We start from the raw sequence: 144179 nt of genomic DNA, 5'->3' as shown, positions 1-144179 counted from the left end.
AATCCTATATATCTCCATTCTAATGTTTGGGGGCATAATCTTTCTCAATTATTGTCCTGCCTTTTACACAAGAAACCTGCAGTCAATAGTTTCTGATTAGGAGGATAGAAATTTGCAAGATAAAATTTTGCTTTTATTTTTAGCTACTTTGGCCCTGTTGTGTTTGTGAATAACTTTTTTCCCCACTGTTATAGAAATTCTGTGGTTTTTAAGTCTTTGCTTTGAGGTAAAAATTTAGGTGGACTTTGAATTTGCCTTCATTTAAGCTGCCCAGTAAAGTAAGTGACAAGCAGTTACTTACAGAACTTGAATCCCTCGTGTTCTTCATGTTCTTTTATGGCAATGGTCACTAAATCCCCCAAAACATTGTCTTCAGACTAGGTAATCTATTGTCTTCAGATTAGGTAATCTAATTAGCAGTTTCATCAGTGTGTGCCTTCAGGTACCAGATTCCATCTTTTTGGAGATCCATCAGCATCAACCAGAAATAAATTCTGATTGCTTAATGGAGTTCTGAAAAATGATATTGGGGAAGTTCACAGAAATACTGGGATGAAAAAAAAATATGTAAAGCATGTATCAGACCTAACCCAGTGAGGAAACCATCATTTGCTACTGGTGTACTGTGATGCCTCAGAGGAAATTAATACCACCACTGCTAAATCACCAAAGTCATTTGTACTGGGAACTTCAGTGATCAAATAAGGTGAAATTATCCCACCACTGCTATTGCAAGCAGATACCTCTGCCACCATGCATGCATGGGGTGCAGAAGGAGGAACTTCATACACCATATATCTCATGTTGCTGATATCTGATTCCAGGTTTTGTACAGGTACATTTGAGCCTAAGTCACCTACCTGAAAGCTAAGGAGAATGCATTTTGTATTCTAACCTCTATGTTGGGAAAGTGGAACTCTTGAGATGGGAGTTTTCCAAATACAGAAAGGGTACTCAGAAAATAATGTGCAGTCATGGTCATCAACAATATTCACAGAAGACATTGGATGATATATTTCTCACTTATTTTACTGTTAGCTTATACATAATGAGTACCTAGTAGATGTTCTATATAACTATATTTTATTTTGAGTCAAAGGAAAAGTCTCCTAAATATTAAAATGTCATTTTGTTAATACCAAAATATCTTAAAAGGCAATGTGTACTAATAAGTATGCATAAAATAAAGTTGATTATAGTCTAATTATTAATAAACTCCATTAGTATATTCTCAAAATATTAGTTTATCCAAGATTAACATATATTTTTGTTAAGAAAATATTTGTATTTTTATTTTTTAGGTTATTCAGGTATATATGTAAATTGTTTTGTGGTTGTAATGAATTAAACTTGTTGATATATTAAACAACGTAAATTGTTTAAAATTATTTCTTTCCCACATATTTATTTACAGCTTTAGTTTTTACAGCTGTTCTGTTTTCTTATTTCCAATTTGGATTCCTTCATATTGCAATGTCTAGATATTCCTTTTATGTTACACTTTTTTTTTTTTAAATCTGTTTTCTCTTTATCTTTTTTCTCTTCACTTCATCTCCCAATTGGCTAAAATTTTTCTCAGTGTTCTGTCTCTCCAGCTCTGCTCTTCTCTCTGTATAATCAGGCTGTTGGTAACATCATCCATTCTCACTTCTCCAACCTTGGCTTCTGTGGGACCTAAACTGAACACCTAGCTCAAATCTTACCAGCATCAAAGTACCATACTTCCAATGGCTATACTATTTTCCTTGATGCATTTCAAACTGCAAGTTCTATTATTATTTTTCATATTTTCTAATTTTATTAATCCAATTGCCATCCTCTCAGGGACCTAGTTTGGAAAACAGTATTGTGCTTCCCTCTCCCCTCATCATATCCCTCTCATAGTCAGCGAATCCTCTCGAGTCTACTTGTTTACCTTGCTCTCAAGAGATGTGAAGCTATTTGCTTTTCCTCATGCCACCTTCTTCATATGGCTTTGTCCCATTCATTCTTCAAGTCTCACGTTGGAGTTACTTCTTCCAGGAAATCTTCCCTGATGCCTGCAAATGTTATAGATGAGTCAGAGACTTGGGTGTGTGTGTGTGCGGGGGGCGGCGAGGGCAGTAGAGAGAACTCTTCTAGTACAAATAGATGAAAAGTGTCTGTAAATAGAGGGAATCCAGAGGACTGGGAAAATGGGTGGAGAGAGTATGGAGGGTTCCATGCTGGACAGCCAAACTGACAGCCTCACTCTCTGGCCACCGCTCCTTCTTTAGACTTTGTGAAATTATAAAGGAATAAATATTTAAGCAAGCCAAATGGAAGTGCTTTGATGACAATGATTTAAAAATCACTGGATTAGATAAAATCTGAAGTTTCTTCTAGGTTATTTTTTGTTATTAAAAATAATCATAAAAATAAATCAAGTTATTCATTTGAGTTGATTTGCACCTTAATATATCGTGGAAATCTTGAGATGGGAGAGTATTGCCCCAAGAGAATAGATAAAAGACTTGGTCTTAAACAGAAGGAAGGCCACCTCCCCTACACCCTGAAATCTAATATAATATTTGTTCTACTTCTGAACTTTTCCTGACTCTGTTTATATTCTGCCACCCATACTATCTTCTGTTAATTATTGTAGATTTTTTTTTTTTTAAATGACTTAGTATAAATCTTAGCTCACTTTTTGTGGAAGATTTTTATGTTCGTTGTTACCTATTTATGCTTCTATATTAAATTTAAAATCTTATTCAGCTTCAAAAAATTAGAATCCTAATTGAGATTACATTAATTTCAGAAATTTATATGGAATAGTTTCCATCTTCCCTCTCTTGTGGCCCTTGGGTAGAAAGACTTGAATTTACAATACTTCCATTCCATAGCATATTATTATCATCAATCCATGCTTTACCCTCTTTGTTCTATTTCATGTTTTTTTCTTCCTTTATTTCTTATTGTCATTCCCATTCCCTACTTTTGATAGGTACCCATCCTGACACTATGATTGATATATATCCTCCGATACATGTGTATCCTTGCACATTTCTAGTGACATTATGGGGTTGTCTGTTTTTAGTTTATATACATAATACTATGCAAGAGATATTTATTTTTCGTTTTCTTCACTCATGACAATGCCTCTGGCATCTATCCATGTTGGTGTATGTACATCTAGTTTGTTGTAGTTAACTGTAGACCATGTAGTTCTAACAGCTGGATAGTATTTTATTTTACATATCCACCACATTTTACTTCTCTATTTTCCTGTCAGTGGACACTCAGGCTCTATTTATCTGCTATATGAAGCACACTTCAGTGAGCGACCATGTTATTTGTCCCTTCGTGGAATTCTGTGAGCAAAATTTCATGTGCAGTACATAGGCAAACGTGCAATTGTTGGGTCACTGGACAAATAGTTAATATAGCAAATTACTGCCAGGTGCTTTCTGGGTGACATTTCTCTGCAGTGCACGAGGGCTCTACCTCTTTTAATAGCTTTGCCAGCACTTGGCATTTGCTGCCTATGAAACTTTTGTAAGTCAGCTGTGTGAATTAATATCTCTTTGTTGGAATTAGCATTTTTCTGGTTACTAGTGAGTTTGAGCATCTTTTCATTTATGTGTTAGCCATTCGTGCTTTCTTTTCAGGGAATTGTTCATTATAGGTTTTCCTTCCATCTATAGGTTTTCTTTTATTTTTCATCTTGATGTGTAAATATTCCCCATATAGCCTAGAATATAATCCATTATTGGCTTTAGATATTGCAATTATCTTCTCCTAGTCAGTTAATGTTGCCTTGATGTTTTTTGTTGAACTGAGTTAAATCCATCTTTTTTTAAATGTATGATTTGTGTTTTTTGAGTTTTATTTAAGAAATCTTTTCTATCATTAGGCCATGTAGATGATTCTTACCATTTTCTTCCATTATAATCTTTATGTTTTACATTTTTATTTTTGCTCTTCACATTTAGATTTCTGATCATCTCAAGTTCAGCTTCGATCATAATATAATAGAGGGACCTTTATCCTCCATAGAATTTCTCCTTTGATTACTCTTTGGTATTTGCATAAATTTATATTCCTATTAAGCGTTTATCCTTTACCCTGGCCAACATTTGGTATTATTTAAGAAATATTTTTGTCAGTTTATTAGATGATATATCATGCTTTGTTGGATTTGAACAGATTTCATATGTTTCTTGAGCATTTCTAATTGTTTTGAGTATATGTGATTTTCCAATCATTTCTTTTGCCTATCTTTGTTCAAATGTAATCTACTTGATGGGGCCTATCCTGACTATCCTATTTTAAAATTGCAACCCTCACTATGGATTTCTCATCCTCTTTAAACTACTCTGCTTTTAGTTTTTTCTTTAGTGCTTATCTTCTAATATATTATATGGCTTATTATGTTTACTGTTTATTGTTTATCTTTCATGGACAGGACATCTCTGCTAGAATGTCAGCTCTACGAAGGCAAGGACTGTTGCCTGTTTTGTATATTGATGCATTCTGAATAGTGGCAAATGGTAGGTGCTTGCCTCCCTGCCCCAGTTCACATGTTGAAGTCATAATCCCCTAACCCCAGTACCTCAGAATGTGACTGTACTTGAAGAGAGGGTCTTAAAGGGGGTAATTAGGTTAAAATTAGGGCATTAGATTGACTCCCCAATTCAATAGGACTGGTGTCCTTATGAGAAGAGGAAGGAAAAGGTGTGTGAAGATACAGGGAGAATATAGCCATCTCTAAGCCAAACAGCAAGGCCTCAAAAGAAATCAACTCTGCCAATACCTCGATCTTGGGCTTCTAGCTTTCGTAATTGTGAGAAAATAAATTTCTGATGTTTAAGTCACCCAATCTGTGGTACTTTGTTATGGCAGGCCTGGAAAACTAGTACAATGCTCAATATATATCTTTCTGAGTTGAATTATATATTTTTTTCTATCGGGATTTTGCTATTTTTCAGTAGTTCTTTATGTAGTAAGAATATTTATTTTCTCTTTCCCATATTGAAATTAGTTTTCTTAGTTTTTTTCTTTTGCTGGTTAGCTTTGTTTACATTTGATTACCTTTTAACTTTGTTTACAGTGGGGTTTTAAAGTTGTGCAGAAATTTTTAATATCAATTTAGTCAAATCAATCATTTCTTAATATCCATGACATTATTTCTGGGATTTTTATTTTGTTCATTTATAATATCTGTTTATTTTGGTACTACTTTTTAATTATTATAAATTTATAGTATGTTTTTTTTTTTTTTTTTTTTTTTTTTGAGACAGAGTCTCACTTTGTTGCCCAGGCTAGAGTGAGTGCCGTGGCGTCAGCCTAGCTCACAGCAACCTCAAACTCCTGGGCTCAAGCGATCCTCCTGCCTCAGCCTCCCGAGTAGCTGGGACTACAGGCATTCGCCACTATGCCCGGCTAATTTTTCTATATATATATTTTTAATTGTCCATATAATTTTTTTCTATTTTTAGTAGAGACGGGGGTCTCACTCTTGCTCAGGCTGGTCTCGAACTCCTGACCTTGAGCGATCCACCCGCCTCGGCCTCCCAGAGTGCTAGGATTACAGGCGTGAGCCACCGCGCCCGGCCTATAGTATGTTTTAATGTCTGTTTCTATTATTTTCTTCTTTACAGATGCAGTGTTCTCAAATTTGCATAAGAATACTAAATTAAGTTTAATAATGTCTTTTTTTGCTACAAATATGCTTTATGAAAGTGTTTTTGCTTTTATTCCTTTAGATTGGTCATTTTCTTTCAAACTACAGAATCCTCTCATATGGCTGCCTTTCCCCCCCAATTGCCTGCTGGTCATCTTGTTATTAATGATTATGTTTGGGGTAGGAGAAGTATATATTGGTCCAATATTGGAATTTATGTATAATTTCTCATAAGGGAGAAAGAAAATTAGAATTAATTTAATTTTATTTAGCTAGATCAGAGGTCTAACTGCTCTTAAAGATGAGCAAGAGCAGGCAGCAGGCTCTTGGCAATAATCTCACCCAGATGATGATGGGCATCTTTTCAGAGTGTTTGTTTTTATTTTATTTTTTGATGTAACCCAACTAGGTGGATGCTCCCAGACTAGTGTGAGGCCAGTGAGTAGCCTGGCAGGCTTGCAGGAACCTGAGAATGGGCGCCTTCTCAAATTTTGTAACCTAGGAGCTTCTCTTGCCTTACATTGGGCTCTTCTAAGGTTAGGCCAGCAGTGAGAATCCAGGCCCACCATTCTGTGTGTGGGAACAGGTGCCTTTCCTTGGAGCTGCTGATAAATTCATAGTGACAGTTATTTCATAGTCCACTCTCATCTGCAGTCTCTGTCACCGTAGGTTTTGGGAATTATTAGTGGGAATTCTGCTTGTGTTATCAGTACCATCCACTTACTTCAAAGTTAGGAATTTCTTTCATCTGTTAAGTATTTAGAATTTGTTTTTTCCTCATTCTGGTCTCTTTGTGGTATATTTTACAAAAATTCTTTGAAATTTCTGACATGTGGAAGTATTCCCTTCCCTCCTTCAGGATTGAAAAAGGGAGAAAGTTTATGTTAAGTCATTTCAATTTGAAAGACGAGTTAAATATAGTTGATCATTTTAAGATCTTGAAGACTATGGTTAATACTTTGGTATTTTCTTCCAATCTTTTTTCAATATATATTTTATACATAATTGAAATCAAAATTCTATTCACTTTAATTTTCAGCTTTTTTTCACCTAAGATTATATCAGAAAATTTCCCCAACTTTTAGTAAACACATTTTTAATAGCTGAAAAATGCTTCTTTAAAAGGATATTATATATTGAGTTTTGCTTGCCATTTGACTTCTGATTGTTTCTCTGTAAGAGATCATAGATGCTTATTAACAATTCAGTTTGCTATAAATGTGTATCTACTCCATGTAACATGGTGTATTTCTTAACCCTGGTGGTGGTGGAGGGGAGTTGTATAAGTGGGAGTTTGGATTGTGAATTATAATGTAAGGTATAAAATATGTTTTTGGAACATTAAGGAGGGAATAATTTGGCCTTGGTATTTTGGGGTATGGCTTCACTGATGAATGGCATTTGAAATGGCCTTGAAGGCTTAGTAGAATTTTCAGAGTAAGGAAGAAAGAGCATTCAAGGTAGAAAAAAACCAGGATGAATAAAGGCATGGTATAGAGAAAATGTGGAATCCAGTGCTGACATTTATCTTGTGCTTACGACAATCCACTGTATCCTAACAAATGCTTTAACCATATCCTCATATAGGCCTCTAAGAGTGTCTAGTCAATTATATTTTATGTCCACATATTTTCTCTTCTCTCCTTTCTTTGATGGCAGCTGTGAAAAATAAAATGAGGCAATGAGTTCAATATGTGTCTTTTGTTCTACTTTTGTATTCTGAGTTTAATTAGTTTTATAAGAAAATGTTTGGGGAAACGGTAATAGCCATAGAATGATAGGAACCAAACAGAAAATATCTGCAAGGTCTTGTGTGCAGATGAATGGATAGTTTTTCAAAAAATAATTGTGATATCCCGAGCTAGTGTGAAAACTAAAATATAAAATGAAAGAAAATCGCTTTTTGACTTGTCACCCTTTCTTGTATACATTTCTGTTAACATCAAGAAGATTCAAGAACTACTGAGTGTAGAATTTTGAGAATAAAGAATTTATATCGTATATAATGTAAACTACAAGTGGGAATTTTATATGTGTTTTAATGTTCCCAGAATCTATTTTAGGGGTAAAAATCACTAACTCTGGAAACAAGAAGGCCTTTTATCAAATTAGTAAAAGGGCAGTGAGATTTGTTAAGGCCAGAGATGTAATGATTAGATAATATGTTAAGTCTGTAGAGAGCACTAATTGTAGCAAGAGATTAAAGTCTCTGTTGAAATCACTTAAAGCTCTGAAGATTTGTTAAAGTAAATCAGAACAATGCTGCATGTCACAAGCACTATCAGCACCTGATGAATGAACATCCTGTGCTACTGCTTTCTGCCTATTTTCACAATTGTCCTCAGGACAGTGTGGCTGTAGTTATCACACTGAGGAAGATTAAGAGCTTTGCACCTCTAATAGCAAACCTACAATTACCCAATGGGGAAGATGTAGTAGATTAAGTGTAACAAAAGGGAGATCTGCATCAACTAATTTATTGAAGCCACCAACCTATTGAAGCTACTTAGTAAAATAATTCTGAACTTTACCCAAGATAAAACTTTATGGCAGTCATCTTTTAATTTGAAAATTAGTAAATTAGCATTTCTAGGATAACTGTGGCTGTGATTCGAATGTGAATACTTATATGTCTTTTTCCTCCTCCCTTTTCTTAAAGTTTAAGAAGAGAGATGCTTTCTTGGGTTAGATATAAGTGTGTTTGTTGGCTCTTAGATGAATTCAGCCACTTCCTGGTGGGCAGAATGACTAAGAATACTTTCTCTACACTCAGGACAATGTAAAGCTATTGAAAATTGCACTCTGAAATTAGGGTGCTGGTAATAAAAATGGGAGGTATCCTCTGATTTTGAGCTTTGTAGTTAAGAAGATACTGTGGCAGGATTCAGGATCAGAAGTCTAAAATATCAGTCAATTTGAGCGATATGGGGAGGAATGGATATTTTTAAAGAAAATTTTGGATAAAATTTAAATATATAGCAATTTTATTTTAAGAACTTATTTAGGTTTGAAGACTTTTTTGAATTTGGGAACACAACTATATTCTATTTTGGAACATGCTTATAAAATTATCACTTTTACTATGTACAGAGATGTTAAATCCTATAGAATTTTTTTTTTCTAATTTGGGGAAATATTTTATAAACTTCTCTTAAAAATATGTAAAACCCAAGTGTTTTTCATAGTTTTTACCTAATAGAGCTTTCTTAGGTCAATGATACCATTCTTAGGAAAATAGACCCCTAGAATTTAAAAAAAATGAAATAAAAATTTTCGGCATGGAGATAGGGTGGGGATTGGATTTCTTGATCCTAATTTTGTTTCTAAAAGTTTGTTTCCCCCTTGGGATTCTCTCACTTTGGTACTGCCACCATGCTGGTTAAATGGTCTGTCCCCAGGGCCACATCAAGAATTTAAAGGCCCTAAACACTTAAAATATTGTTACAGGGATGATTGTACATGGAGAGTTTTATGTCATTATTAAAAATATTAAAGAATGAGAGAAGAAATTTAACTATTTTTATTCTTTGAATTATAATGACTGTGTTACAATATATACATATATATTTATGTATGTAAAATATAAAATTAATTTAAAAATATTTTAATGTCCTTGCTTACATGTGCTTAATCCAGCACTGGCTGCCTCTTTAGAATTTAGGCATAGGATGTTTTTTATACATAAATCCTTCTGCCCAAAACTTTCTCAGGGACATTATAGTCAACATCACACTGATAGCGTTCAGGCTGAAGATTTTGTTATTTTGTTTTATAAATGTCAAATAACATATCTATATATATCTGTATAGATATATCTCAGTTCAGTTTCATTTTATGTGTTCATTAGGATCCATAGTGTTTTAAAATTATATAACTAGTATAAGAGCAATCCAATAGCAACATACATATGGAACAAGGTTGGAGGGAGAGGAAAAAAATCTTCATTTTGTTACCACTCTACTTTGGAAACATGAAGATTTTTACTTGAAGTGTCCGCCTTGTTTTCTTGCACTAAATTACTATCAGCAAGTGAAATTTGTTACCTATGTGAATAGACTACACTTGTCTCAAATATCATAATTCCAAAAAAGATCTTGTTCTCATAGCATTTCCCTCAGGGACTCAGAACTGATTCATTTTACAGATATTTTGGTATGTCTGCTGGATGCAAATCATTCCATAAATATTTATACAAGATTTGTGTTTAGAACGCAAGTGAATAATACTATTCCTGACCTCAAGGCGTTTATTTCTGATAAGGGAGATGAGAAAATTACAATTAGCTGTAATAAAAGGTGGGCTGAAGTAAGTTCTGCATTAGTGTCCATTTAATATGTAAGGAATAGAGCAGAGTAGAATTTAGTGTCATAAATGCATTTTAATTTTAGCTCAGACCAACAAAGACATTTTTTTTTTTTAATTTTTGTACTCCATGGTCACGAAGGTAAATTTATTTCCAGAAAGAATACTGTCACTTTGCCATTAAGAGGCAAAACAATTAGATGAAGAGTTCGAGTGTTTCTGTGTACTTTGCCATATAAGAAGTTATCTCGCGCTTCCCACTCAAATAACGAAAGCAAACAAACAAAGGAAAACACCTGCTTATTTCACCTCTAATTGTGTTTTCTTTCATCCTGGCCCCCAAGGGCCAGATTTAGGCAACAGCTGTGCACCATGTGTATCCAGAGTCTGCAGAAATGTGTGCCATGGATCTGCAGAGCACACTGTAATGCTGATTTTTTTTCATAGAATAGTCATGATTGAGTTTAGTTTATTTTTCCATTTTAGTGTTTACTGTAAGAGTATGCATGATGAGGAATAACATACACACACATAATTAAAATTATTCTTCAAAGCATAATGGGCATACTGTCACACCCCATCCGTGAATATTTGGCAGCTACGAGGGTATGTGAAGAGTTATGTTCCCCATGGCCTACTTTTTCAGTTGAGGGCAAGAGTAGCTGTTTTCACAGTGATTAATCTGCAGACTTGAACAAGGAATCATATGCTATGGAGTCCTTTGTGATTGTATTGCGGAATATGAAACTTCATCTTTGAGATCAGGACATCGCCGAGGAAGTTAGAGCTATGTTGGCGGGGGCGGGGGCTGGGGGTGGGGGTGGGGAATCGTGATTTGAATAGTCTTTTTTTTTTTTCTGGAGTATTTTAGATTGTGTGTGCTAGAGCTGGTATTTAGGTTTTCCTCATAAAGGATTTCAAAATGTCACCAGCTTTGCCACTATGAATTCACTTGTTTCATACAGAGATACAGAGGTAACTAGTCAATTTAATGTGCATTAAAAGAGAAACATAACCTTTCAGAAGATTGTGTGGTGACTTCATCCACATTTGCAATTCTTCCTGTTGCTGGAGACTCCCAGTAGTATTCAGTGCTTGCGTAGAGTGATGGACCACAGCACTTTTGCTAAGTTATAAATATGAGTGTGCTTTTTTTTATTTTAGATATGTTTTATTTTTTAACACAACCTATTTTTTTTAAACAATGCCTCCACACCAAATAAACCAAGGTATAAATAAATGGGAGCTCAAGATAACGTCAGCCCAGTGTGTTGAAGTGCTGGTTTTGTGTGGCTATAAAAAAGCAGCAGCCAGTTATGACAAGTGATAAATTAAAAGTAAGTTGCTAAATTGACTACCATGGTCTCCTTTTAAAATCACCTTTAAATAAATTCTTATACGGGATCCTATCTCATCGTAGTCAAGCAGACCAGCTATGCCACGTGAATTTATGTTTTCACCAAGAAAGAACTGACAACTCTTGGAATTAGTAAAAATATGCTAGATTTGTTTTGTAGTAGCATCATAAAAGGGTTTTCTTTTTCTCTTTAGTTTCTGTTATTCATTCCTGCCTTTGATTGATGTTATGTAGTCTTTGAAGTACTTTTTGTAAAATTTGTTTTTAAGCTTGTTTCTTTAAATGAATAGTTTGTGACTATCAACACTGGTGATTACTGCAGCATCTGCTTCTTTTCCTTCTGGACTTTCAGCAGAGGCAGCCCCACCAATGAGCGAGGCACCGGTGTTGGCCTTTGTCCCACTGATCACCTTCCAGTCCATGAGTCCTGGATCTTGCGATGAATGTTGGAGAAACTCTCACACATGATCATGAGGTTGGTGAAGGGAGACAATGGGGCACAGACTCTGTAGATATTTTCCTTTTCATAAATCATGGAAAAATAAAAGATACAATAGATGTGAAGCCTACTGGCTCTATTAATCAGATATTTCTAAGCATCAAAATAAAGTAGATGGATTTGAATTTTGATGAGACTATGGCCTGCTCAGTTAAATGTGATAATGAAGATTTACAACAGGAGTAGAAGTATTTTGGTAGAGGTTTCTAGGTGACTTACACATGAATCATTGGTACAACCCCTTCCATTTCTTCCCTGACCATCAAATTCCCTAAGAAATGCATTCAGGAAATTGTTTTTAAACTGCTTGTGGCGGCTGGAATATCCTCTCCATTGCTGCAGTGCGTGCCTGTGTTTGTGATTTGGGAGATTTCATATCCTTGATGAGACAGAATTAGTAACAATGTGGTTTTAGGGAATTCTGTGCCACTGGTATGTTATTACCTGTGCGTGTCTCCATTTACAAACAAAATTGGGCCCTAACAAATTATCATTGATTTAGTCTACATTTACTATTGTTATTTCCATATTATCGTGACAATGCCTTCAAATACCAGTATTTTTGTTAAGAAATAGAGATTTTCAGACCTTATCAATTCTGTCTTTTGCTTCAATTCTTTTCTATCTGCTAACATGTCTCTAGTCTCAGAAGGTTAAGGGCAGCTTGGCACAACATCTCTTTGTATTTTTTGCTGAAGGAATGTCTTTTGATAGATTTATCAAGAATTTTTGCTTTGTTAAATTTAGTGATCAGCCTGTTTAGTGGGATATTCTTTTATGGTTGTGGGGAAATGAACATGCTGAGTTCATTCCTCAGATTCTTTTGACAAACAAATAGTTATAAAAAGCAAACCATATTGAACATTTCAACATTTCTTTTTGGATTCAGGGAGTTTTATGACTAATATAAAAATTAAGGTTCAGTCTCTACCATTCAAACATTTGATTTTCCTTATTCCTGTTTATTTTGTCTTATTGAGTGGGTGGGTTGGGTTGGAGGAAAAGAAAAATGTACCCATATAAATAGAGATTCTGCATAAAGAATATTGCCAGCACCAACTCTATCCAGCTTTGAGGTTTCAGCATTCACAGCTTATTTTAGTGGTACATTTAATTAATATGTGGTAGTTCTTTCTGCAAGAGAAGAAAGCATTTTGTAAGGTCTGTGCTGTTTTGTCAGACTCTTCATAGCAAAGGTTTATGGTGTGGCTAGAGAAGAAAAAAATTCTACCAGCCTTATCCTTGCTTAATTGTGCATGTATTTTGGCAGTTTTCCTGAAAGTTGCTAGCTTATGTTAAGGAATTTTAGAATTAAAGAAAAAACTCTCACGTTTATTGTTTAAATAATTGGAAAAAAGATTTATTTATTTTTCCTATGGCTTAATTAATAACAGTAAAAAAAACTCATGTTCCTGTTATCCTACCTGAGAAACAAAGCATTATCGATGCCTTGGAGAGCCTTTGTGTGCTCCACCCTAAATACATCATTCCTTCTCCCTACTAAGGTAACGAAGTTCCTGATTTTACTGATTATCATTCTAATGCTTTTCTGTATAGTTTTAACACATTTGTGTCTGATGCTAAAAATATGGTATTTAATTTTGCATTTTTCAGTTTTTATATAAATGATGTGTATTTTTCATGGCATACTGTATTGTAGTAGTTTAGCCATTTTAATGATTGTAGCTGTACTTAATTCATTTCCTAATATTGAGCATTTGTGTCTTCTCTGTTTTTCTTTATCATTCTGCCTAAAGGGTTATCAATTTCATTGATCTTTACAAACAATCAGCTTTCAGTTTCTCTCATTTTCTCCATTGTTCTTTGGTTTTCAATTATATTGACTTCTGATCTTATCTTTATTTTCTTTCTTTTGCTTGTTTTGCTTTTCTTTTAATTTTGTTTTTCTTATTTTTTAATGTAAAGGTTCAGATAATTGACTTGAAACATCTTTTTTCATATGACCATGCAATGCTATATATTTCCTTCTAAGCCCTGCCTTTTCTGTATCCCACGCATTTTGTAACATTGTATTCTTATTATGTTTAAATATTTCTACTTTTCCTTGTGATTTCCTATTTCACTCCTGAGTCATGTAGAAATATATTTTTAATTTTTGCATATTTGGAATTTTTTCAGATATATTTCTATTATTAGTTTATAGTTTAATTCCTTTGTAATCATAGAACATACTTTGATGATTTCAATCCTTTAACTTTATTGAGATTTGTTTCATAGCCCAGAATGTGTTCTGTCTTGGTCAGGGTTCCATGTGTACTTAAAGAGAATATGTATTGTTATTGTTGGGTGGAATATTCTACAAATATCAGCTAGGTTAAGTTGGTTACAGCATTTTTCAGGTCTCCTATATCCTTACTGATGTTTTATTTCCTATCTTTGTTAATTATTAGAGAGAACTAGTGAAGTTTCCGACTATAGTTGTGGATTTCTCTATTTATCCTTTTAGTTCTGCCATTTTTTTGCTTTATATATTTTGAAGCTGTGAACTAAAATAAGATCTTAAGCCCCCAGGCAACTGAATGGATCCCAGCTTGGCCAATGGGATCCCCCACAAAAAGAGGACCTTAAAGCTGAGTTGCTGGCATGAGGAGAAGAGAGGTCAGACATGCCTGGTTATGCCCTGTCCCTTTTGAAGTTATTCTTTGTAACAACAAGACACCAAATTATTAACAAGAGTAAGGCCATGTAAGACAAAGGTTAAACCACACCTGCAGGTCATCAGTTTACTTAACAGAATCACTTGAGTCTCCCTATATGTCCAGTGTCTTGTCTCTAATTAACAGACTTCCTTATCTTAACTTAAAACATTTCAAGCCTCTTGACAGAGCTTCATTTCTTTAACCAATTACAAATCAAAGAATCTTTAAACTCACCTATAACCTGTAATACCCCGCTTTGAGATGTCCTGCCTTTTTGGGCCAAACCAATGTAGGCCTTCCAGGTATTGATTTATGACTTTATGTGTCATTCCTGTCTCCCTGGAATGTATAAAACCAAACTGTAACCCGACCATAGTGAGACCACTTGCTCAAGACTTCTTGGGTGTTGTTGTCCAGGCCTTGGCTGCACATATTCAGCTCAGAATAAACCTCTTTAAATTATTTTACAGAGTTTGGGTTCTTTTCCATTGACAAAGCTCTATTCTTAGGGTACAAAGACATTAAGGATTGTTATATGCTCTTGATGAATCATCTCTTTTAATGTAATGTAATATCTCCCTTAAACCTAGTAATGTTCCTTGGTATGAGCTCTACTTTGTCTTCTAAAAGTGACGCCTGCCTTCTTTTGATTAACATTTCCTGGGTTTTTTCCCCATCCTTTTACTTTTAAATGCTCTGTGTTTTCATAATTAAAGTTGATTTCTGGTAGACAATCTTGTTTTTTTTTTTTTTTGTCTAATCTTACAATCTCTGTCTTTTAGTTGGATTGTTTAAACTATCTATACTTAATTTTTTTGATATGGTAAGACTTAAAATTTGCCATCTTGCTAGTTTTTTTTTTATTTATGCCATCTCTTCTTTGTTTCTTTTTTCCTCTTTTCCTATTTTATTTTGGATTAATTCAGTATTCATTATAAATCTAATTTGCCTCCACTATTGGGTTATTTATTATATCTCTGTATTTACTTTTTTTAGTGATTGCTTTAGAGTTTGCAATATATATTTTTCACATTGCATTAAATAGTTTTTTCATATTCTTATTTTACTTAGTTTTTTTTATGTAAAAATGTATTTAGAAGAATTTCTTGGATTTTATCAAATATCTTTTTGGTATATAGTGATATGATTATATTGTGTGCTTCCTTTTTCTGTAGAAAATAAATTAATTTGATAGATTTTGTAAAGCTAAACTCCATAATACTGTACATATCCTTTGCTAACTTGCTTCTTACATTCAACATTTTGTTTTTGAGATTTAACCAAATTGATACTTGAAGTTTTATTTATTTCAGCTATTTCATAGTATTCATCATGTGAATAAACTACAGTTTATGTATCTGTTTCTCTACTTCTGAACGATTAGTTCTCACTTTTTTTGCTAATACAATCAGTACTACAGTGAATGTTTTTGTATATTTCTCCTTGTACTTATTATTACTTTGTTGAATAGAAGTACAAAGAGTGGGCAGCTTCATTCTATGAATATAAACTAGATCAAGTTGGTTGGTTGAGTATGTTGTTCAAGTCTTCTATAGCCTACTGATAATCTGTCTACAATCTATAATCCCAGACATTTATATCCTTAATAAGAAGAGAGCTTCATAATAAATGAAACAAACAAATAAACAAACACAAAACCTGATAACTTACAAAGGGGAAGTAAATAAATCCACAATTATAATAGGTGATTTCAGGACCTCGATATCAATAATTGATACAACACATAGACAGAAAATTAGTAAGGGTATAGAAGACTTGACGAATACAATTGAAGAATACAATTGACCAACTTGATCTGGTTGACATTTATAGAAAACTCCATACAGCAGCAGCAGAATGTATATTTGCCTCAAGTGCACATGAGATATTCAGCAAAACAGACTATATTCTGGGCCATAGAACAAACCTTCTCATCTCTACAAGAGTTAAAATCATACCAAGTTGTTTTCTTACTACAATTGAATTCAAACTAGCAATCAGTAATAGAAAGTCATCTGGAAAAATCTCCAATACTTAAAAAAATAACTTATACACTACCAAGCTATCCATGATTTAAAAAGGAAGTTGCATGGAATATTAAAAGAAATATTTTTCTTTTTAAAAAATATTTTTGCTTAAATGAAAACAAAAGTATAACATATCAAAGTTTGTGGGGTGCAGCTAAAACAGTTGTTAGAGGGAAATCTGTAGCATTAACTACTGCTATTACAAAGAATCTAGGCATCAAATCAATGCTTTAAGTTTCTACTATAGGAAAACAAAAAGAGCAAATATAACTCAAAGGAAGTAGAAGTAAGGAAATAATGTAAGAGCAGAAATAAATGAAGATGAAATCAGGATATTAGTAAAGAAAATCAATAAAAATAAAAGCTGATCTTTGAAAAGAGCAGTAAAAGTGACTGAGGCAGACATCAAGGAAGAAACAGAGAAGATACTTTTATTTATGTAATAAATAAAATAATGAATACCAGTATAGATCTTTCAGATATTGAAAGGACAATAAGGGAATATTGTGAAAAACTTTATGCTTATAAATTTGTCAACTTGGACAAAGTGACAATTTCCTTGAAAAATAAAAACTATAAATACAAGAATACCTTCAAGAAGAAATCGAACCTGAATAGATTATCCATTTATTAAATTTGAGCTCAGGATTGAAAACATTCTAATGGTGTGAAAACTCTATTCCCAGACAATTTCATTGGCAAATTCTACTACTTAAGATGGAAATAATACCAGTTCTACACAAACTCCTCCACAGAAAGTAGAATAGGAGATAACACTTCCCAAATTATTTTTCAGAGGGCAGCATTACTCAAATACTAAAACCAGACTAAAGCATTACCAGACAATTAAGCTATAGACTAATATCCCTTATGCACATGTTCTGATATTATCATCAAAATGTGTACTGTCATTTTAGCAAGTGTCTGCTGTCATTCTCAAAAACTATTTACTGTCATCCTAGTAAGGATTTGGGAATGCAAATTTAAACAAGATAATTTTTAGCATCCCACATGTTAAATTTGTTTTGCTCTATTTAAAGCCTGTCTCAGATTTTGACATTTGGACTTTCAATTAAAGTCAGACCTTTTGTTGAGTTTGAGTTGATTAACCTTTTGCAGTAGATAACTTTCCTTTAAATAGTGCCAAGAGAGCCTATGAGGAAAGAATCCAATGAATACTTATTTATAGTCATAATATTATAATTCATAAGTCTTCTGTTTTTATGTTTTAAATCAAAGTATTAACTATGAAGGAAAATCAAGCTTGCATTAAAGTTTTTATTTCTTTAACAAAACAGTAAGTGTTAAACTTACCTGGCGTTGCATGTGGAGAACTTGGAATTCTGAGATATTTATCTGAGACAATGTAGAGTGTCAACTCCTTATGTTGGGGCTTAGGTATAATTCAATGTTTGACACTACTCTCAGTTTATAATAATGTGTTATGCCAGGTCATGCAAATATATTCTGGTTCTAGACCTGACACTAAAGTCTGGAGTGTAAATGACTTTTCAGTTTTGTCCATAGTTATGATTATCTTACTCATTACTGCAACAAGTAAAGTGCCTTTGTGACCAACCATTTTGGTTTATGCAGGACTAAAGGAGCTCTCAAGATATTAGACTTTAAGTGCTAAATCTGGGAAAGACCTGGGTAAACTGCGATGATTTGGTCACACATATCATTCTCAGTTTTGTTGTTTTTATTTTAATGTCCTTTGCAATAATTAACACAGCCTCTTCTATGTGGTAGGTTAAAAACAAATCTTATTTGAATCATTGAACCTATAGCTTACCCTCAAGATTTTTCCAGTGCAGTAGAAATCACTTTCATATTGCTGGTGGCATGCCTTTCAATTGCTAAACAAATCTTCAGGAACCACTTGTACATGCTTTGTGGGCATGACTGTGGTGATTTAGTTGCCCTGATAGGAATATATTGTATGCCATAGTTTCTGGGGTAGGAAAAAACACAAAGCATATTCATTCTTGAAATACCGTTTGCCTGTATTTTTCTTTTCTGGCAGGAAAATGACAAAACAGAACTTTTAGCAATTGAAAAATAAATATAGGCATCTCTACTCATTGAAGATATCAATAATAGCTTCATTTCACCATGTGCTAGAAGACTGCATGATATATAGTGACTGTCCATTAAATTAACTATAAAAAATAGCTCTGGCCCAGAATCTTACTAAAGATGTGGAAGGTGTTTCTTTTCCTTTGCCTTCCATAGAATCGGTCCTTTTGGTAGATTTCCTAGTGTTTTTGTTTCTTTTAGTCTTTTAATCTAGTGATGGATAGAGCAATGGGAACAGAGCCAAGGAGGGAGAGAAGGAATGAGGAAGCATGAGCAAACACAGGAGACTTGAGACTAATAGGAAAATAATAAATGATTCAACCCAAGGTTTGAACTCAGACCTAATGAATGCAGGTATTGACTTCTACTCTACTTCTGTTTCTAGGCAGTCCCAAACTTCCTGAGTGTTATGGGATGGGCAAGGCAAACAATCTTTACAGCTCAAGAGCTGGTCTCCTCCTACAGGCATCACGAGAGGAGCTTCCAGCTTCCTCCTTTCCCTAGCTCATGGCTCCTTTCCTACAGTGATATCAGTAAGTTTTATAACCAGCGAGACAACATGGATATAAAACAGTATTGCTTATTAGCTTCACCAATCTGGCCAGATTCAACAAGAGAATTTAGGGGGCCATTAGTACCGGAAATCCTCTCAAGGACTCAATCCCAAATTAACACTTTTATGTACAACTCAAAATTTTCTGCTTTGTGGTCTTGTGGGGTTTTTTTATTGTACACCTCCTTCTAATCATACCCAAACATTCTACTAAATTGGAGTTAACTAGACCAAATGTAACCCTGCCCCTAATCAATGTTTATTTTATATGCATATAGTTTTTCTCATTATAATGCCATTTTAAAAGTTTTATTTTATTTTTAATTGACACATAATGATACATTTTTATCAGGCACAGTGTGATGTTTTGATACATGTATGCATTGTGTGATGATCAAATCAGGGTATTTAGCTTATCTATCACTTCACACATTTATCATTTCTGTGGGGTGAGAGCATTCAAAAATCCTCTCTTCTAGTTATTCTGAAATATGCAATACAAAATTGTTAACTGTGGTCACTCTGTAATGCCATTTTTTTCTTACCAGGAAAAGAGCTCTATTGCTAGGGTAACGGGAAGTAGAATATGCACATTTCTCCTTTGGGAGATTGTTCTTTGAGAGGTACTTACCATGGTCTTGGCTTCCTTTCCTCGTGTGGTCTGAAGAGGGCAAACCAGATCCTCTTGATTGGTGGTGTCCACTGCTTTTCAGGTACTTTATAGATAACAGTAATATGATAAAACATGATTTCTACCTTCAATAAACTTAAAAATCTCTATGCATGGCTTCAAGGGTAGCATTCACAGAAGAATTAGATCAAATTAAGAGGCAAACAGTATAATCTTATTTTTAAGTGTCATTAAAGTTAATAGAAGCTCAGTGAAAGCTTAGGGCAAATATGGGTTTGAGCTGGATTTAGACGGTGTTGAGGTGAGAAAAAGAAACGCTTAGCGTACAAATAATTCTGGAAGCAAATGTGAATATGACCTCTGTGTTGTTGGTAGGAGGGGTTTGCTGAATGATCTCCACCAATGATGGCAGATGGGAAGGAGTGGGGGATAAGAATGGTTATTGTGAATGGCAGGGCAGGGCAGGGGATACTCAAGACTTATGAGAGGCTCTGAGTGTCAAGGGCAGGATTTTGTACTCCATATGATAGAGAACAGGGAGAAATTATAGAATTTTTTAGTAAGAAAATATCAAGTGGAAAATAGTCATTTGTTCTGATTGGTGAGTATTTTGAAAATAATTTTGTAAAATTTAATGTTTGGTTTGTTTTATTATAAAAATAAAAGCTTTTAATTGTGAAATTCAAGCAGTAGAACCATGTAAGTCTTCTTTTCTGCTTCTCAACCCACATATCTGGGGTTATGTTCAGTTAATTTGAGTATCTTTCCCCAATTTTTCTATACTTGTACAGGCATATACAGATTTATAACATATATGCATACAGATTTATAACATATATGCATACAGAGTTTAAACAAAATTTAGATCGTAATATGTTTGAGAAGATTTTAAAGCAATTTTCTTCCTCCATCTTTTGCTAGAAGCTTTAGGTCCAGGGTCAGTAGTGTAAGGGAAGTTAGACTGTAGTAATTAGGAAAGATTGGTTCATGTGAATACCATCTCTTTAAGATGTTTGAATAGGTAATAAAGACACGCCACAAGGAAACATTACACGGGGCTGTACCATTAAAAAGCCATATTTATTATGGAGGATAGGAAAAGTTGTCAGGATTAGATGGTAGAAATAAAATGAATTAAGTAAATTTGAGAAAATATTCAAGTTAATGAGACCTCATGGAAAAAGACGAATTAAGGAGAATGTTAACATTTTCATTACCTTAAGAATATGTAGTAAAACAAGGATACTAGTGTGGTTTGAACAAATTGGATAGAAGAGGATGTCAACAAAACTAAACTGTGCAACAAAGGATGAGATTATGAAGGGAAGAATTTGCGTTAAATGAAAAGGGGTTAAACTGGGCTTGCCTGCTTAGAAATTCTGTGGCTTCTCTGGGAGGCCGAGGCGGGAGGATCGTTTGAGCACAGGAGTTCAAGACCAGCCTGAGCAAGAGCGAGACCCCGTCTCTACTAAAAATAGAAAGAAATTAACCGGACTACTAAAAATATATAGAAAAAATTAGCTGGGCATGGTAGCGCATGCCTGTAGTCCCAGTTATTTGGGAGGCTGAAGCAGAAGGATTGCTTGAGCCCAGGAGTTTGAGGTTGCCGTGAGCTAGACTGACACCATGGCACTCTAACCCAGGCAACAGAGTGAGACTCTGTCTCAAAGAAAAAAAAAAAGAAGAAGAAATTCTGTGGCTACAGTAGATCTTTTATATTTCCTGGCATCTGCGTTTGTAGTTGGTGTAAAAACTGTCAGAGTCTGAGATTTTACCCTACTTGCAAGCTAATAAATAAGCCTGTTACTGTTTCATGGACGCTAGTAGAAGACATGAGATTCCTGGGTCAGAGACATACAACTTTATCTCTCATGACACACCAATCGGCATGAGCATAGCATGTTTGTAATGTTTCTCCTTGTCTCCACGTCATTCAGAGGCAACGTGGAGGATCCAAGATGGATGCTACACATGCAGTGGGTTTCCATTTCAGCCAGCAATGGCCTCAATTTGTGAGATACAGTTAAAAATAAAGTGAAGTATCCTTTATTCAAAAACTAGAAAAAAAGTGCCATTAAAGGCATTTAATATTTTTTCTTTCTTCTTTTTCTCTTTCTTAACTTATTAGGTTATGTTTTTTATTTGCAGATGTAATTATAATTAGACAAAAATTAAAATTTTCAATTTTTAGCATGAATTTTGCTGTTCATCTTTATATTGTGCAATGCTAGTTTTAAATGCAAGTATAAGAGCATTTAGTGGGTATGGGGAATCACTGAAATTACATAATTGGTATTTTAGAGCTTGTATATGTGTATGTATTTTATTCATACCAGAAGAGTAGAAATACCACACAAAACTAATTCAACTGCTTTATTTCTTGATATGCATTCTATTAAATTTTCTACCTTTGTATTATTGATGAGTAAGGAAGGACTGAAATGAAAAGGAACTGTGGGTGGCCCTATCTTTCCCTTTCCTTCTCTGCCATCATTTTGAATGTTAAGTGGCAAGCTAATACAAAGAAGTAACATGAGTAAGAAAGGATGTGATCAGGTTACTTGGTTGCTTGTATTTCTTAGAATGCCATTGCCTTTTTTCTATATTCTAATCAAGTTCTGGAGCAATGGAAAGGGTGGCATCTCAGCGCTGTCAGAGCCCTCATTATTCAGTCATAGATGTGACAGGCTTACCTTGTACTTGCTTTGAGTCTCACTGAACTCCCAGAATTCTGGGCTGGTGGGCATTGCAAATGCTGTATGTAAATGGTGCAGCAAGGAATGGTGAACATGCATGTTGTATGTATCTCCTCTGCTCGTGTGTTTGCTCTCTTTCTACTTCACTCACAAAATACAAGTTCAAAGATAAAATTATTAAGAATGTTAAGATGGTGAAAGAAGAGTATTAAGCCCAGTGCAGGACCCTCCTAAATGTGGGGTCCGGTGAGAGCTCACAGAATGTATGCCCTTGAGACCAGCCCTGATGACAGTTGAGGAACACTGAGCTCATAGAATGTACTGCATTTAAAACAAACAGTAAGCAGGGCTTCTGTTTGTCCTAGAAGGAAAAATTACCTCTTCCTTAAAGACTGCTTGCTGCAAATGCAACCCTGAGAAATGGCCTAGATAGAGAGCTGTCAGGATATTGCATTCTTGGCATCACCAATAAGAATGTGCAGGGACCCCACGTCCCACTGAAGATTGCCTTTCTCAACAAAAATCATGAAGGCAAAGGTTTTTCTATGTTTCAACAGGACGAAATTGAATTTTTTTTTTTTTTTTTTTTAGAAATCCTGTGGTTACTGTAGACCTTTTGTACCTCCTGCTCATCTTGTTTGTGGTTGGTATAAATAATAACTAAATTTTGTACATTCATATTGACTTGTCTGTCCCATTTGATGCTTGGATGAAAGCTGTGGGGGGAGTATGAAAGATGATATGTCTTTCCTTTGTGTGAAAATGAAGATTCTGGCACATACAGGAGTCCCCTTACAGAGAGTGTTAATGTATGTAGGCAACTGCTTCTCAGCTTATTTTGCAGCTTGATTTACAGACTGAATTTTGGGTCTTGAAGGAGCAGATATGCATTCCTGAGTTGTTTATTGAACAATATTTTATGCTGTCCTTTTATATGCCAGGCACTAGACTAAGTTCTGGGGATATAATGGTCATCTTGATAGACAATTTCTGCTCACAAAGAGTTCACATTCCAATGGGTAAAGCAGTTAAGTAACAGAAAAATAAATAAACAAAAGAATGCTGTTAATTTATGAGGAAAATTAAAAAGGTGCTATACTACTATAGAAAATAATTGGATAGGAGGACTGACTTTGGAGAGGTGGCCAGGGTAGTTTTCTCTGAAGAGATAGTACATCTAACACATGCAAGGTAAAGGCCAAGGGAAGAGCATTCCAGGCAAAGGGAACTGCAGGTGAAATGATCTTGATTCAGAGGAGATTATCCGATTCTAAGAATTGTTAAAAAGTCAATCTGGCTGGAGCATGGTAAATGAAGGAGAGAGAAGAGAAAAAGTTGAAGAAGGTGATAGAGTCTCCACAAAAACTCTCCCTGAGAAAGGGAACCACTCATACACTGTTGGTGGGAATGTAAATTAGTACAGCCACTATGGAAAACAGTATGGAAGTTCCTCAAAAAACTAAAAACAGAGCTACCATGTGATCCAGTAATCCCACTGCAAAATCAATATATCAAAGAGGTATCTGCATCCCCTGTTTATTGTAGTACTATCCACAATAGCCAAGCTATGGAATCAACCTAAGTGTCCATCAATGGATGAATGTATAAAGAAAATATGGTGTGTATATACACACAATGAAATATTATTCAGCCATAAAAAGAATGAAATCCTGTCATTTACAGCAACACGGATAGAACTGGAGGTCATTATGTTAAGTAAAATTAGCCAGGAACAGAAAGAAAAATATTGCATGTTCCCACTCATATGCAGGAGGTAAAAAAGTGGATCTCATGGAGATAGAGAGTAGATTGGTGGTTACAAGAGGCTGGGAAGGGGAAGGGAGAAGGGAATGAAAAGAGGTTAATGAATGGGTACAAAAGTACGGGTAGATAGAAGAAATAAGATCTAGCATTTGATAGTACAGTAGCATGGCTATAGTTAACAATAATTTATTGTATATTTCAAAATAGCTAGAAGAGAAGAATTTGTATGTTCCCAACATAAAGAAAAGATAAATGTTTGAGGTGACGTGTAACCCTTCTACTCTGAATTGATCTTTAAACATTGTATGCATGTATCAAAATATCACATGTACTCCAAAAATACATACTACTATGCATCAATTAAAAATTCTACTCTGAATTATAATCCTCCTCCAACAAAAATAACTCACCTTGAATCTTACTACAGGGTTACCCTTTATAGTGGCTCTATGGTATCTCTCTCTCTCTCTCTCCCTCCCCACCTTTCTTCCCTTCCCTTTCTCCCTCTCTCCCTCTCCTAGTCTCCCAGCTTAGGGGCAGCTCTCTCGTTGACTTTCAGGACCACCAGTATATGCAGTGATCCCCCACCTTTTTGGCATCAGGGCCCAGTTTCATGGAAGACAATTTTTGCACGGATGCGCAGGAGGTGGTGGGGCTCAGGCGGTGATGCGTGCGGGTTCCTAACAGGCTGTGGACGGATACTCTGGTACTGGGCTGGTAGGGACCGCAGCAGTACTAGAGGACATGGACTCACTAAGGCTGCTACCACAGTGTATATACTGTCTCTGTAGACTAGATAGTATTACGAACTCTGAACTGGAGGGGCTGGCATTCAGGAGTCTTCCTGGAGATTCTTGTTCAGTGGTAACGTGTGTCTGAACACTGCTATAAAGCTTTGGCATGTGTCTCAGTTTGACTTAAAATTTCCTACAGATTTAAAGTGAGAAAGAGTGAGTGTATTGCAAATTGCCGAAATGGATAGAGATGTGGAAAAGCATATGCCAAGAAAATATTTGTATGTGGCATGTAGTTGGGTATTACTTTTGTATCCAATATGACAATCTCTGGATTTAATTTGGGTAATCAGAAAATTTCCATTTACTTTTAATATGGATTGATGTAGATAGGTTTAAATCTATCATCTTGTTACATATTTTCTGTTTGTTCCATCTATTTTTTGTTCCCCCTTTTCTCTTTTTCTGCTTTCTTTTTAAATTAATTGATTTTATTTTATCTCCTCTGTTGGTTTATTAGCTATAACTCTTAGTTTTGTTAATTTAGTGGTTGCTTTAAGGTTTATAGTTACATATTTAACTTAGTTTACTTTTAAGTGATATTATACCACTTCACTATAGTATATGTATTTTGCAGTTGTATATTTCTATTTATAAAATATATTGTTTTCATACATTTTACTTATACATATGTTATAAACTCATTCTTGTATGTTTATCCATGTAGTTACCATTTTTAATGTTTTTCTTTCTTTTGTTTAAACCCATATTTCCATATTTTATCATTTTTCTTCTGCTTGAAGAAAATGCTTGCTTTTTCTGTCTTCTTCCTTGAATATTTTGTGTAGTGTGGGTTTTCTGGTAAAGAATTCTTTCCACTTTTATATGTTTGAAAAATTCTTCATTTCACTTTCATATTTAAAATATGCTTTCCCTGGCTATAGAATATTGAGTTGACAAGTTTTTTTTTTTTTTCTTTTAGTACCTGAACGTGTTGCTCCACTGTCTACTCATTTGAAATGTTTCTGTTGAGAAATCTGTTATCACCATGATCTTTGTTTCTCTCTTTTTTCTTTATTTTTTTTTTTAATTTTTTTTTTTTGAAACAGAGTCTTGCTCTGTTGCCCTGGCTAGAGTGCCGTGGCATCAGCCTAGCTCACAGCAACCTCAAACACCTGGGCTTAAGGGATCCTCCTGCCTCAGCCTCCCGAGTAGCTGGGACTACAGGTATGTGCCACCATGCCCGGCTAATTTTTTCTATATATATTTTTAGTTGGCCAGCTAATTTCTTTCTATTTTTGGTAGAGACAGGGTCTTGCTCTTGCTCAGGCTGGTCTCAAACTCCTGACCTTGAGCAATACACCAGCCTCGGCTTCCCAGAGTGCTAGGATTACAGGCGTGAGCCGCTGCGCCTGGCTGATCTTTGTTTCTCTCTACGTAGCATGTCTTCCCCCTCGCCTGCCCCTCCAGCCCAGCTGTCTTTAAGATTTCCTTTTTATCACTGTTTTTGAGCAATTTGATAATGGTGTGCCATGGTGAAGTTTTCTTCATTTTTTTGTTTTGTGCTTGTGGCTAGTGGTAGTTGTTGGATCTGTGGGTTTACAGTTTCCATTAAATCTGGAAAGTTTCTGTCCATTATTTCTTCACATATTTTTTTTTCTGTTCTCATTGGCCCCCCCAATGGTTCTGAGGTTGAGGTAAACAATGATTTGGGTGGAAATCTACCATCATTATGTTTGTCCATCTAGTTATGTCCTAGGACCCCACTTGTACTTCTTGAATTAAAAACTAATTATTTTAACTGGGAGATCATTTATCAATATTACCAATTTCCAATCCACTTGCAACTTCCTTTCGCATTCTGAGATTTCTTATGCATTTTAGTGAGTAGATCAAGGATAGCTGAATTTTGTTGCTGTATAACTTACATTTTAACTCTTCAGTCTTAGAAATTTTTTTTTTAAATAATTTTTCTTGTTTTCTGATGTTGTTTCACTTAAAACTAGACCTATCCAGTGGTTATTTTGCAATCTTAATGACCCTACTCATGTGGAGCTAAATTTAGAAGGCTGGACTAGAAAAAGTTGGAGTAGATTTGATATCCACTAGATCCTAATACTATAAATATGATTTGCTTTCCTCTAATTTAAAATGCCTGATTTAAATCCCATAAATATCTATGCCTTTCATGTTATGTGATAATATTAAGCTAAGCTCCAGTAAACATCGTCCTATAAGCTGCAATATGAATAGAGTATCAATTATTTAAGAGTGGGAGTTACTAATATGTATATGGTTATTTCTCATTAACACTAACAACATCAGAGCTGTTTTCACATTAGATTAAAATAGTAATTTAGCTGCTTAGTAAATGATTGAATGTTGTGTAATCTGTTCACTAGGAATTGGCAAATGTTGTCAACTACTAATGATTCATTTCCTTAATAACGTAGGAAGTACCAGGCTATCAGTTTCCATTAAGGATGTTTGGTCAGGACTGGACTCAGCACGGGTACAGAGGCAGCACAGCTAGGTGGGAAGAGCAGAAGCAGGACTGCTGGTCTAGATTTGGGTTCTTGCTCTGTTACTTGGTACTTTGTAACCTTGAGCTAATTAACCTCTCTGAAAGCTCAGCTCTTCTTCTGTAAAATATCCTTTCTTTGTAAAATTATTATTATAAATAAATAGTAACAGACGCATAGTGTCTGCCTATGGTATTGTTAGGGGTAGCACTGGGATATATTTGGGCATGACTTTCTGATGTGTCTAACATGGCATTTTTCTCACTTTTTAGGGTGAGACTGGAAGGAAATAGTCAGTATTGTCTGTATTCCAGGATTTTTTTTCAGGGAAAGATAAGACAGCCTTATTTTGTGGTTAGTTTTTAAAATTCCTATTATTTATTTCAATGATGAAGAAACCCAAAGGTAAACATAGAAACAAAATGTTTAACCAATATCTTTGTACAAACATAACATTAATACAAAAACTGAGAACAACTTGTTTTGCTGTTAAATGTATCTTAAACTAGGGAACTCAGAGTTTTCTCAAATGGTTTCAGAATTAGAAATGGATTTGATTTTCTTTTTGGGTCCAATGGCTACATCTTTTCTTTGACATTTGAAAAGTCAGTGGACCCAGGTTAGGTAATTTGTGCTCAAGGATTAATTAAAGATCATGGAAATAATCTGAAACCCAAATATAGAAGAACAAGTTTCAAATAGTCTTTTTTTAGTAGAGCAACAACAAAACCCAACAACTACAGAAAAACAAAAACAAAACAAAACAAAACCCTAGGTGATGGTGGCTATAGCCTGCAGTAGGGAGTACAAAGAGAATGAATGAGAAAATTATAGTAGTTTGAGATCTTGTGAAGGCAGTAGATAAGAAATATTGATCTCTATTTTCAGAAGAGACCCTAATCCCATGTTCATTCCTTGGTACCTTATTGCTCCCAAAGACTGTCCATTGTTTCTTTGGTACTAAAATCATGTAGTCTATACAGTAGTAACACTATTGTGCATACTAGTTTTTTTGTGTATGATAGGCATTTGATTTGTTCATTCAATGAATACTTATCAGATACCTATTATGAGTTAGGGACTGAGAATTTAACAGTAAACAGGCAGACAAAAATTCCTGCCCTAATGGAGCTTAGATTATGCTAGGGGAAAGCAGACAATAAACAAATTAAGAAAATATTTCATATGTTGGAAGTAATACATGATGTGGGGGAAAATAAAGCAGGAAAGGGGGATGATGTGTGCATGGGCAGGCGATCACTGAGAAGGTCGTATTTGAGCAAATACCTGAAGGAGGTCTGTGAGTTACTTACAGTGAGTGTCTGGAAGAGGAGGAGTCTTCTGTGTAGAGGGACCAGCAAGCGTAAAGGCTTTTGAGTGGCCTCCTCTGTATTAATAACAGCAAGGAGGTGAGTGTTACCGAAGCAGAGTGAGTGAAGGGAGAGGCGGAGATGTCAGAGATCGCAGGGGTCAGATCATAAAGGCCTTATAAGCCATTGTTACTTGAAGTGAAATGGGAGGCCAAGGCAGGGCTTTGAGGGAGGACTGATATGATCTGGCCTATTTTTAAAGCCTTACTGTACTTGCTGTATTGAGAGTAGAATATAAAGGGGGTAGGAAGGAAACGCAAAGACCAATAATCCATTAAACAGGGCTAAGTTAGTGGGTTGCTCACTTGCTTCTTTGTATGTGTTGTGCCAGGGAGAGATTAGTGGTGAATACCTATTAAACCTCCATGAGATTGGAAGGGTTGGCTTCCTCGAGGGGAATGTGAGTTTCTTTCGGCAGATAAGGAAATATTCCTAGGTAATACAGAGGCGTCCTTTCTCTTATTAGTGGTGACTTGGTGACAGGAAAGCGAACTTGCTGGCTCCGACCCACCTGGATGTTTCAGATCTATTTCTGGAAAGCAGGTATTACGAGGTATGCAAGGAGCCTTTTCCTTTTATTTCAGCTTAAAAGTTCTCTAATTGGATTGAGTTCAAGTTCTGTGTCATGATTCTGTTTTTCTGGGAGAAGCTAATAAAGAAGGGAGCCATGGATTCTTCCGTGGAGGACAAGTGGAGTATAACAATTAGGCAGTATTGTCCCTCCACTGGACAAAAGCTTTAAGCAGCTCAGGCAAACACTAAACAAAAAGCTGTCACATGCATACAGATGTAGATGCCTGGAGAAATCTTAGAAAATGTGTTCACGTTTATTCTCCGGCAGTAATATTCTTTTCACAAAACATTCCACACTGTGATAGCTGTATCATTAGCCTGATAATCTCAAGTTAATTCTCTGCTGCTTTTTATGTGGTTTTCTCTGTATATTGGTTTAGAGCAGAAGGCTGAATAGCTTAAAGAGATCGGTCTAAGAAATTGCAGGTTAGGTGGGGAGGGAGGATAGGCTACCTCTGGAAAAGAAGTGCAGTTAAATCCACATGGAGCGATTGTCTTTGGATAAATGGTTGTTTGGATCTGTTCAGTAGATGGTGAGTAATTTCCGTGTGTCCCACACTGTGCTAGGTACCTGGGCATTCAGCACTGTGGCTGCCCCAAAGATGCGAATATCTCTTAGGAGAGAGGATTACAATGATGCATGATACCGTTAGTTAATGGTATCAGAAACAGGTTGTAAGATTCAGACTTTTGAAGATAGCAGGAGTTGAGAGAATGAGGAGAATACTGGGGTATGAGACAGAGAGGCTGCTTCCACATTGTTACCTTTTACTTGGAAAGAAAACACTGGATTTCTCTTTTTGTAAATTAGAAACTGTATAACTATGTTGATATGATTATGTGACGAATAAAGTGCAAAGAGATCATCACACGTAAAACTATGACTTCTAGTTACACACTGTTTGAGATATTTCCACTTAACTTTTAAGAAAAATGTTAATAATATTCTCTAGAGTTATTTTATAGTGAGTGCTGAGGAGCAGGACTAGTCCTAAATGGTTACAAGATATTTGTCCATAGTATGGGTAATCTTCTGTCCAACTTATGAATGGTATGGGTAGAGGGATTCTTAGTGAGAATTTTCTCTAACAATTATACATATACTCTTACAGTGACAGCCAGATATAAAGAAATAGTAAAAATAGCAATTCAAAATATCTATTCCTTCATGGCTTATAGTACCAACAGTTAATATCTGATGACCCTTTCATGGCATTTTGTTTTATAAGATTCTGCACGTATGGTTTTATTTTCCACTTCTCAAACAAGTAGCTCACCATCTAGCTGTCTTGATATGCTATAGCTTCCTTAATCATTCAGCACTATTGAGCATTGGTTGGTGTATTATTTAGCATAACATTAGCTGTTTCATTAAGCACAAAATTTCAGTAGCTTAAATAATGCAATAAAAGTCTATTTCTTGCTCATTTAAAGGTCCAGTGCAAGTGTTCATGGTTTCAAGATGGCTTTCTTCCATGTGGTGATTCAGGGACCCAGGGCTCTTTCCATCTGAGGCTCTACCATCCTCTGAGGTCTACGAGTCTTCTGCATTTAGTCAGCAGACAGAAAAGGAGAGCAGAGCACAGATAGTTCCAGGCTGGGCAGCTACTTCCTCTTTTATGATAAGAAAACATAGGCCGGGCGCGGTGGCTCACGCCTGTAATCCTAGCACTCTGGGAGGCCGAGGTGGGCGGATTGTTTGAGCTCAGGAGTTCGAGACCAGCCTGAGCAAGAGCGAGACCCCATCTCTACTAAAAATAGAAAGAAATTATATGGACAGCTAAAAATATATATAGAAAAAAAAATTAGCCGGGCATGGTGGTGCATGCCTGTAGTCCCAGCTACTCGGGAGGCTGAGACAGGAGGATCGCTTGAGCTCAGGAGTTTGAGGTTGCTGTGAGCGAGGCTGACGCCACGGCCCTCACTCTAGCCTGGGCAACAGAGTGAGACTCTGTCTCAAAAAAAAAAAAAAGAAAACACTTAATTTTTGCAAATAGGCAGATGATTTTCCTATGTACAGTTTCTAATTTTTGTCAGTTGCCAAAAGAAGTGCTTTTAAATAGCTTTGCACACATGGACTTCTTTTCTATTTGAGATTAATTTATTGGGGATGTATTTCTAGAAGTGAGTGTACTAGATGTAAATTTTAATTATAAAATAATAGTGAATTATGTTTCATTTAACAAATTCATTGAAATAATTCATATACCTGAAAAGTTATTGGATATGAACCATCTCTGATTCATTATTGTTCAGGCTTGGCTGAAGAATATTTTTTGCTGTTCTATATCCAGGATAATGAATACCGTGAGAACAACAGACACATTTATGTTGTCGTATTTTACTAAAGGAAACTCTATTGCTATTTCATTTTATTCAACACAAAACGTGAGTTAACTAATTTAACAAAACAGATATGCTTACTATTGGACCAAAATTATGTTAACAATGTATGTGATTTGGAAGGAAAATTAGAACATATGTTTAATAGTCTTTGTATTCTTTTTGTTTATTTATAGATAGAAAAAGAAAGATATGATTTCAGGCTTTGTAATTTAGAATGAGTCTGCCCCAAAGCAGGAAATGTTCTTCCTACGCACATATTAGAAGTTACTACTTTTAAAAGGTAATCATTTTTCATAACTTCAGAGGAAACCAGATGTGTGAATGAAATTGAGTAGATCACCAATACGTGGGCTTTTTTGTTTTGTTTTGATTTTTTTCAGTATTTCCAGGACAATTGAAATAAGACTGAAGGCTGATAATGGGTTCTATTTTATGTGAACTAAGGTAATGAAGTAAAAAAAAAAAATACATTGCTCATAATGAAAATCAACAATTTTACATAAGAAACAATGTAGGAAAAATTGCTACCATAATAAGTTTGAGGTAAAAAACTCTAAACATCCCAAATATTTGAAGAAATCATTCCAGTTTATAAAATCCTTTCTCCACATTCACCAGCTATATGGTTTAAGAACTACAAATGGAAAGCACAATGGGGAAAGGTTCTCATCTGTTAGTTATAAAATATTTTCATTGAATTAGCAAAACTCCATGAAGTTGATAGGACCCAGAGAATTCAGAGGCACTCGTGAATTACGGGGGGATGTTGTAGAGTAATACTGTCTGAAGATGCTCCCACCACATAGCTGAGAGCCGGGCATGCCCTTTTCTACCTGTGAATGGCTGGATCTCATTCCCATGGTATCTGTAGGGGTTTTGAGGCCTGCCACGTGGCAATCAAGAATCCCTCGGGGCTGCTTTCTTCATGACTTGACATGACACGTGGTGAGGTTGAGCCCTGACAAGCTTCTGTCACTCTGTTCAGATTGCTCCACATCTGCCAAGATCTCCCGATCTGGGACAACCATTCCACTTAGGGCTCCATCTGTGGCTTCGTTACACTTATGCATTCATTTTCCCCACTCCAGTAATACTTTTTATGAAGTGCACTATTTCTCTACTTCTTGAATGGTATAGTACTCTTGTAAATTACAGCATCTTTTTGTAGACACTCTGGTTGTGTTTCGCTTTGTGTCCTCATTCCTGATTAAAAAGAGATTCTCTTTTCTAGGCCTAGCATTTGCAAACACTCAGGTTGGATGATTTCTCCTTGTTCTCACTACCTACTTGTTATCTTTAAAACTGTTTCTTTATTAGTTCTTTTCAAAATTGAAAAATTAATACATGTGCATAGGAAGAAGCATCATAATTAAGGCAGAACAGGAAGATATACCAAAGAACATGGGATTTGAAGTGAGATATATCTGATTGATGCCCAAGTCCACTGTTTACTAGCTGCACAAATCTGAGCAAATTACTTTCTGATTCTTAGTTTATCAATCTGGAAAACGGAGACGAAAATATCCATTTCATAGTGTTATGAAGATTAATTTTAAAGTAATATAAGAAAGTGTTTTATAAATGGCAAATTGCTTTATAGATGTTAATTATTAATTGTCACTAATGGAAAAGTTTTTAGCACTTTGTCCCACCATATTTTGAGATGGAGCATGGGTAGATAGTTTTAACTACTTACCTACCATTTATTTATTTAATCTCAAGTCAGAATGTGGGAAACTTGAATGCATGGGTGAGAGGGAAAACTTTGAACCTAGAAATGAAAAAGTGAGAGGAAACTGTGACAGAGAAATAAGAGAAGATCTTCTTTTTGAGAAATTGGTCTTTTAAGTCACAGTTACTATTACTGTTCCTTGTATATTCTTCTGGAATTATTAATATTTCATTTACATGTGAACTATGAGTGAATCTCTCTTAAAAGAGGCTCACACAAATGCAAGCATCCATACACTCTTGTGCACTTTATGCACTTAACAACATGTATTTGAAATCACTTTCTATTCATATAAATGCACTCATTCCTTTTATTTATTTTTAAATAAATTTTATTGTGTATATTTAAGGTATACAACTTAATGTTGTAGGATACATATAGATAGTAAAATCATAACTTATAGTGAAGCAAATTAACATATTAATCATTTCATATAATTACCTATTTTTTTTGTGGCAAAGCAACTAAAATCTACTCATTTAGCAAAAATCCTGAATACAATGCAGTATTGTTATCTGTAGTCCTCATGTTTTATATTAGGTCTCTAGACTTGTCCATCATACGTATCTGCTACTTTGTATTCTTTGACCTATATCTCCCCATTTCCTCCAAACCTTTACCACTGTAACCTCCATTTTATTCTCTATCTCTGTATATTTAACCTTTTTTTAATAGATTCAGCATAGAGGTGAGATCGTGCAATATTTTCCTTTTAATAGTTCTATGAAATTCTTTTATATGGATATAACCACAATTTATAAAAACCAGCCTATTATCAATATATTATTTACAGATTTTTATATAATATTCTTAGCAATCTATAATTAGTACATATACCTTAGCTCATATTTACTAATATATTAATATAATAAATATGCAGAAATGCTGAATCAAAGAGCATGAAAGTTTTTACATTAAAATACATATTTCCAAATTGCCCTTATTTATTTTCTATTTTATAGAAATTAGAACTTTGTTGTTTCTATAGCATTTTTTTCATTTTGCTATTTGTCTATTAATTTTGCTTATATTTTTCCATTTAGACTTTTAAAATATTTATATATAAACCTTGATTTTTTTCTATTATGATTTCCATGTTTTTGGTTTATCACTCTGAAGTATTTTGTTCTAATTATTTTATAATACCATTTTTTTAAGGCTTTAAATCTCTACTTACTGGTTTTCATAATGCAATACAGTTATAAAAGATGTTGCTGTTGGGAAGCTGGGTGTTGAGTATATAATTTCTATAACTTCTTATGAGTCTATAAGTAGTATTTCAAAAATCAAACATTAAAAAGTAATAAGATAAATTAAAAGGTGAAAAGCATTCTAATCCAGAATTGCTGCACAGGAAAATTTGGTAACCCTTGTTTCCTCTAAGTGCTCAAAGAAGACAGCTCTTTTTGCATTAAGTGCCAGTGGGAACTGTTGAGTTTTCCAATAGTGTGCTCGGAGGTAGTGTGGTAAAAACAGAAAAGAGCAGCCACTCTGCACCTGGGTGACACTACTAATAATTTCCTTATTCACATAATGTTTTGCAACTTCCAAAGCACCTTTACATAAATATTGTCATTCATTTCTCCTAACACACAAGTATGGAAACAAACTTACAGAAGTTAAGTGACTTTCATAAGGTTACAGGACTTTAAAGTGACAGAATTGGGATCATCCCCCAGGCTGGGGCTGCTTCTGATAGACCACAGTGGCCTTTGGACTTTGGCGACTCTGTTTTTGGGCAGAAAAGGACTGTGCTCCAGTGCAATACACAGCTGGTTGGCCTCATCGCAGCCGAGTGGGCTTTGCTGAGAGGAGGATGGTACAGGAGATGGAGAGTGAGGGGGAGGAATCGTGGATGGTGCAGAGGGGAAGGGGGAACCTGGTCAAGGTGCACAGTTGCTGTGACCATTGTTGACATTACCGAGCTACAGTAAATCATTTGGGTACTTACTATGTCCAGGAATTATGCTTAGCATTTAGTATATTTTATGTATGATTTATAAACTATTTTTATATTCTTCTTATAGTTGAGGAAACTGAAGCTTGGAAATAATAAGTAATATGCCCAAGATCATGGCTAGAGGGTGGCTGAACTCAGATCAGAACTGTGGCCTACCTGATTCTAATAAGTCTTGTGAGAAAGGAAAGAGTGAAGTAGGATTAGATACATTTATATATCCTTCTGTTCCTTCCTTTCCAGTAAACTTGACTACTCTATTTTTATTAATTTGTATGTGACACATGAGATCAGAAGATACATTTCTTGGGAGTTATCACCTTCTCCCCAACAAGATACAGTATTCCAGCCTCTTTCACTTTTTCTCTCCTTTCTTTCCTTGCCTTTCTGCCCTCACCTGGGCTGGGCAGCGGGCCCTGCACACAGTAGGTGTCGCTATTGATTGCCTTTGTGCTTATGTACTTAGAGCAAGGACTTGTTTCCTTATTCTCAGCCTCCCATCCCTCTCATTTTTGTGACTGATGACTGCATTTTAATGGAATCTGAGAGAGTAGACTGCAGAGGAGCCAAGTCTGCAATTAGGTAGAGTAGTTTAGTGGCCTCTCCTGTGTGAGAATTGTAAGGCCCTGAAGGGTAGGAACCCCTGTAAAACACACTCAGATTCAACAGGCATTTGCTAATATGCATTACAATGTACTCAACACAGTGTTAAGCTCTTTATGCCTGTTATCTTTGCAACAATCCTGCAGTGGAGGTATTATTTTCATTTTGCAGATTAGGAAAGTCTGGGTTCCACTATCCTTAGGTCACATCCCTTGTTACTGACAGTGAAAGTATAGCTCCCCTTACAGAACTGGTGGGTGAATCATTAGTTGTACAAAAATACTTTTAATTGTAGGCACATTGATTTTGATATTTGATATTTTGATATTGCACCTATAATTATGTGCAATAAATTTGATATTAACATTTGTTTTTCTGAATTCTGATTGCCTACGATGCACAACCACTGATGAAGAACAGTCTTCTCAGGTTTCTTTGCAGCTACCTGGCAGGTTGTCCACTGATGTCTGAGCAATTTTCCTTCCTCTTTGAATATGTGTTTGGTATAGCTGTGGATGGGGGGTTACCAGTAAACTCATGCTCACTCCACTCCCCTTATTTCCCCCTCCATCTCTAGACAGCCCTTTTCCGCTTTATTTTTGAGCACTTTTACCTCTCAGGGTCCCTTCAATGCTGATGCTTCTCAGGGCTTTGTTGTGGACTTTCTTCTCTTCTCACTTTACATAGTCCCCACTCTCCCCTGGCGATCTTACTGATTTTAATTACCACCTATAAGCGACAGTGTTCAAAACACTACTTCTAGACCCTATATTTCTTCTGGGCTTCAAATCTTTATATTCAACCATATATTAGGAATCCTCATTGGGATGTTCCACAGGCATTTCAAATATCACATATCCTTCCCTACCTCTATGCTCTCATCATTCTTAAATCCTCCTCCTGCCTTCCTATGTCCAGCTAATCACTGTGTCCTACTTCTAAATATTTTGCAAAATCATTTTCCTTCTCTCTATCTCTGCTGCCAATCTCAGTGCTGGCTGCTACTCTCTCTTGACTAATATTTCATGCCTCCAGATGAATTGAATTCATCTCCCCGCTACAGACAGAATATTCTTTCAAAAATCTAATTATGCCCATTTTCTATTTAAATATTTTGTAATAACTTCACATCACTTTCAAGGTGAAGTCTAAACTTCTTAATATAACCTGTAAGGGCCTCAGTATCTGGCTTCCTGTCTCCCCTTGTTATCTTCATCTCTTCCCTCTTCCTCTAATGTTTTCTGACTTCTTGACCAGTCTGGGTTAGGGTCCCTTCTGTGTGTCCTGCTTTCTTTCTTAATAGCATTTACCATATGGAATTACAATTGTTTACATGACTACATTCCCCCAGCAGACTGTAAGCTGCCCAAGGTCAGAGACTCTACCTTGTTCATACCTATCCCTAACTGAGCACAGCAACTGGCACATTGTACATATTCAATAAACATTTATTGAAGTTCCTTTTTATAGTCCTGAACCTAATCCCTTGTAAAATCAGGCATATAGTCATTTGCTTCTATTTGGAACCTGTAATGGAAATATCAGATGATTCAGTCATGTAGAAAACAAGAAAAACTCTATTTAACAGTGTTTGTTTCCTGTTTCTTAAATTCCCTTAGTGAAATATAGGTGGTGCAATAAAAATAATTATTATACCACCTAAAGTGCAGCGTCTATCTCACCTTTGCTATACTTCAATCTTGAAATTTCTTGCAGATTAGTCTGCATTTTATATTAAAGAAAAATCAAAAGATCAAGAAGAAGTGACTTTAAACTGAAAAGAGACTGATTTCAAAGAAATGATATTATAAATTTAGCAAGAAGTAAAGCATCAGATTACTTGTCCATTTACCTTAACTGATTAAAATATGCCCCGGGCATGACTTCTCAACATAAGGGTCAAATATCATTGGGAGAGTTTGCAGAGTGTTCATGAGAAATATGACCAGAAATGAAAATCAAACAGAAAAACACACACTGCCTCTGTGGCACAGCGGATGAGAGCCATCATCCATGCACAAGTGGTGTGAGTATCCTTTTATGGAGAGCAGAAGGGTGTAGTGTAAAAGTTAATGATGTTCTTTGTGCCCAGGAAGAAATCTCATAATGGAATGGTGCCTTAGTTTGTCTTTCTGCATCTCAGGTTTATTGCAGGCATAAATGAAAGAACAGTTGGGAAGAAAGCCAAAGAGCATTAGTTAATGAGAAATGCAGATTAAGAAAACCCAGGAAAATATAATCCAGTTTTGCACATAGCTGGATTGAGGAGTGGCTATGAGATCTGCTTTAACATTGTTATAGTGCTTTTAAAGTAAAAATCAGTGTATTTGAGTTGTTTCCACTGGATTGTAAAGAACTTCCCTTTGAGTTAAAGTGATTGAGTACAAAGAGAGGAGAAGGAGGTAGAAATGTGAAGTGCTGTGCCACAGTTGAATCCCAGAGCTCTTAGGAGGACAAAGTCATGTGAGAAATGGAAGGTGGGGTGGGGAGATGGGCCACCAACAATGGAAGGCCCCGGCAGTTACCTGTATGATAACCAAGAGCCTGTCTAGGGCCAGAGGTAAAGGACAGGGTAGAGGAAGCTGAAGGATGGAGAATAGAGAGGAAATGAGGCAGAGTATGAGAAGGATTTTGGTCATGAAGGAAAGATCCAAATAGCCCCCAAGATCCTCTTTCTTCCCTTTCCCTTTCTCATTTTCCTTTTTTGACTGGCCAGGTATTTGTGGGGTGTACACCCTCTAACGCAGAACCTCTGCCCTCTCCCAGACACTTGCAACCACAGGCAATAATATTTCCAATCCCCTTCATGTACTTATCTAAACTTCGAAAGCCTGTGTAGTATATGTCAGTTGTCATGATGCCAATTGGACAGATGACAGGAAGGGGTCGGGGAGGCTCATGTGACTTGCCCAAGGTTACTTAGTGATTTGTGTCAGAACAGGGATTGCCTCCACAATCTCCTGCCTTTGCTGCTTTGTGAAGCCACATGCTTGTGGAACATGTGATCGTTATGTACTAGATATTTGTAAGGATTGGTACCATCCTTCATAAACCCAGGATCCCAGCCAAGGTTTTTGACAGCTTTTGTTCAGGTAGAAAACTGGGAGGAAGATCTAAACAATTTGTTTGCCTTTATCTTCTAATATTTTTGGGAGAGATTTTGTTGTGCTACCCAAGGAGGCTATTTTCCATCATAAATGATGCTGCTCACAATAAGAATAAAAGCTTCATTAAGCTAAAAAAATAAAAGAAAAGGAAACAAAATAGCTACCATCTCATTATTTCATGGAAGCAGTTGCGAAGAATACATTAAAGTTAATGAGTATTAGGCTACTTAAATTATTTACAAGACTTGAAAAATTTTAATATGTTGTCTGGAAATACAAGTTGATTTTCTGCCCACATTCTGGTAAATACCCAGATTGTAGGCTGGTTGGTCATCTTCTCTGGGACCTTCACATCGGATGTTGAAGGAAGTCTCGAAATGGTTTGAGCTTAGATAAAATGAATGGGTTCTAGTGCAATCCCAGATGATCATATGGAGGATCCAGCCTGGTTCCACTGCCACACCCTAAACTCCTTTTCTCCTAAAAGTCACCAGTTACCAACCAGTCTAACTCTGAGGATTGACGGTCTCATACCTCCTGTAATTATTTTCCTCTTCTAACAGAATTCAATGGAGAATGAAATGCTGAAGTCAAAGGAATGATTCTTTAATGGTGGGATTTCAAGCAATACCCTATCTAAATTTATAATTCAACCCAGGTGTGAAGGCCCATCTAGTTGGCTTTTCTTTTCTGTTTGATTTGTTTTAGAACAATTTGTCACACCTGTCATTCCTTCTGGGTCAGGCAGTTGCAGCCAAGATCACAGTTTAAAATCCTCCTAAAGAGCACAGTGTAGGAGAAGGGAGCTTAGCTGGGAGTGATGAGACTGTCCTTATTCCATTCATGTTAGTAGCTCACTATGCGGCTTTAAGGAAGTCTAGTCTTCTTTCTGGACACAAGTTTCCATATCTTTAAAATGAATTTTAGACCATGGTGGAAAAGGATTGTTGGATTAAATTAACTTAAAGTCCATTCTGTCTGCTCTTGTATAAAGCACAGAACTTTATTAAGATGTATTTCAAAATGTACAGAATTGTATGCTTGAGGATTAATACACATTGACCATTATTAAAATTTTGCCATCTTTGCTCCTAATTTTAAAGTAATAAAAACTTTTGCATAAAGTTGAAGGATGCTAAGTACCACAACCTGACCCATTTTACCCCTTCCTTTCTTCTTTTTCTGAAGGTAATTATTATTTTGAATTTTGTGTTTAGTTTGACTGTATATGGTTTCATACTTTTAAAAACATGTATATATTCATAAAAATACATAGGACTATTTGTCATGTTTTAAAACTTCATATAAATGACATCATATTGACATACCGTTCTGCAACATGCTTTTTTGCTCCACATTATATCACTGCCTATATTTTGATATTTATTGTAGAGATACTTCATTTATTTTAACTATTATATGATACTTCACTGTACAAATAGACCATGATTTATGTAGCTATTCTCATACTGATGCATATTTGCATTGTTTTTAATTTTTTACCATTCCAAACAATACTACAATAAACATTCTTCTGCAACTATGTCTTGTACTGAATATATGTGAGTATTTCTCTGCATATAAGCCCAGAAGTGGAAATTGAGTCATGGGTCGTGTACATCATCAGCTTTACCAGATGTTGCATAATACTCAATTGTAGTTAATCACTTAAAGTCTGACCAGTAGTATATGAGATTTCTAGCTGATTTACTTCAACTAATTTTAAAGTTCTGCTATTATCTTTTTAGTCTGTTTTAGATAGATATACCTGTATAGTGTCAAGTGAGGCTCTATTTTTTTCCCCATATGGATAAACAGTTTTCGCAACACAAATTATTGATTAGTCTATCCATAGATTCTAGTACTACCTCTGTCCCAAATGCATTTCTATTGTCAACACTTGACATTGACTGACTTTAGAAGTTTTGCCAATCTGATGTGCTTGAACTTATTTCTAATTTTTGTAATTTCCATTTCCCAGATTACTGAGAAATGAGGTTGAAACAGTGGTTGAGCATATTGTCATGTTTTTATTGGTCTTTCAGTATCCTCTACTATTGGTACCCTCTACTTTTTCCTCTACTGGATTGTTTGCATTTTTAATATTGATTTGTGTGGGCTCTTTGTACATTGTGGATATATATTTCACAGTAGCATGTGTTGCATGCTTCTGCTAGTCTCCAGCTTTTTAAAATTTCTGTGACATTTTTGTTTTTGATTTAATCAGTGTAGCAGATTGTATTTTCCAGCAGATTGTATTTTCCAAAGATAGCCAAAACGGTGTCTGCTATTCAACATGCTCTTCTAGAACTTTGCTACTCCCTCATCAAGAGATGGAATCTATGGCTCTTACACCTGAAATTGGGAGGGACCTTGTGACAGTCTTGACCAATGGAGTTTGGCAGAGTGCTGTTATGTGACTTCTAAAGCCAAGTCACAAAAAATGCTATTCGTTTCTTCCAGGCTATCTTGGCATACTTTCCCTTGGAATCCAGCCATCATGCCATGAAGAAGCCCAAGCAGGCTTGGGAGAGGCTCACAAGGCAAGGGACCAACACCCCTGGCCCACAGCTCCAGAGGAGCTACCATTCGATGGCCCACACTAACTCTCCAGCTGTGTGAGGAGACAGCATGAAAGTGAGTCTTTACCCCTAGAAAAGTGAAGTCAGATGTAGACAAGAGATAAGCTATCCCCACCAGGGCCTCCTCAAATTGCAGACTTGTGAGTACAATAAGCCATTAAGTTTTGGGTGGTTTATTAAGCGGTAATAAATAATGGATATAATCATATATATCAGTCTTGTTCTTTACTGTTTGTGTGTGTGTGCATGCATGTATGTTCTTAAAGAAATTCTTTCCTACATCAAGACCATAAAGGTATGGATCTACCTTTTTATCTAAAAATTTTAAAATTCTGCTGTTATCTTTTTAGTTTGTTTTAGATGCATATATCTGTATGGTGTCAAGTGGGGCTCTATTTTTCCCCCATATGGATAAACAGTTTTTGTGACACAAATTATTGGCCAGTCTCTCTATAGATTCTAGTATTAATACTACCTCTGTCCTAAATACATTTCTATATACTTGTGGGTCAATTGCTGAGTTCTGTATCCTTTTCCTTGGTTTGCTTGCTTATTGCTGGGCCAATATCGCAGTGCCTTATTTGCTTTGGCCTCAGAGTCAGTGTTCACATTTGCCAGAACACGTTCCCGTATTCGGTCTTTATGTTCACAATTGTCGTGATAACTTTTGGCCTTTTATCCTTCAATATGAATTTTAATATTACCTTGTCAAGTTCTACAGAATACTTTGTTGATATTATTTATAGATTCATTTGGGGAGATTTGTGAATGACTATATCACTTAGAATTTTTATATTATAAGGGACATTTTTGCAATTATATTTGAATTGTTGCTGATATAAAGGAGTACATTTATTTTTTTTAATTAGGTATGATTTACGCCACTAAAGTTGCACACCCATTTTGAGTGTGCAGTTTGTTGGCTTTTGACAGATATGTCCATGCCTGTAACACAGCCCTCAATCAGGGTATCACCTTCCTCCCAGAATGCTCCCTCATACGTCTTTCTAAATGATCCTTTCCAAGCCATAGGCTGCTACTATTCTGAGCCTTATCACTGTAAAGTAGTTTTTTTCCTTCTTAATTTTCATATAAAATAAATAATTTGATATGTATTTTAAAGTCTAGTTTCTTTTCCTCATTACAGCCTTTGTGAGATTCATCAGTGTTGTAGATAACAATAGATTTTTCCATTTAATTGCTGAATAGTTCTGTATGGCATAAATATGCCACAGCTGATCATTCTTCTGTTGTTGGACATTTGGGTTATTTCTAATTTGCGACTATTATAAATAAAGTTACTAAGACTATTCCTATACAAGTCTTTATGTGAACATATGTTTTCATTTTTTCTTAAGTAAATACCTGGAGTGAAATTGCTGGGTCATAGGATGGGTGTTTATTTAACTTTTAAGAAGGGGCCAAATTGTTTCCCAAGATGGTTTTACTATTTGAACTCCAACCAGCAATTCATGAATTTCAGTTTCTCCACATATTCACCAACATTTGTGTTGTTAATCTTTTAAAATTTTTACCATTCTAGTAAGTGTGTGGTAGCATCTAATTATAATTTAAATTGCATTTTTCTTATGCTGGTCACACTGAACATTTTTCGTGTGCTTATTCACCATCCACATATATTGTTTTGTTAAGTGTCTCTTTCAGTGTTTGCCGATTTTAAAACTTTGGCTTGTCTTCTTATTCTTGAATTGCAGGATTAAAAATATATTCTTGATATCAGTCTTTATCAGATACATTTATTGCCATATTCTGCCATTTTGCTTTCTTGATGGTGTTTTTCAAAGAGCAGATCTTAAACAGTTGGTGAAATCCAATATATCATTTTTTTCTTTTATTGCTCAAGACTTTGACATGCTATCTAAGGAATCTTTGCCTGCCCCAGCATTATGAATGTCTTTTTTCCTATATGTTCTTCAGTAAGTTTTAAATTTTAGCCTTTATATTTGGGTCTACAATCCATTTCCAGTTACTTATTGTGTATGAGGTGAGGTAAAAGTTAAGGTTCACATTTGGTTTAAATGAATATCCAGTTGTTCTAGCACCATTTGTTGAAAACGTTATCCTTTCAGATTGAATTACCTTGGCACTCTTGTTAAAAAAAACAATTGAGTATGTGTGTATAAATATATCTTTGGGCTCTTTATTCTGTTTGATAAATCTGTATGTCCATCCTTATGCCACTACTACACTATCTTGATGCCTGTAACCTTGTATTAAGACTAGATGTAAGGTAGTGTTAGTCTTCCAGTTTTTTTCTTCTTTTTAAAACTTGTTCTGGCTATCCAAAGTCCTTTGTGTTTTGATATAAATCTAAAGATCACCTTCTTAATTTTTGCTCTCACCCAAAATATGAAACCAGCTGTTTCATACATTTTGTCTAGTGTTCTACTTGTTTATAGTGAGAATACAAGTCCTGTGTCATCCCCAGAGTGAAGGGATGATGCTTAAATTTTGTATGTCAGCTTGGCTAGGCTGCAGTGCCCAGTTTTTTGGTCAAACACTGGTTTAGATTTTCCTCTGAATGTGTTTTCTAGATGTGATTAACAACTACAATCAATTGACTTTAAGTAAAGGAGATTACCCCAATAATGTGGATGGGTTTCATTCAATTAGTTGAAGGCCTTAAGAGCAAAAACTGAAGTTTCCCGGAGAAGAAGAAATTCTGCCTTAAGACTTCATACAGGAATCCTGCCTGAGCTGTGTCCATCCTCTGAGTTTCTAGCCTACCCGTTTGCCCTATAAATTTTGGACTTCAGAATCTAACTGATACAGAGGGGTAAGAAAACTCTGATTCTTTTAAATCCTTCCCATCTGACAGTAAGTTTTTCCAGTGACATTAAGTGTGGCGTAAGTCTGAGAGAAATCTGAAGGGAAGGTTAAACTTTTATAAAGGATAAAAGTAAGAAAACTTCATGGAAATTCCTCAGAAAGGATAATTCCTCAGTATAGAAAACTATGTTTAAGAATGATTGAAAATACAGCTTCTTGGCAGTGTGCATTTTACTAAGCATTTTCACGTAGCTCCCCACGTCTTCTCTTCATGCATCAATGCCAACTCTGAGAAGCCCCAGTGCTCAGAACACAGACACCCTCAAGGAACTCACGGTTTAATGAGACAGTGGTACAAATAGATAGCATGTCATCAGTGCTGTAACGGGGCTAGGTAAAGCTTAGTATAGAGATACTTAGGAGGCATGGACTGTCCTTTTATTGATCAAGGGCATGAAGAATGTTATTAGAAGTAGGAGATTTTCAAGAAATCAGGTAGCTGAGAAGATGGTTGCAAGACCAGCCTTCCGCCTGCCTGTGGCTGATAGGACTGGGCCCAGTATGTGCCACAAAGGCTCACTGGAGGATGAGCCCTGTGTCAGAGAAACCCTCTACTTCCTCACTTCCCCAGTATAGGATCTTCTTCGCTGTCATGAGTGTTACAGTGAAAAAGCCCCAAGCGATTTATTTCCCATGGGGAAATACCCCTTATTTATATGAGGACCTGCAAAAACAGCCCATGCCTGCCTGCACATATATGTAAATACTTTACATAGCAGACCTGATCTGTCACATCCAGGAAATTCTAATGAGAAAAGTCTCATGATTAGGATCTTACCATCCGTATCATCCCCTGGCAGTAATTCCCCATGAGGGAAGGACAAGACCTTGGAGGCTGTATCCCCATGTTTTGGGGGTGCAATGTATACTCTGAGAGCTGTACTTGTGCATGCATCATTATTTACTTTTTGCTTAGTTTAAAATGGCGCATTTACAAGAGAAAATGCAAACTCAAGCCTGATGTCATGTTCCTAAGATCTTTGACTTAGTTTCAAACTTGGTTATCATCCATGATATAAAAATGTTAAATATCTTCAATAAGAATTTTGCAAACAAGAAGTGGACTTTCATTGGTCCTCTAGTGGCTCTGTTTCTGAATTTGTCATTTTTATGTTAGTTAAAAGTGGCAATGAGGAGCATGGAGAATACCTATTACTTCCAGGCTGAGATTGTGAAGTGGGAAAGTACATAGCTATCATATCAGCAGACTGGGGGTGTGTGGGGGGCAGCGTCCTCCAGGGGAAGACAGATTTCAGTTAGAATGAGAAGGCATAGGGAACACTCACTGAAATGGTTAATGATATCAGGGATTTTTGTCAATGATGGACCGTGAATTCCAGAGGGCTTTGTATAAGGGAATTGAAAAAGGGTGGAAGGTAGTATCAGACTAGGGATTAGAAGGAGCCATAGAGAGAGAAGGGATGGCATGGAGATTTGGGCCATTTACCCAGTTGCTCAGCCTAAGTCTTGGAAGTATCCTGCCAGTTAGCAAATATCGTTGGTTAAAATCTTAAGACAGATCCTAAATCTCAGTTCTTACAACTTCTACTGTTACCACCTTACTCTAAGCTGCTTTTTCCCCTTGGCTGGACTTCTAACTGGCCTCCCTTCTTCCACTCCTGCCTCCCTCCTTGTTATTCTCCACGTGGTGGCCAGAGTAGATTTACAAAAAAACAAAACAAACAAAAACAAACAAACAAACAAACAAACAAACAAACACATAGTCATATCATGTCTTTCTTTTGCTCAGAAGTCTCCATGGGATTCTCATCTTGTTTGGAGCAAATTCTGACCAAGGCTTATATAGACTTACATCCTCCAACGCGTAACTGCTTCTCTGGTCTCATTTCCTTCCATTCTATTCAGCAGTTCCTGTCTCCTTCAGCCACGTCAGACCCCGAGCGTGCTCCTTGACCTGACTACCATTCAGCAGTAGGTTGTTTAGTTTCCATCACTTTGTGTAGAGATGAGTGTTTCTGTTGGGGTTGATTTCTAATTTTATTCCACTGTGGTCTGAGAAGATACATGGTATAATTTCTATTTTTTTTTAAAATTTGTTGAGACATGTTTTGTGGCCTGGGATGTGATCAGTCTTAGAGAATGTCCCATGAGCTGATGAGAAGAATGTATATTCAGTGGTTTTGGGGTAGAATGTTCTGTAAATGTCTGTTAGGACCATTTGTTCTAGAATTCTGTTTAAGTCCATCGTTTCTTTGTTTATTTTCTGTTTGGAGGATCTGTCCTGTTCTGTCAGAGGGGTGTTGAAGTCTCCAGCTTTTATGGTGCTGCTGTTTATCATTTTGTTTAGATTGAGTAGGATTTGCTTTATGAATGTGGGCACACCTGCGTTAGTTTAAATATTTAGACTTCGTATGTCTTCTTGTTGAATTGTTCCCTTTCACAGCCAAGGAAACAATCATTAGAGTGAATAGACAACCTACAGAATGGGAGAAAATTTTTGCTTGCTATACATTTGATAAAAGGATGATAACTAGAATCTATAAAGAACTCAGCAAAATCAGCAAGAAAAAAATCAAATAACCCAATTAAAAACTGGGCAAAGGACATGAACAGCAAATTTTTGAAAGAAGATAGACTAATGGCCAACAAACATATGAAAAAATGCTCAACATCTCTAATCATCAGGGAAATGCAAATCAAAACCAAAACAAGATATTACTTAACTCCAGTGAGAATGGCTTTTATCAAAAAGTCCCAAAATAACAAATGTTGGCATGGATGCAGAAAGATAAGAACACCCATACACTGCTGGTGGGATTGCAAACTAGTACAACCTCTATGGAAAGTAGCATGGAGGTACCTCAAAGAACTAAAAGTAGCATTACCATTTGATCCAGCAATTCCTTTTACTCAAAGGAAAAAAAGACATTCTATAAAAAAGATACCTGCACTTGAATGTTTATAGCAACACAGTTCACAATTGCAAAGATGTGGAAACAACCCAAGTGCCCATCAATACATGAGTGGATTAATAAAATGTGGCATCTGTATGCCATGGAGTTCTACTCAGCCTTAAAAATATGGTGAACTAATACCTCCTGTATTAACCCGGATGGAGCTGGAGCCCATTCTATTAAGTGAAGTATCACAAGAATGGAAAAACAAACACCACACGTTCTCACCATTAAATTGGTACTAATTAATCAATACTGATGTGCACATATGGAAGTAACATTCATTGGAGATCAGACAGGTGGGAGGGGGAAGAAAGGGATGGGTAAATTCACATCTAATGGGTGCAGTACACGCTGTCTGGGGATGGGCATGCTTGTAGCTTTACTTGGACGGTACAAAGACAACTTATGTGACCAAAGCATTTGTACTCCCATAATAATCTGATATAAAAAATTTTTCTTGAATAAATCAGTGAATAATTGAATCTATATTTGGTGGTGTTTCTGAACATTTATATTTTAATTCTAGTTGCACCTTCTTCTCTCATGGCAAGGAACTCTGTATGGAGTCATCATTTCTTTGCTTGAGAGATCATTTCCTCTTTCATTATTTTACTGAGATTCAAGTCCATCTGTGATTGGACACCATCCTATATACAAATTTTGTTTTCCATTACTCCCCAAGCAGAAACAACTAATCCCATATTTACCTTGTTTATTTTTACTGCTAAAACTTTGCATGTCGGTGCCCCTACTTGCAAATTCTTTCTGGGACCGTCTTGCCTCTTGGATTTTTCCTTTCATTTTAGATAAAAGATAGGCAATGGGGAGATTGTTGGATACTTTAGGAGGATCTTAAAGTGAGGAATGCCACAGACCTTTCAACTCCACTATTCAAGTCTAGTCTCTCCAGTAGAACTTTTAACTATGCAAGGCACAGATTTTTACATGGTAGTTTTCCTAGAGTGGAAATCACTTGTATTCAATTTGTGTATTAGAGATTTTGTTTCCTATTTTTTCTCAATATCTTAATAAATAATAGGGAAGGAATAAAAAGATTTCAAAGTGGGTCTAACTTTCGGCCATAGTGAACTGCAAAATCCTCAGTGTTGTCCCCCTAGATATTGGCAATGTTTCTTATAAGCCTCATTTTTCTACAAAGACTGAACAAGCTAATCAGATCTTACTCAGATTTTTGCCTGCTATAAATCTGCACAACTCTATAATCTTAACCATCATCAGTGTTATTCTGATCATCTTACCTGAAAGTATAGATCCCACCATGGTGAACAGTTGGTCTAGCGGATAAGAATTTTATCAGTTGGCAGGGGAGGGCGGGTCACAAATATTTTAATTATTAGGGGACCTGTCTTCAACCGGGTGTCGTATTTTAACAAAGCTGTCATTTAATAACCTGAAACAAATGTCAATGCAGAATTAATTTGTTTTATAATTAATGTTCAATCTTTGGTGTCAAATGGATATAATAATTTAATGGTAATAATTAGACTTTATTGTAATTAGCTTAAAAATGAAAAATACATTCAGAGCCATGCAAAGTAATGCTAGGAGTTAATTTTTGATTTATGTATCTGCTGTGGTAGAAGACTTTTATGAAGATATTGATTCTGGCCAGAATATTCTATAAATTTAATGCTAATTCAATACAAATTTCAAGTTTTAAAAATATTGACAAATTGATTCTTAATTTCTTCTTGAGGACAAATTTGCATGATAGTGGACAGGAAATTTTTGGAAAAAAAATTGGAGGGGATATGCCCTACCAGATATGAAAATATGCTATAAAGTAAGTGTAATAACAATAACGTGGTACAACATAGGTATGTGTAGATAAATGGAAGAGAAGAGAAAATTCATAAATTCATAAACAGAGTCTGGTTTATGTTAGAGTTTTATATTAATATATGGTGGCATTAGCACTTCTAATCAATGGAGAAAATGTTGATTAGTTAGTCAATGATCTTGGAAGAATTGTCCTGAATTAGCAAGAAATCCATTTTACACATTAATAAAGCTCAGCCGGATTAAAGATTAAATTTCTAAAAAATCCTATTATAAGAAGAACATTTCCTTCTAATCTTTCAGTAGAAAAGACTTTTCATTGCTTGGTGCCAAGGCCAGAAACCACAAAGGAAAAGAACACAAATTTGACTTTATAAAAATTAGAATTTCTGTGTGACAGACTATGACATTCATTTTTTCTTTAAGCCAAGCAATATTTATTGTGGAGTTACTACATGCAAAGCGTAAACTGGAACAATATGTAGTTGATATGGCATACAATGAGTTAACATTTTAAATGTATAAAGAATTGCCACAAATCAATAGTGAAAAGGTGAACAACTTGAGAGAAAATGGGCAATATACACATAAAGGTTATTTATCAAAGTACAAAAAAGCCAATAAACAAATAAAAAATGCTCTGTAATCAAAGGTGTAATTTAAAACAACAACGATATATAACTTTTCACTTATTGTATTGATAAAGATTTAAAGGCTTGATAATATCCACTGTTGATACAGGGCAAGCAAAGAGGTGTTTCAACTTCTTTTGTGAAGACACAAATTGCACAGTTTTTGGAGGGCAGTTTTATAATGTGTAACAACATTTAAAACATGCATAACATTTTACCCAGCAATTTTATTTCTAGAAACAAATCCTAAGGAAATCAGTGTACAAATGTGCAAGGATTTATGCAAAAGGCATTCAGTTGTATCAATATTTATACAAACAAAAAGTGAAAATCAGCTAAACATTTATCCATAGGGATTGAATAAGTTGTGTTGCATCCATATGATGAAATTCTTGGAAACTGTCTAAAAGTAAGGTAATTGTTTGTATACCTATGTGGAAGCATGCCCACTATATATTTTAAAAGCTTTGCAATATGTAGAGAATAACCCTATTTCAAGAGCATGCATGTGCAGGTATTCAAAAGGATGTATAAATATAGTGATACATAGAAGTAGCAGAAATGTATGCTGATTATCTCTGAAGGATGGGATTGCAGGGCACTTATATTTCCCTCTTTGTTTATGTCTGTATCTTTTGGATTTGTTAAAATAAAGAACATGCATTGCTTTTATAATAAAAAGGGATATTCTCATTTGAAAAAATAAATCATAAACCATAAAATAATCCATAAAAATAATTTTAAGGACACAACTCTCTTCTGCATACATTTTCCATGTGGATTTATAGGATCTCTGGTTCAAGCTTTTGAGATGCTTGGTGAGACTTCCCTTAGGGCCAGACACTGAGAATCACAGAGAAGACTGGGCCATGATGTGTAACCCTAGGGAGTTTGACACCTTATAACATGGTCAAGTTGATGTAGTAAGAAAGAGTTTGTAGCTGGAGAAGGCTGGTCAATTCACCTGCAATAGGACCTATGGAGTCCTTAGGAAATGTATTTAAAGGGGACCCTAAAGATTCATAATAAAAAGATTCACAAGAAAGTCTCATGAGTTCAGTCCACTGCTTGTCTGTGGCATCCTGGACTAGACAGATGCCCTTCTTTCACAGAAAGGACCAGAGTTAGGGGGTATCTCCCTGAATGCACTGATTGCCTAGAGGCTCTATTGAATCTGTATGTCCAGAGCAGCCCTTAAATCCCTGCTTCTGCTGTCACCTCATTCTTTGGCTCCCCCTGTTCTTCAGAAAGTGAAAAGTTGCCTTGAAAACAGTAGGCAGTGGCAGGCCAATTCTTTTGGCTGGTAGGAAAGTGAACACTTTATCTGAGCATCAGTTTCCTATAGGGATGAGCTAGCTTTGCTCCTGGGTAAATTGACGGAGCCCTGCTTCTCAAACCCGTGCTACCGATCCCACTTGTGATTCCCCTGGGCTCGGAAACTCTCCTGCCTCCTTCCTCTGTTGGATAATATAAAGTTCATCTGGCTTCCTATGATAAGAAGAGCCTTTCATGCTGGTTTTTCATGGTCTAAGATAGAGCTCTGATATTATTTGTTAGAACCCACAAGGGTGAGAGTGTGAGAGACGTGATTACACACGGGCTCTGTCATTTTGGTCTTCCTGTATCCTGTGGGGAGAAGGGGTGAGCCTCACACACATAATTGAATGTGCAGTGCACAGTGTGGAGAGGAGGAAGAAGGCTATGGACACTCAGTGGCAGGAGAGTTATGTCCTATTAGAGAGACATGGGAGCTGTAAGGAGCAGACAGCATATAGGATGTGAAATATTCCAGTGAGCAGGCGTGATAGAAAAATGAGAAGAAATGCCCTGGAGTTTTCTTATAGGGATCAATCAGGTGGCCTCTGGGATGGAAGGCCTACATTGTTGGAGTACTTGAGATTCATGTGGCACCAGAATGTACTTGAAAACATATGATTATTCTACAAAGCAATTTTTAGGCAGAAGAACATGAAGAGGGGAATGTATAGAGCCTGAAATGTGTGTATCACTGGGGCCTGAAGGATAGGTAGGTTTACAGAGCCTCCTTGTCCATAGTAATAGAAGAGAAGCCCATAGGGATTTCAGGGACCTTTAACAGGAAATCAGAAACAACAGGGTCCTTGCCTAAGAAATCTGAGATTTGGTTGTATCTTTCCCAAGCTTACCTCGAAATTTTTTTCCTCCCAACCATGACGTCCTCCTGGAATGTCCTTCATTGTCTCCATCTGTTTATATCCTGTTCATCCTTCAATGCCCAATCGAAGTGCACCTTCCATGATGTCTTCCTTGAGTCTCCGCAGGAGTGATGTGCTCATCCTATGAGCTCCTGTAGTTTTTCATGCTTCTTTTATATTAATATATAGCATTATTTGTGCCCTACTTTGTGATTCCTTGGTATATATTGCATGTCCCTTAATAGAATGTAAGCTTTTTGGTCCCATCACTTAGCAAGCAACATGCTGGAAACATATTCACTATGTAATTTGTTGAGTAAATGACAGATGAATGAATGACATCTGTGTGCTAGATGCCCTGAAGTATGTGATACAGTCATGCACAATCAGTCATCCTGTGGCTCACAGGATTTTCAAATAACCCGCCAGATAGGTAAATGAAAAGCCTGTTTTTAATTATTTGAGCCTAGAAGCAAACTCCATTCTACACATAAACACAAAGTTTATTTTGCACTATTTTACCATACACTGAATTTTCCAGGAATGTGAGCAGTATGTAAATTGAGGGAAAGTTTAATCTGTTTTGTTTGGAATTTTACCAAGTGTTGTTCACCATTTGGGAACATCCCTTAACTGACAGCAGGGCTGCTGATAGTATATACAGTATATCTGTATTTGCAGAAGTGTCATTCATGGCACAGCCTCTAACTGCTTTATGTGTTCTTCGGTAGGCATGACTAACCGTTCACTTACTACATCACCTATTATTTTATTATGATCCACATTCTCTTTATTTCTCTTTTATATTAATAATTAAGACACTGTATTATTTTAAAATTGTACACAGAAAAGTTATATTGAATTTGATTTTATGATCATAAAGGGGCATTAAGTCTGATGAGGTTGAAAACCGCATGTCCAGATTATCAGGTTTCTATTAATCATTGGACACGTGGATGCCTTTTTGCAATTCCAGAAATGTGATCTAAGCTATTCTCCGTGAAAATAAGCCCAATTCACAACAGCCTCAATTAAAAGCTGACATTTCAACATAGCTTGTTGGATCTCTGGGGAGTTATTTGCAATATAACTATTGGGAACTGTTGAAAGTTTCCAAAATGTTAAAAAATGACCAAATCGTCTAATCCCAAATCGGTCCACTCTTTGAGCCTTACCCACTCTCATTTTCAGGGCCTCCCTCATGATTCCTGCAGCGCTGGTAAGTTTGCCACCTATTAGGAGAGTGGTTTTCACACTTCAGCCTGTGTCAGAATTGATGGGAGGCTAATTAGAATACAGATTATCAGGCTCTGTCTCCAGAGTTTCTGATTAAGTATGTCTGAGGTGGAGCTTGAGATTTTACAATTTTAGCAAGTTCTCTGGTGACACTGATGCTGCTGGTCAGGGACCCACATGTTGAGAACCACTTAGTAGATGCTAGAAATTGATATATATTTATCTCCCCCCCCTTATCTTATGGCAATATGGATTTAAATCAGGTGATATATTTTTGCAGGAGAAGGAAAAAAGAAGCAAAACATGGAACTGGCCACAAGTCTAAAACAAAAATGCACATCCTAGAATCTCGTATATTTGCTGGGAGGGTGGTGGTCGATGGGCACAAATACAGTGCTAAAGTGTTTTGAAAGTCTCTACTTCCAGAAATGCTGCATATTTTTATAGAAATCACCCAAAGCACCTGGAAAAGAACCACTGGCCTATTCATAGCTTCTGCTTGGGACAGAGTTCGTATGGCCAGGCTGAGGAGGGAAAGTCTGGTATTTTATCATAATATCTTTTTAAAACATAAATATACACACATGTGTACACACATACCCAACAGATTGAGAGAATGGTGCTTCAATTCAGGCAATTGTGTCAGAGCCATTTAATTTTAAGTAAATGACTTTAATTAGAAGCTCCTATGCCATTTTTCCTTCCTCCATCCATGTGGTTCATTTTTCACTTGTGGTTACTTAACTGTAAAACAAACTGATGGTCAGTGGAGGAGATCGTCAGCTTAAACCTTTTCCCCAAAGGAACCAGGCAGAATTCTATTTTGTTTATTGTCCTTTATAAAAATCATGTCTGATAGTCACAATGAATCCTTCACACACGACCAAGCTATTCTTTGTTTCTGATTATCTCTTATAGTGTTTATTTTAATGTTCTTCCATGTGTATAATTTCCCAGAAAATTTGGTACTTAGTATTCTGATGGTTTCCAGTACAGGCTTTGTCTCCCCACTGAGACAGTAAGTGATTCAAGGGCAAAGTCTATGCCTCACACACTTTCTTTGTCTTCCAGTGCTGAGCCCACACTAAGTGCTAAAGAGAAGGAGCAGGAGTTCCTCACGTGGGCTGGAGGTGAGAGAACACATGAGACTCACACAGGGAGCTCCTAAAAACTACACATACTGGTTATGACCCACAGGAAGGCCTGTAATAATTCTTAAGGTACTAGATTTTCAAAAGGCAGGTTGAAATTTCCACTGGAGATATAAATAATATGACTAAAAATCAAAAGGGAAGAAAGTCAACTGTCAATATATGTATATGGTATGATATTTTATATAGAAAACTCTAAAATTATCAGATGAACTATTAGAACTAATAAGACAGCTCAGCAGTGTTCCTAGATACAAGAACAATTTATAGAAATCAATAACATTCTTCTACCTCAGCAATAATCAACTAGAAATTAATACTGGAAAATAAGATACTGCTAATAGGCATACATATATAAAATACCCCAAAATTAACCTAACAAAGAATGCAGAAGTCCTTTAGAGAATATATTTAAAACAATATTAAAAGATATAAAAAATCTGGATAAATGGAGAGTTATCATGTTCATGGATGGGAATGACTTAACATTAGATATAAGTCAAATCTCCCCAAATTAATCTATAAATCCTCAATCAATATTCAAGATGGATTCTTTGAAGATTTTGACAAGCTTCCTAAAACTTATATTAAGTCTATAAATAATTAAGTCAGCCTCAAGCAAAAAAAGGAACAAAGAGAAATAGGAACAGAGCATAGAAAACTCACAAACCAATGCATGTCAATATGGGAACTTGGTATATGATAAAGGCAGCACCACAGAATCAATAGGATGTGATGGATTATTTTGTAGCTAATAACAGGGATACTGGGGCACTTATTTGGAGGAAAGAAAAGATGGATTCTACATTAAATCATATAAATTTATGTTTTCATTTGTATATTGAATACCCTACAATATGCCAAGCACTATTCTAGATTTTGTGGAAATAGAAGTGAGCAAAATGGACAAAGACCTTGCTCTCACACAGCTTTCATCCCAGTGGGGTTCTATGGACAAGTAACACACATATGTACATATATACATGTATACATATATATGTACATACACACACACACAGACACACACACACAAACACACTATTTCAGTTTTTCCAGGTCAAAGTGCTGTAAAGAAAACAAAAACAAGATAAAGGAATATAGTGAGATGCTCTTTTAAATAGGGAAGGCCTTACCCGAGAAGATGACAATTGGGCAACTATTTTAATAAAAGGAAGAAGTGTGGCATGAAGCAACATGAGAAAAGGGCATTCTGGGTGGAGGGAACAAGTGACTGCATAGACCTTCAGGCAGAGAGGAGCTTACCTGACTCTTTGTAGAACAGCGTGGAGGAAGTGGGAGTGTATTAGGAGAGTGGTGGGTGAGGGGAGGAAGGTTGAGAGTGGAGATGGAGAGTGAACTGGAGGAAGGTAAGACATTAACAAGACCGAGGAGTGGAGACATAAGGTTTCTCCAAATGTGAGAGTATGGGAGTGGCACAACTAACCCCTTACAGAAAGGCGGTAGGACTCCACTTGATAGATGATAATTCCCATGCCTTGGACTGATACGTCTATACAATGCCATATCTATCTATCATCTATCTATCTACATTAAATATATAGACCAATATAGATTAGATATATGTCTCAACGTTCCTATTACAGATTAAACTCTGAGATTCCCTCCGAGACACTGTACCATTGGGCCCTGTATCATCTAGATGGGCATGCAAGTTAGTACATTATCAGAAAGAAAACATCATTACTGTTAGCAAATCACATACAGAGATTCCATAGAATTGGATAATATGCATTTGTTTTTCTCATCAAATTGTCTTTTGGTTTATCCAGAGCTAGAACTGAATGGATTTCCAGGAGGCCCTTCTCCTCTCGTTTTGTTAATATCCATGGCCAGTGACCCAAGCATCCTGGCTTCGGTAGGTATGGGACGAGGAAACAACATTCCTACCTACTTCCTGAAAGGGTGGGGGTAGAGCCATAGCATCTACGTACGCTTAGGTCTCTCAGTCTTTAAAATCTTCCTTATATGGGATGCCACTCCAAGCATAATTTTCATGTTTCATTATACTGAAAGATATCCTTCCCAGATAAGGTAGAATAGAGGCAGGAATAGAAGGGGTGAGTATGAAATAAAATCCGTCTTTCTGCCTTCTTTCCCAGTGGAAGTTTCAACAAGGGGAGAATGATGAGAGAGTCCTGGGCAACATTCTGGTCCATGTATGAGGCATCCTCTGCCTCATCCAGAAGGGTTTTCCACTGGTCAAGATGTGGTGGGCACCACCCAGCATGGGAGATCTTGGCATCCAAAGTAGAGAAGCAAGAGACAGGTCTTCACAGCAGGCACTGGGACATCTGTCTATATGCTAGGTGTTCAGGAAAGTTGATTAACTCCTACATTCTAGTGTCAGTGGTGGTTTGCAGTTGCCTTGGAGACTAAAAGCAAATGCAACATGTTTGAATTCCAAAGGAAGTGGTATGACAGGGAAATGAAATGTAGACTGTAATTATTTTATCTGGATATTAAAGAAAAGAAGGACTCCAGAATTGGAGAGCTTGGGTGCATTTCAGTACTACATACAAATACATTGTTTTTCATCTGGTATCTCATGCGCTAGCCATGGTCACTACTCACTGTCTGTCATGTTGGCCTGTCCTTTTCTGTCTCTTGGTTTTTCTGTACATGAAAACTTTGCCCATTGACATTTTTATTTTGCCTAGAACATAGATATAGTCATAATAAAAATGTAAAGAGGAAGAGATAGCATCCCAGATGCTTGGGATATTATCTTGTAGCTCTGGTCATGCTAAAGCTGGTGGAGAGAGGTGGTTCTGAAAAGGGGCTGAATGTCCTTGGGCACCTAGTGATGAGGCCCTGCAAGAAAGTAGGAAAAACTTTGATTGCTTCCCTGAAATGCTCTCCACATCCTGAAAGCGTGGATTTCAGGCTCAGCCTTAGGACTGGAAAAGGCCAATTTGAGATTGGTCAGACTTGAGCACCTCGCAAACAGCTATCACAGCCAAGTCACTGGTGCCCGGTAAGGAAATTAGCATTTATTGCATTTCAGTAAAAATGATGTGGCCCAGTTAAATTAGATTTCCTTTCATTTACAATAGACTTAAAATCCTATTTAGCTATAATCCAGCCATTGTAAAATTGGTTACAAGGATCCTAATTTTCTGAGATATTGAAGCCTCTCATTCTATCAGAGCATCTTGATTTTATCCATTTTCATCTATCGTTAAATTTCTTATGGCTGAGAATGCCAGAGGCGACCTACCTTTCCAATCCGCTGCTGCATTCAGCAGTAACTGGATTGAGATCAGAAACATTTATTTTATTCAATGCCTTATCTGTTCTTTTCCACTATTTTAAACACTACTGAGGGTCAAACTGAAAATCCTTCTCTGATTCTAACTGTAATCAAGCGGGAAATGGTTTTATTTTATTTTAAACTAATATCAAGCCTAAGAAGAAAGCATCATTTCAGACAGAGGGATTGAATGGCCCATTCTGCCATTGCTTAAAATTTACAGTTTGCACATCTTATCACCAAACCCATGGTTACGTGGTGTTCACAGTTAAAATTTCTCTTTTCTCTATTTAAATTCATGTGTTTCTCATTTGGGAGCCTGTTAAGGCTTTGCCACCTTTAGGAGCCTACAACAGCAGGTGATCTCCCTCCTTCATGTGAATGCCTGCTGCTCTGAATGTCTGTTACCTGTGCTGTTCCCATCCACAGCATGATGTCCTTAGCTTACTCCTGTGTGAGTCTTGCCTCCCCATCCAAATTGGGCACTTCGTGAAGGCTGAGACTATGGCTCAAGCTGCTCCATCTGTTGCACTTAGGGATACGTTCCCACAGGAGGAAGCCTTGTGTGTGCAAGGGTCTGGACTTTACTGGGTTCCTGGCATTAGGATCTTTAAAATATTATTTAATAGTTACTTAATCCTGTGAGGAGCTTCTTGCTTCCTCTGTCCCTCCAGTTACCCCCAAGGCCTTAATGCCTTCCAGGGGGATGTTAATGGCCTCAGCAGCTCCAGATGTGAGTACTGTTATCTGGGAGGTGGGGATGGTGAAGGGTAGAGTGGGAGCAGCTGTGTCTCATTGTCTTTGCTGAGCTCGCTAGTTTCCCAGGTGCTGCAGCTTCCTTCCTTATAGAGTGCGGCTTGACTATGCCATGAACACTCACTCTTCCTCCTCCCTGCCCTCCCTGCATGGTGGCCACTTATGGCTTTCCCCGGGAGCCATCTGCAAAGAGATGGGAAGGATAGGACTGGAGCATTTTCTAGGGAACTTGGGCCGCTCTGATTCAGAGCAGGAGACAGGACAGGAGGCAGTGTTGGTGATCCTGACCTTGGTGCTCAATGTTAGAGGTGAGCTGGGGAGCTGGCATAGTAGCTAGGCATGATGCTGCCTACGGCTATGCATTGCTGAGTAAAGGCTGATCGAGCATTCACCTTTCGTCAGCTCTGTTGGAGGTGCTGGGGTTTGGGGTACAGAGACTTGCCCACCATGACCCTGCATTTGAGTTGCTGAACCCTCTACCTGGGAGGACGGACCCTGAGCTCAGTGCAGGGCTGCACATCTCCTGAGTGATACCAGCGTAGGCGGATACTCAAAGGAGAGGAATCTCTGTGGCCTGGAGGCGGGTCGAAGAGAGACACAGGATCAGAGAAGGCTTCAGAAAAAGTGGACCTTTATTATTCAATGAAGCCAGTGAGCCTGCTGTCAGCCAGAAGGTACAAAACTGAAAATCTCACCCCTTCGGGGGAGGCGGCAAGAACGGTGCCACTGTGGCGTGGCACGAGCTGCATGTGCCGAGCAGGACTCTTCACCAGCTGGGCTCTGGTGCCGCAGAGACAGGCAGCGTGAGAAAGACTGACAAAGCGCCTCTCCTTTCAGCCGGTGAGGGGAATATCAGTCAGCGTGCTCAGAGGAAGCACTGCTCACTGTTCCAGAAAGTCTGGGTCAAGTGTTTGTGTCTCTTTTGTATTCCAAAGTCAAATAGCCTCTCATAATGATTTTTTGAAGAAGGAAACTTCTGGGACTGTCTCTGGCCGCAGTCACATTTTACCTGCAAAATACATGGAAAAAGGAGGTAGGAGTCTTGGTTGCCCCAGCTGGCTTCCCCAGTTCCCTGGGCACTGGGCAGCTGTGACTGAGCCTTTCACCAAGGGGACGGCTTCAAGCAGGGCCCCTGGATCCCCTCCCTCCTCTCATCCACGCCTGTCCATGTAGGTGGCGCACGGGATATGGAATGAGCCAGGAAGAGGGAAGCTCCCTCTGGAGACAGGCTTGACCTGACCTGACCTGGGCTCTGGCTCACCTTTTGTCCTCCGTGCCTGCTCAGAAGCTCTTGCGTCCTCCCCAGGAGACCTGTCACCATCTCACCTCCCATCAACAAGCCCCATTCTCCAACATTGCCTTAAAAGGTAGTGTCAGGAGGATCAGCGCCAGAAGGCAGAGAAAGTGGCCCCAGGATGGCTTCACTGCTGCGGCTACCCCTACAGGTTGTCTACCAGAGGAACACTAGGAGTCGGAGTGGGACAGATGGGGACCTCCTTCTGAGTAATCCAACTGGACTGGAAGGTAGGACCTCAGAGTGGCCTCAGGCTCTGTCTGGCCTGGCCACTCAAACCTCTCTCTCTTCTAAGCCCCGTATTCTTACAGGAGTCAGCTCCCCAGACTTTGAGGGGCAAGGGCAAGCTGGCCAGGAAACCCCAGTACAGCTGGGGAAAGTGGCAGTGTTTTCCCTCCCTCGATGGCAGTATGACGAAAGCAACTCCTACTGCATTAGTTGTATGGACCACAGGTACTGTTACCATGTCGCCATCAGTGGGTGACCATCCCTCTCCCTCTTGGACTGCCATGGAACAGCCTGTTGGCAAGGGGTCTGGGGAAGTCCTATGAACCACTAAGGAGAGAGGAGCTCACGGACAGCTCACAGGGGAGAATTTCTCTCCTTCTGTCCTAGACTTTCCTCCCTTGACTCTTTGCCAGTGAGCTTTGTTGTAGCTCAGAGATGCTGTTTTAAAGATAGGCCATCAGAGATAAAGGTAATATCTGAAGTCATGGGTCAAGGATTCCTGTGTCTGTTTCCCTGGGGGCACTGACAGCTTAGCTCTACACAAAGCTCTCCCTCAATTTTCACTGAGCTTTCTGCCAGTTTATATGGTGATAACTTACAAATGATGAAACTGAGACCCTAGAATTGGGATTAACAACTTGGATGTTGTTTAAAAGAAGAGCTGATGTTTAGCCCGTGACCTCTGTTGCATTCATCTTTATAACTCTGCCACCTGGAAGGCCATGAAAAAAATGATCTTACCTCTTTGAACCTCATCTGTAAAGTGGGGTGACTCCTCACAAGGTCTTCAGAGGAGTATATCAAAATAAAATATTGTGCATGGTGCCTGGCACAGGGTAAGCCCCTCATAAAATGTCAGATACTAATGTAAGGCTTTGATCCTGAGGACTGAGTGACTCCAACTGCTCCGTAGGGCCAGGAAAATGCAGCCTCTAAGGACAGTGGAGGAGGGCAGATAGGGACGTCTGGCCCCATGATTTTTGACCTTATTATCCACTCTCTGTGGTTGCCAGGCTTGCTACAAAGATGATTCACCTTAGTCCTGCGAGACAGCTGCCTGAAATCCTGGTTTGTATTCTGCTGGGGCCTGGAACAAAGCCAAGAAAACACAATGAAGGATGTTTTCCTTTGTGTCCATAGCTGCTTCCTGGTTACAATGGGCCATTGTTGTGCTAGGCCACAATGGAAGGGAAGTGTAACTGATTGGCCAATTGATTCTGTCTCATGTCTTGGGCCTCAGAGGCCCTGCTCTGTCAGGGGCATCTGAGGTTTTGGGAACTTGTCTCAAACAGTAAATTAGTTATTACTGACTGGTAGATGGATTATTGATCTTAACTCTTTTCTCCTTTCCTGTAGTAGAATGATATATTCATGAGCTTTGCCATGTGACTTTGGAGTGCCTCCCACTGCAGCCGGAGCATATGCCCTGTTGATGTTGGCCATGGCCTTAACCAAGGGGGTGTTAGCATATAAGACATGAGCAGAGGCTTTGAATGTGCTTGAGTGGTTTGGCTTGGCCTCTTGCGTTTCTGCTATCTTCCGTAAGAGTAATGTGCCCTGGATAACTTCTGGTCCTTGGAGAATGAGGAGACACATGGAGCGTACCTGAACTCAATCCTTAGTCTAGACCCAAGACTTGCTGAGCCCAGTTGAAATCAGCTGAATCCTAGCCTGCCTGCAGAGCCATGAGGGGGAAAGAGGAATGTTTATTTTGATAAAGCAATGAGATTTGGGAATTGTTTGCTATGCATCGTTGTTTTGAAGCAATAGCTGACTGATGTGCTGACACGCGGGGCCCTGGTAGAGAGGGGATCAGCAGGAGGATCTGATGGCTGCAGTCTGGCAGATGTCAGCCCCTTGGAGAGGGGCCCAGACTTTTCTGGACCAGAATGCTCGTTGTCTTTTCCCTCAGCGGAGGCTACAGAGAGCACTGACTGGGCATGTTTTATCGCCCTTTGTGCCCCAACACCCAACCTGGTGCCCTGCTCAGAATAGATAGTCGATAAATGTATGTTAGATCTTACTGAAATGAATGGAAACATAGCCCGGCTAAGGAGGGTTCATTTCCAAAAATAGGGCTTTACGCAGGAACATCAAGATGCAAATCAGAGAAGAGGCAGTGAGAGGGGCAGGCCTAGCCCACCCAGGGCAAGGCCAATGCCAGGAGACCTTTTAGAAATGTCCTGAGTCTAGGAGATATGTGGTAGCTTTTGTTCTCTGGAGGTTGCTAGAGAATACAGCTAGAAATATCTCATTTTATGACTCAGTCTGTCCAGGCTGCTGTAACAGAATACCATAGACTGTGTGGCTTAAACAACAGAAAATTTTTTCTCATAGTTCTAGAGGCTGGAAAGTCTGAGATCAGGGTGCCAGAATGGTCGGGTTTGGTGAGAGCCCTCTTTCTGGTTTGCAGTTGGCTGCCTTCTTGCTGTGTCCTTACATGGTGGTGGTGGGGGGGGCGGTGGTGGGGGGGGGCGGATAGAGATAGATAGATAGATGTTGAAGGAGACAGGGAAAAGAAAGAAGAAAGAAGAAGGAGAAGAGGAAGAAGGAAGAAGAAGAAGGCCCTCTCCCATCTCTTATAAGGCACTAATCCCATTCATGAATCCTCCCTCATGACCTAATCTTCTCCCAAAGGCCCCACCTCCTAATATCATCACATTGGGAATTAGGTATGAATTTGTGAGGCAGACACAAACATTCAGATCGTGGCATTTTCCCTTCTAGAAACAACTCTTGACTATGTCATTAAATGCCCTTCTCCTTTCTTTTTCTGTGCTTCCTTGCCCACTCCCCCAATATCCCCCAAAGTGGCAGGCACCACTGTGACATTTCATCCCAGCAAAGGCTGGCTGTCAGCCGATCACCTCTTACCTTATTCCATGTAGACGTGAGAAATACACTTTTTCAGAGAGAGTTGTATTTTTTAGGGGATTCTAGGGGTTGAAAAAGTCTTCTCTTGGCAAAGAAATGAATCACTGGTGGTAGAATATCAAACATTACGTTAGGCTCTCGCTATTTTCTGGTAGAAAGTTCTGTGTACTTTCCCCACCCCTCTACCCCGATCCCCCTCTGTAGGTTCCCTAAATCCTCCTGCATTAGGGTGAGACCTAGTCATCCGCTTCTATCACTCCGTTTCCTCTGTTTTGGATGAGACAGAAAGGCAGGCAATAAATTGTACAATCTGGTTCTATTTAAAATTACCGGGGGCCTCAGGGCATGCATGTTTGTAAGATTACCTGGCTGCACTGGCACTGTGCTCTTGGAAGGGAGGAAGCTACCCTGGGACTTCCCCAGGAGGTGGCACTCTGGAGGCTGACTCTGCCATTTCATTAAGCAGCCAGTCCTGATGCCTACGCTGACATCGCTCCATCCTCTTCCTCTAGCCAGCCCCTCCAAGGGTTTGGACATTTCAGGTTACTGTTTCCAGCAAAAAGCTGATTGGAATTAATGCATTGAAAATCAGCTGGGTTACTGTCTGATAGCTGCAGGGAAGCAACAGAAGCCTGGGACCGTTAGGTGGCAGGAGACTAAGATTTGGCGTCTAAAGGCTGGAAGCTCAGTGTTCTCCTTTGGGAATTGCAGGAAGTACAAACTTGTCTCACAGGGTTGTTGTGGGGCTCAAATGAGAGTGTGTTAAAGTCCTCTGAGTGACAGGATTCTGTATAGGTGTTAATAGAGTGATTATAGAGACTAATACAGTATATTAAGGCTGATGAAGTTTACTTCACCTTCCTCCTGCCAAATGCAACATCATAAGGCAAAGTGGTGGTCAAGCAGGGATGGCCTGGCATCAGGCAGCTTGGGTTCCAATGCCAGCTCTACCATCTACTAGCTGTGTGATCTTGGGCAAGTGGCTTAATCTCTCTGTGCTTGGATTTCTTCTGTAGAATGGGGAAAATAATAGTACCTACTCTCTATGGTGGTTGTCAAATTTGAATGAGTTAATACTCCCTTAAACTTGACAACTTGTAAAAAGTATTTAAACACTGCACAGCACACAATAATCTTTCAAGAGATGCCAGCTTTTTTTAAAACTTATTATTCTGAAATAATTATACATTTGCTGGAAATGGATAGGGAGGTCCCCTGCATTCTTCACTGGCCTCCTCCAATGTTGACACCTGGCATAAGTATAATTTATTGTTCATACCGGGAAATTGACATTGACACAATCCACAGTGCTTGTTCATATTTCACCAGTTTTACCTGAACTTGTTTGTGTGTGTGCGTGTGTGTGTAGGTCCATGCACAGCTTTGTGTAATCACCATCACAGTCAAGATACAGAACTAGACTGTCACCGTAAGGCTCCCTCATGCAGCCACCTGATAGCCTCACCAGACAGCTATTTTTAATGCATTTAAGTCATCAGCAAACAGAATTCTTTTCAGAAGTACATTTTTTACAGGAAGAAATGCCTGACACTGAACTTGTGAAACAGTAAGCTCCCTGTCCTTGGTAGTAGTCAAAGAGAAGCTGGGTCTTCTTTATCAGGGATGCTTTAAAGTGATAATACAGTAGAGGGAGAGGAGATAGGGGTAGATTGAACTCTGAGGCCCCAACTCTAAGCTGCTGTGGTTATATAGGAAGGTTCCCTGAAGGAGGGGAGGTTTCACATGGGCCTTGAAGGACAGGGAGCCAAAGGGACAGGACAGAATATACCAGGTGAGCAAAAAAGGCGAGCCAGTGCTTCTCTGTCCCCTGACCTTGGGGGACAAAGGTATCCCTCTGGGGTGGATTAGGGTTCCCGGAGCAAAGCTCTGGGCCACAGGGAGCCCAAGTGTTAGGCTTCTGTGTCTTCATTCCGGGTCAATGTGTTAACAGCTGGCTTGTCCAGTGGTAGACAAGGTGTCTGCCTTGAGGCCACCTCCTAAAGAGAGGTGTCCTGCGCTGCCATGTTCTGGGTCTTTTCTTCCCCTGTCTGTGTCCCCTGATCAGTCTGCCCTGAGTGTCCCCATAATCTTCTTCTTTATTACTCAGACTACTTTCTGAAAAGGAAATACGAGCAGACCCAATGGTTTTGTCTGTTTTAGCACCCTCTGTGACATTGTCCTTTCTCCAGAATGCATCAGTTCTTTTTTTTTTTTTTTTTCTCTTTCTTTCTTTCAAGGGGCCTCGGCAGGTAATTTAAAAGACTAACAAACTTTGGCATAGATCACTTTAAGAGCCGGAGAGCTGGCTGGAATATTAATGAAGCCAGCCGGTGATAGAGTTGCTTCCTGATGCAGGAACATATCAAAGAGGTTAGGTCCATGAGTGCTGCTCTGCAGAGCCCCATCTCTATTATCTAGCTCTTAATTACTCCATTAAAATTCAGCAGAGGAGCTGCCCAAATCCACTAGCGTGCCCAAGGCTTGCTGGTGATTTCCCTGCCTCTGGCCATACGTGAGTTTTAGTTCTTTAGGTCTCCAGAAGTGGGAGGCCAGATCCTGGGAGACAGACATGTTGCTGCTGGCTGCCTTAGCCTGGGCTTGTGCACGGCTTCCATATGGTGGGTTTCTGTCCCCTTTCTCTCTGGTGCCCAGACACCCTGCCTATCCCGTGTCCTTGGGGAAGGAGCTACCCTGCGAAAGTCTATGTTCCACATCACAGAAGTCTCGTTGATGAGGTGTGCATAGTTTCTGGAACTCTTTTGAAGGGATGTATTTTTCCCTCCCTGCCTCCTAAAGCAGTAGCCAGGATACTATTTTTGCTTGAGTGTCTCATCCCTGAGTCTCAGTTTTCCTATCTGTAAAATGAAGCAGCTACTCTACCCTATGCCTCCATAGCTCTAAATTCTCTTGGTCTTTAGGAGTATCCATTTTCTTGCAAGGCTATAATATAGCAACACCTCATAGCATGAAACTGTGCCAATCAGTTCCTGTCCAGAGCTATCCTGTTGGCTTCCTGTCCTCAATGCTGTTCCTTTTAGCGATACCTCTTGTCTGTGGACTTAAAATTATTGACTAGCCCTGAGATCAGGAAAAACACTCAAAGTATCTTTACTTTTAAATACAGTTTTAAGTCAACAGGGAGGGATGTGAAGGTGGTACTACCTGATTTTTAGAGGACAGTGTATAGGCTCTTTGACGGCTCATTTTAGATTCAGAGGCCCTTTTGCTGTTTCTGGGATCTGTCTGTGCTCCAAGTAGAGTGGATTTTTTTTAGAATCACACTGAGTCAACAAAAGACAATGCATCTAAATGTGTCTACCACTTAGTGGAAGCAACATATGTTAGTAAGAGTTGTGCAAGTTCCATCTGCCCTTTCCTGTCCTCTTTGTGCCTTCTTGTGTTTATTTTGCTTTTTTCCCAATCATTGTGTCTGTCAAAGGTCCTTCAGGGAAGAACAAGGGAGTCAAGAGGCTCCTGGGTTGTAGCCACTGGGCTAAAAGGAGCCGCTGGAGTGAGAAGACCCATGACAGTGTGACATGACGTCGTGGCCCCGAGCTTAGCCCCAGCACGCTCTGGCAGAGAATGTGAGGGGTGAGCCCCCAGACGGGAGATCAGTAAAGAGCACAGCCTTTGCAGGAGGAAAGTGAAGGAGAAGAGCTTGTGCTGAAGGAGTCAGGACTAGTCATTCCAGAGAGCCAGACTGAGGTTTCTGACAGATGGTAAAAAAAAAAAAATGCAAGTGTGCACCTTCTTCTGAGCATTTCCAAGGTAACTAGAGCATTCCATGAGGTCCTAGTTCTTTTTCTCTTCTGTCTCCCCCAGTAAGAAGAGAATCTTGGACCCTTCTTACCCCTAGTTGACTTCCTGGGGGGCATTTATAAATCTAGGAGGAATAGGTGATATTTGAGGACTTAGCATTTGGCAAGTAATTGGCTCCAGAGACAAACATCGCTTCTACTGTCAGGGAAATTCTGGCTAGAGAAAGAGGCCCCAGCATTAGCTAGCATGGCGTTACTCTGGGAATTTACCTATGTTTCTTTTCTTTTCTTTTTTTTTTTTTCTGTTTGGTGTTCAAAACTTTGGGATAATTTTGTATTTATTTATTTTTTTAAGAGTCTGTTTCCCAGGCAGGAGTACAGTGGTGTAATCATGGCTCACTGCAACCCTGAACTCCTAGGCTCAAGTGATCCTCCTGCCCCAGCCTTCTGAGTAGCTGGTACTACAGGTGTGCACCACCATACCAGGCTAATTTTTTGGTTTTTAAAAATATTTTGTAGAAATGAAGGATCTCATTCTGTTCACCAGGCTGGTCTCAAACTCCAGGCCTCAAGCAATTTCAAAGTGCTGGGATTACAGGCATGAGCCACTGTGCCCGGCCTGAAACTTTGGGATAGGATAATATTTTCATCGTGTTTTTTCCAATCCTGAATTTATTCATCCCTTAAAATGGCCATAACTCCCACAGTTTTATCTGAACTCTTCAGCTTTCTTTTTATTTTTTTTATATTTTTTTTATTTTGTTACGAGGGTACAAATGTTTAGGTTATGTATATTGCTTTTGCCCCATCCGAGTCAGTGCTCTACAAGCGTGTCCATCCCCAGATGGTGCACACCATGCCCATGAATATACCCATCCCCTCCTCCACCTCCCACCTGCCCGACATTTGATGAATATTATTGCTATGTGTGCACTTCAGTGTTGGTCAGTTAGTACCACTTTGATGGTGAGTACATGCGGTGCTTGTTTTTCCATTCTTGGGATACTTAGTAGAATGGGCTCCAGCTCTATCCAGGATAATACAAGAGTTGCTAGATCACCATTGTTTTTTGTGGCTGATCTTTCTTTTTAAAAAGTTATTTTCCTTTTCCCTCTGTCTGGCTCTGTGCCTGTCTATCTCTTTGGTAGTGGAGCTGCAGGTCTGTCTGTCTCACTGTTTCTTGCTCTGTATTTCCTTGTCTCACAGTCTGATTCCCTTTTGTATCTCTGTATTTGCTCAGGAAGCTCTATTTTTCATTGTCTGTCTGTCTGTTTTTGTCCCTCTGATGGTCAGACAGAAACTTAAGGCAAACAGCTGCTCCTTTTTTTAAATTTGGAGTAAAAAATGGCTTTGGTGGCTGATGACAAGCAACTTGGGCTTATGTGAGCACGGGAAGCTGCAGTGACAGGGACAGCAAGGGAGCCTTTTATCCACCTCCGAACCTCATTTTCACAGGGATAGTCTCCTGCCAAGGAAGCAGCATTTCGTGATGAATCTGGATTTTCTGTACAAAGTCTCCCAAGGCACTTAGTTCTCCTCTGAGGGGTTCGAGTGGTCTGACTGCAGGTATGCGTGTGTGCGTGCCTGTGGGGGGAGACCACTCCCAGGTCGTCGGTCTTGGGCTAGGTCCCGGAAGGCTAGAATTGTAAAGGACATCAGCCCTGCTTTTGGGAAAATGGTGAGACTTGCTCCTTAGCTTGCATTTAGCACCTTCCATGACCTGGCCTCAGCCTCTCCCCTGTGGTCCCCCCACATTTTGTTCTGTTATCCGAATTTGCAGCTGCCCCCGTGGTTCCTGGTTCCTCCTGCTTCTGTGTATTTGCACAAGCTCTGCCCGCTGACACTGCTCTCTCAACTGCAGCAGACTCCTACCCGTCCTCTGGTTTCAATCCCAATGTCACCTCCTCTGTGAACTCTCCGCAACTCCTCCAGGGAGAGTTAGTTACTGTCTTCTGAGTAATTGTTCTTGCCTCTATTGTCATCTGGTCTTACAATTGCCTACTTATGTGTCTTCCCTCTAGACTGTGATCTCTTTGAAGGCAAGCACAGTGTCTTATTTATTGTTGTAGCCTTAAGATCTGGCAACAAGTAAGAGGTCAGTGCTTGCTGAAAAAGCTAAGGAAAATAGTTAAGTGGTGTATGATCAGTACTAAACTGTACACTGAGACTCAAAGTGCTACTGGCCTTGGAGAAAAAGAAGAGAGGTCAGCCTGGGGGCAAGAAGGAGGTCAGTGCTTCCTTCTGCACGTGGAACCCATCCTTGTAACAGCCCACCAGTGGGATTTTGGTGCTTGCTAGCATCCAAAGTACCTAGTCTGGGGGATGGACGTTCTGAGGTATGTCCTGTCCTGCTATCCATCCCCTCACCCATGCTGCTGCTTGGAAGACCAGGACCAGAGACCACATTCACGCTGGGAAGCCCGGATGCTCACTGAGGGCTGAGATGAGTTTGGTGATGCTGAGAGTGAGGAAGAGGGGCTGTTGCTCACTGTGTTCCAGAGGCATCTAGGTGTTTTAAGGGATTAGGTCTCCTAATGCTAATCCTTGCCTGGCATTGGGTGGAGAGGGAGGCTATGCCTTAGGTGAAGTGTTTTTCTTTCTCCTTCAGTCCCTCCCTGCTTGCCGTTTCTTTTTGCTTTTTCTCCTCTGCCCCTTCTGACTTTCATTGACTCCTGCCTCCTCCCCTGGGGTCCCAAGGATAAGGGAGAAAGCCCTCAGGAAGCAGTCAGGAATCCCTGCTGTGCTTATAAACAATCCCAGCATTTATAACTCTCTGCATTCATTTCTCCTTTTGTAAAATGGGGGTAATTATATCTCCTGGACTTGTGTGGTAATCTAACATAATGATAATGTGGACAAGTCCAAGTGCAATGTCACAGCTATTATGATTTCTTACCCACTTCATCTAGTCTCATTAGTTTTCAGCACTAATTTTTCCAGAAGCTTGCCATGATTTTCTCTCTCCCTGGAGGTTTTTCTTGGAGAATAGAGTCTGGGTAAAGTTTGCTTGGCCTTGTTTACACTTCCATTTGATCTTCTTTTCCCTTCCCTGATTTAGTGGTTCTCTTGGATTCTGTCTCAAAGGAGAGGGTTGGCAGCCTGTGGCTGTATCTAGGGATAAAATCACTGAAACTCCATGATGTCAGCAGTAAGTAGCACAGCAGGGTTCCCAGTGTGGCTGGCACCAAACTGTCTGCTCTCACGTGCAGCATGGCTGGAGGTTCTTTGGCCCCTGAAAACTGGCCCTTTGATCATCTGAGGACATGGCTACAACCATGGTCACTGGACAGAAGGCATATGCTAGTCAGTAGAGGATGGTCTCTCTATATTATGCAATTAGTACTTAGGACATGTGGCATCAAATTGCTGCCTGGGATCCCCTACCTGTTTTAGTTGCTATGGCACCACAGAAAAGGGCTTGGACTTTGGGTGAACTTGGGCAAGTCATGTCACCTCTGTAAGCCTTGGTTTCCCTGTGTGTTAAATGTCCATTAAGTGGAAATTCTATCTACCTTGTTTGTTTTGGTGACTTGGTAGGAGTATCAGATGAATTACAGCCTGTGAAAGAATGTTGAAAATTGTAGAAGTTTGAAGGGTGAGTATGTGATGCTTGACCCTTTAAAGGGTTTCTTGAAAATGCAGTTAGCCCAAGAGGTAGTGCTGGCAAAATCTCATAACTCATTCTTCTGAGTAGAAAACTTTTTTGGGGAGAGGGTCCAGGTTTATTTCTGGTTCTAACATACTCAAGTTAACACAGTATATTTCAGCTCCTTATGGAATCCCTACCATGTGTCAAGCTGTGTTAGGCAAAAGTGGGTGGGGTGGCACAGAGATTAGTCACAGAGCAGTTCTGTCCTGCAAGGTCACGTCTGCCTCTGATGGGGCCCGTTGGCCATTTAGCTGATTTTCACTCTTGGCAAAGCCACATGCACGTCAGTCTAGGTCCTTTTGAAAGCAGTGTTTGTGGCAAGAATTGAAGCACTAACAATTGATTCAGAAGGCACAAGCTCAAGTTGTGGAGGGTGAAGGCAGGAAGGGGGCGGTGCGGCGAGGAAAGATGCAGAGTGGCGTGATGCCACCTGCTGCTCTGCTGGCCAGAGGCTTGTGTGAGCCTTGCAGAGACACACTAGACCTCAACAGGCATGGTCTCTTGGCGCACTGGACTTCTTGGGAAGGTTGGCAGGGAAAAAAACACACTTGGAAGCAGTCCACACTAGGGAGAAAAGTGAGCACTCATCTGTTCAGTCTCTTCCAGTTCTGTGTCTCACTGGTCAAGTTTCCATCCAGAGGGAGTTCACCTGGCACCAAGTGGATGCTCGGAAAGCCAGATCCCATATCCCATGATGCTGTGCGTCATACAAATGGAGAAGCGGGGGTGGGGGGAGGCAGCTTGGGACAGGTGGGGTCCAGCCAAAAGAAAGAGAGTGAGACACAGTTGGGGGTGTCCGAGAAGGCACACAAGCTCTGGGTCCTGTATACCGCGCCTCTCCTGCTCCAGACTAGGAGAACCTGGGGCTGGGTGTGGCTCACCTTCTAGGTCCCATTCTTCCCTTTGTCCAGAAGAGACTGCATCTTGCCGATGAACTCCTCCTCCCAGAGGCCTCGTCCAGGGCTTACCAGTAGCAGAATGGTTTCCACCGCCTACCCTAGCCGCCCCTGCAGACCCAGTCCAGCCTCATCCTCTCCACAATCCTCCCTTACGAGAGGCCTGCATTCTTATTAAGAAACACTATGGATTTTTAGAGTAAAAAAAATCTATAGAGAGACTCAGAAACAGTCTAGGGAGATTATAAAGAAATGTGGGCCAGTTTTCCGAGGAGATTTTGTAGAATATTCAATAGCACTCGTGTCATGAAAGGCCTGTGGAGGTTTCCCTAGCCGGGGCTGGCCCTGAATTATGATTCCCTGATGCAGAGCCCGGCAAAAGGTCACAGCATAACAGATTAGGGCTCGATTCTGCGGCGCTTGTAAAAATAGAGCCACCTCACTAAAATGCAGTGGAGATATTAATTTCCAGGGCTGGAGTTCAATTTAATAGAAAGACAGAGTAGAAAATAGAGCTGTCTCTTCAATCCCAATGGTCATAATAGACCCCCACCCTGCACCTCTCTGGAAACCGTCTCCCAGCCAGCTCCCAGGCACGCCGACACCTGCCTTGTGCTTTGCTTTCAACGATAACTGGAGTTGGGTAGCTGGAGGGACAGCAATTACTGTCCACAGATGAGGGACCTGAGGCATTTGGAGGTTAATCTACTCTCTCACGGGCGCAGAGCAAGCCGGAGGATGCGCCAGTTTGTAGTTAGTAAAATCCTACTCCCAAGTGGCAGCAGCAGACCACAGTTACATTCACCTTCCATACAAGAAAGAAGGTCAGGCACATGCATGCCTACTGTGTGCCCAGCCCTGTGTCTCATTCAGTTTTATAGTGAATCCGATAGGTCAACATTCTCTTCATTTATTAGGAAACTGAGGCTCGGTGAGGTAAGGAAATTTGTCCAAATATATCCCACAGCTCTGGAGAGGCCCAGAGCTGAGAAGAGCTGGTGCCAGTAATCTGACTGGTGTAGCTTCCCCCTCCTCATCACCCCACAATATCGGTTCTGCCTTCACTGCCTGCCTCGGATCGGGAACCGCACCCAGGCTCGACCTTCTCACCCGGCTCGGGGAGGCTGTCCAGGCTGCTGAAAGCAGGTCAGCGGCTGGGCACCCATGAGGAGTCTTCTGCAGAGGTGGGAGGATCTGATCTACCATTTCCTGAAATTGACCTGAAACTGTAACTGGAACTCTCTCTTCTTACATAAAGCTCAGAGAGATGCCAGTCTCTAGGCAGCTGGGAAGGACTGAGGGTAAATTTTTCCAGTGAAGTGGGAATGGGAGCTTGAGAACTGAGATACTTGAAGGTCAGGCAAGGGACTTCGTTGATAGGGTACAGAAGGACAGATGGAGAGGCCTGGAGGTGCTACCATTTCTACGGTGGACTCAGAGTGGACATTCAAGCAGCATCTGCTGGGCCTGTGGTGGCTTCCTCCCTGGATCCTCATTGTTGGTCAGTAGTGGCTGTTAGTCCAGGCTGGAGCCCAGCAGGAAGGCTGATCTTGTGTTCAGTGGTGGTGGAAGGTCCTCAGCTGGTGTGAGGGTCTGAGGCACGTCAGCAGGCGTTGCCCAAGAAGGTGTTCCGTGCGAGGCCAGGTGCTCCTTCTGGAGGCAGAGAACAGAGGTGGAGACTAACCCTGGTGCTGTTGGTCTTGTTTGGGCTTTAGGCTTGGCCCCACCTAAACCTGGAAAGGCAGGGCAGAAAAGGAAAGGAAAATCTCAGGACCAACCTCCAGGGGTGGAGAGATTCTGATTTATAAAAATGGCCTGACAAATAGGGCTAAAATGCCCCGAAGAATAGAAACTGTGCCATATTTATTTCTTCATTTTGCAGGCCTGGCATGTAGACGCTGTGTTAATGTTTGTTGAAGAGAGAGTGGAGGAAAGAAGAAAGCCAATAAAAGCACAGTGAAGGGCACAGATTGGACAAGGGGCAGGGTGGCTGAGGCTGCCAGGGCAGCTTTGCGTGGCGTAGTGACGTCAGGGTAGGAGATGCTGTGAGATGTTGCCCGGATTTCCCTTTCAGGACCCAGACACTTGTTTTCCCATCTGCTGGATACATTGGAGGCTGGCCATTCCCAGTCTTCTCTAAGATTTGGTTCTTTCTTTGTTCAAGGTCAGACCCCCTCCCTGGGGACAAGCCACAATCCGTGACTCAGTGGGAGTGAGAGGGATAAAGGCCTAACCCCCTTGTTTCAACACAAGACAACTGTGAGGGCTGTCCCATCCCTCGAGCTGTGCCCACGGGATCTGTGGGCTGAGACATTCTCCAGAGATAAGATCATAAAGGAAAGTGCACAGAGGAGAGGCCAGCATCCCCGGGGGGAGAAGAGTGGCTTGTGTCACGGTGCCTGGGGAGCTCAGACAGCAGATGTGAATGTGTTTGGTTGGGGCAGAGGATTACCAGGATGAGTTTAAACTAGCCCGTGCACACTTCCAGCCTTGTGGGGTAAGGGAAAGAACCCTGGACAAGGAATTGTGAGGCCTGAATTCCAACCCTGGCTCTGAAACTAACTTGCTCGGGGACCTTGGAATGGTGACTTCATTTCCCTGAGGCTCAGTGTCCTCATCCTCCCACAGCCAGCCTCCGTGCCAGGCCCTGCTGAACGACAGCTGATGATGGCTTGTCTCCATGTGCCAGTAAGTCTTCTCTGCTGGACTCTGGATTTCCAGAGGGCAGGGGCCATGCGTCCTGTGTAACTTTGATGCTTGCTCTGCTCCCCCTTCCCTCTAAGAAGGCACTCCTTCTTTTTGTTCTGCACACAGTGGGTGCTCAGTGAACCCTGGTTTCCATTAGGGAGTGAGTCCCTGGTCCCCCAGGAGCCATGGCCTTTGTGCTCCTCAGGCTCTGCCAACAGCGAGTGAGTGACATTCTCCTGACTTACCCATTCAGCCTGTGTCTGATGCAACACGTAACATCAGAGCCTGTGACAGTGCCCAGCACGTGGGGTCTCTTAGGAGATCTCGGCTGAATTGAAGGAGGTATTAATGAAGAAACGCACATGAAAGCACCCCACAAATACAGCGTGCTGTTATAATCTGCTACCGCTGCTGCCTGGGTCTTGCTGCATCCCTTCCTGGCTGCTCTCAGTGGCCATCAGCAGTATGAAGTTGTCAGGGCAGTGGTGACTCTGGTGAACTAATGAGGACATTATCTGAGTCAGTGCTAGCCACGTGACCCTCTCCTGCACTCACAAATGGGCGCTCAGGTTCAGCTGTGGTCTGTGATACTTGTTACTGCAGCCTGCATCACGCTCAAAAGGATTTCATTAGTGCCTGGAGAAATCTTCCTCCCTGGCCCTTTTCTCTCCTAAGAGTGAGCAGTTTTAATTGTATTCCATTACCTTTTGCAACGACCTCAGTGTCATCTAACCATTTTCTTATCTTCCAGCTACTCCAAGGCTGTATTTATACATGTAGCCTCCACCTACTCAGTGGATGTGAGATGGTTACGTGCACGACTCTGAGCGGGGGAGTCGGATGGTGTTCGGTGGCATTTTGCTGGAAGTGTCACGGCCTCCATATTTGTGCACAGTGGAGAATCTATTTTCAGCTCAGACCCCATCTGCAAGTTACTTTTCTAGGCAAAAGGAGCCTACTTCCCATTACCACAGTGTAACCAGAACACAGAGGTAGCTAGAGAGAATGAAAGATTTGGATCAGAGCTGTTGGCTCTCAAATTTCAGTGTGCGGAAGAAGAACCTGGGAGGTGTGTTAAAATGCAGGTGCCTGAGCCACCTCCTCGGAGGTTTCGGTTTGGTAGATCCGAAGTAGGGACTGGGCACTTACATTTGTTAGCAACTCTTCAGGTCCTTTCAGTCCATGGGCCACACTTTGAGAACTACTACTGGGTTAGAAAAATGTATCAGAGTCAGAGAGCTGTGGAACTCCACACACCAAGAGAAAGGCTTTTCCTGCATAATATTTAATTAGCAGCTGGTGAATGTAAACCCGTAAAGCTGTAAACAGGGATACAATACAGTTGATAAAGCCTTAAGGTGAGGGTGGCCATATGTCCTGTTTTGTCTGGGTTCAATGTTGGTGTAGATCAATTAATACCTGCTCATTATTTTTCATGCCTCCTTTCCCCTTCAGAAAAGTGTCTGAGTTTGGATGATAAATTACAGAGTTGTCCTACTTAGAATGAACTTTGAATAAGCTTTGAAAAGGAAAGAAACACTTTTTCCTGCAAACATACGCTCTAGATGAGTTCATCTCCCCAACCAGTGTCCTTAAAATCTGAGGGTCGGAGGAACAAGCGCAGGTTTGCTGATTTTTCCTCTCTAATGTCTCCAGCTAAGGGATCAGCTCAGGAAGGTTAAAAGGCCCCTGATCTCCTTGAGGTTTATGTGGCATAAATGATTCAAAAAGGCCACCGGCATGTTTCCAGAAGCATAACAATCTTATTAAAATCATGGCTTACTCTCAATAAATTCAAATCTGTTTACATCCAACTTACTACATATGGCCACAGAAAAGCCTCCCTTTTTCTAATCTCAACAATTTTCTCTCTTGTTCAGCATTCAGATTTTATTTCCACAAACACAGAACTACATTCTATATTTGAGGATGTCATTTAAGGCCAAGAAACTCCAATAAAAAAAGCATTTATCAGCAGTAAAGTTTGTTTGAGGATTACCCACTGCGAATAAAGCCAAGCTCCCCTTTTAAACTGAAGCATGCTATTTCGGGAATGTGACCCCTTTCATGAATAAATGACATGGTGACATTTACAGATAAAGCAAGATTTAACTGCTATGAAAGGAGGTGACAAATGTCAGGATGTCAATAATGATCCGTGAACATAATGGTTTCTTGCCTGAGCGCTGAGCAGATACATAATGTAACTGCTGCCTGCCAGAGTTCTGCAGAGAATGAGCCCTGGGCTCTGGGAAGAGTCGAGAAGGCTCCCAGCACCGTGAGTCTGGGGTGGTTGGTGTCTGAGGAGGGTCTCAGTGCGTTCAGGCTAATAAATGAGCCTGTTAATTCCTTCACATTCTCGTATATCTGGAAGGTTTGAAGGTTATCTACCATTTATGGCTAAACGTTGTCAGAGTAGGATTCAGACATTGTGAATATAGCTTTCTGGTTATGCCTTCATTTTCCAAAAGAGCCAAGAACGTAGAGAAAACATCAGAAGAAAGTCCATGCCGTCACTGTCATGGTGAGACCAAGGCCACCGGTAGTGCCTGACCAGGTGGTGCAGGCAGAGACACCCACACTGAGGTCACATTCCTTTCTGGCTTGGGGCCAGCCAACTGTCCCAGCAGTCTGTGACCAAAGTCACAGAGCACACGATGGGAGAGTGCTGATGGCTCAGCTGGACTTAACCTGCACCTATAAGACCCTTTCCTCGGGCATCTCCCCTGCCTTGCACTCGGCCATCGTTCCCTGCTGCTCCTGCTCCCACTTCTTTGGAGCTAGTTTGTGCTTTCTTTCACTGGTCTTTTGTCTTCCCCCTTAAACTTAGATGTCCTGGGCAGTGGAAAATGTCTAACAACCCACTCATGGAAAACACCCCCCCATTAGTTTGCAGTTTTCTGTGGTGTAAACACTTCCCTGCCCTGCACAGCTGATTTTCAGTGGCTTTTCAATGTGAAGTCGCTGAACACTGAGTTGGGAACAGATGTGCTGGCAACTGGCCCCGGCTTTAGCACCCCACGGTGATCTGCGAAGAAGCCCGAGTCTGTATTTCTGGCCTGACGTCTGTCTCCAAATCCAGCCCCGTATACCTAGTGCAGGGGACAACTTCCTCTACGTCCACTTGCCAGGTGCCCCGCCCGACCCTCCTTCACCTCTCGCCTCCTAAAGCGCGTCAGCCCCGACCCTTTTTCCTCGCCAGTGCTTTCTGGGTCTGGCTCGAGGGCCCCCAGGTTTGTGAAAGCACCGCTACTCCCACCCCGGGTCTGGACGATGTTGTCTTTTCTCATAGCCTGTTGAGGCGCCTGTGTATCCAGCTGTTACCGCATCAACAGTGAAATGAGGACAGGTTCCGAGGTGCCGCCTGGCTTTCCCGAGGCCCTGCCGCGTGTCAGACCCGGGTTGGGATCAGAACCCAGCTTTCCAGAATCCCAGAGCCCGGGCTTTTTCCCGGGTAGCACCCTGTCTTCCATGACTGCCCAGCCCAAGCCATTGCCCCGGAGGGACCCCGGCCCTCCTCTGAGTTCCTGTGAGGGGACACTTGAGTGGTGGGGGCAGGAGTTGTTGACAGGTGTCATCCTGGAGTCTCTAGCCCCACATAGTGGCACATTTTGCTCACCTGTTTTTCAGCCCCTTGGTGCAGACGTGATTTTCTTGACAAATACCATGGTCTTGTCCCCTGCGGCTGCCAGAAAAGCCATGAACTTTAAGAACAAGAGCAGGTCAGGAGATGGGGTTGTCACAATCAGCGCCGACAGGCCGCCAGCCTCCGCCAGCAGTGTCGAGCAAGGCGCTGGGTATTGGCCTCAGCTGGGGGCAGCTTTCTCCGTAAGGGGAGGCCTTTCTGAGCCAAACAAAGCAATGCCATTCCCACCTCTGTGTGTTCGGTGCAGGTCCGAATTACACACTCTGCCTCGTGAGTGAGGTGCCCGTGCTCGGTCTCAGGTAAGGCAAAGGGAGCGAGCACAGCCCTCGTGCCGCAGGCTGGGGCAGGTGGGGACCGAGGGGCCCTCTCTAGCCATAGGCCTTCCCAGGCTCGTCCTCTGGGCGGCTCGATCTGAGTGACAGGATTCAGGCCAGGCAAGGGAGATGTTTTCACTGGCTGGGAGAGACAAGGGGATTTTCCGGATGAGGAAGGGTGTGAGCAGAGCTTTGAAAGACAGACAGGATTCAGGGTGGCTTCAGAAAGGAGGGCTGTGGCTAAGAAGAGGTTCAGAGGAGGGAATTGTTCTCCCATCTCAAATCCACCTCCTACCTTCTTGCTGCTGCCCAGGAGAGCCCAGGCTGAGGAAATGGATCCCAAGGAGAGAGGACAGAGGAACTGGCATTGTTTTCTTACTAAAGTGTAAATGACTTCAGACCTTTTCCTGAAAGGGGGCTGGTACAGACCCTCTATGGCTTCTCCTGGGCCCTGAGGGGCCTACAGAGTAGCGGGGGCTGAGCAGCTCACTGCCCTGTGTGTGGACTGTGACCTCTGGCCACAGAGCGGTCCCTGCCTTGGCCATTCTGAGAGGTTGGAGACCACTGTAGGTATCATGAGTGTGTGTGGTGGGGGGCCCTGCACCTCCTTAGCTGGCTCTGAGGCAATTAGCAGACTGACTGACAGTTTTTTCCCTCAACACTAACTCACTTCCATCCCACTTTACTCGTACAAGCTGACAAGATTTCAGCTCAGGGTAGGAGACTCACGGTGCTGTCATAAAGTACATGTGGAGAAGAACTGCGAGGTAAATGCATTTCACTGGAAGTCAATTTTGTCTGTAAGTTTCCTTGTGGTTGGAAGTTTCTTTGAAAACTTGGTGATTATTAAGATGTCAGTGGCAGGAGGGTATTTGCGGCTGCCTCCCTGCCGCCTGGCCCTGTCTGCTCTGACAGTTCTCCTCCTCGGGCCTCTGCACAGCGAGGGCAGAGAAAGGAGAAGGACACCGAAGGGTGCTGGGTGGCAACGGGTGCTCATGGAGCCTGGGCTGTGATGCTTGGTGCGCCCCTGCCACCTGTGCTGAAGACCCCGTGTGTGGCAGATCCCAGACAAGGTGCAGCCACAAAAATTCACCAACACATGTAGCCAGCCATTCGGTAATCTTGGGGTAGCCAAAGGATTTGTCTTCAAAAGAGCATTTAGTAATCATTTTGGTCATGCAAAAGCAAGAGAGAGGAAGAGGGTGGTGAAGGAGGGCCTCAAACTGCCTGATGACTGAGGGGCTGTCTGCCTGCACCAAGGTCAGGGCAAAAGCTCTAGGAAGGTTCCTCTGAACTTAACTGTTTTGCTTGGCTCCATAGAGCTGTGGACAGCAGAATGTGGGACTCCTGACTTGGGGAGCGGGGGAGGAGAGGACCCCAGCAAACTGCCCTCTGGGAGTGCCCAGCAGCATGGTGGGGCGTGTGGGTGTGTTGGGGAGTGCAGGTGTGAGGATCTGTCCTCTACTTTGGAACCGTGTCATTCATGGTCACCAGAAGCAGTGGGTTCTGATGATCAACGCTGAGCTTTGCTTTGCAGCACTGTTTTCCTGTTCATCCTCAGAGGGCATGAGGTTCTGACATTCTGCGGTGTCAGCCTTGGTGTTGGGAATGAAAGGAGAGACGGTGCCCATGTTGGGGAGAAGCCGCACAGGGGGGATGGGAGGGGCCTCAAGAGTGGAGGCTGCCAGGGAGGGGCTCCAAGCACTGGCCTGAAGGGAGCAGTGAGGAGCCGCCCCTGGGGGTCCTGACCACGTGCCTTTCCTGGGTTCAATCAGGACTAAGAGAGGGGTGCCTGCTAAGCGGCGTGGTCTCTCCATAGCCACAGAGGAGGAGCTGGATTATTTTTATTTAGATAGAGACAGCTGTGGTGATCCTAGAAGATAGGAACATTAGGAATACTTGCATTACCTACGTATTACATATCATTATAAGCAATTTATTCACCCACAGACACCTGCTGAACACTGTTTTGGGTCATCTGTCAAGAATGTGGAGAAGAAAAAGACCTAGTGTCTGTCCTCAAGAATCTCTCTCTGGCTATTGCTCTGTGATGATGAAGATGGTGATGATGACGATGACTATTGTTGCAGTAGAGTCTCACAGGACAGGAAGTTTGCAGTCTTTCAGGGGAAGGCTGCCTCAGCCCAGAAATGGCTGTGGCTACTGAATGACACTCTGGCCTTGTGCTTCCGTCCCAGGAGTCAGCTGTGGGCTGTAGTGAAGGAAGTAGGAAAGGGCAGAAGCTCAGAAGCAGGGGGAAAACGTACTCCCTCTCACTCTGCACAGATAATACCGTTCTGAGAACTTGCCAGAGTCAAGAGCAAGGTGCCTCTAGCTTAGAATTGGCATTTCACAGACGGAGTCAAGTTTCTGCCCTGGTCACACCTTCTGTGACTTTCATGTCTCTCTCTTCTGCTGGATTGCAGGTTTCTGGAGGACAGAAACTGTTTCCAGGGAGCTGGGCATGGGGTATGAGCATCCAGCAGGTCCCAACCCAGCTTGGCTGAATTGAACAAAGGCCACAGCACCCGCTTCAGAGAGATTTCCTCTTTCTCCACCAGGTGGTTTGAGATTATCAGCCACTGGTGTCCATGGCGCTCGTATCCCCTGAGCAGGGTTTTTAGGTAGGCAGCTTCAGCCTTCCTCTCTGTGCCCTTTAATCCCTGCCTCTGGGCCTCCCTGATTCCTTCACCTGGAGACAATAAGGCCCACATTTTCCTCTCTAAACCATATTCTAGAAGCCTCTGGAACTAGAAAGTGGCCCTTCTGCTCCAGGAGGCAGGAGCTGTGTTCTCAACCCGACTGCTCCAGAGGGGAAATTGCTGTTTTTCTGGCAGTCAAGTGCCAGCCTCAGCCTGCACCTCTGTAAGATGTACTCTTTGGTCAGACTTGTCCAAATCCACAGTCTGTCGCAGTGTCCTCCTGACTCAGTGCCCAGAGGGAGCCCTGTGGCTGCTGCTGCCTAGAATGTGAGCCCGGGACAGGGGGTGTCACTGGTTTCCCTGATACGACCACAGCCCTGGGATGCTGCAGGAGGCAGGCAGAGGCTCCGCACTCTCAGAGCTTTGTCCTGCTGAACTGTTAGTGTTGTCATGGTCCAGGCAGCGTGGGAGAAGTTAGGGTCAATTAAATCTTTATTTGAACGTATCTATGGAAGTCAATGTAGTGTGTTTAGGAGAAGTGTGCACACATGTGTCGTGTGTGTGCCTGTGTCTGTGTGTAGGCCCATGCATGTATGGGTCTGTATAAAAACACCACTGATGTTGTAAACAAATCAGTATTTTGATACATAAATTTAGAAGAAAATACTGAGCTATAGCTTGTGCAAACTCTAGTTGCAAATATTTTCTTAACTACTGTACTGCAATAAGAAAATTACTTAAATAAGGGAATAAAACATAAAACCCAGTTTGCCTTTGACCACATGTCAACTTGAACGGAGGTTCCCTTCCTGTCCCATCTTGCCACCCTGGGTGCTGACGTCACGCGTGCGGAGCCACTGACACAGGCAGCAGGAGCAGGGCTGGCTGCTGTTGGGCCCAGTGACAGCAGCTGTGCCCCTGCTGCACTCAGTGTTACCCTTAGAAGAACGGCTGTCTGTGACTTTTAAATTCCCAGGGTGAAGGGCGTGATGCCAGTTTTCGGGTGTGGCACGTCTGTGGATGAGCAAAAGCAGTTGGGAAGCTATAAACATGTGCGTGTTATGGAGCAGTATCGAGCAGCCAGGCCTCAAAGGCTGATGCTTTCCTCATATCCCACAGCTTTATGGCTCCATACTTTTAAATATTCATTTTCATTGCTCTACACGAGGACATAAAGTCAGAGGCAGACTGGTGGGTGCCAGTCCCTGCAGTCCTGACAGCCGTTTCCTTAGGGGAGCTGGGGAGAGTCTCGTCCTGCCTCACCCTCCAGAGAAGGTGACAACTCCAGGCCCAAAAGGCTGGCCTGGTAGCTTCGGCCTCTCTGAGGGTGACCTGGTAGAGTCAGCCTCCCAGCATTCTCTGCCGAGGGTCACCTCTAGACACCCTGCTCTTTATTCTTCTATCGTCAGACCTGGTTAGCGCATCCTGCGTGTCTGTCTGCAGGTGGCATTTACTCTTACCAGGGAAGACTTACACACCCCTCTTCTAACTCAGTGCCAGCCACAGCTCCTGGAATATTCCAAGTGTTCAGCTGCCACCTATTGAGCTAATGCATGATTCTCCCACGAAAGCAACTTACATACTCTTCAGTGACTGGGGTTTTCACAAATAAATAACACTGGGTTGTGAATAAAACAGGCAGTGGGAAGAGCAAGTAATGAAGCCCCATGTTGAGTGAAGGGACCAGCTAGTCATTCACTTCGCCACCCGCTGTCAGTGCCCAGGCCTGGCTAGCTGGCTGGAGGTGAGACCTGCGACTTGGAGGTGTAGCACCAGCTCTCCTGTCAACACCGCCCAGGCCAGGCATAGAGGACTGAGCTTTAGTTGCAGGTAAGGACCCTCTTCAAGGGTGTGGTCCTCAGTGATCAGAGAGACTATTACTTGGGTGCGGCAACTGCTTGTAATTTATAACAGTCGACACAAGCAGATGCACATGTTTCTCCTCTGGGAGTGCCCTCAACTTCTCCGATTTTCTGGTACTTGGTCATGTCATAGAAACTCTAATCAGGCTGAGTCATTTCAGGTCTGTACACAATCACTGTTTCTGGACAGGGTGTCGGGTATAGAGTTATCAAGAAATCTGGTTCCGGGGGAGGACTCACAGCAAATACCGAATTCACCCATTTTATGCCTCTGTGTTTGATTTTTCTTAGAATGACATTCTTGTGTAGTTCATTGAGGTCCAACGAGTAAAAGTGGCCATTGAATGAGGAAGGAGGCTCAGATTTGGGGCCATGGAATGTCAAAATGTGTTGTTATAACACATAATGATGGATTACCTGTCCATCCCAGCATTTCATAAGCACTTACTGTCTCCCATATATGTTGCATTCCTTTAAAAGAGTTGGACACGGCACATTGGAGAAACAAATTATCGCCACCCTCGTACTACTACCAGGTTTAGTTGTAACAACTAATGACACAGGGCTAGAGGCAGGAATTTGGTCCACAGGCCCCATGTGTGGGCATTTGCCGTGAAGCATGCAGTGTCACACTGCAGCCACCAGAGCCACACCTGGCTTCTCAGCCTCTTAAGAGATCACTTCTCCCACATCGTTCTGAGAGGCCTTCTATTGTCAGTGTCAATATCAGCTGTATGACCACAATCACAGGTCACAGAGCTCTTCGCCACCCACCAGTGACCTGGGTCCTTACATCACTCTGTGAGAAGGACTAGGTGGCTGAGGCCACATTTAATCCTTATAGATTTTACAGATCTGCAAGGCTCAGAGAGATGAGGTGACTTATTCAGAACCATCCAGCTGACTGGAGAGTGGGCTGAAACCAGAACTCAGGACTTCTGAATTCTAATCCAGTGCTGTCTACACTGCCCAGCATGCTGCCACCCTAACCCAAGATGTATCTTTCTGAAAATGAATGTCAGGTTCTCCCCACGGATGCTTGACCTAAACAAGTCTGTTAAATCTTAGTCTTCCAAGCTTCTGTAGTAAACACTGGATTTATCCCTGAGCACTCTCCTTTTTGGCCTCTCCCCTCCATTTCTGGGTGCCGGCCTGATGTCATTCCAGCGTCATGAATGAGGCTCTTCCTGGTGCCTCCTTCTGATCTCTGCCCGTCTGTGTGCTCTTTGCGAAGACTCTGAAAGTGTGCAGGCCTGGGTAGCTAGTGAGTGTGGGGTGTCCCGGCCGGCCCCTCCTTGGAGAGGGGATTACAGAAATGAACAGAGGTGAATACAGCTATGCAAGGTGCACAGCGGGGACTTAATAAGCATTGGTTACTTTACAACCTCAGAATCAAGACAGTGATGTAAGGTGGAGAATGGGCTGAATGGTGAGTTAGGGGCATTTATTGTTGGCGTCCCCTGTCTCTCTCTTCTGGCAACTCCTCTAGTGCTTCTGAGATCCCACCTTCAAAGGATTTATGCTTTTTGTTTTCCAAACATGTTCTCAGCAAAGGCATGAGATTCACCCACTGTGCCATAAATGACTGCTGCTGGTTTTCTGGTGGACTTGGGACACGGGAAGAAGGAAAGCCCAAAGAAGGGGACGAAGCTCTGGAGATAGGATTCCTGACCTTGGCTAGCATGTGGGCGTAGGATTGGACCAGGAGAAAGGACCTTTAGATGCCCACCCCAGGGTCAGCTGCCTAGGGGATGCTGCCCTTGAAGGGGTGAGTAAAGATTACTGCCCTTGAAGGGGTGAGTAAAGATCGCCCACCATGGCTAGGGGCTGGTGCCGAGAAAGGATTTAAGACGCTGCAGCATTGCACCAGTAAGCTGTGCTTTCCACTCAGTTCTGGGCATATCACAATCCCTTTTCTTCCAGAGCCAACTGAATTAATTGGGAAAGGGAGAGAGCCCCAGTGACTCGTGCTCTGACAAGCCCTTGGTCTCTTTGAGTTCCGGTGACAGGCAGCCAGACTTCAAAGGCCCCTGTGCCCTCCTCCTTTTGCCCTGCCTGTCAAGAGAGGCTGCTGAGGAGCAGGGCTGGGGCTGCAGGGAGGGCGGCCTGGGAGCAGGTCTCTCTGACATTTGTCCTTCCCTCACTGCCGACAGCCAACTCCAGATCGGCTCAGTACCCTGCTGCCACAGCCCCCAACCTCTCACACCAGGGAGACAGCTCGCCTCTAAATTTAGCAGGAGGGAGGGGAAGGGGAGGTCAGCGTGTCCAGGGTGAGGGCTGAAGGTGGAAGTGGAATAATAGAGACAGTGGACAGGTGGGGGCAGCGAGAGAGAGAGGAGGAGTGAGGGGAGGGGTTTCTCATCAGAAGTAGCTGTGACAGATTGAGAGAGAGGAGAGTCTTTCGAAGAGTTTGTAAAAATGGAGAGTGTGACTCTTAGTACCGGGAGCATTACTCATGTGTGCTAATGGAACAGTCAGTTTGCATTGTTGAGGAGGCTGCATTAGAGCTCTCTCTTAATGCAGCGGGAGCGTGTGTGAGCAGCTAAAGCTACTGAAACTGGAACAGGACCAGCGGCACTGGCGTTTCTGTCCAGGAGAAGCAAGGCGGTGGAGGGGATGCTCACGAAACGCCAACGTGGGCCCCGACTGGAAACGGCACGTTCTATTACTTAGCTCATTTAATCCTTGCAACCATTGGGTGTGATAGCTTTCAGGATAATTTTCTTTTTTTGAATTATGGATTAAGCTGAGGCTCAATTTGTAGACTTTAAGTGACTAGACTAGGATTCGGCTAGATCTGTCTGATCTTAAACTGATGCTCTTTCCACTCCTGCAATAAATGAATGTGACTACCCTGAAATCCTCCCACCAGAATGCTAGTCTATGGTTCTGACCTCTTCCTTCCAAAAAGCTACATTTCTTACATTCCTTTAAATGGACATGATAACGATTTGTCTGTTTAATTCCCTGGCAATTTTGTTTACACTCTTGCTTAACTTAGTAAACTGTGGCTGTCTTTAGGGGAACCTGGGTGAGTTTCAGAAAGCTTTGGCCATCAGGACAGAGCCAAAACTCTGAACCAAAGCACCTGTGAGGCTGGTTGGAGCTGTGATAGCTGATGTGTTGGGTAACCAGTGCGTGCCTACATGTGCTTGCTCAAAAGGGCACTCCTGGGCGAGAGAAGCATTTGAATGGAAACATGTCCCTAACTAGATAGGAACACCATGTTCAGCAAGGAAACAGCAGCAACATGGAAACAATATGCACCCTTCAAATTCTCCAATTCTCCAAGAAAGCTTTAAGGAAAAAAAAATAGCTAAATAACAAGATTCAGAAGATTATTCTGAAGACTATTTATTTATGATTATACCATCACCACCTGTTGCTAGGCAACTGAGAGTTGAAACAGCCATCAGTGGGAGGACAAACATTCCCAGGTCCTTCGTCTGGCTCCACTAGCCTCAACGTGGGGCTTGGTACTGGGCAGAAGCCGCTCGCTGGCCTCTGCTTTGTGTCATTAACATGCCTAGCAGATGGCAGGCACTTCTACACATGCCTTCTTGACCAAATAGGCAGATGAAGGAAGGAAGCAATGTCTTAAAAGGAGCTTACTTTTTTTTTTTTTTTAAAGCTAAACTCCCAATGAGTTCTGGAAGTACTTAAGTGGAGCAGCCTCTGGGAGGAGTGTGTTTGTGAGTGTATGTGCGTATGTGTGTATGCGTGTGTGCAGTCGTGCTGCATGATGTTTTGGGCCATGATGGGCCACGTATACAGCAATGGTTCCATAAGATTATAATACCATATTTTTACTATACCTTTTCTAAGTTTTAGATATCTTTAGATATACAAATACTAACCTTGGTGTTACAGTTGCTTATGGTATTGAGTATAGCAACATGCTGTCCAGGTTTGTGGCCTAGATGTAACAGGCTACACCATATAGCCCAGGTGTCTAGTAGGCTGTAGCATCTAGGTTTGTGTAAGAGCACTCTATGATGTTCACACAATGGTAAAATGGTGCATTTCTCAGAATGCATCCCTGTGATTAAGTGACACATGATTGTATGTGTTTGTATGTGTGCATGTATATGCATGTATATATGTGCATGTGTATGTGTGTGTGCATATGTGTTTGTAGGAGGGGAGGGAAGGGAAAGACAACGTCCTGGGCAGTGGAGAAAAAGAAGGTTTGAGGCCTTTGGGGCTCTGTCAGGAGCCACCATCCTGTTGACCACATACACCACCATGCAGGTCACCCTGAAGTCTAGAGCCTGGTCCCACTCGGTCCCTGCATCATGCATTCTCTGCAGCCCGTGTGATCACTACCGCTGCTGCTAGTGCCCGGGGCTGGCTGGAAAGGTGAGTTTTCTGCTTTCTAATCCACCAGGCTCGCTTCTCCCGCCCCACCTGTTGGGTAGAGATGCTGACTCCCAGAGTGCGGTGGAGCATCGGATTCCCTGCTCTGAGCACGGATGCATCCACACGAGCAGTGCAGGCCTATTTGTTGTACAGGAAATGACTGCTGCATTATGAAACACCGTTCGTTTCTAGCTAACGTGCGTTGTTTCCCCTGAAGCTCTTTTTATGTTAAAGCCTGTCTTTCCCAGTGTTATCTGATGGTTTCCTAGGAGATGCCCTCCCTGGCCAAGCTCTTGCTGATGCTGGAGTTGGATATTATCTATAAGCACTAAATATCGGCTTTGTTCACTCAGCTGCTCCGCTCTTTCTCCCTGGGCCTCCCCAGTTTCTCTCGAGGGTCCCAGGTGGCTATGTGGAGAGAGGGAAAGGCCGCATCTGCCTTCCCGCATCTTCCACAGCCAGGGAGCAAGGCTTCCAGTTTGCTCTGATGGATTTTACTCGCTCATAATTTCCCATCTCAAGCTAATAGAAAGACCTTGTTTGTTGCGGGTAGACTTTCCAAATTGAGACAAAGTTGAGGCATAGAAGCATGCCAGTGTCCATATGAAGAACCAGACTCCTTTCTCAAAAAGATAAGTTATTTATTCTGTTCATACCTCAGCTTCTATCTCTGTAAAATGGAACCTCCACAGTAATATGTAGAAGCATCATCAACAGTTGCTGGAAACTTCAAGCAGGGAGCTTTACTTCCTTAGTCTTCTCGGACAGAAAGGTCCAAATATAGCTCCAGGCTGGCTTTTCATAATGTGACAAGAAGACAGGGCGTCCCTGAAGTTTGAGGGAGGCTGCTGTCACCATCGGAAGAGGGTTTGACAACTTGGGCAGTAGCCACACAAAGATACAATTTCTAATCTGTCAAAATTGCTTTTTCTTAGAAGCCCTGATTATATTAACACATTCTCTATCTGATCTGATAGTCTCTCTTAGAAATTTTCTCTTTACAACTGTAACCCAAATCAATCAGATTATGTTGAAAATATATGCATATATATTACTTCTGGAACTGAATTTAAAGGTAATTCACATACATCTTAGTTTAGCCCTGGATTTCTGAGATGAGAAGCAGTAAAAGAGGACAAATAGGAATTGAAAAGAAACAAGAACTGTAGGAACCCAAAGAAAAAAAAGACATTCTATAAAAAAGACGTCCGCACTCGAATGTTTATAGCAGCACAATTCACAATTGTAAAGATGTGGAAACAACCCAAGTGCCCATCAATACTTGAGTGGATTAATAAAATGTGGTATATGTATACCATGGAGTACTACTCAGCCACAAAAAGCAATGGTTATCTAGCACCTCTTGTATTATCCTGGGTAGAGCTGGAACCCATTCTACTAAATGAAGTATCCCAAGAATGGAAAAAGAAGCACCACATGTACTCACCATCAAATTGGTTTTAACTCATCAACACTTATGTGCACATATGGTGGTAACATTTATCAGGTGTCGAACAGGTGGGAGGGGGGAGGAGAGCCTGGGTATATTCACACCTAATGGGTGCAGTGTGCACTGTCTGAGGGGTGGACAGGCTTGTAGCTCAGACTTGGGAGGGACAAAGGCAATATATATAAACATTTGTACCCCCATAATATTCTGAAATTAAAAAACATAAAATGTTCACAAGAAAAACAACTGTTAGAAAAAAACATGATATCAGCGAGCCTCTGTGAATAAAATAACAGTTCAACTGATCTCTTTTATGGTACAAGAACAGGAAATAAAAGAAAGATAAAAGACCATTATTTGATTAAGTGAAGCAAATAATCCCAAGAGACTGAATGAGTCAGTATTTACTCCAAAGAAAACCTTCTTGTCTCCTCCCTTCCTCAGCTCTGTCTTGGCTGGAGATCTGTGGAGCAACAATGCATTTGAATCCTGGCAAAGTCCCTGAAAAATGGAACGAGCACAAGTGCTGAACACATAACAAAGACTGTGCCTACACTGCAGCTGTTTGCAAATAGAATTATACCATCTATGCTCTGACAACTTCATTTATCCATCCTGTGACCATAGATCTTTGTCTCTGGATGGACCAGCTCTGTAGACAAAGAATAAGATGACAGAGTAGATCATCATAGATAAAAAGCTGAACCCAATTCTCATGCCCCAAACTTGACCACACAAAGTGCTGCCAGGAGGCTTCACCCAGACCATCCTCAAATTTCTAGAACCTTCTAGTCATTGAGAAAGACCTGACTTTGGGGACTTGGAAGTACAATTCAAAGTGATAGGATTCAAATGTGTTAGATTGAGACCCACAGTAAGAAATGTATTTGATAGCGCCATCTAATACAAATATACATATATAATCATATACATATATGTGTATATATATAAATGAAGCATTTCATAAAATAATCACCTCACTATGTGGGATGTGCTCTGATATTTTTTATTTCATTCCATTACAGACTCTATAATTAATTTCACTACCCTGATGCTCATCTAGAACCAAGCATGGAGTAGAAAAGGGACTCCTTTAATCATGTCTTCAAGGTTGTCCTTCTACTTGCAGGCCTAGAAGAGGACTCGTGTGGCCTCATGTGGCAGCCCCTACCATATTTGAATGACATCTGACAAGACTGTAAAATACACAACAAAAACAGGCATTTAAAAACTTTTCTGGATTATCATTTTGCATCAGTATAATACATTGAATCAAATACAAGTTATCTGAAGTGAACTTTAATACTGCAAGTATTATATTAATTTAGTAATAGATCGGTTATTTCCTTTAAATTTAGTTTAGAAGGGGCATAGAAGTAATGGGTATCAATATTTATAGAAGCCTAACACGTGTCCAGTATATTATACATTATCTTATGTAATCCTCAAGGTCGTCCTGAAAGGAAGATATTATTTTCATCATTTTACAGATAAGAAAGCCGGGTTCAGAGGTGTTGACATGCCAAGGTTGACTCCACGCAACTATTTGGGGAAGAAGCCTGTATTCATACGTGGGTTTGCTTCACTCTAAAGCAGGTGCCCTCGACTGGACTCTGCTACCTGCCCTGTGAGCTTCAAACTGAGCTCTACCTTCATGAGGTTGGCAGATCATTTCTACCATTTCTATAAAAGGTTATTGTTTGCTCCTCGGTTCAGAGCTATCTTAATAGTTACTGAAACAAGGGATTTTTGACTCCATGGTTAAATATTTCCTAGGCAGCAGACCCTGATTCTGGCCATTACTTAGAAAACAAATCTCATCCATTGTCAGACTAGTGATGTTGTAAGAACTTTTCAAACACAAAGACTTTTAGTCCCAAGCAAATATGGATGGACATACACAATTGGGACCAAAAGTACTCTCTTCTTTTAGGGAGCATCCTACACTTGACCTGTTGAGAGGCTGAGCTATTGCTGAGGGCTGTCACCTGGAAGAGTTGATTGTTGGCCAAGGGGCACCAAATAAGGGATGGGATGGTGTCCTGGGAGGGAAGGAAGCCTCTGGACATCAGAGCTATGGTTTCTGACATAGGAGGGGCCACTGTGCTGCTGTGTAAGTTTGCAAAACTACACAATCCCCGTGAACCTGTTTCCTCATCTGGAAAATGAGTGAAATTATGACATCTACTTTATAGAATTGCTGTATTATTATATAAGTAAACACATAGTAATATTATTAGATTGTATTATAATTGTTATGACTTGTCACTCAAAGCATTCAGCTTTGTCATCTCCAGTGCTCATCACTCACATTCATGTCCAATTTTAGGTGCTGGATAGAAACAAATCATCTGTACCTGCCACGAGAGAGGGCTATTTATTTTTTGTCATTGCCTATCACAGTCTCACAAGAACACCATTTGCCTATTGAAAGGTACCTAATTCCTCATTTTTTTACATTCCTAAAAAGGGGCCTACTTTGAAAACAGTAGGGCCTTGAGGAGAAATTAGATCTCACCATGAATTCAGATCCTTTAGGAATTTCAGTTTGTCAGTTTTGATATTTGCTCCATTCTCCTCTCTGCCCCTCTTTTCTTGGAAAAGAGGCACACTGTGGTTTTTGACTCAATAATGGGACCTATATTATTAGGAAAGAAAGTTCAGAAGCAGAGAGAAAACTGCGGTAGAATGGCAAAAAAAGATACATGGATATGTAGTTTTAAATTGTTCTGCCAAACGCCTTTGAATTAGCACCATTGAGAAAACCTCCCAAAACAGGTAGGTTTGAGAAACTAGTTTTGCTTTATAAAGACGCAGAGAAGTTCCTGTGGCAAAATCAGGCAGAGTTAAGTAGAAATTAACTGTAGAAGAAACAAAAGGATTTAACTCATAAGCGAGGGCAGATACACAGGTCCTTCACCTGGAGTTTCCACAAGGCCAGGCCTCTTCTAAGTTTTCTTTATTGCTGGGTCCACAGATGGCCCCAGAGCAGATGGGTGGAAGGATGTGTCATTTTTGACCGGTCACTTGTGCAAGAGGATCATGACTGGAACGTGGCCCACTAGTATTTGAGGAAAACAAGTTTGAAGTGGACTTATTAGGTTGGGAAGTACTGAGAAGCATTGGCTCTTAGTAGATCACAGATCAGAACGAGGCTCCTAATTAGAGTTTGCCTATATTTGGGGCTGGGTAGCCTGTAAAACAGCCCGGGAGCAGGTGGCTGCAGTGGACAGTGGGTTGTGGAGCTTCTTGCTGGCTGGAGTTGTCCACGAAAGATGGTTTGTCACCATCCAGATGCTTCTCTGTTATTGGAAGGACAATGATGCTGAAGGGCTGAGCCACCATTCTGGGTCTTTCCTTGAGGCCACTAACACAGTATGAAGCACCTTGTTCCTGGTTGGGATTCAATAGTGGTTTCTGGCTGCTGGTCACGTTCCGATTCTGGTGGAGAGCCAAGAACAACATGAACGATCTTACTTTACCTGCCGTGCCTTCCACTCAAGGCTCTGCCTCTATTGTGGGGCATCTGTGTACAGCAGCTGGCTCCTAGTGTGACATGCTGGCTTCAGGGAACCAATTCTCTGTTCCTCTGTGTTACAGAATACGTGCCGACCCAAGAAAGATGCTCGTTCCCCCGTCTGTGCCATATGGGGTCATGACCTTCAAATGCATTCTATCCACTCAGCCCTGTCTTTCTACTGTTCCCTTGTGAAAGGTCTGGGCCTTTCTCTCCTGCCTGCTCTATACCCAGCTTCTGCCTTCCCACCTCTGGCTCCAGGGTCCGTGCCCAGCCCCCATTTCTCAATTCTCTATCTAATCTTACTATTGAAAATCAATATGAAAGTTTCCTCATGAAGGTACATGCTGACATCATTTAAAGGCATGACCTTTCTCAAGGGTATTTGCCTTTGGACAGGGTGACAGTGTCCCTAATGGTCCAATATCTCTTCACTTTTTTCTGTATTTCGTAATTTATACTTTCTGTTTGTCCCTCTATTTCTGCAACCACATCTCCATCCTCTACTGCCTCCAAAACTAATTACCACCTTCTTCAATTATTAATGAATTACCTGAATCAATTTTTTGTCCTTGCTGTTCATCTCCTTTTTGGTTTCAATAACTATCTGGTATCCCAGCATTGGAACTGTTTCCTTTGTCCTCAGACTCTAAATCTAACCATAAGTTCCACAACATACAGATCTTCACCATCACTAGACAAACCTAAAATCTTGAACTGAGTCAGAATGCTCCAGCCACAATCTATATACCTTTCTCTTCTTCCCAAATTCCATACCCAACTGAATTTTCCTCCGGCTTATTTGGGATTGTCAGTACTTTCCATTCTTCAAATAAAATTGAATCCATTTCGAATGTACCTGAACCCCTGCCTGGCCTACATTCCATCACCATTTACACCAAAGATTCTCAAATTGATATTCAAGATTCCTTCACAGCTTTATCTTTTTTTGAGTCTGCCACATTACTTTCTTTAAAAAGCACCACTTTTACAAAGTGGACTAAAGGACAGTGAACTGGGCAGACCTGTACCTCCAGGGATGTCTGGGTTTGGGGGAGGCTATGGGTGTTTTGAGCAATGGGGTGGTGTGATACCACCTGTTTGGGTGTTTTGTCTTTCATCTGTCCAGTCCAGGGTACCTCTGTCACTTGTGGAGACTCTAAGCAGGGACTTTACTGTGATGGCCACCTGGAAAGGTTGAGAGATTTAAGTGCCCCAACTCACAAAGAGGCAGCTCAAGTGAAAATAAACATTGTGACATTTAAGAAGCAAAAGGAGCATTTAACTTGGGCCAAATGTGTCACTGCATATCACGATAATGGAGTGCTCTGTTCCCACTGCAAAGTTCCAGGTGATGAGCTGCAACCAGTGACAGAGCTGGCGTTGGAGGCTGGTACTTGAGTTTCCCATATCTTGTGAGAAACCTACTCGTTCGGGTGCTGGTATCTGAGTTTCTCATACCTTATATATGATCTCTTTCTCCTTTATTGCTTGTAACACATTCTTCACCTTGTGGCCACCAGGACAATGGGGCTGCTGCTGAGGTGTTTGCAGCTCTCGTGGGAACCCTAGTGAGCTCTTAGGCTGGAGAGCACAACTTTCTCGTGGGTTTTGATACCACAGGTTTCTGGGACATTCAGAATGATTCCCCCATTCCAAGATGGTCAGTGTTCACCTTAAATTCAACTTAAAATTTAGCATCTGAGGCATATGCTAAGTTTAAAGCACTGTGCTCAGTCATGTATAGACGTGGGTCTTGTCCTCAAGGGATAACTTAGCCCTGGTGAGCTACAGAGAAATGTACACACATACCTGAAAACAGAGTGCAAAATGTAATAAGTATTATAATACCAAGGAAAACAGAAAGCCACGAGAACACAGATGAAATAGAAATTCTGATGAAGAAAAAGACAGTCAGAAATTGAGAAAAGCTTCCTGGAGGAGCAGGCAATTGAGCTGTGTCTTGGAGAACAGGTGTCTAGACAGGCAGTGATGAGGGCAGAGCAGAGAAAGGAGAGGGCTTAGAGGAGGAGGGAACAGAGTGAGAAGAGGGCTGCAGGTGGGACCAGGGAGGCCAGGCTGGAATGTGGGGTGTGCACATTTGGGTGGGAGTGGAGAGTGGGAAGTGGCATCAAAAGTAGGTTGAATAGCCTACAAGTTTAACGTTTATTCAATAAATGACAACAGTTGTGCAAAGCCCAGGCTTAGCTGCTGAGAAAGGAGGTAGAGTACAAAACATGTGCATCTAGGAGGTAAAGCCATGAAAGCCCTGGGGCTGTTTTGGAGCAATCCCTGTCCCTGGGTTTTCCACTGCTCAAATACTCTCTGACCATCTCTCTTTCTCTTTGCTTTTTGAATGCTCACCCTTACTGTCTTCTTCATTTGTTGAACCCTGATGACTTGGACCATCTGACCTTTTCTAGTCCCCGGTCCTCACCTAGGTTGTTGTTGACTCTAGGAAGGACCTAATCCTTCCATGCTCTGGCTAGCCCTGGGTGGAGTTTGTCTTCACATAAATACAGGCATATTTGCTGTGGTAATTCTTGCTTCTGCTGAATGTTTCTCCCTCCAGGCACTCACTTTGTTGTTATGTAGGCACACAGTCTCAATGCCTGGGATGGCTTTCAGAGCTATGGAAGCACAAAGAAAAAAAAAATAACACCCCCGCCCCCCACCCCCAGCCAAAAAAAAAAAAAAACTCTATCAAAAAAGTTCCAACTTCAATGAGTAATGAAGTTGCATGAATCCCAACTTGTGGTTCCAAAGGATTTCCATAAGCCTCTTGATTTCCAAATGAGAAAATCATGATAAGCAGTTAATTAGCTCTTTAAGCGAAGGCGACCCACCACAGACACTGCTGTGCACTCCATGCTCCCAGGAGAGGGAGGCCAGCGCCACGTTCTGAAAAACATGCAGTGCAAGCATGGAAACGGAGTTCATATAAATTCAAGTAATGTCCTTTGACTTTTCATTAAGCCAGGCATGTCCCAGTTACCCCTTGGGGACTTTCTTAATGTTATCATGGCAACATACAATTAAGTCAGATTACATTTTTTACATGCAGGGAGAGGTGGTAAGATGCCATTCTAAATTATTCATCAGTTCACTTTTCACAAAACAACCCCAGATATGACTTTAAGATGTGCAATATTAAAAAAACTCAGATAATTTGATATTGCTATATCATGTAAAGAAGCCTTTCTTCCTTTCCCCAGGGAGAACAAAAGACTTAATCGAACTCCACATGTGTCACTGTGCTTATCACAATTTACCGTATTACTCTGATTTATGTGGCAGATTGTGAACTCCTTGTGACTTAACAGAAGGTTCTTCCTGGGGGCTGGAATATTTTGATTTCAGCATTGGAAAGCCAGGGACAGGTCTGACAAGGAGCTAAATCTTTTTTTCTTCTTTGTCCCCTCTGTATTTGTGTTTGTGTATGTGGGGGGGGGGGGGGGCGGGGGGCAGGGGTGGTGGTGTGTGACCACTGGTAATAATATCACAGTCACTAAGGAGTCATTAAGGAGACTGATTAAATAAACACACTTTCAGAATGCCATCACATTCATGAGACATAAGGGTCCTCCATAGTCTTCAGGACAAGACTGCTGTTATAATTTCTGGGATGCTGAGTTACACAGCCAGAGGCCAGACCCAGTGGGATAGGGCTTAGAGTGTTGGGAGACACTCTTTCATGGGTTTCAGGAGCTCCTATACATCTTGCCAGATATGCCAAGATTGCAAGGTCCTGACTACTCTTTAGACAATTTCTCAAAGTTTATTTGTACCAAGCAAACCTTGAAGGATGAGGTATTGTCTCCTCCGAGAGAGAGAGCAGGCTTTCTTAAACACTGCCGAAAGTGCTGGGTTCCCGGGCTTGGTATTCCTCTCCTAGATGCAGCCCACTTTGTGTGCATCCATCCAGGTCTCCTGTGCTGGCCCTGTGGTAATTGGGACTTAGTGACCAGGATGATAATCCGGCTACTGATTTTGTTGTGAGTAGTGAAGTCTTTCTCCTCTGACTCAAGAAAGCATCCATGAGACAGTGGCAAGTTAACTTGTTAGCTTACAAGTAGGGTAACATCTCAGACCCTCCACAGACCCTGGCAATTAATGTGTAATGCTTGTGGCTGCTTCCCCGTTCCCTCATCTATCTATTCTGCAGATAAGAGTCTTCTCTTTGGAATAACCTGTCTCACTGCATGCAGTCCTCACGTGCTGTTAGGCCGAAGTCTGAGTAGAAGCCTTCTTTATTCTCAAGGTCTCAAAAACCAGAGTCCATCATTGACCTCTAAGAAATAAAATGCCATGCATAAATCCCTACTATTCTAGGCCTTCTCTATCAGGGTATACTTGACAAGTCTTGACTCATTAACCTTTTGTGCGCAGGCTACACGACAGAATCTCTGATATGTGGAAAATAGTTGCTCCCAGTCTTACATATTCAATTTTATGACATCATCATGAGTCTTGGAGAAGTCCAGGTGCATTATTGAAATACTCACTTCTGGGCTGCATCCCAAACTTCATATTCTGGGTACTCTGGAAGCTGTGCCTTTGGAGGTTTCTTAGATGGTGGACCCCAACCACTTATTTTCAGGCCATTTCTGTTTATGGGTGCATGATCCAGAGCTGGTGAGCAACTGACACTCTGTTTCCTAGTTCTGAGACTTCTGTCTAGCAGGAAGTAGTCATGTTTGTTTTGAGAAGGAAAGTGATTCTTTCCAGCTGGGCATGGCTTTCCTCAGCTAACATGGTTGCTTTTATCATTAGGTCATACTTCTGAGGGGCCAGCCTGGCCAAGGAGTAGGTGACATCATAACTACACCTACCATGACCACCACCACTCCAACAACAACCGTTCTTCATGTGCTAATTGTCTCCTATGAACCAGGTATCTTAAACCTATGATCTCTAAACTTCACAGCAACCATGAGAATTGACCATCCTACTGCCTGATTTACACCCAAGAAACAGGAACTACCTGGATCACATAGGTTCTGAGTGCCAAAGCCAGGATTATAATAACCCAGAGCTCTGAGTTCAAAATCTTTCCAATTTATTCTGGTGCCTCTCTAATCCCACTTTCTTCGCGAAGTCTCAGCAAGATGAGATATGGTCTGTGAAATTCACGAAGGGCCTCATTTCTCAGTTGAAACACCTCCTAAGAATGCTTGTCACTTACAGAATAAAGACCATTCCTCCTGCCTTTCTGTCAATTCTCTTCTATGGTATTGCCTCCACCCTCTTTCCAGCCACATTCCCCACTGTTCACCCACAAACAGACCTTAAACTGTAGCCAAATGGAAATATTAGTAATTCCTTATAGTGTCATCCATTTTTCTCAGTCTGTGATTTTGCTTAGGTATCTCCAGCCTGAAACAGTCCACTTTTTCTCTCCAACAGCTCACTGAAAGCCTACCATCTTTAAAGGTCTTAAATTAGATATCACCTCCATGAAGCCATTTCAGATTCCCACAACTGGATGTGAACATTCCCTCTTTTAGACATTACATCCTATTTCCATGTCTTATGGCCCTGAATACACATGGCCTTAGCGCACCTCTCATCTTCTCCACTGTGTGCTTCTGAAAAGCAGGTTGTCCTAGGAGTCCAGAGAGTTCCTGTGCTTTGGATGCATATATCCCGCTGCCTACTAACCATCTTAACCCTGGGGAATTCCATAGAGAAATTCTCAACCTCAATACAGCCAGCACTGACCTCCCAATCTCCCTCACCAACGTAGGTCCCTTCATTGCCCCCATTCCAGTCAATGACCCCCCCATGCCCATTTGCCCTAGTGAGAAATAGGGGTATCATCACGGAGTCCCTTGCTCCATCAGCTGTTACATACAAGCAATCATCTAATCAGATTGCAACTGTCTGCTAAATACATATCAAATCTAAGAATTTCTCTCCATTTCCCCTGCAATTTCCCAAGTCCAAATGACCATCATTTCTCACCTAGATGACCATAATAATTTCCCTCAAATTGAGCTTCAAACTTCCAGGTTTGCCTCATTCAAACCAATTCTCACTACTGTAGTCAGAACAAGCCTTAAAAAATGCAAATCTGATCATGTCCCTCTGCAGCTCAGAACACTTCCTTGCTCACAAATTGCCCTTAGGATAACATCATTATATGACTTTTCTTTGTGTGGCTATCTTATAACTCTCTAGCCAACATCTTTCACAATTTCTTCTCCTGTCCTTTAAACCTTAGCCATTTTAAACCTCATTCATTTCCTCAGATAAACAATGCTCATTACCACATATTTTTTCTTTACCTCCAAGAACACACAGCTTCTGCCTTCACCCCAATGCACATGTTTGCCTGGCTACTCCTCTTTCCGTTTAGACGTAGCTTCTAAGAAGCTCTACCTGACCTCACGGGTGGGCTTTGGTGCTCTCCAAGGTCCTGTAGCACTCTGTCCTCCCCAGTCCTACACAGTGTTAGAAATGCTGTGGATTAATGGTCTATCTCCCTCACTAGACTGATTGGAGCATAACTGTGAGAACCCAGGTATCTGTGGAATTCTTTCCTGCAATGTATTTGTTTCCCCAATTAGATATGAAGTCTTGGTAGAGCTTGGACTGGGTTCCGTACAATTATGAACCTCCACAGAGCCTACTAAAAACCTGGTCCTTTTGACTATTTGAGAAAAAAACAGGTATTTCCTGTTTGCTTAAATGTTTGCAACTAGTCACATGGATTATTGGAGATATTCTTGAGTCTTTTAATTGCCATAGTTCTTTTGTGTGTTGTTAAATTAAGAATGTCTTGGTGGCAAGCAAGGGTTAATAGCTATTTTAAAAGGACCCAGAGAAAGTAGGAAAGAACTTGTCTGTGTTCATGATGACATTAATTTATGAGGAAGGGTTGGAAGAGCAAGCCAATCAAATACTGGATGCCAAATTACCATATATCACACAATTTACGAGGCAGTCAAAAGTGTTATTAAATTGGAGACCAGAACAACCTTCTTAATTCATCCTTATGACAGTGATTGTAATGACTCTAAGAACCTGGTTTAACCTGAGTTCATTTTATGAAAGCCCTTTCATTTTTTAAAATTACATTTATTGAATTTTAGAGAAGGCTTGGTTTAAAAAGTATACAGTTAAAGCATAATAAAAATGCCTCAGTAATCAGTCTACATTCTATACTTGCATCCCCATCAGCATCTATGGAAGGCATGTGATGGAGTCTTGTGTTTAGAAATTTAGTATTGATGCATTTCTTTTTTCTCTGTAAAATGAAATAATTAATCTCTAGCTTTCATCAAAGTAATCCTGATTTTTTTTAATGCTCCCATGGATCCAGCATTTCTCTCCAGATGCTAACTTTTCTAGTAACAGGAGAGGTCAGCCTGCCTGGCCAATAGTGGGCCCCTCACTACTCCTTCTGCTTTGCAGGTGAGGCCAGCACCCATGTACCTAATAAGAGCCCTGGTCAAGGAGGAAGGCTTGCTCTTATCAGTGTTTTGGATCTCATTGATCCCTGGCCTTGTGGACTCAGGTGAAAACCATGAATACAACATCACCCCTACCTCCATTGCAGGCTCCTGCAGGAGCTGGATCCTGTTAGATGCAATAACCTTGCATAGCTCCCTACCCCAGCCCTGGTTCCCAGCTCTAGCCACAAAATGGATGCTCAGTGATACTTGTGGCATGCATAAAAAAATATTCTTATTTATTCCTTTTTTTGTTTTTTTGATTTCTTAACTTTTATAATTCACTAGTTTATGCTGTCACTTTAAGACTAACTCAGCTAAGCATCAACTATGGTGCATTACTTATTTGGGGTTATCCTGCCCAGGGCATTGCCACACTTGGGTGGAGTCAGTGGGGCTGGATACACTGTCATTTAATGAGCGCTGCCAAGCTCATTAAATGACAGTGAGAACAGTGTTTCAGTGTGCCCTGTACCCTGGCGTCAGTTCTCAGAGCAGCTAGCTCTCTTGGTGGCCACCAATCAGCCTGCAGTCACAGAGTTTCTGTCTACTGTGCTGGAGTGGCTCTTGGCCTTCTGCAGAGGCAGGGCACCCTGAAGAAAAACATAGCTTCTAAAATCTCAGATGAGCCTCTTTACTAAAATGACACATTTATAATGGCCCTTAAAAGTTGGGACACGGGTCCTGAGACGGCCTGGCCCTAAGTGGCCAGGTGATTAGTAAAAGTAAGGATATAGGACCCATCTATGCCCAGGACTTAGGAAGTGCTTAATGACTGTCAATACTCTTTCTTACCATTCTTCCATCCTGCTTCTGTGTCCATGCCACTTCGTCCCCTTGGTGATGCCACTGGGCTTTTTGGGGAAGAGCACAAAAACCAAGAAGGATTCAAAAATCATGATGTCAGAGCTGACTCGCAAACAATAATTAAGAATTACTAATATTAACAAGCTTATAAAGATGTTCTAGGTAGAAGCAATAATTTCAACTAAGATACAGCGGTGAGAAATATCAAGGAGTATATGGATGTATGGGGAATCCCTGGAACTCATTGCGAGGCAAGAATGGCCAGAATTGAGGTGGAGAGTTAGGGTTACATTACTGAGCAACTCCTAGGTGGTGCTAAAGATCATAGACTTTGATCTAAAGTCAATGAGGGATATTAGAGAGCTTTAAGTGGCGGTGGGTAATAGGGTCAGGTCTTCATTGTTGAAATACTGCTCCCTCTGGCTGCAATGTGGATGATGGAATTCTGGGGAATTAGGAGATTGATGAAAAAATTTTGCTAAGAGGCACTGAGGCCTGAGCTAAATCAGTGGGATGGAGAGTGGGGTGCCCTGCCAAGCTCTTCTGCTCTGTAATTCTTCATTTCTATGGAGGTGTTTGTGATTCCATTTCAGGATCTCTCTCTCAGTTTCTGTCTCTCTCTTTCTCATGGTGAGAAAGCCTTGTGATAAGAGGTAGATCTCAATGGTGGAATTTCAGGAATCAGCAATGATTAGAGCAGCACTTTCAGGAGAGGAAGGCCCTTCAAGTTCCCTAACATCATACTGTTGCCCTGAATGGTAAGACTTCTCATGGCCCTGATCCAAGATGACTTTCAGAGTCAGTACCTGTCGGTACTCTGTTTCTTTCCTTGAAGCTACTTGCAGCCCAGCATGTCCGGCATCTCCAGCTGGACTTACAGCATATAGACAGGTACCAGGGAGTCTCTAGAACCTAGTGTCTAAATAGCTTCCATAGAAGGAATGGATGTCCACTGTTGTCTACTTTCACTAGGATGGGTGGGGGCATTTATGAAATCTGCTTGTCATGTAGCTTCATGCCTCTGCTTGGTTCTTCCTAGAATTTTAAAATTCATGGCCAGTGATTTTCTCATATACCCAACGTGAAAATCTCTGCAAAAATATCCTTGCTACTGTCTAGCATATGCTCAAATACTTCCATCAAGAGGGAACACATTTTTCATGGGAGAACTTTCCACATTAGGATAATCAGAGTCCTAAAAATCTCCACCTGTATTGTTACAAAATTGATCTTTTTGTACTTCCCATACATTGGCTTTTGTCCTATTTTTTTCTGGACCTAATAGAACATCACAGAGCTGAAAATATTCTCATTAAAACTCATGTTTTATGGAGTCTTCTCTTCTTGAGGGGAAACATCCTCCATACCTGGAATTATTCCTCAAATTACTGGTTTCTCATCTCTCTACCGTTTTCATCCTCCTTTGTAGTTATGCAATTCTTTTTATTTTTTTTTTATTTTTTATTTTTTATTTATTTATTTTTTTTTGTTGAGACAGAGTCTCACTTTGTTGCCCAGGCTAGAGTGAGTGCCGTGGCGTCAGCTTAGCTCACAGCAACCTCAGACTCCTGGGCTTAAGCGATCCTACTGCCTCAGCCTCCCAAGTAGCTGGGACTACAGGCATGCGCCACTATGCCCGGCTAATTTTTTCTATATAGATTTTTAGTTGTCCATATAATGTCTTTCTATTTTTAGTAGAGACGGGGTCTCGCTCAGGCTGGTCTCGAACTCCTGACCTTGAGCAATCCACCCGCCTCGGCCTCCCAGAGTGCTAGGATTACAGGCGTGAGCCACCGCGCCCGGCCCTGCAATTCTTTTTAGTGTAGGCCCACTCCTGACTCTAGCTAGGGCAGTTAACATTCTTATAAAGACTAGGGTGAATCCGGTGGGAATTAGCTGACAGTAATCTTAGAGCACAGTTATGAGGAAAAGAAGTATAGGACAGGAGTAGGGCAAGTGGAGACAGGGAGAAGTAATCAGCAGTCAGGACTCTTCAAGTGTAGACAGACTTCTGCCATGTGGCAGTGGGGGCAGGGAGTAGGACTAGAGTCAACTGCAGGCTTCCACCAGCCAAGCTTTGTATCTCATTTAATAAGACACACCCAAATATTAAACCTGAAGGAAAGCCCCTGATGGGGTGGCTTGAGTTATAACACCATCCTTGAGCCCATTACTGTGGCTCGAGGGATGGAGGTACCACCGTGGGTGTCTCCTGTGTTGTGAGACTCTCCTGTGGTTGGGGAGAGAAAAGGTGGGACAGCATCGTGATTGGGAGCCCCGCACAGCAGACTGGGGTGGGGGAGAGGCAATTCTCCAAAGGAAGGGAGGTATTGTTTCCAGAAAAAGTGGAAAAGGATGCCAGGTAGTCCAGATCAACAGATGTCCCCTAAAGGAGTTGTTTGAGGAAGAAAAAGAGACAGAGAGACTGAAGGGAGCTCCAGATGAGCTTATCCTTAAACTTCACAGTTGAGCCAAAGTCACTGGATGAGTCTAAATTCTCAGTGCCAGGGGTCTCTTTCAAAGCTTCCACTCTCTTCCACTTTGAAGAACGGCATTCGTACAGCACTGGCGTGTGTTTCCTGAACAGTGCTGTATAAGAAAAGCCCCTGGGAACCTGAGGTTCTATCCAGGATGGATAATGGGACATTCTGTCTCTGTCCATCATTCCCTAAATGATGCCCTCTCTCCCTCCTGGGTTAGGGAATTTTGCAGAGCAGGGATCGTGTCATAGGCTTCTGAGAAGAGGCTCCACGTTGTCTTCTAGACAGAAGCTGGGAGGAGAGGTCAGAGATCTGGATTTTCATGCGCTCTGAAAAATTCTTAATTTCAGTTTGCCTTGACATACCTAGAGCTTGACCTTATAATTGAATGGCCATTTAAAGAAAATCTTAATAAGCAATTCCAACCCAAATATCCCCTTAATGTGATATTTTGAAAAGTTGTTTCAGCCTCTTTAAGCAAAATGCCTGCCTGTATTTTATCGTAATGATTTTCTCAATACCTCATCTCCCCAGAGCATTCGTGCATTGTAACTACCTTCTGTTTGCTGCTTAAGCTATTTATTAATCACATTCTTTCCTATTCAGCCTTAACCAGGAGAAATGACAATTTTAGGCATTTCTCAGTTACCTACTGTAAATTGGCCCAATTACTATATGATCTTATAAACCATTCCTTGGGGTGTTTCACCCACTCCAGCACTGTAATTAGTTTGCTAAAAAGGAAAAAGAAACCCACAAAACAAAACTGGGTCTTAATGCTGTGCTATGGGGTTTTGTTGAAGCCTAAGTTGTCTCTTAAATGGTTAAAGGAGTTTTAGGTGTATCTCATTATTGCAGCAATCACATTTAATGAACACATAAACGCTCACCACAATTTTAGTGAGAATATTTCATTTTCGACATTTATAAACCTAGAAATTGAGGCTCTTTGTCTTCCCACGCAGGGGAGGCTGTGAGATTGAAAATCCAAACTGGGTGCAGTCACCATTCACTGAAGGTTGGAACATAGATCCTTCACAATCAGGGCACAGGAGCCTCTTTTACTTTGCCTCTCTAGAACTTTGCAGATGGCAAGGTGTTTGTCCAATATCCCTGCTCCCCTACCCCCCAAATGGAGAAGCCATTTGTAAGCTCCATCACTGCAGCATTGAGGGAACACAGTGCACTTGTGAGTTGCCACAGACGAGAGCAGCGATGAGAGCAGCCATGAGAGCAGGGGCAGGGGCAGCGGCAGGGGCGGGGCGGGGGTGGGGGGTGTGGCCAACAGCATCATCAAGCAGGTGATTCCCTGCATTGTTCCCTGCAGTGGTCCTGGCCACCAAGGGCTCCAGGAACTAGGACACTGTGCCCTGTGGCTTTGGGACCTGGATCTTATATCATCGGGCTATTTTGGGAAAAGCAAATTGGAAGTTGGAGATAAGACTATGTGAGAGAGAGTAACAGGAAGGCTTCCACTTGTGTCGTTCACATTTCCAACTTCCTTCAGACTCAGTTTAGGTGTCATCTCCAGAAAGTCCTTCCTGAACTCCAGGCCCGAGTTAGTGACTCTGTTCTAAGCTTTTTGCATCATAAATAAATGCCTTCTGGGTAGAACACAATGAAGTGTTCATAGTCTTAGACTACATACATGGTCAGAATGCAAAACAGAAGAGGGGGTGCTGTTTTGTCACATGGCCCAGCCTGTTGCAGTAGGCCTGGGTGGGCAGCCACAGTAGCAGGAGGGGCGCGCACTGGGCATGTGGCAACAGAGGGCTCTCCTGGATGGGGCGAGGGGAAGGCAGATGGTGGAAGAGAGCCCAGACAAAGGCCCTCTCCTCAAAAATAGCTGCTGCTCCTGATCTATAGGAGTTCTGCTGCCTCCCCAACATCTTTGAAGGTATCATTTTATTTTTATTATTGGAATACTGGATAGATATCCCATGGTCATTGCTTCCTTTGTTAGATCATGTGATCTCCTGGGCATTGCTGTAAGTTCTGGGAGATGGGCAATTAGCTGACCTTCTAGGGCCCAAATGCCAGGGTTAGAATTCTATGTTTTTTTCTTTAAAATTGCCACTGTAATTGGCCCCATCTATTAAATGTACTGTATGGTAGTTCACTGCCATACTTTTAATTATGCATTGTGGAAGGGCTTAAATAACAACTTTTACTTCTAAAAGCCTCCTCCAAGTCTTCCAGCATTACTAATAGAAATCCTAGGAAGAAAAGTCTATATTAAAATAGAAAATAAAAAATGCATAAACTGCACCAAGCCAATGTAATGGAAATCTTGCCAAAACACAAAAAAACATATGTATAATATTTTATTAAACCTAAGAAACACACATAAATTCCTCTGTGGGATCCAAGTTTATTAGTAATAGACATGCCATAAAACTCAGTTACTCAACAGTCATAAAAGATAGCACAGATCAAGTAAATGCTTCCATTTTAAAGGAAGCACTTCAAAGTAAGAGGAAAAAATACATTTATTGTATAATTGCAACTGAGACAATGAAAGTGATGTAGTCAGTGGCCATAAGTCATCTCTGGGTCTTTGGGCAGCTCCAGATCTAATGTGTGTGAATATTTCAGCAATGCCCAGGAGATCACACAATCTGATAAAAGAATATATATATTCATACATATTTATCTCATGATATACATGGGATAGTAGTTCCAGGACCTCTGTATATACCAAAATCTATACATACTCAAGTCCCACAGTCAGCTGTCAGCCGCTTATACAAAAAAATCAACCCTCAGTATAGGTGGGTTTTGCATCCCTTGACTGCTGCATTTTTGATCCACATTTGGTTGAAAAAATTGGTATATAAGTGGACCTGCAAAGTTCAAATCCATATTCTTCAGTTGTTCAAAGGTCAACTATATGTATATGCATATGTATATGTGTACATATATGCATATATAGATAGAGATATTTGTTTATCAAGAATTGGCTCATGTGATTACAGAGGATGAGAAGTCCCAGGATCTGCAGTTGGCAAACTGGAGACCCAGGAGAACCAATGGTATAGATCCAGTCTGAGTCCAAAGGCCTGAGAACCAGAAGAACTGATGGTATAAGATCCAGTCTGAGTCTGGATCTAAAGGCAGAAGAAGACTAACGTCTCCACTCAAATGCAGGCAGAGAGAGAGAGGTCTTTCAACTCAACCTTTTTGTTTTATTTAGGCCTTCACCTTCCTGGGTGAGGCTGACCCACATTGGGGAGAACAATCTATTTGCTTTACTCATTCTATTCATTCAAATGCTAATCAAATCCAGAAATGCCCTCACAGACATACCCAGAATAGTGGTTGACCAAATATCTGGGCATCCCATAGGCCAGTCAAGTTGACATATAATATTGGCTATCATAGGTGCTGTGTCCTGGAGTACTCCAGCAGAGGAAGGACCACCACCTGACTATACAGTGGTGGGTATGTGGTATCTGTACAATATCACAATATGAAAAATTAGACTAGCTACTCTTGGATGGAACATAAGATATGGAATGCGGCATTCATAGCTTAACATATTAGTGTACGTTTTTTTTTTCGGTCCCATGTTTTGCATCTAAAGTAATTCTTTTGCCTGGATATGATTGTAATAAAAATAACATTAGAAAAGACAGGTGAATCGATATTGGAAGAAGAAATTTGACTCCTACTGTAGACTATTCCTTTTCCTAGGGGAGAGGCTCAGACTTAGCAAATGGAACCAGAATCCCTGATAACCACTGATTCTATATTTCTGACCGACAGTTTATTTGGATAGACTGCAGAAAATCATGACTCTTTCTTTCACCATCCTCATCTACCAGTCCAGAGGTATTATGACATAGGGCTGGGGGAAATCCTCCCAGCTTAGGGGTTTGAGGGTAAGAAGCAAAAATTTTATGAAGAGACTGGTTGTTTCCTTGTCTTGTTCCACCATGAATGCATCTCAGGAGATGGGTCTAGATAGCTCAGGCCACAAAATGGCATTTGTATGACAAGACTCTCCTAGGTTGAAGTAAGTGAAGGGTGCCAGGGAAACAGTGGTTGTATTCTTTTGCAGCAGGGCATGTTGCATGAACTCAGGTGCCTCTATTGCTGAGGATACACAAAGATACAGAACAAACATGGCATCTTCTTGAAACATCAATTTTGTCTAGTAATTTTGAGGAAATATATTAAGCCAACCAGATGTTTCTTTTTTTTAATTTTTTTTTTTTTTTTGAGACAGAGTATTGCTCTGTTGCCTGGGCTAGAGTGCCATGGCATCAGCCTAGCTCACAGCAACCTCAAACTCCTGGGCTCAGGTGATCCTCCTGCCTCAGCCTCCCGAGTAGCTGGGACTACAGGCATGAGACACCAAGCCCAGCTAATTTTTTCTATTTTTAGTAGAGAAGGGCCTCGCTCTTGCTCAGGCTGATCTAGAACTCCTGACCTCAAGTGATCCTCCTGCCTCGGCCTCCTGGAGTGCTAGGCAACCAGATGTTTCACTGAGTACAATACAAAATTCACAAAAAAATTTAAAAATATTACAATATATGATTTTGAAGAAAGTTTATGCTTATGGCTAGCTGCTATGAGTTATATCTCTTTCTCCTGGGGTTAAGTGTATACGCTCTTCTGTAATTAAAGATGTTTAGGCATAAAAGTTTGAAAGCTCTGGTGAAGGGCATTTGCAGGAAAGAGATCAGGTTTCTACACTCAACTATTTTGTTGATTTGCTGACTTTTGGCAATACAACCATCCTCTCTTTACTTGTGACTTCTCATCTACAAATCTGAAATAAAGTTTAGGTTGAACTAAATGGTCTCTTGAACATCTCTGAGCTGCTGCCTCTTTAATTTTCACTGGACTTGAGAACAGTGAGGAGGCGCTCCCTTTTTCTACCCCATTCAACTGAGTATTTTAATTGCCATGTACTTATAAGTCATAGCCTATGAGAACCATCTTTGCGATGTCCGAAAAGAAGCAGAATCTCACTGTTGGTCCAGAGTGCTTCTCCATCCTCCTGTCTTTGGAAAGCGTGATTGCGACCACCCAGCAGGTGACCAACTCCAGCCAGCCTAGTGAGGGTAGCTGCCTTATAAAACATAACCCACAACAGATTGAAGTGCTGTGAATACTTGCTAAATAGTTTGACAAAGACACAGATTCTTTTGCCAAGTAAATTCTGGAAAATACATATCTTAAATCCATTATTGAATGGCTTTATACTGAGGGCATGACTGATTTGGATATTCTAAAAAGTATCATAGTATGACAAGATTTTCCAATATTTTTGCACAGAAAATTGGTCCTTTTTAGGATCCCAAGGCATTTTTGTTTTGTGGAAATCAAATTTGAGTGAAAATTTAGTAGAATGCAATAAAGATATGTTTGCATTGTCTGGGATAATCTATTTGTGAATGCGGCTGGTAGTGTCTTCCTGAATTGTAGAACTGCAGGAGATCCTGAGGTGCCAACTCTGTAGGCTCCTGTCTTTAAGGAATGATAATGGTAGGATACTGACTTTCCATCTGCAGTTATTCTATAGATCTTTTCACCTAAAGTATTGACGTGAAGGTCCCAACCTTCCTGGAGAGCTCTCTATAGCTCTCTATTCACTGCTTTGCTATACTCTGAACCAAATCGCTATATAGCACTGGGCCCAACCCCAGGCATTATCATCAAAAGACCCAAGGGGATTGTCTTTTCTTCATTGGAAAGCCTGTGAATTGATTCACTTGTTCAGATAATAAACAAACAGTTTTTGAGCACTCATAATATGTCATACACCATGAGGTCTGAAAACCTAATTGTTCCCTCCTACTCCTAAAAGCAAATTTAACCAACCCTTGGCATCTGTAAGTTTGAGAGCCAGGGAATATTTAATTCTTGCTTCTGTTTTCCCACCTGACAGTCTTGAACAATGAATTTCCTTATAGTGCAACAACTGGGTCAGGCCAGCTGTCTCAGTGTCCCAGTTATTTATGGCAATCCAAAATAGTGGCCTAAGGCTGGATTCCCTTGCATCTCCTGTTGACTGTATCCCAAATTCAGTTGCACCAGAATGCTTTAGTAAACTCTGGAATTTTGCATAGCCACAAGACAGGCAAATGTTTCCCAGTAGAGTACAAGCTGGAGGGCTACTATAATACCCTATACTTCCTCTATAATAGCACTTTTCATACTGTACTGTAGCTTCTTATTTAACTGCCAGACTGTAATCTCTAAGATGCCAGTGGCGGAGTTTCCTTTCATCACTGCTGCATTCTCAAGCTTATATACGTATCTGGGTACCTAGTAAGTATTCAACAAATGCTTGTTGGTTGAAAAAACACTCTATTGCTTTTGACTTTATGATCAATTCCAGCAAAGGAAAAGCAGAATTCTCCAATGATACTCATACCATCTTCCTTGATTTTCTCCAATATTTTATGGACTCATTGTAAAAGTCAGAGAGGGTGGTGGGGGGCTCAAGTTAGATCCACTGACAATGTATATTTGGCTACTACCCAGTATGAGATGTAATTTTAGGGAACTAATTTTACTTCAAATGACAGTGAGACATAAAATAAATACAACTTAGAAATGTGTTGCTTTTAGGCTCAGGAAATAACAATCCAAAGGCTTTCATATTTTAGTGAAATAATGCCATTTCCAAGAAATTTAGAGTCATTAATCAAATTCTACAGTAAAGGCCAAATATTTTTCACTGTTTCTTTTTCATTTTCATACCTTTCACTCAGATGATAGTAGATTTGATAGGACGAAAAGATATAATAAATGTACAAAATGACAATTTTATTGTAATAAATTCTTTCTTAGGCTTGCGGTTTATTCCAGAATAAAATTGCACCATCATCTTCCTGGGAAAAATAGAAATGTATGGTCAAAACAACCAACTTTGCCTTTAGCAAATTCTTGTGGTCTCAGGAAAACATAAACAATGCAGTTTAGACAGTTTTGTCTATAAATACTGACTAGTTAGAAGCAAAATAAGTGGCATATACATTTTAATGGGTGATTCACTGACAATTGTGATTGTTTGAAAAACATAGCTGAATTTGGGGAAATAATGGAAACTGTGGGACTCAAGGAAAGATTTTTGAGCCATTCCACATGTGTCTAATGATTATTGAAACACCTCCTCCCTTCCTCTATGTACAGGCCTAATTGACGTAAAATTGAATAGATGGTATTGCCTTTAAAGACCTTGTCTCAGTTGGGTGACATGCATATAACATGGAATTATAGTGCTCTGTGAGAGTTTTGAGCAGAGTGCTGAGGAAGCATGGAGAAGAGAACTAGACTCAGGTAAGAGCTGACATCTGAGCTAAATCTTCAAGCTGAATTGGAAGTCTCCTAGTAGAGAGGAAGGATAGGATTTTTTAATCAGAAGCAAAAAAATATACAGATATAAAGGCATCAAAGAGCTTGGCGTTCTGGGCAATGTTGAGGAGTGTGCTGCGGCTGCAGAGAGGGGTGATCTCATGAAAATATGAACCATGCAGTTGATACAAGAGGTGGAGGATGAAGAAAGGAAGTTGGTTTGCTCTACCCTGGGAAGGAGCCTGTGTGGCAAGGTCAGAAGTGTGGTGGGCAAACAGAGCCATGAGAAGCCATCATATGTGTAATGCTAAGTGCAACAGTTCTAACTAAGATAGCAACACCTTTCATATAGTTAAGATGTATATGTAAAGGGCAAGGGCCACTTATCCTGACTCAGAGGTCAGGATCTCTGAAGGATAAATAGGAGGAATCAGGGGAAGTGAGAAGAGGAAATAACATTCCAGGGATAGGGGCCATTCTGCAGAAAGAGATGCATGGGGGAGAGGAGAGGAGGGAGAGGAAAGAGTGAGAAGAGAAGGGTAGTAGGGGAAGGGAAAAGAAGGAAGATGACGTGAAGGGAGGGGATACATTCCCAGAACTGAAACTAGCTGAGTATGATGGTAGAATGGGAGCAGAACTCAATGGGGGAGTGGAGGAGATGAGCCTTAGATGAAAGCAATGGCTAGATCACGTAGGTCCTTGTGAGCAATCTCAGCACAGGGAAACTCTGAAATATTTAAAGCAGGGAGGTGATGTCATCAGCTTTGCAGTTAAGAAAGATCACCTTGGAGACTTGATTCAAGAATCCATGGGAAGCCAGGAGACTCATAAGTTAGCTGCTTCATTAATCTAGAAAAGAGGGGATGATAGTCCAAACTAGCATCTTCATTGGTAAGAGAGTTGAGGATGTTAGCAAGAAAGGGATTAGATGAGGACCATGGAGTTTAAGCTCCATTGGGAAGACAGTGATGATGGGAGTGAGCTCACAGAGAGCAAGAAGTGCTGGAGTCAAAGGGCTGGAAAGTTCTGTGCGGTTGAAGATCAGCTGTGAGGGGGTGTGAGAGGGATCATATAAAAGAGTATGGTGCCCAGAAGACAATGTCTAATTGACTTTTTATTTCAGAGGTAGAGTGGTTATTGGCAATACTAAACTGTCCATGATGTGGAGCTAGGGAAGAGAAATGGAAAAGAAGGTGCCCAGAGGAGAAGGCTTGGACTGGGAGAGTGCAGAGTTGGATGGCCATCCGCTGGGCTAGGGCTCTAGGTAGAGAAGAGAGCTGCGCACTAGAGGCTACTGTCTCTTTTGACTGAGACATGACATGAAAGTGGATAGACGATGATGTTGAGAGGCAGAAAATGGTCGATAAACAGAATGGCATGAGTTTTGAATAACTAGAGGGCTTTTTACAGGAAAACAGTGGTGAAATAGTCCAGAAATAACACTGAGCAACTGTTAAAGTGTGCAAGCATGATCTGTCTCAGGATGAGAGGGAGCCAGAAGGGATTCCTCAGGAGAAAGCCACATTTTAGATAAGGCAAGACAGTGAATGGAGGTGTCCTTGAAAAGACCTAGACCATGTGGGACCTGGATTGGGGTTCTAGAGGACACAGATTTAGGAAGGAAAGGGAGAAATGCAGGATGGATAACTAAAAATAACTCAAATGTGAAGCATGTGGCCTTTGTCGGCTGTATAAGTTTTCCAGAACTGCTGGAGGGAGAGGGTTGCTCAAGTTTTTAGAGAGGATTAGCTGTGCATACATTTATTAAATTTGAAAATAACAAGCTACCAGTTCCCCTAAGTGGACTTTGCATATTTAGAACTGGAACCATAGCTTTGTGGTGCTGCCACTTGGCCTTGTTTCTGACCACAGCTGAAGGATGCAAACCCACAGGGCATCTCTGGAGATCTGTGTCCTGGCACAAGCCATTGGCTGTTTTACTAACCCCTCAAATAGGTAATGATGAGATATCTAGAGATGACATTGCAGTAGCCAGAAAAAAATCACCAATTTTTTTTTTTTTTTATCTCCGTATATTTTTCAGAGACTTCCCCAGGAAAGACGTATTTTCTCTTTTTGTATATTTAAAGAAATAAGCTCTAACCTTGAGGGAAGACAGAATCAAAGATCTGGCAACAACATTTGTCATAAATAATGAATGAGAAAACATTAAAAAATTAATTGGGATAAATTAAGTATCAGTGTAGTCACACTGATACTTAATTTGCACAAATTGGCTCATGGGAGTTGTGGTAGGTTTGCCTCACTGATGAGCTGCCTGTATGGAATTCTTCTCCCGTGCCATCCTCAAGGCATTGTTTAGGTTCTCCTCTTCCCTGGCTGATAGCTCTTCTGTTTTTCTCCACTGGTCCCTAAGTGGGTATTCCTCAGACTTCAACTCTCAAGCTTTCATTCTCCAATGTCTGTTCTTTAGATTCCACTGACATGTGACTAGCCAGTAATTCCTTTTTCTTCCCCTCAAATCTATCCTGCTCATGAAGCCAATCTTTTCAGTATACTGATTTTTCTCTATTTTAAAAAATCCATGGAACATTCTCCCTATGCCTCTCTGTTATCTCAATCCTACATTCCAAGGTCTAACTCCAATTCACCTCCTCCCGGGAGCAATAATTTTCTTCCAAAACTCCATCTCTCCATTTGGGCATTTGTTTCCAAAAAACCCAGCCTGTGACAGTTGGTATGAGGAATGTTCCAGAAAAACTGGTGATAAAATAGAGTTTTGGATCACAGCCACCAAACTGGCAATAAGGACTCAGTCACTGGTGCACAGAAAGCCCTTGACCAGAGGTCGCATTACACTTGTTAAAACTGGTGGTGAAATAAGATGGTGAACTGCTGGAAGGAAATGTACTGGCATGCAGGACGTATCAGGTTTTTGAGATGAATGTATGCGATGAGGAAATAGTATCTGTAAAAGTGATAAGGATTGGACAGCCATTGCTAAATACAGCTGCTGATACTTTACAGAGCGATAATGAACAGTTGAAGATGAGTAAATGTAATAGAAAGCCAGGTATGAAAGTCACATAGCATCTTTGGTTGCAGACAAAGAAACTCTCATCTCAAAATCAAGAACCAGGCTAGGACTCAATAGTGATAGCAACTGACCTTTAAAGACTGTTAAATACCCAACCATGGCAGGTCTGTTTTGTTAAAGTCCACCCCAAACTAAAACTATTGCCCACAGAGGTGGTTAAGTCATTAGGAAGAACTAAGCAACACCATGGCATACATGTACAGTAATGGTTTCCCAAGTCCTTCCCCAAAGGAACCTAAGGTCATAATTTACATGAGTTATTGCACTGGGGAAAAGGGAATACCAAGACATTCCAAGGACTGCTGGGCACAGGATTTGAGTTGACATTGATACCCAATGACCCAAATCATGTGTTCCCTCTGTTAGAGTGCAGGCATATGGGGTCCTGTACAAGACAAGTTCTGGTAATCATTTCCCCCTTCTTTACTGTAAGATTGGGCTTGACATACTCGGCAGTTGGTGTAAGCACCGTATTTGGGCAGTAGTCTGTGGGGTAGAAGCTACCAAAGAAAGAGACTAGAACCTGCTCCCACCCCTTCATTTCCCTGCAGATGGTGAATCAAAACCAGTATTGCATCCTAGAGAGGATGGCTGAGATTAGCATCATACTTAAAGGATCTAAAGGATGCAGAGGTAGTGGTCCCCATCATATTTCCATTTAATTCATGAGTCTGGTCCTTGCAAAAGCTGAATAGAATTTAGAGAATGATGGTAGATTACTGTCAACTCAGTGAAGTAGTAGTTCCAATCATGACTGCCTTGCCAGATGTGTTATCTTTTCTAGAGCAGATTAATACAGCCTCAGGTGTGTGGTATACAGCCATTGATTTGGTAACTGGCTCTTTTCTATTGCTATCACAAAGAAGGTTGAGAAATAGTTCACATTCACATCATATGGAATGGATAAGCTCATGCATTTATATTTTTGTTCCAGGGCTGTGCTAACCCTCTTGCCCTTTTTATCCCAATACAGTCTGAGAAGCTCTAGACCAGTGCTGTCCAATAGAAATAAAATGTGAGCCACATATATAATTTAAATTTTCTAGCAATAACATTAAAAAATAAAAGGAAACAGGTAAAATTAATTTTAATACTATACTTTATTTAACCTAATGTTTCCAAACTAGTATCATTTCAACATGAAACAAACATAGACATTTATTAGTGAGTTTTTTGTACAATGTCTTCCGTACTGCTGATATGTTTTACACTTACAACATAACTCAAATACTAAATTTTCATGGGATATACTTGATCTTATAAAATTTACCTTTGAAAAAGTAGATTGACATGCCGAAGTTGTTTCAAACACATTTAAAAGATGTCTGATAACCAAATCAATTACCGAAAAGAATAATTTTCCTTTAATAATTATATACACATTGACAAAACTGGTATATCTTTTTGTAAAGCATTGATTTGACTTTGAAGCACGTGTATATCAGTTTCAAAATTATGACTGTGAAAATTAAGTTAATTAACTCTTTTGTCGACTCAGTATTATTAAAACTGAATTCAAAGGGATAGTACATGAATTGAAAACAACCCTAAATTTATCAATATAAAAAAGCATTCTTCAAATTTTTCTCATACTTTTTGTAATCAATTTACATAACACTCTTGATTACAATTAAAATTTTCTCCATATTGATTCATGGTAGAAAATTATGTAAAATCATTGTTATTGATTTGTATTATGAAAAGTTTCAATTTCAACATAAATTTGCATACATATGTACCAAGGTCACAAATAAGCTTTCACTTTCTTCAGAGCTTCGAAGTTACTTTATTCATATACAGTGAGAAAATGTAAATTGCATTGCCATTTTTTGCCCTTGCTTATTGAATGTTTGGCAAGCATTCTTTAAAAAAAAGTTTATAGTTTATTGGAATTGAAGTTTATAGTTCAGAAAACCTTTGTACAACTTTTCCATGACTCAACCAATGGGTATAAGATTGGTAAATTCATTGTCTTTTATTTCTTTCAAAATTTTATAACCTGGTGGCAATTTATAGCTTTTGTACATATATACTGCATAGTTTTAGCAGCTATATCAGTTATGATTTTCTTAGAGTTTGCTTCAGAAAACTGAACACAAATATTTACAATATGTATCATAGCAGGACAAATCAATAAAAGAAACATCAGTATCTAGTTTTATCATTCCAATAAATCCAATTTGACTTAACTACATAGCTGGAGCACTATACATAGTGATGGAAACTATTTTTCATATCTAAGTGAAAATTTTCTTTGAGAGACGTAAAACATTTGAAAAATCTATACCATGAGTCTGATTTTTTTAGGTTGCAAATTGACATTTGTTTATAAATTTAGAAGTCAAAATGAGACAAAATAAACCAAAGTATTAACTGGGCTGTGTCTATTAATATTGCATGATTCATCTAAAGCTAAAGAAAAGTACTTGAAATTTTAAAAGTTTTGAATCAATTTATTTATGATACTGTTGGAAAGGTTTAATATTCTAATAACTTTGTGAAATATCTTTTCATACTTTTTTCACAGTTTTATGATAAACTTTCTATAACTAAAATAGTAATTTCTTGTACCATTTCAACATCTAAAAATCATTTTCTATTTTGTTTAAAAATCCAAGACATTTTATAGCTGGCCAAAGTTACAAGCTCAGATTCTGTTAAATCTTACAAAATTATTGTTGGATATTTAATTTTAATTTCAGGCAACTAATATTTATTGATTCCTTTTTCACTGTTGAGAGAAACTTTCTTATCAAATTCACTATATGTTGGCCCAAAATTCTCAATATTTCTCACTTTATTATTTTGAAAAATTTATTATACAACACTGTTTTGCTTTGCTATGGCAAATTGCGATCGCCATTCATCATGAATTTTGTGACATACTTTCTTCCAGTCTATTTTTTCCTTTACCTTTCCAATTGCACTAGCTTTTGCATTTTCACTCAATTCTAAATTAATAGTACACCTTCATTTGGATTTTTTAAAATTATACCATATTTATTCTTTAGAAAAATGATTTAATTATATTATAATTAATATAATAAACATTTTAGTTTAATTACCAATTACATTTTATATAGGTATCATTGTAATGTGTACTGAATACAAAAATATTTAAATAAATGCAATATTACACTGAATCCTGGAAAAAAATTATACTTAATTTGTTGACATGCACTCAATCAGTGATGTGTTTATGTATAATACTGGAAATTATGCACGTTCCTGATGCATGCTCTGCAGTATAGTAATATTATACCACTTTATGAGATGGTTAACATGCCATGTAATCCTACCAAAACAGTGAAGTTATATTTTAACAAAAAATCATTTTATACTATTTCAGTCTCTAAATTAAAATTTGTTAGAATTAATTCAGATCCAAAATTCAGTTTCTCAGTTACACCAGTTGCATTTCACATCTTGAATCACCACCTGTGGCTAGTGGCTACCATAACGGATGACACAGATCTAGAACTTCCGGACCTCTTGCAAGAACATCACATTTCTCCATTACATCAATGACATCATGTTAACTGAGCTGGATGAGGAAGAGGCAGCTGGCATACAGGAAGCCTTGGTAAGACACGTGAGTCCCAGGGAGTAGAAGAGAAAGCCTACAAGTATTTAGGGACCTGTCATATTCATAAAATCTTTAGAAACCCAGTGGTCAATGGCATGGCACAACATCCCTGTGAAAGGAAAGAAGAAATTGTTACAGCTTGTACTTTCTGTCTTGAAGGAAGGAACACAAGAATGCTGGTGGGACTTTTCAGTTGGAGGTGTCTAAACCCTTTTCAGTTCTGGGAATGCAGCATTCTCTCTCTTTCTCCCTCTCCTTCTCTCTCTTGTTCTCTCTCTCTCCCCCTTTTTTTCAGTTTGATCCAATTTGTTGGATCTAACGCTGCATAAACTCTTCAATGGTGGTGTTGGCTGAGGCCCTGTAAGCAGGAAAAACACACCCACACGAGTTACACATTTCTATTCCTGTGAAAGTGAACTGCTGGCCTCCCAGGATGAAAGATGTTAGGAAAGGGGAGTGGGAGAGAAAGTCTGAGAGCTCTTTAAGGGGTAGACCACAGAAAGCCTTTGTAAGCCTGCTAAGAAGTTTGGGCCACGTGGACATGGGTAACCACTGAAGGATTTTGAAAAGGCGAGTGACTCGATCAGATTTGCCATGAACTCCTTACTATCTTTGACTTTACTTCTTACCTTATTTGTGGAGAAGTGGAGGGATGTGAAGCTCGGAACTAAATTACAATCTCATGTGAGCCAGGCCTCTGTCCTATTTTTCACAGAAGAAAGCTTTCTCATTTTTATAATGAGACAATTGCCAAGATTATACTTTTTTCAAGTAACAAAAACATACAAAAGGGGTAAAGGGAATCTTTGCCTGCTCATATTTGTGAAAACTAAGAACAGAATATAGAAATGCCCAAAGAGCATGTTTGAATACATCTCTTTGTAAAACATGACAGAAAGGAGTGATTATTTAAATTGGACAGGACTTTGCATTCCTGGCTCCTTGGTGGCAATGCCTTTTGTCTGAACTCTCTTACTAGAGAAATGTCACAAAGGATAAAAAATGAGTCCAATAAGTTTTATTCAATTTCAGAGTCTATTATATATTCTGTTTTACACAAAGCATATAATTTTAAATTTCATAGATAGGCACATTGAACATACACTTGGTAGATATACAGCTATTTGTACGAGTGAAATTGAAACCCTCCAGGGAGGGTACATTAATAATTCCTCACTTGTAACACAGAACAGCCATCTCATATTCCAAACAAAGCCCGGCCAGCACAAAAGTGATTCATGATCATTTATGAAAACTGATTACCAATCACCAGATCTTAAAGCCATGGCAACCTTTATTTTTCAATCTCATAAACAATAAAGCTCCCTTTTGTTAAACATATGAGGGACCTCTTTCCTGTGGAGGAGTTAGTAAGTGCAAAAGCTAATTTTCTGCATCTGACAGCATGCATGAAAGCTGATGAATACATATATGATAAATATATATTTCAGTAGAAAGTATTACTGTGTATATGTTTATATAGCGTTTTCTTTCATTAGGCTGTTGATCCAAGGGTGGTGGTGGTGGGGGGACCTGAATGCTTTTTTTTTAATACCCCAAAGGCAAACATTTTCCTAATTGGATAGTTAAAAATATGCAATTCATTAATTCTAGATAAAAACCATATTCATATTTAGCTTAAATGGTTCTCAACAAGGTATTAAAATTGTAGTTTCTGTATTTAATAATAGGAAATAGATTACAGTAATTCCTGATTTGTGCTAAAATAGCTTAATCTCAATACTTGGTAAACACATTAGACCAATCATTCATCAATTTTCTGTCACCTAGATGTCCCAAGGTACCAGGAAGACCTAGCATGACTCTGTGACTAATGGGTCCTGCTGGGGCCCCTTTTCCCTATTTCAGTGGTTGAATAACAGGTCAAGTAGATAAGAGAAGGTAACAAGGTTATTTCTCTGCTTAGCGTTCACTTCTTCTGTCAGTATCTATATGTGCCCCCAGGAGACAGTAAGGTCTCTAACATCAGCTTGAAAGCTGGCGGTCTTTTCTCCCATCATGTAGCCTAAAGTGCTGATGAAGGGATGGGAAATCCCACACTCAGTAATGGGGTAGGCAGAGGGTGGGGAGATGGAGGAACACAGGCAAATCTCTATTCATTTCCCATGATATGTACAATTGGTCTTGCATTTAGAATGCTCCTTAAAACTTTTTTTTTTAATTTCAGAATATTATGGGGTACAAACATTTTGGTTATATATAATGCCTTAGCCTCGCCCAAGCCAGGGCTACAAGTGTGCCCTTTACCCATATAGTGCACTTGGCATCCATTTGCTATGAGTTTATCCACATGCACCACCCCTCTCCAACCTGATGGGCACCTAATGAATAGTACTACCATGTGAGCACCTTAGTATTGATCAGTTAGTACTACCAATTTGATGGCAAGTATATGTGGTGCTTGTTTTTCCATTCTTGTGATACCTCACTTTGAAGAATGGACTCAAGCTCTATCCAGGATAATATAACAAGCGCTAGTTCACCATTGTTTTTTGTAGTTGAGTAATACCCCAAACATATGCCACATTTTATTAATCAACTCATGTATTGATGGGCACTTGAGTTGTTTCCATATCTTTGCAACTGTAAATAGCACTGCCATAAATATTTGAGTTCGGATGTCTTTATTATAGAATGTCCTTTTTTTCCTTTGGGTAGATGCCTACTAGTGGGATTGCTGGATCAAATGGTATTTCTATTTTTAGCTCTTTAAGATATCTCCAAATTATTTTCCACAGGGGTTGTACTAATTTGCAGCCCCACCAGTAGTGTAAGAGTGTTCTAATCTCTCTACATCCATGCCAGCCTTTGTTGTTTTGGGACTTTTTGATAAAGGCCATTCTCACTGGAGTTAGGTGATATCATTATGGTTTTGATTTGCATTTCCCTAAGGATTAGGGATGTTGAACACTTTTTTATATGTTTGCTGGCCATTCCTTTTTTTGAAAAGTTTCGGTTTATGTCCTTTGCCCATTTTTTGATGGGGTTGATTTTTTTCTTGTTAATTTTCTTAAGTTCTATATAGATTCTTGTTATCAGCCCTTTATTGGATGTGTAGCATACAAATATTTTCTCCCATTCTGTAGGTTGTCTGTTCACTCTAATGATGGTTTCTTTGGCTGTGCAGAAGCTTTTTAATTTGTTCAGGTCCCATTTATTTATTTTTGTTTCTGCTGTGATCGCTTTGGGGGTCTTCTTCATAAATTCTTTGCCTAGGCCTATGTCTATGAGTTTTCCCAACATTTTCTTCTGGGATTCCTAAGGTTTCATGCCTTAGGTTTAAGTCTGTTATCCATCATGAGTTGATTTTTGTGAGAGGTGAGAGGTATGGATCCAATTTCAATCTTCTGCATATGGTTATCCAGTTTTGCCAGCACCATTTATTGAATAGAGATTCTTCTCCCCGATGTATATTTTTGTCTGCTTTGTCAAAGATTAGATGACAATATGAGGATGGTTTTGTATCTGGGTTCTCAGTCCTGTTCCAAAGGTCTATATCTCTGTCCTTGTGCCAGTACCATGCTGTTTTGGTTACTATAGCCTTGTAGTAAAGCTGGTAGACTGATGCCTCCCAATTTGTTCTTTTTGCTTAAGATTGCTTTGGCTATACAAGGTTTTCTCTGGTTCCATAAAAAGCGTTGAATTATTTTTTCTAGATCTGTAAAGAATTCAGAGTGAGCTGAAGAAATTTAAGAAATAAACAGTTCTATAACAGATGGTAGTTTGGGCCACATTCAAGGGTAATGCAGCCAGAGCTGAGCAACAGTTGGAATCTTGTTGGCAGAAGCCCACTGATATCTTTGGGCCCCCCTATTGTGAATAATTAATTATGGATATTAGGCCTCCTGGTTTCTTCTGCTCTAACTCTTGAGTCCTATTTGAAGTAGTGCCCCTGGACTTAGTCTTTCCAGAGCTTTAGTACTTCCATGCTTGGGTATTCATTGAAAGAGGTTAACTCCACATTCAGTCCGTGGGCTCCTGCTTTGTCCCATCTCTTCCTTGTCCTTTGGCCAAGCTCTGATGTCCATTGAGAAGCTCCCAGGCCTGAGCCTCCCTTGCTTGTATAATACAGTTTTATTTGCTCTTGCTGCACATCTTGACTGGTGGCATCATTAATGGTACATTCACTATCTCAATCAAGAATGGCCAGGCTCCTGCCTTCTTGTCTGCTTCCTTGAGCATTTTATAGAGGCACAGCTAGTTCAAAAATTCCAGTCCAGTTCTGGCCACAACAATTTTTAATTCTTGTTTTGCACCAAATATACAATCCCTCCTGGGTCTGTTCTAAGCTGTGTAAGCAGATAATTTCGTTTTTCAATGACATTTTTAATAGTTGCCTTCTGGAATTCAGTTTTCAAGGGATTTCCTGATAAGAGCTATGTAATCAGGATAGAATCTCTTATTAAAAGGATTTTCCTTTTCCAAATCTTGAAAAAAGTCTGTTTCTTTCTTTTCAAATTATCAGGCTATCTATCAATAATTGAAGGTGAGATTGAAACTATGACCTTGGCAGGTAGTGCAGAAGATTTGCTGCAGTTGTTCAATAGTGTGAGCTATTTTTTTAGATTATGGAGTGTTTTTAAACTATATTAAATTCTTTATACTATATATAAACTATATATAAAGTCTCTTGGGTCCTGGAACGGGTTCATTTATTCAACAAACTATTCACTTATTCGATAATCAGTACTATGGAAGAGGAAAAAAGCAAATTGAGGAAGTTTCTAGTTGCCCTTCATGCTGACTCTCCTTGGCACATTGCTGTGGAGGGACCCATTCTTGGCCTAGTTATCATAGTGTCTCTCTCACAGTTCTGAGTACAGTTCTAAGTCTGTTCCTTGACAAATGATGCTCCAGGCCCAGTGCATACAGACCTTTGCCTGAATCACCTGGGGATGGTATTAAAGTGGCTACAAGCTATGTATACAGTCAGCATCTAAATGGGAGGACTGGGAAGCTGTGCTTCAACAAGTTTCCCAGATCATTCTTATGCAAATCAAAGTCTGAGAATTACAGCATCAGAAATTATGGCTGGAATCTAGCCTCCATGACATAACAGAATGATCTTGGATGATATTTTTAACCTCTCAGTGTCCAATTTCCTCATCTGTAAAAAGGCAGATGAAAACAGTGCCTACCTTGTGGGGTAGTTTTAGGATTATATAATTAATGCACAGTCAATAGATGTTAAATGCTTATAATAGTGCCCAGAAGTGCTATGTTACTGTGTTCAATAATGAGCACTATTAGTACTAGTGTAGCTAATATCAGGAGACCCAGCCTGTGAGGCTTTCCCTGTGGACTGTCAGCTGTGCCCAGTGTCAGGGCTAAGGAGGGGTGTCAGCAGGCAGGGTCTTCTTTCTAGGCTTGACTGGGAGAGGATGGGCAGGGACCACATGGTGAGGCTGGGGGCTGAGAGTGCTCTGGGCAGCAGAGTGTGGTGGTTGAGGCCAACTTCAGTTTGATGCCCAATACTGCTTCCTATGACTGTGTAAACTAAGGCTGGAGCCTAGTTCCCTCCCCTCTTAGAGGGAAGTGAGAAAATTGTTTTTCTTTCATCTCTTAAGCCTTGCCTTTTGAAGCAGGTTGTTAAAATGGGACATTTCTTGCTGACCTAATTTTGGTATTGTGTCCTCTGACCCTGAATTGAGGAGGGAGACCATGTTAAAGAGTGATTCTATAAAGGTTTGGTCACTTTGGCCATCACCTTCCTCCAAGCTGTATAGTCAGAGGCCAAGGAAAGAATTAGGAGAGACTGGGGGGTGGTGAGGAGGTCTGTGGAGATACAGTGCTAGTCTGCTGCCCACTTCCTCCACTTTTGTCCTCTGCCCCCTCCTCCCCTCAAAGCCAAGTGGGAAGGGGGCTCAGGGAAATATCCAGAGAGCTTGAAGTGTGTTTATTGAACTTGGGGAGGGAGAGGTGCTGGGATGTTGATCAATCTGAGAAAGCCCTAGGTGAGAGGCAGCTGGAGTCACTTGTAGCAGAGCAGAGACAGGGCCACTGTTGAGCTAGCTGCCCTTCCACCTCACTGGGGTAAAGGGGCTTGTTTCCTGTGGGCCAGATGTAGACCCTGTGGGCCAGAGGAGGCCATGTGCCATCTCGCAGAAGAACCCTGGTCATGAGGACACACTGGTATGGGGTGATGTGGGCTTTGCAGAAAGAGGTTGAGTGCACTATTAGCTATAGAGGCTAGGGAGGGTTCTGGGGCAAGTAGCTGGAGAACATACTAGGGAACTGCAATCAGAACATAGGGGCTAGAAGGGGAATCTCTAAACACCCACAAAAGCAACACAGGAGAGAAAGAATCAAGTCACCAAATGGACAATTACCACACCCAAGGCACCAACATCTGATTACAACTGTGCTGACAAGAAATACCTTTTCTTGCCCTTTTTATCTCTTTTCCCTTCCCTTTACCTGAACATGGGGAAGCCAGAAATGGCCAGCAAGGAAGAGGTGAAACAAGCCAAATCTGAAACTGCCCGTGGCTCTCCAACTCTGCCGATGTACATTTCCGAGCCAGGGATGAACCAAAGCTTGGGGAGGAGAGTGGCTTTGCATTGAAAGAGGGTCTGAAAGTTTAATATTAGACTGGACTTGGACCTTTGAAATCTTGAAGTGATGGGAAAAGCTATAGGAACTGTCTGGGATTTTATCCAGCAGAGAAGACTGATTCTACAGAGTAGGTTCAAAGGGACAGCAGTGAGACAGAATGAAGGTGCTTTTGGCTTGCATGCACTGCCACGTCCAGCTGGTTCACAAAACCAGTTACCCTTGTAATGTGGTAAGAATCAAATAAGCTAATGGGTGGGAAAGTACTTTGAATGTTATAAAGTGTTGTACATATTTTGAAATATTGTTTAATAATTGTATACATATAGAGGCAGCTGGAGAAAATAAAACAGAAAATACCTAGTAAGCTCTTAGTGCAAAGAAGGCCTTGCACTAGGTGTTTAGAGGCTATTGGATGAAATATGACTTTGTTCCCCCCTGCAGGGAGATTGTTGTCTCTAAAAAGGGGTGGTTGCAAACCCCACGGTTTCTGCCATGCCTGATGAAGCCAGACAGCAAAGGGAATGTGACCCGTGTTGAAAATTAGTCATGGAAGCTGATTCTCTATAGGTCTGTGGTCTCCAACCTCTGGGCTGCAGACCAACTGCTCGCTCTGTGGCCAGTTAGGAACTGGACACACAGCAGGAGGTGAGCAGTGAGGGAGCAAGAGGAGCTTCATTTGTATTTGGAGCCTCTCTCCATTGCTCGCCATCCCTCCCCAACCTGTCTGTGGAAAGTTGTCTTCCATGAAACTGGACAATGGTGCCAGAAAGGTTGGGGACTGCTGCATGGGTCATTCTCACTGAACAATGGGTAGCTTACCTCCTTGCTGCCTGCCTCTGAGCTCCTCAGGCCCACATTTCTCTTCCAATACCTGCCTTTTTCTGAGCATCTGCCCATTGCCCTGGGTCCCCGTGGCTGCTTGATGTTTACTCCCTTGACTCTTCCTTCTGCATTTCCTGTGGTGTTCTCCCCACAGCCTGCTCTCAGCTTCAACCTTGGCAAGAAGAATCTCCTTCCTTGTGCCACTGGAACATGGAACAGGGAAGAAGGAAGAGCTGGCATAATTCAGACCAAATCGACTTTGGAAAAATTACATCCAGTTCCCTCAGTCACACCTGGAAACACAGCACTTGGTGGCTAATTCTGCAATACCATTTTGGTCTGTCTTAGATAGAAGCATCTTCTCAGATAATGCTGTACCTGGTGCATAGTAGGAGCTTAATAATGATTATGGTAAATTCATATCTTACTATATATAGTTTTCTGGGTGGAGCAATGAAGCTAATCCTAGGTCCTTACTAATCCAGGCTACAGACTGCTTTCTGCTTACTTCTGTTTAAAATTTGTGTTCTGGACAATCAGGGTATCCAGAGTGCTGATGTACTGCCTTAGTACCAGACCATGATATGGCGTGTTAATATAGCAGTGCATAAAATGAGAATACTGGCTAGATCAGAAAAAAAAAAAGGTGCTTGCCTGCTCTGTGTGTCTCAAGTGTGAGGAAACAATTCAGTTTGGTAACTTGAAAAACAAAACAAAATGGAAACAAAAAATAAACAAAAAACCCGTGGCACTGTGTTCTCCAGGGGAGATAGTCTCTATGCTGAGCTAAGTCCAAGGTCACCATGTGGTCTCCTGCTGCGGTGTGGGGCCTCTCGGGCCCCATCACCACTCTGTGATGAGCAGTAACCCTACTCTGACCTCACAAATGGTCTTGGCAATTGTATCTTTTGGGCAGCTCCACTCCCTCTCAAATCATGCAAATAAGGTATTTCTTCTAGTGTTTGGAGACTGGGGTGCCTGAGATACCAGGGTGAGGGAAGAAAAGAACACCAAGAAGTGACGGCTGAAAGACGGACTGTGAAAGAGAGACAGGGTGACCATCAAATGCAGACATAAAAGCTCCAAGAGAGCAGCAGCCTGGGGCTATTTATGACATACACAAACAGTCTGAAACCTTTCAGATTTCCTCCTATATTATATCAGGGCTCATTTAAAAAAATACACAGTTTGGTAAGCATATGCCCTTAAGGAAAATTTGGATTATTTTAGTAGAGATGGAAGGGCAGGGGTCATGCATTGTGAAAAATTTTCCATTTGTAATGGATACAAAACAAAGGTACAATTTTACTTGATGTTGATAAACTTATCTGGAATGTTGCATTTTTGGAGCATATCAGTTCAGAATTAGTTAATTAAACACCTTCTGCTTCCCTATTCTTTGTAGGGCCCTTAGACGCCTTAAGACCTGGTCTCTGCCCTCAAGGCACTTACGGTTTTCAGGGGGTTACTTCAATTAGAATCATTTGCATTCACAGAGGGTGAGTAGTGATGGTTGCTCTGCTGGGCTTTTTCATGACTCTTACCTTGCTCTTCACTCAAAGATTGTATAGCTGTGCCACCTGGGGCCATTCTATCACAAAGTAGAGACCCATGACCTTGATCCTCAGAGCTGTAGAAATTAAGTCCACCCTGGGATTCAAGAAAGGTACTAGAATAACCCACCAACCTCATATAGAAGGTTGCATCACAGGGCATGGACCCCCAGGGTAGTTCATGAAGCTCCAAGAGGGCTGAACTCACAGCTACCCTGGGGTTCTTCCCTGGTTGACTTTCCAATTAGGCTGTTTCCTCTTCTGTGCTATTATAGCCCAGGAATGAATCTGCTTCGCTGACGTTTGGACTAAGCCCAGTCAGGCAGTAAATGCACAGCACAAAGTTCTTGATATGGTAATGGGCCGCCCGTGTCTAGCTGAAGGCCCTGTGCACCCAGGCACTAATGCAATAGCCCCAGATTCTGCCTCTGACTCTATGGTTCCCACGTTGTGTGCAGTGGACTTTGGCGAGGTTCAAAGGGAGGCACTGAGGAGCCATATCCACCCTCACACATCCTTGATCTTGAGTATACTCTTCACATTGCTTGGTTGTGGATTAGCAGCAGGGTGGAAGATTTCTTAGCCGAGATCCGGTGTTCACATCTGAACTAGCCTTTCTGTTCTCCCATAGGTCATATGCTACATGAAATGAGAAATTAGGACTTATTAAAGATTTTATTAATTTCTATCATTCCTCTAAAACAAAGGAATGACTGAACAAATAGTTTAATTCCTATTTGCTTGGCTGGACATCTTAGGACACCCTTAGGTGTCCCCTCTATCTTGGGCCTGCTGTCCAATCAGTGACTGAGCCTATTGATGCTTCTCTGTGCTGTTCTTCCTCTCTGTGTCTATCTCTACCACCCTAATTTAGGACTGTCTCACAGCTTATCTCAACTACTGTAATATTCTCCAAAATTGCCACCATGCCTCATCTTTAAACATTCCCAAACCCCATTTATCATACGTGTATATCCACATTAGTGTCATAAATCTTAAATTCTGGCCATGGTTTTGTCCTACACAAAGACACCAGTGTTTTCTGGTCCAGAATGAATTCCAAATTCCCCAGCTGCATAGTCAGGGCCTTCCATCTCCCTCTCCAGTTCTTCATGCTCATCCTGACATATTCCAACACAAAACCCAGGCCCCAACATCACTAACTCCTCAGTGAACCTCCGGAGAACTTTAATTTCCTTCTGTTACACATTATGTATTTATACAAGCCTGAAGCCTCCCATTATGCTTTAAGTTTTCTTTAGGGGCAATATTCAGGTCAACTCTCTCTGAGTCTCACACAGTAGCCAGCCCAGAGTGTGACACAGATTGCATTTTAGCGTTCGTATAACCAATCAGTGAATGTCTCTCACAAAGCCAATGACATTTTCTACCTTCATCTCTTCCTCACCTAATGCTCTCTGCTTGGACCACTCTCTTCTGTTTGCTTTAAAATTTTTACTTATTTCGGTGAGTTAAAGTTAATTTTCATCTAAAATTTCCCTTTTATTGGCATAAAGCTCTTCATGATCTGTTTTTGTCTTATTAATGTTTGTGGAATCTGTAATTAAGTCCTTTTTATTCCTAATATCATCTATTCATGTATTCTCTACCTTTTATCTTGATCAGTCTTGTAAGGGGTTTGTTAATTGTATTACTTGTCACAAGGAACCAACTTTTGGCTTTTGTTTTGTCTTCTTTATTGTATATAGTTTTTCTATTTTATTAATTTCTTCTCTTTATTATTTTTCTCTTCTACTTTCTTAGGGTTTAATTTGCTGTTCTTTTTTTAACTTTTTCTATAATAAGATAGAGGCTTAGTTCAACATTTTCTAGCTTTTTAAATTTTTCTAATATAAACATTTGAAGTTATATGTTTCACTATCAGTACTGTTTTAATTGCATTTCATAATGCAGAGAATTGTTACGTAGTATTATTAAGCTGCAGATATTTTTGAATATATAATATGATTTCTTCTTTGATGTGTGAATGATTTAGGAGTATGTTTTTATATTTCCAAATGTGCAGTTTCCCCTAGTTCTCTTTTAGCTATTTCTTACTTAATTGCTTTGTGCTCAGCAAATTCAGTGTGATAACAAGTCCTTTGAAATTTGTTGAGACTTTCATTATGGTCCGATATATTATTGATTTGCACTGGAAAGATTTTGTTGCCTTAATTGTTCGGTGGAATGTTCCATAAATGTCCATTAGGTTGTACAGTTAATGGTATGATTTCAGGGTCTTTTTTTTTCCAAGATGGCTGCCTACAGGCATTTCAGACATTCCTCATCCATTCGGAGGAAGCAAAATAGTGTACAGGCAGTAACACTTTGAATGCATTATTCAAGAAGGAACACGGAAGTTCAATGAAAAAGTAAGAGGATGGGTAGCTTGCATGGCTCCAAAATCAGAAAAAGAAAGGGATGGGCAGCTTGCATGGCTGGGACCAGCTGAGGATCAGTAGTGAATCCCCAATGTGAGAGAGGATGAGTGAGTGTCTTTCTGTGATTCACTTTCCCATTGGAGAATCATATAGTCCAGACTATGGGAGTATACTTTGACCTTCCCAAGCCTTGAGTCTGACTTGGGGAGCAGCCAGGAGACTGCAAGAGGAACTGCTCCAGGGAGGTAACATGTCCTGGGTCCCATGCCTTCCCTAAGACCTAAGTGGGTATAGGAAAACCCCATTCTTGATCAAAACTCTTAAGAAAATGTGCATCGTCCTGGGAAGAGTGGTGCCAGTCCTGGATATCAGGGAAACTTGGGCTCCACCAACCAGGACTGAAAAGTAAGCTTGGAGTGGGCTTCAGTTGCCAGCACTGGAGCCGGGAAATCCCCACTGGTTCCATGTAGGACAACAGTTGATGTGGAAGCTAGGTTCCGAGCTGGGCAGATACTCTTATGGCCTGGCTCTGAGCTGTGAGCTAGGCACAAACTGCCTGCTTTGACTGAGCTTCAGGGTAAGCTGTGAGAGCTGAGATAGGGAAGGAAGCCCCACTGAAACTGGGTATGGAAAGGACAAATGTCCCCCACTTGCTAGTAAGACTATGACTACTAGGACAAGCAGCCCAACTACCCCATAGCAGAATCTTAGCATAAGGGCAGTCGCTCCTGTCCCAAGCATTTTCCCAGGGGCCCAAGGACTACTTTCCCCTTCCTAACATGACTGGTGTATGCACTCACTCTTAAGGGGTCTGACAACAGGCTTGCCTGGTCTGGCTCTGCCTAGCCTTGCTCCACTGTCTACGGGATCCAAGCTCTTGGGGGTTCCACAGGTAAGCCCACTGCCTATGGCACCTGACCACTTCTCCTGGGGCTCAGAGGTTGCTTATTAACATTTGCCACTACCAACTTAGCTGGCTTCTACCTGTAAGTGCCACCTACTGATCTAGAGCATGGTCTGCACAGCCTATTGCAAACACTGCCAACACAAGACCACAGCATGTGGGAACTGGGAGAGCACTTCACTACAACTGCTACTGCTGTTGCCCATGCCACTCTGGCTGCCCAAGAGCTCAACAGGCTGCTCACTGACTTAGTACAGTGCTACTAAAACTGGCTTCTGAACCACATGAACTCACCATCAACTTGGTTTCACTGATCATTCCTAAGAGCACATTTAGGAATAACATTAATTGGATGTCAGGCAGATGTGAGTGGGGGGAGGGGATGGGTGTATACCTACATAATGAGTGCAATGAGCACCCTCTAGGGGAGGGGGGATGGGGGGAACAAGGGAAATATATGTAACCTAAACTTTTGTACCCCCATAATATGCCGAAATAAAAAAAAATTAGAATAGAGAAGATCAGAGTGCATTATCCTTGGTATAGATAAGTAATGTTTTAGTGAAAATTATATGTTAGGAGTATATATATGTGTATGTTCAATCAAGATTTAAAATGTATTTTTTTGCTGTGGGCTGCAATAAAAAAGTTTGAAAGCCATTGATATTAGTAGAAAGTCTAGAGAAGAGAAAGGTAAGAGGAAAAGTGAACCCTGTGTCAGTGCAGTGTATAGAGGTCCAAAAGATTAGAAGTTGCCAGCAAACAAGACTGGAAACAGTCAGCCAGTAAAGTAGGAGGAAAATCAAGAGTGGTATCACAGAAGGAAACAGAAGAGAAATTGTTTCAGTACAAAAAATGGCAATTAAATATATTTAACATGCAGAATCATCTAACAAAATATGACTGTTAATTGGATATGGAATGTGTGAGTAAAGGAGGAAGTAGGTTTGTTTGTTTATTATAATTTTGGAAGAAATGGTAGATGATGACGTCATTAAAGTGAATTGAGAAGTGAAAGAAAAAAAAAAAAAACTGGCTTCTGAGAAAGCCACCAGGATCCAAAAATCAGCCTGCCAGCAACTGCCAATACAAGTGCCAGCATACACTGTCTCAGGTCACAACAATAGACATGCTTAGCCCACCACCACTACCACTGAGACGTGAAAAGGGACCCAGCAGGCATTCTAATGTCCAGTACAACTTCACCGTAGCCTCCACCAATAACTTCACTGTAACACACCAAGGAATCCATAGATACCAGTAAAACTGTTTTAGCCAAGGAAATCATACAGAGTCTCTGGCACAGCATGCACCCAGATGCAAAGCCAAATGACCCTACCCAACCAACATCATAGAAAAAGTCCCCTCCTACAACAAAAGTGAATTCGAAAATAAGAAGCAGCAGCTGTTGCTCCAGATGCATAGAAATCAACATAATGATGCAAAAAATGTGAAAAAGCAAGGTCTTATGACACTCTCAAAGGAACATAATAATTCTCCAGCAATAAATCCTAACCAAAAATAAATCCTTGAAATGCTGGGAAAGAATTCAAAATATTGATTTTAAAGAAGTTTAATGAGATTCAAGAGAAATCTGAAAACCAATACAAATAAATCATAAAATCAATATAGGATATGGATGAGAAATTTACCAAGGAGATAGATATCTTAAACAAAACCCAAACAGAAATTCTGGAACTGAAATATTAATTGAAGAAAATACATTAGAAAATTTTAACAATAGACTGGACCAAGCATGAGAAAGGTAGATATTTTGAAACAATCCAGTCAGACAAAAATAAAGAACAAAAGAACAAAAAAAGAATGAACAAAGACTTCAAGACATTTGGAACCACATAAAGTGACCAAACTTATAAATTATTGGTATTCCTGAGGGGGAAGCAAGATCAAAAAGTATATAAAAACTATATAAAGAAACAACTGATGAAAATTTCCCAAATCTAGCAAGAGATTTAGACATCCAGATATAGGAGACCTAGTGATCTCCAGGAAAATACATTGCAAAAAGACTTTGCCATGGCATATTATAATCAGACTGTCTAAAGTCAAAGGGAAAGGTAGAATTCTAAAATCAGCAAGGGAAAGTCATCTAGTCACCCATAAAAGAAACTGCATCAAACTAATAGTGGAATTTTCAGCAGAAGTCTTACAGGCCAGAAGAGATTGGGAGGACATATTCAAATTGCTAAAACAAAAACAAAAACAAAAAAAACTACAACAAAAACAAAACTTCTAAGCAAGAATTCTATATCCAGAAAGATTAAGCTGCATAAATGAGGGAGAAATGAAGTCTTTCTCAGATAAGCAGATGCTGAAGGAATTCATTACCACCTACATGATATTCTCAAAGATGTCCTAAACATGGAAGTGAAAGGACAATATTTGCCATCATGAAAACACATAAGTATAAAACTCACAGGTAAAGCAATCATGCAAATGAAGAATAGAAAGGAAACAAATGGCAACACTGAAGAATTCCACCAAACCACAAAGAAAAAGAGAAAAGAATTTATAAAATAACTAGAAAAAAAATCACAATATGATGGAAACAACTTCACATACCAATTTTAACCTTGAATGTAAATGGATTAAATGCTCCACTGAGAAGATATTTATTGACTGAATGGATTTAAAAAATACCTCAATCATATGCTGCTGATAAGAAACTTTACCTATAAACACACATAGATTGTAACTAAAGGGCTTGAAAAACATATTCCACACAAACAGAAACCAAAAGCAAGAAGGGGTATAGTTATTCTTATATCAAATAAAAGAGACTAAGTTAAAAAAATGTATAAAAAGACAAAGAAGGTCATTATATAATGATAAAGGGAAAATTCAACATTTCTAAATATATGTTCATCCAACACTAGAGCACCCATATTCATAAAACAAATATTACTAGACCTAAAGAAAGAGATAGACAAATACAGTAATAGTGGGTAACATTAGCACTTCACTGACAGCATTACAAAGAACATTAAGATAGAAAATGAACAGTGAAACATTAGACTTAAATTGGGCTTAACCAAATGGACCTAACAGACATTTACAGATTATCTACCCAACAACTGCAGAATATACATTCTTCTCATCGGCATGTTGACATTCTCTAAGATAGGCCATATGTTAGGCCACAAAAAAAGTTTCAGCAAATTTTAACAATTCAAAATCATATGAAGTATTTTCTCAGACTGCAATGGAATAAAACTAGAGATCAATACCAAGAGAAACTTAAAAAAATGTACAAACACATGAAAATTAAACAGTGATCCTAAATGATCATTGGGACAATGAAGAAATAAAGACAGAAATTTTAAAAAATTGAAACAAATGAAAATGAAAACATAACACACCAAAACCTGTAGGATACAGCAAAAGCAGTGCAAAGAGGGCAACTTGTAGCATTAAATGCCTACCTCAAAAAAGTAGAGAGATTGTAAATTAACAACTTAATGTTGCAACTCAAGGAACTAGAAAAACTAGAGCAAACCAAACTGAAAAATAGCAGAAGAAAAGAAATAACAAAGAGAAGAACTAAATGAAACAGACCAAAAAATACAAAAGGATAAATGAAATGAAAAGTTGGTTCTTTGAAAACATAAACAAAATATATAAATGGCTAGCTAGATTAACCTAGAAGAGACAAAACCAAATATATAAAAGCAGAAATGAAAAATGATACATTACAACTGATACTGCAGAAATACAAAAGAGCATCAGAGACTATTATAAACAACTATACACTCATAAACTAGAAACCATAGTGGAAATGAATAAATTCCTGGAAACATAGAGCCTCCCAAGATTGAACCAGGAAGAAATAGAAACCTGAACAGACCAATAACAAGTAGTGTGATTGAATCAGTAATAAAAAAAACCTCCCAACAAAGAAAAGCCCAGGGCCAGGTGGATTCACATTCTAGCAAATGTACAAAGTAGAACTAATACCAGTCTTCCTTAAACTGTTCCAAAAGATCAAGGAGGGAATTCTCCCTAACTCATTCTATGAGGCTGCTATCATCCTGGTACAAAAACCAGACACTGACACAACAAAAAAAGAAAACTATGGACCAAAATTTCTGATGAACATAGATGCCAAAATCTTCAACAAAATACTAGCAAACCAAATCCAACAGCACATCAAAAAGATATTAAGCCATGATTAAGTAGGTTTTATACCAGGGATATAATCACATACACAGAATTAAGGACAAAAACCATATGATTATGTCAATATATGCATAAAAATGATTAGATAAAATTCAGCACCACTTCATGATAAAAACTCTTAACAAACTAGGCATAGAAGGAACATACCTCAAAATAATAAGGGCCATATATGATAAACCCTCAGCCAGCATCATATTGTATGTATAATAGTTGAAAACATCCCCCATAGTATCTGGAACAAGATAAGGATTCCTACTTTCACCACTCTTATTCAACATAGTACTAGAAGTAGTAGCTAGAGAAATCACACAAAAGAAAAAAATAAAAGGCATGCAAATTGGAAAATAGGAAGTCAAATTATCCCCTTTTGCTGATGATATAATCTTATATCTAGAAACATCGCCAGAAAACTCTTAGATTTGATAAGTGTGTTTCATAAAGTCACAGGATACAAAATCAATGTACAAAAATTAGCGTTTCTATACATCAATAATGTTATAGCTTAGAACAAAATCAAGAAGGCAATCTCACCTATAATAGCTACAAAAATATTATCAAGGACTATATTTAACCAAAGAGGTGAAAGACCTCTGCAAGGAAGAATACAAAACACTGATGGATTGAAAGAATCAATGTTGTTAGAATAATCATACTGCCCAAAGCAATTTATAGATTCAATGTAATCCTTATCAAAATACCAATATCATTTTTCACAGAATTAGATAAAACAATCCCACAATTCATATGGAACCAAAAGAGAACCTGAGTAACCAAAGTGATCCTAAGCAAAAAGGACAAAGCTGGAGGTATCACATTACCTGACTTCAAATACTATAAGGCTATAGTAACCAAAACAGCTTGACACGGGTGCAAAAAGAGAGATATACATCAATGGAACAGAATAGAGAACCCAGAAATAAAGCCACATATCTACAACCAACTGAGCTTTAGTAAAGTAGACAAGAAAGTACACTGGGGAAAGGACTTCTTTTTCAATAAGTGGTGCTGGGAAGATCGGATTTTCATAGGCAGAAAAATGAAACTGGACTCCTGTCGCTCATGATATACAAAACTCTACTTGAGGTGGATTAAAGGCTTAAATGTAAGACCTGAAACTATAAAAATACTAGAAGAAAACCTAGGGAAAATTCTTCTGGGCATTGGTCTAGGTAAAGAATTCATGACTAAGGTCTTAAAAATACAGGCAACAGAAACAAAAACATACAAATGGGACTCCAACTAAAAACCTTTGAGCAGCAAAAGAAATAATCCACAGAGTGAACAATCTGCAGAATGGAAGGAAATATTTGCAAAATATGTATTGGACAAGAGTCTATATCTAGAATATGCAAGGAACTCAGCAATAACAATATCAGAAACAAATATTTCAATTAAAAAGTGGGCAAAGTTTATGAATAAACATTTTTCAAAAGAAGACATACATATGGCCAACAGGTATAAGTAAAAATGCTCAACATCACTAAGCATAGACAAATACAATTTAAAATCACATTGTTATCCCAGACAGAATGGTTGTTATTAAAAAGTTTAATAAGAAATAACAGATATTTGTGAGGATAGAGAGATAAGGGAATGCTTATACTTTCTTGATGGAAATGCTAGTACAACCTCTGTGAAAACAGTATCTCACCAGCAAATTGGTTTCCCTGATCATCACCTAAGTGCACATTTGGGAATAACACCAATTGGGTTTCGGACAGAGGTGGAGGGTGGGGGGAGGGGATGGATGTATACCTACTTGATGAGTGCAATGTGCACTGTCTGGGGAATAGACACGCTTGAAGCTCAGACTTGGGGGGATGGGGGGCATGGGCAATATATATAACCTGAACTTTTGTACCCCCATAATAAGCTGAAATAAAAAAAAAAAAAAAAGATTTCCCAAAGAACTAAAAATAGAGCTACCATTTGATCCTGCAATCCCACTACTGGATATCAAGCCAAAGGAAAAGAAATGATTATATCAAAACATACCTGCACTCATGTGTTTATTGTAGTACTATTCACAGTAGTAAAGATATGAAATCAACACAAGTGTCCATCAATAGATGACTGGATAAAGAAAATGTAGTATATATACACAATGGAATACTGTTCAGCCACAAAAATGAATGAAATCATGTCTTATGCAGAAACATGAATGGAACTAGAGGCCATTTTCCTAAATGAATAAACTGAGAAACAGAAGATCCAATACTGCATGTTCTCATTCATCAGTGGGAGCTAAATGGTGTGTACATACGGACGTAGTTTATAAGACGATAGACAATGGAGAATTGGAAGGGTGAGGTGGTAGGAGGGAGATGGATGATGAGAAACTACTTAATAGGTGCAATGTACATTATTTGGGTGACGAATACCCTAAACGCCCTGACTTTATTGCTACACGATGTATACATGTAACAAAATTGCACTTGTACCCCATACATTTATAAAAATAAAAATATAATAAATAAAAGGCAAATGTAAGCATTCTTCCTTAAAAATATATGACTTAAGTTGGTATTCTTAATTGGTTTATCCCTTCCTTGGACTAATTGTTACCAAGATAGATATATTAAAATAAATCTTCCGTTAATATGGAAGTGTGTCTATTTTCCTCTATAGTTACAGAAATTTTTGCTTTAAATATTTTCAGGATATATTATTAGATGCATGCTTATTAATAATGATTATGATTTTCTGATAAATTGAACATTTTAACATGATATAGTGATCTTTTTTCTTTCTCAAGTATGTTTTTTTCTAAGAGTTAATTTTTTTTTCCTATTCCGAAGTATTTTTTTTTTTAAATTTCAGAATATTATGGGGGTACAAATGCTTTGGTTACATAAATTGCCTTTACACTGCCCGAGTCAGAGCTATAAGTGTGCCCAACCCCCAGACAGTGTGCTGCACCCGTTAGGTGTGAATTTACCCATTCTCTCCTCCCCCCTCTTCAGATTCAATTTTGTCTTATATTGATATAGTTTTCTTTCCTGAATATTTGCTTGGTATGTATATCTTTTCATCATTTTACTTTCAGTCTTGTGTCCTATGTCTTAGATGTGTCTATTATAAACAACATAAAGCTGGATTTATTTTTATGTTTATCATCTTCAATTTTTATCTTTTAACTGGAATATTTATCATTACTGACATACATATAAAATATATTGATTTCTATGTATATATATTCATTTATACATATATAATATATTCATTTTGGGTTTATATTCATAGCATCTTATTTTTCTAATCATTTTGTTTGCTCTATATTTCTTTCTCCTTTCTTGCCTTACTTTTGATTTTATATTTTATTATTACTTTTTCTCTTATTTTAGAAACTATAAACTCTATTTTTGTTCGTTTAGCAAATGCCCTAGAAATTTCAACAAGAATACATAACTTGAATTCTAGAGTTAATCAATATTTTGACCTTTAGCCTCAGCCATGACCTCATAAGTCATTCCTTTTATCCCTCTCCTGTTTTTTTTTAACAATTTTGAGATGTAACTTGAATACAATTTTCCCACTTAAAGTGTACAATTAAATGATTTTTTGTATATTCAGAGTTGTACAACCATCATCATATCTAATTTAGAACATTTTTTTACTCCCAAAAGAAGCTCATACCCAGTAGCAGTCACTCCCCATTCCCCCCACCCAGAGCTCCTGTCAACCTCTAGTTTATATTTTGTGTCTATGGATTTGCCTATTCTGGACAATTCATATAAATGGATTATGCAACTCGTGGTCTTTTGTGACTGGCGTCTTTCACTTACCATAATGTTTTCAAACTTCATCCAAATTGTACTATGTATCAGTGCTTCATTTTTTATGGCTGAATAATATTCTGTCCTAGTGATATACCTAATAGGCATGTTTATCAGGTTTTGGAACTCTTAAAAACTAGTTGGCGTCAGTGATCATTTTAAATCTTAAGGCTCCTTGTTCACTTATTCTCTGGTTTGAAATTATTGACTTTCTTAACAGTTCATGCTAAATCAAGAAGTTAAATTCAGCCTTTTTAGTTGTTTGTAGCGGGGAGATCAATCTGGGTGCCACATTGGGGGAAAAAGTAACTATCCAAAGGTACTCTTTTCTGTGCATTCGACTCTCCCACCCATCCTCTCCACAGAGCAAACCCTCTTCACTAGGAAGCCAGCATATGGAGGTCTCCCTCTCCTCAAATTCCTTTGACACCATTTTTTGGCTCTATGCACATGCCTCTTGACACACATGCCCTTGTATTCAGTTACCAGTCCCTATAGTGAAAAGCCCTGGGTGGCATGGGATGTCCCTGATGTTTCTCTCTGTCTTTAGAAAGGCAGTCAGTCTTGGCATACACTGGGCAGAGGGTAGGTATTCAAGAGGGAACTATTGAATAAATAAATGAACAGAGTCAAAGACATCTATTTTCTTCTGTGAGGCTTGACTTCTCTGAGATAAATTTCATGTATGTAACAACTGATGCCTGGATAAAGTGAGCTTAGATCAAGGTGCTATTACACCACCCTGGGTCTGGCCCCTTGATCTCAGGAACATGGAAGGTGGTCAAAGTGCAAGCTCACATTCTTTACAGCCTGCACAGGGTGTGCGGGAGGATACAGAACAAATCATCTTCCCCAGCCTGGCTCCACTGATGCCTCAGACTCTTGAGGACTGGGAGGCATTTGTTGCGATTTTGATTTCCCAAGTTCAGAGGGGGCTTAGATATGTGTCTGTCTTAAGCTCCGTACTGTCTTTCTGCATACTGTGTGGCAAAATCAAGGTCTCAGTGGAGCATATTCAAAAGGGAGATCAAGAGAGGAATTTGCATTAGATCTGATTAAACCCTAATCTCCTTATTATTACCACACTGGAAGGAAAGCACTGAGTGGCAGGACATTTTTCACGGAGTCACTCATGTGGCAGGACACAGTGACCCAGGAGGCCTTGTCCTCACCTCACAGGTGGGGGAAGCCTTCCTTCTCTGAATTCATAAATCTCTAAGCCACGCTGGGAACGGAGAGCACTGAGGTTGAACAGATGGGGTTGTGGCGACTCCACTTCAGGCTAACGAGAAATCAACATTCCCAGATAGCGAAGGGCTCAGGAGGGACACGATCCAGCAGCTTAGGAGAGTTTAGAGAAGGATTAGGGAGGCAGTGAGAAGTCATCACTGTGAGCTTTCAGCCGCTTCGTGAAACCAGCACATTGCCCGTATTCTTTCTTTCTGGAATAGTAGTTGGTTCATCGGGATGTCCGATCTTCACACAGGTTAGACAACGTATATCTCTTTTTTAAAAGATCGAAAAAAATGGGACAAAAATGAAAATATGGCACTGCAGCCCAGCAATAACAGGAGAAGATTTCACATAAAACCAAATCTAATTTATAGCTGGCACTTGCAAAGGGTTGTGGAGCCTTACACATGATAGAGGCTTAATGGGTATTTGTTGAATTTAATGATTTGAATCATTTGCAGCAAAACAAATTCCACTTTGTCTGAATTGCTTAGATAGGTTTCCTCCTCGCTCCATTTAGCGCAGCAGGCAGGTGAGATTTTCCACGTGTAGTCGAACCAAAGGACGATGGGACCCTCGCCCATCCATACACCATGCCCTAAGCCACAGAGGCATGTGACAGTTGTACTGCAATAGAAAGACCTTGGCCTGAGTCCTAGCTTTCTAATTCACCCGTTAGTCAAAGTACAGGACTTGTTGATGAGAATTACATTTGCAATGGAACAACACCATGTCTGGCACAGAGTAGCCCTCAATAAATGTTTGTTACAAAGTAAATTGTGATTACCCCATAAGACAGTGTTTGACAGAAGTCAGTGACTCAATCTCATGGCCCCCCACTAAAATATCCATGCATGCTGAGAAAAACACTGAAAAGCCTAACAGTCTAAAAGTCTGGATTAATCGAAGAAGATATCCAAGATGGATTCGCATTAAGTATGACAAGGTGTATAGTTGATTGGAAATCAAGATCATCGACTGGGGCTGGTGCCTTTACTGTTGGAAGGACAGGAAGCTCATCCACAGCCCTGAAACAGAAAGGTTAGAGGAGCACATGGTGAGGAGGAAGACTGCAGCAAAAGGAAAACTCAGAGAAAAGCTGCTTTCTAAAGGAACCAAGAATGTTTCATTCCACCCGGTTAGTGCCCAAAACCTGCTCAGGTAATACAAACCCAAATTTCATTATATGGTTTAGGGGCAGAAGAAGACCAAGGGAGGGGCTTTGTAACCAGCAAAATTAGAGGAAGGGGTCGTGGCACCAAAAAAGCAGTTCAGGAGTTGGAGTTTTCATCTGCAGTTGAATAAGTATGTCTGGAAGTGGGTGCCCAGACATCAGGAATTTTTTTTTTTTTCTTTCAAAGCCCTCCAGGTGATTCTGAGATGTAGCTAGAGTTACAATATGCTGTTGCAGATTATTCAGTAATACATTTTCCTTTGGGTAAAATCAAATCATTTTTCGGTCCAGTATCTACACTAGATAGACGATAATCAAAGCAGTGTTTCTCAAAATACATGTTAAAAATACAGATAAAAGACCTCCATCCAAGACATACCAAATCAGAATCTCTAGGAAGGGGAGGTTGGGTCTTGGGAATCTGCCTTTTTAACAAGCTCTCCAGCTGACTTTTATGCTTACTTAAGTCTGAAAACTAATGACAGTGGATTGCAAACTTAGCTACATATTAGAATCATCTGGAGAGCTTTGGAAAAAACCTGATGCCTGAGTCCCTACTACTAGAGATTGTCATTTAATTGGTCAGGCAGAGGCCCCAGGGATCAACCAGTTTAAAAGCTCCCCAGTGAATTCAATGTACTGCTAGTATTAAGATGCACTGAACTGGAGGCTATGTATGTTAATAAGCCAGTAAGCTTAAAATGTGGGAGAAAAATTCCTGCAGCAACAAAATGGACAGAGAATCCACCCCTCTTGCTTATTGGTCATACATATTTCCAATTCCAAGAGAGTTAAGCAAATGAGACAAATATGGAACAAGGGGATGTGCTGCAAATCTCTGGCAAACCCACCTTTACTAGCATATCCAAGGATCAAACACCAGATGCATTTAAAACAGGAACATGACAAGCATGTTCACTATTATTAAAAGTTTTTTCTGGATGTTTTCACTAACGAAATAAGGCAAGAGAAAAAAAAAAAAACAGAGGCAGAACTAGTGAAACAGGTTAGCAAAATTATAATTATGTTTGATGATATTGTTTGTGTAGCAAACCTGATGTATAACTAATGAGAATGCTTAGCAAGTTGGTGAGATATAAAGTAAACATTTAATAAGCATTCCCTTTCCCATATTTTAACATTATCAAAATAGAAAAATAATGGAACATAATATTCATATTAGCAACTAAAAGAAATTTTTATTTTGTTTTCATAGAACTAGCAGAAGAAAGCATGGCACAATTCAGTTAGTATAACTTTTTTTTTCCTTTTTATTTGTAAACATTCATGGGTACACGTACAGTTTTATTACATATATAGATTGTATAGTGACCAAGTTGGAGCTATAAAGGTATCTATTGCCTGAATAATGTACTTTGTACACATGAACCAATTTCTTATCATCCTCCCCCTCCCAGCCTGTCACCCTTCCTTCTGAGTCTCCATTATCTACCATTCCACTCTCTGCCCATGGGAACCATTTTTTAGCAATCACTTATGAGTGAGAACATGTAATATCTTTCCGTGCCTGGCTTGTTTCACTTAAGATAATGACCTTCAGTTCCATCCATGTTACTGCAAAAGACATGATTCCATTCCTTTTTGTAGCTGAATAGTATTCCATTATGTATCTATACCACATTTTCTTTATTCATTCATCCATTGATGAATAATGGACATTTTTCAAAAGAAGACATACAAGTGGCCAATAGGTATATGAACAAATTCTCATCACTGATCATCAGAGAAGCACAAATCAAAGTGGTGATTATTGAAAAGACAAAAAATAACAGGTGTTGGCAAGGATGTGGAGAAAAGGGAACTGTTACATTGTTGGTGGGAATGTAAGTTTGTATAGCCTCTATGGAAAACTAAAAGATAATAAGAAAGGATAAGATCTGTAAGAAAACCACTTAACATTAATGAACAACATAAAATATATCTTATACAAATGGAGAGATTCACCTTACTCATAGATTGGAAAGACTGATCTGTAACCATGCCAACTTTCTGAAAATTAATTTATAGTTTTAATAAAATTCCTAATAAAGTCATAGTGTTTGTTTATTTAAAAAATAAGATTACTCTAAAGTTTACATAGTTGAACAAGAGAAGAAAACTTTTTAAGAAAATTGTGAAATATACATACACATGTGACTTGCTCTACTATTTATGAAAATGTACAAAACCAAAAAATCCGGAGTGATGCCTTTTAAAAAGAAAGAGATGTCAATGACAGAACAGAAAAACAAGTTAAATAAACCAAAAAATTAAGACATCCCTAGGATACATATAAATTCATGATATGATTTGATGGTATTTTAGATCTTTGGGAAAATTAATTATTTGATAATTGGAATCAGAACAATTTGTTTACATTTGGGGGAAAAAAGCTAGATTTCTAACTTGTATAACAAAATTAATGCCAGTTCAATTAAATGCCTTCTCATAAATCAACATAAAAAGATGAGTACCTTAGTAGAAAATATGTAGTTTATAAACCATTATTAAAAGAAAAAATATAAATGACCAACAAGAATGTGAATCAAACATAATATATTTTTCAATTATTATTTTGCAAAGAGAAAAACTATGAAGAGGTTGTGGTAACTTGGCATCACTTCTACTCTGCTGTTGAAGATATAAATTGGTATAATTATTTTTTCAGGGCAATTTGAAAGCATGTATTAAGAGTCTTAAGACTATGCATTCTTAAGATGTCCAGAATGTTCAATAAGTAATTTCACTTCTGGGAATTTTTCTTTAGAATATAATCAGAGAGTTGAGCAATAATTATTGCCTAAGGATGCTCAGCACAGTATTTTTATAGTGAAAAAGAAACAATGTAAATGTCCATAACAGGACATTGCTTAAATAAATTTTGATTTAGCCATGTAAGGTTCTGTAAAACCTTAACAAACTATCTTTTTAGAGAAAAATGACAAGGGGAAAGTGTGTGCTGTTAAAACCACTAAAGTAATTTATATATTGGCCTCTGGGGAGAGGGAATTTAAACCACCCCTCACCCTCTGAAAGAGCCAAATCTGGGCATATGTTATTGAGTAATATGTTAGCAAGTAAAACAGCTTTGTATAATTATAAACTTTGTATAATCATTGTTCAGATGGGGAATACTCTTCTCTTGCTTTTGTCTTTTCTTTTTGCCAGCATTATAAGGGCACTTTGAGTCCTTGACTTTCTTTTTCTCCTGTTAGAGGTGGGGATGGAGGAGAGGGCAGAAGCTATTGTCATTGGGCAAATATTCTCTTCTACTAATTTTTTCTCTTAGTCCTTTCCTCTGGTGCCAGGAGCCTGCCTTGGACCCTCCCTCCTTATAGTACAGTGATAAGAGGCAAGATCCCAACTGGGGTTTAGGGGGAAGCAGTGAGGATAGGGCCTTTGGCCTGCAACTCAGGTCTCCCCAGCGTAAGAAGAAGCAGTTCTTCCTCTTACTTATCAGAGTCATATGTTAGGGCTTGGGACCAAACATCATCTAAATTCATTATTATCTAGCTATTCTTTGTCCTCTGGGTGTGTTTATTTCACTTGGAGACACCTTTCACACTGTAGTGCTCTAGGACATGACTGGGTGGTTTTGGTTGTTGATGTAGTACTATTTTAACCTCATCAGAATTTCTCTGTCTTTGTCTCTCTTGGGAAACTGATTTTACAAGTGGACAATAGACCATATGTTAAAGGAGAACCCTGACCCATGATATGTAGCAACCAGTCCAGGAAGACCACAACTTCTGTAACAATCAGCCCAAACAGCCAGGACTTACTTAATCAGTAACTGCCAAGTACACTATTTTTTTGCTCCTGCTTCCAATTTAGAACCAAACAGAGAAAGCTAAATATGCTCTCTTCACCAATCACATAGGATGCCCTGCTTATAATTATCCTACCTCTAGCATCATTTACGCCAATAATCTCCAACTGAGGCACACCTGAGCCTTCCATTTTTTTTTTCACTATAAAGCTTTTATAGTCCCTGCCTACCTTTGAGTGTCTATGAAATGCAAGTAATAGTGGCTGACTTCCTTGCTCTAGCGAGCTCTGAATAATCTTTGCTCATGTGCATCTGAGGCGTCTTTGTTTCCACACTCTGTATTTTTCTATAGGTGTATAAATATATACAGAGAAATACAGGCCATAGAGGGAAAAATACTGTGTATCTGTAAAAATATATATATAATAATCACAATAAGTATATATTGCTTTTATCTTATAAAACAAAATGCATAGGGTGGTCACACTGGAACTCAGGGGAGACCTGGCTTTCAGCACAGTTGCAAGAAGCTATAAAACTTCAAGAAAGCAGAATAACTTTAATTGGAATCAGGGAAGGTCATGGAAGTGAGAAGGTGGCTTATCTGCTGGGTGATGGAATCATGTAAAGGTCTAGTCTGGAAGTATTCTGGGGGGTAGAGAGAGAGACTGTAGGTGGGGAGGCTAGCCAAGAGCTCCCACAACAGTGTAGGAAAAATTCTAAGTCACCTAGGAAGAAGGGATACAAAGGTCAATCTTTAGAGATGTTAATTTTATGGGTCAACTTGACTGGGCCACTGGATGTCCAGATAGTTGGCCAAACATTCTGGGTGTTTCTGTGAGGGTGATTTTGGACAAGATTAACACTTAAATCATTAGACTGAGTAAAGAAGATCACCCTCCGTAATGTGGTAGGCCCCATCCAATCAATGAAAGCTTGACTAGAACAAATGACTAACCCTTTCTCAGGTAAGAGAGAACTCTCCTAGTGGATGGCCTTCAAACTGGGACATCAGCCCTTTCTGGTTCTACAGCAGCTACTGGCCTTTGGACTCAAACTGGAACATTGGCCCTGCAGATTTTAGATTTGTCAGCCACCATAGTCATGAGAACTAATTCCTTATAATAAGTGTCTTTATACATAGGAGATATATATGTATCATAAATATATGTATCACATATAGGATATATATAGAATATATATGTAGGTTCTGTTTCTCTGGAGAACCCTATATTATAGTATAGGAAATATTTCTTGATATGGCAAATAAAGGAAATGGAGGCTTTTAAGTTAAAGAAATGAATCATTGAAAGAAACAGGAAAACAAAGAAGCCCAGAAATGATAAGAGGCAGGGGAAGGGAGGAGGTTGGCCAATTCTCTTCGGAATATGTTGAGTT

This window comes from Eulemur rufifrons, chromosome 19 (genome assembly GCF_041146395.1).
Source record: "Eulemur rufifrons isolate Redbay chromosome 19, OSU_ERuf_1, whole genome shotgun sequence".
Taxonomy (NCBI): domain Eukaryota; kingdom Metazoa; phylum Chordata; class Mammalia; order Primates; family Lemuridae; genus Eulemur; species Eulemur rufifrons.
Note: the sequence above shows the minus strand (reverse complement) of the source record.